This window comes from Dama dama, chromosome 5 (assembly GCF_033118175.1).
Source record: "Dama dama isolate Ldn47 chromosome 5, ASM3311817v1, whole genome shotgun sequence".
Lineage (NCBI taxonomy): Eukaryota > Metazoa > Chordata > Mammalia > Artiodactyla > Cervidae > Dama > Dama dama.
In genome coordinates, this window is record NC_083685.1 from 103875676 (window position 1) to 103999954 (window position 124279).

The window sequence follows — 124279 nt, forward strand, 5'->3', positions numbered from 1 at the left end:
TTCTCTGACCCCGCGACCTCCCTCGGGTACCCACGACCCCACGCAGACTACCCAGCCTTCCCACCACACCCTACAGCCCACGCCCCAATACTCGAAACAACCCCCAAACCCTACGCACGCGTGCCAACGACCCCACACCACTGCACAAACTGTGGCAAATTCACCCCTGAAACCACGCACACAGCAACCTTCACTCAGACCCCACAAATCCCCCCACATCCCAGGCACGTCCCACAGGTCCACACACCCTCTCCTCCTTCACATACACACGCCGAGAGCCCCCAGTCGAAGCTCAAACACGCTTCCCCTCCCAGTGTGCTCTTGTAAACGTTAACAAGTCCGGGAGGTGGAGCCGGATGGTGGGGGTGGGTGGTTGTGCAGGGGCGCCGGGTGCAGGGGTACCAGTGTTACCCTTGGTGAAAATTCACTGATGTATGCTACAGATGTGTCACTTTAATGTATGCATTCTACTTCAGTAAAACACACCTTAAAATTATTCTGAGGATGGTGCAGAGACTTTGCTAGACTGCTAGTGACATTGTGACCCTAAAAAGGTGGGGCGCTGGGTTCACCCTCCTCCCATGAGGGGCTTATAGACCCCCCTGGTGCAGGCTTGCCCCTTCACAGGGCCTCGCACTCTCACATAGGAAACACCTCCTCCCTTCGGTTCAACCAGGGCCCACGAGACACCTACTATGTGCTAAGAATCATGCTGGAGGAGGGCCAGACCCTGGAGAGGAGCCCAAACCCAACTTGCTCCAGTCAGAGTGGGGTCAGCAGAGACCCCTCACAGCAGGGTCTGGGGATGCATCAGGGCTTCCTGGATTGGCAGAGAGCACCCTCCCGCAGCCTGTGATCCAAGGAGGCCCAGGTGACCTCAACACTATGCCAAGCTCTGTTTTCAGGGGGGCTATGTCCAGCAGTCCCACTGTGCCCTCACTGGCAAAGGCGTGGAACACAAGCCACTGTCCTTCCCTGAGCCCCATATTCCTTCTGCCTGTGCGAGAGGAGATGGGGGATAACAGCCCTCTGTTCTCACTAGCTAGAATCTAGACTGCCCTTCTCTGGCCACAAGATAAGAGGGAGAGAAGGAAGGAGAGGGAAGACTGGAAGGAGTGATGAGGGGGAGGGGAGAGGCCGAGAGAGACACTAACACCTTCTGCAAAGCCATGTGGCCATCATTCCTTTGAAAAGTCCGACAATGGTAGTCCTAGAGGCCAGAAACCACTTGTCCAACCTGCCTTCAGGCTCCACAAGCTTTCTCCACTAGAAAGTGAAGGAAGCCCTGTGTGCCTTCCCCCAGAGGCAGGAACCTGAGCTCCCCATTTTGAACCTGGTCCACCCCGATCCTGGAGCACCCTCCTGGTGAGACCCAGCTCTCTGCTGGACCTTCCTGGGCCTACAGGAGGGCAGCACTCTCGCTGAAATCATGGCCCTCCACCCCCGAAGAGTCTGCAGCTACAGATGAACTTGTGCCCACACTCAGCAGGTGCCCAGCACAGGCTGGAGTGCTGTCCACAGACCAATGCTGCCACTAGGACTCCTTGGGAGGATGCATTGCAGTCTAGCTGTCCTGTCCACACGTAAGCACTTGAAACGTGGCCAGTGCAACTGAGGAGCTGCAGTTTTAAGTCCTTATTTAACTTTAGTTGATGAATTTAAACAACCACGTGCCCCCACCAGGCATGGCACTGGCCCCAAACCTCACCACAACCCTTCAAGGTGAGTCTTTATATTGTTCGCATTTTACAGGAAAAAAGTGAGGTTTGGAGAGATGCCGGGCTGGATCACCCAGGCCAACATTTGCCTGCAGAACCCAGTCCTTTCCACGCCCAGCTTGCAAATCTGCACTGCCACAGAGATTTAGGAAAGAGAGCTGGATGCAGATAAAGAGATGATAAGCCAACCACAGCCCAGGAAGTGAGCTGGAGAGCAATTCAGGGGATCAAGCCAGGCTGCAGAGTAGAGAGGGCCTCCTAAGTCTGGAAGACCATCTCCCCTGTGCAAGATTGGAGGGGACATTCCTGCATTCCTCAAACTCACTTCTCCTTCTTCACGCCCTTTGAAGCCCAGGGCACTCTGGCACTTCTTCTCTCAGTTCATCCCCATGAGGAGCCCTTGAGGTTAGCAGCACCATTCCCATTTTAAAAATGAGGAAACAGAGGCAGCACACGGCCATGCTGGGATTCAAAGCCAGGTTCTCCTGGGTCCACAGCATGTAAGCTATCTTACAGAGGAAGGTGTAGGATAAGCCAGATACTCTGCCCAAGGCCCAAGCCAACCCAGGGCACAGGCTGGAGCAGTCAGGCTCATCTGCCTTCCTGGGCCTTCCCTGTGGCTCAGAGGTAAAGAATTCACCTGGCAATGCAGGAGAAGTGGGTTTTATCCCTAGGTCAGGAAGATCCCCTGGAGAAGAATGGTTACCCACTCCAGTATTCTTGCCTGGAAAATCCCATGGACAGAGGAGCCATGAGGGCTACAGTTCAGGGGTTGCAAAGAGTCAGATACAACTTAAGAGTTTGGAGGTGAGTCTCAAATGCCTGAAGAGGCAGAGTGATGGGGGCCAGTCAGGATGATGAGGTTCAGAAGCAGGAAGAAATGGCTGTACAGATGGGAATGTCTCTGGGGTTAGGGAGGGAGGGCTTCAAGGGGGAGGTGCTGCAGGCAGGGAGAAAGGGCATGTCGTGAAGATGGCATGCATCTTCTCCTGGCGACGACGCAGGAGGTCTCAGGAAGCTTCATCCAAGGTCTGAACTCCAGATCCAAATCCATTTGTCCAGCAAGCAGAGCTTATGCTGGCCAGCCCTCGGGTTCCCCATCTGTGAAGTGGGGGTAGCAATCCCTCCCACCTTGAGGGACTGCATTTCAGTTCAGAATGAGAAAGCAGAGGAGGAAAAGCTTTAGAAATTGTGAAGCCCTAGATGGGCAGTGGTTCTTATTAGGGCACAGAGATAAAGCTACCCTGGTCCCTCCAGGGGCTGGAAGTCTGAAAAGGCAGAGGAGTCCTGAACACAGACAGAAACCAAAACACTGAAATCACAAGAAATCATAAGAGAAAGGGCATGAGGGCTCAGAAGGAAGCTTCCTTCTCATTTTTAGGGAAGGAGCAATATTTGCAGTATTTTCTACATTAATCAATAACCTGGTAATTCAGTAGAGATTTGCATAACACCTTTCTTCTACAACATGCCTCAGAAACAAGTTTTTATGATCTTCCTCAGATTTCCTCCCTAGGGCATGAAGTGTAACAATAAACAACAGCATCAGCTTAATACATAATTTTCAATCTGTGACCCAACACTTCTAGTCTTTATTGGCCATTACTCCTCAGGCTTTTTCCCCTATAGTGGTGAACAATTCCAAACAAGATAGGCTATTTTTATTTTTTTAAATGTTATTTATTTATGTATTTATTTTTGGCTGTGCTGGTTCTTTATTGTGGTGCTCAGACTTCTCATTGCGGTGGCTTCTCTTGTTGCGGAGTAGGGGCTCTAGGGGACGACAGAGGATGAGATGGTTGGATGGCATCACCGACTCGATGGACATGAGTTTGAGCAAGCTCTGGGAGTTGGTGATGGACAGGGAAGCCTGGCGTGCTGCAGTCCATGGGGTTGCAGAGTCAGACACGATTGAGTGACTGACCTGAGCTGAACTGAGGGCTCTAGGGTGCCTGGGCTCAACAACTGCAGCACACAGGCTTAGCTGCCCTGTGGTGTTTGGGATTGTCCCAGACCAAGGATTAAACCCTTGTCCCCTGCCTAGGCAGGTGGTTTCTCAACCACTGGATCACCAGGAAAGGCCTTTATTATTATTTTTTTTTTTTGGTAAACATCTTTAACAATAATGCTTAAGGGACTTCCCTGGCAGTCCAGTGCTTAAGACTCCATACTTCCGCTGCATGGGGCGTGGTTCCTTCCCTGGTAGGGGAGCTAAGATCCCATATGCTGCACGACTCAGCCAAAAGAATAAAAATAGCAAGAATCCTTAAAAAAATGCAGGGGCTTCCCTGGTGGTCCAGTGGTCAAGAATCCACCTGCCAATGCAGGGGACACAGGTTCAATCCCTGGTCCAGGAAGATTCCACACGCCTTGGAGCAACTAAGTCCGTGAGCCACAACTCCTGAGCCCATGAGCTTCAGTTACTGAAGCCAGAGTGCCTAGAGCCTATGCGCCGCAACAAGAGACGCCACCACAATGAGAAACCCACTCGACCGCAACTAGAGAAAGCCCGAGCGCGGTAAAAAAGATCCAGCACAGCCAAATAAATAAATCAATCTTTAAAAAAAAAAAAAAAGCATGCACACATTCTACAAATACCTCACCAGTATTTTTCAAAACTGCCAAGGTCATGAAATACACAAAAGACTAAGCAGACAAGATAGCTCAATAATACCTGCTTTGCAGTAGGAGACTATGGGCAGGAAGCATATAGTCCAGGGCCACATGTACAGCGGGCCCTAGCACTCTCAGGACCCGGTGCTGTGGGAAAAAGAGCAAGAAGACTGGCCTTGGCTCTGGAAGAGGCCGGGGCTGATGGAGCAGACTGTCAGGATCTACCAGTCTCTCCGGAGACCTGGGACCTCACCTGCAGACGGGTTCTCCCTCCGCCCTCTCCTCCCACTCACCTCTGCTCCTTTACTGAGCCCCTCCTTGTGAAGCTGGTTTGTGCTGGGGCGCCAGGCTGGAGGAGGCTGACCCAGACACAGCAGTTATGAAGCCAAGACACAGAGGTCTCAAGAGAGGGCAGAGGCCAATGACCTCAAGGGGTGAGACAATGCAACAGTTTTGGCCATTTAGACCAGAAAAAGGCAAAAAAAAAAAAAAATCCCCCCAATGTTTCTTCTGCTTCTTCCTCTCATTTTTCTCTCCCCTTTTTTCCTCCCCTCCCCCTCCCTCCCCCCCTTCCTTCCATGTCTTCCTTTAATTTCTCATAAGAAAATACAAGTTGAGGACATAAAGCAAACATTGTTATTAATTTTTGTAACTGTGCTTATCTAAGAGATACTGAGCAGAAAGATAATAAAGTTGCATCTTCACCGTCTTCATGTGAGTGACTAGATGCAAGCTGCCCACACACCCAGATGAGGACAGGAGGGACAAACCAGCCAGCTGGGACCTGCCAGCCAGCCCAGGCCCCCTCAGGCCTCCCTGCATCATTCCCACCAAGCTCCTCTGTTGGCACCGCTCCCGGACCCTGCCCTGCAGCCCCACTCGTTTCCTGGGGTCTCACCTCTGAGCGCCTGCATGTGCTGTTCCCTCTGCCTTGAATGCCTTTCCACCCTGGAGGATCCTTCTATGAGCACTGGCCCGAGTGCTCATAGGTGGGCATCCTGCCCTGGGGGCCTCCATTGATGCCACGGGCATCCTGGCACCTCCCCCTGGACAGTGATGTGGGTTCTGCCACCCTGTGGTCCTGCAGCTTCTTGAGTGGGCCCAGGCCGGGCCTTCCTTACCTGCGTCTCCTCCCCTGCACGGTTCTGGCCCCAGGGCACAGTGACTGAGCGTGCTTGTTGAGCACACAGAATTGCTGGGGAGACAGGAAGCTGTGTCACCCCTCTCAGCCCCTCCGAGGACTTGGCACCACACTTAGAATCAAATCCACAGCCCCTCCCATGGCCAGAAGACCCTGCCCCTGCCCCCAGTGCACCCCCCGCCCAGCACAACACCTCACTGTTCAAAGTTCCCTTTGCCAGGAATGCTCCTTACCAGATGTCCGGAGGTCCAGATGCCCCATGCGTGCTCACTCCAAAGACAGACGGTGCACCCCTGCCACCACCCGCTTACCCTAGGCGCCTCCCCACTTCCTGCAGACTTGAGTTACAGCCACCCTGTCTGGCAGGGCTGTCGCCCGGGTTTCAGTCCTGACCACCCCCCCAGCTGCGAGACTGGGCAACCTCCAAACCTTGTGAAGTGAGATGTGAAGAAACTGGTGGGGTGAGCTCAAGATTGGAGCAGTTCCGGAGGCCACCTCCTCGGGGCCGGGCCACCACAAGGCCACAGCCACACAGAAACAACCATGCAGCCCCTCTCCTGAGCCCTCCCCTATCATCCCACTGGACCTTCACACCAACCGGAAGGCACTCTCATGATCCCATTTCACCAATGAGGAAACTGAGGCACAGGCAGGCGAAGTGACACAGCTAGGAGGCGGCAGCCTGGAGCTAGGAGCCCAGTCGGTGCCCTTACCACTCCCCCCACAGACAGAGGCTGTTGAGCCTGTCCCGTGCGCTGAGCCTGGGCTCAGCCCAGGAGTGCAATCATGACTGAAGGTCTGCATTGAACAAGGATTTCCTGCTTCCCTGCGAGGGAGGGTGGAAAGGAATCCAATGGAGGGAACAGCAAGTGCAAAGGCTGAAAGTCAAGAGGATGCAGGATGGCTTGGCTGCTGGACAGTGGGCTGGATCAGGAGGCCACAGAGGCTCAGGGCAGGGAGGTGACCTGTCTGAGGTCACAAGCACCCACCTTGAACAAAGATTCCAATGGCAGTTGTTGGTTTGGACATGACTCCAGGAGTCACCTTTAGGAGCATGGGGGAAAGAGACAGGGAGAGGGGGAGCCCAGAGCTGTGGGCGCCTGACCCCACCCTCTGGCTGTGTGGTCCCGGACCAGCCACCAGCCCTCTCTGAACCCAAGTTTCCTCTTCTGTAAAGGAAGCCCCACTAAATATCTCCCACTAAATATCTCCCGGGAGATAAAAGACTGGGAGGTGTCCCGGGACTGAGAAGGGTCCTGTCTGGGTTCCCAGCCTTGGTCCGAGCTCTGGGAAGCAGGCGTGCCCCAGTGAGGGCTCTCTGTGGGTGCTGAAGCCACAGGAGGCAGGCAAAGTGCCCGGGCTGTTACCACAGGGGCCCTGAAGAAACCACATCACGGCCACCACAGCCTCCACCGACCCACGGCGACTTCCGCTGCTGCCTCTCTTAGGGCAGCATCTCCTCCCAGCAGTTAGCTGTCCCTCCATCAGTACCTGCCCCGGGAGGCTGTGCAGCTGCAGGCCCCCTTCAAAATGCCGCAGAGACTCCGGTGGTTGAGCCCACATCCCTGCCTTCCAGTGCTTGTTACCTCAGGCAGGTCACCTCCCTGCCCTGAGCCTCTGTGGCCTCCTGATCCAGTCCACTGTCCAGCAGCTGAGCCGTCCTGCATCCTCTTGACTTTCAGACTTTGCACTTGCTGTTCCCTCCATTGGATTCCCTTCCACCCTCCTTTGCCGCCTAAGTAATGGCTGTTCCTGGTTCAGCAGTCAGGCAGCACCCTCCCAGGGGAGGGAAGCCCTCACTGGCTGCCCCGCCTCAGACTAGCATGGGGCCCCTTTCACACACCCCCCACCCCACCTACTCTTCCTTGGTAGCTCTGAGCCCAGCTTGTGAGCTGGTGTTTACTCCTCTGATTTCCTCACTGTGAAACCCAAGAGAGCACAAACTTATCTTGCCTCCTGCCAAAGCTCAGAGCCTATGGGGAGCCTAGCACCAGCAGGTGCTCAATAAATGCTTGTTGAATAAATGAATTCCTGTCTGGAAACACTTGTCCTTGGTCAATTCCTTGGTCTTCTGGACCAGACTTAAATGTCACCTTCTCCAAGCAGCCTTCCCTGATTGCTTCCCTGATTCCTCTTCTAAGTTTTCAGAATTCCCTCAACTTATTTCACAGTCACAGGTCCCCTTGCCTGGGTCCAGTTACCAGGACCCTAGCCAGCTCCCAATCCCCCTTCTCTAAGTGAGAGCTGGAGGGAGAGACCTTGTAGAAGGCTGGGGGGCTGAAGTCCAGCACTGCCCAGGGTGGAGATGTGAGTAAGACCTGTGACCGGAAGGAGGTGGGGGAGGGACAGGGCAGGGGAGCGGGAGGGAGGTGGTGGCAACAGGACTGCAGATGGCTTGGGGGGTGGGGGGGGTCTGGTATTTCCTGAGATCACCCGGAAGTGCCTGGGGCGGACCTGGGGCGCCCGGAGGGGACAAGGGGACAGCCCTGAAGGTCCACACCCTCACTCCACGCCCGCAGGGCTTAGGTCACTGCAAGCCTTCCTTCCAGTAGCCTCAGGGTGCTGATTGATCAGTGCCTTCATGGAGAAGGAAACAGGCCCAGAGGGCCAGGGAGTGGAAATGTCTCCAGGGCCAGGCTGTGCCCTCCAGGGACCTCCCCATCAGGGCTGCATCACCCACCAGCCTCCCCACACCACCAGAGGTGAGGGACGAGGACATGGAGGTGGAAGGGGAGGTGGTCACCTGGCTGACCTCTGCCTGCTGGGCCAGCAGAGCACATCCCAGCTCCCACCAGGACCTGCACCCCCTTTCACATGGAGACCAAGTCCCCAAGAGGGGCAGATGGAGGAGTCAGAGTCCATCCAGGGCTGGACAGCTTCTGCCTGAGCTCAGGTCCTGCTGTCCAGCCTGTAGCTGTAGGGCCTCCGAACAATCTACTTTGCTTCTCTGACCCCAGTTACCTCCGGATGGTGGGGATAAAGCTGGGCCTGGCTCAGAGGACTGTGGTGAGAAGTAAGTTGATCTGTGTAAATTGCCGTTGGAGTACACAGCATGTGCACAATAAATGCTGGTTATTATAAAAGAAACATGCTCAGACCTCCCCCACCTCTGATGGAAAGTCTGTCTCCTGGACCTTTACCCTCCAGACTCCTGCCTAGCCTCTCCTTTCCCATACCTTCTGAGTTCTATCAAATACACGTTTTCTATACAGTTAAGAATGTGTTGGATTACAAAAAATAGAAAACGGATCAGAGTGGCTCAGGCAAATAGGAGTGTATTTTCCTCCATCCCGATGAGCTTGGAGATCAGTTATGGTTGGCATTGCTTTACCTACCTGTCCACTGATGTCAGGGTTCATATCTCTGCAATTGCTTCACTTTTCCCTCTTGTTTTCAGTATGGCTGCTACTGCACCTGGCATTGCATCTGCATTTACATTTAGGACAGGAAGGAAGAGAAATGGTTAAGCTTAGAATGAACTGAAATAATGTCTCTTTTATCATACAGAGAAATAATTTCCCAGAACTTATCCCTACCTCCCACCCCCCACCCCCCCACCCCACAGATTCCTTAGATCTAATTGACCAGAACTGCATCACATGACTACTCCTAACTGCAAGGGAGACTAGGAAAGCCAGTCATTTATCTTTTCCAGCCTCTTAAGTGGAAGGCCACAGGGGAGGGTGGGTTGGTGATGGCAGATAGATAGGTCAGCCAGCGGATGGACCTCCCTCCAGCCTCGCCACCCCACAGGCCGTGGAGCAGGGCCACCCTATCAGATGGGACTTTGCCTCAGTCCCCACAACTTCCCTTCTTTTTTAAATTTAAATTTTAATTAATTAGATTATTTGACTGCGTGGGCTCCTACTTGTGGCATGTGGTATCTTTTGTTGTGGTATGCAGGATCTAGTTCTCTGACCAGGGATCAAACCTGGGACTCCCACATCGGAAACACAGCGTCTTAGCCGAGGGACCTCCAGGGAAGTCCCTCCACCAGTCCTTAATGTCTCAACGTATTCATATTTCTTTCCTGGTTCTTGTTGGTTCTGGAACTTGCACCCCTGAATTAATGCATTTATTTTCCCCTCCCTGACCTTATTTCAGAGAAATAATACAAAAACACCCTTTTAGGTATTTCATAAGTGTGCAGCAAAAGTCTTCTTTCCACCACAGACACCAGGCACCCAGTTCCTCTCCTTAGGGGTAAATAATATCTTGTTTGACTTTTTTATGCACATATAGGCAATTCTACCTATATTTTCTATCCTTATGGACACTTTTTAGCTCAAATGTGAACATGTACACATGTCCTATACATGATACATGAACATTGTCCTATACTTAGTTTTTTCCCCCGTTTACAATATCTAACAATATCACTTAGAGATCACTTCCTGGGACTTCCCTGGTGGCCCAGTGGTTATGACCCCGTGCTTCCACTGCAGAGGGGGATGGATTGGATCTCTGGTCTGGGAAACTGCATGCCATGAGGCCAAAAGAAAAAAACAGAGAGCGAGGTCACTTTGTATCTACACACAGACTCCCTCTTCAGTCCTTTTTCTGTCTGACTTGCTCTAGCAAGTCCCTCCCTCCTCCCCTTCTTTGAGCCTCTGTTTCTTCCTTCACAGAGGGGGTCTGATAAGCAATACCAACCCCAGAGGACCACTGGGAGAATTCAGAAGTGTTGGTTTACGATGTCTCTGAGTCTGGGAGACCAGGCTTGGTGCACACCCTGCTGAAGGTGAGGTGAGAGTTTTCAGAACCAGGAGGGATAGAGGCACCCCCAGGGGAGTCCCTGGAAAAACAGCAGTCAAGTGCTTCATGTGTATCATTTTCTCTTTGCTGGTGGCTCAGACAGTAAAGAATCCACTTACCAAAGCAGGAAACTCGGGTTCGATCCCTGGGTTGGGAAGATTTCCTGGAGAAGGGAATGGCTTCCCATTCCAGTATTCTTGCCTGGAGAATCCCACGGACAGAGGAGCCTGGCGGGATACAGTCCATGGGGTTGCAAAGAGTCAGACAGGACTGAGCCGTGAACAATTTCACATCACGTCACTTTCAATCCTCACAGCAATCTTCTATGGGGGGTGCTCTGATCGACTCTATTTTACAGAAGGGGAGCCGGAGCAGCCAGGTGACTTGACTGGAGTCACACAGCAGAGAGTGCTGCAGTTAGGGCTTTAGTCCACAGTGATCCCTCCAGTGCCAGCACCCAGGCAGCCAGGCACCACGCTCGGACCCAAGCCAACCATCCACATCTGCTGAGCAGTCCCCAGGCTGAAGGGGACCCCCTCCCTAGGCCCTCCAGGTCACTCTGCCTGGAAGGAGACGTCTGGAGCTACATCTGTCCCTGTACTCAGAGCAGGGGAGGCTCAGGGTCTTTCGATCCGCAGTGTGGAGCCAGGTCAGTTGAGGAACTTATGGACCCAGAGGCCCAGGGAGCCACGCTGCTCGTCTGCTCTTTCCCGCAGGGTCAGCCCGGCAGCGCCTTCTGGCGGCAACTGTCAGATCGCAGCGCCCTCCGCCCGCCCAGGACGCAGCCCAGCCCCAGGTTTTGGGCCAGGGAGGGGATCCCGGGTCCAAACCATCAAACGAGGTGGGAAGCCTGGAAAGAGCATCAGAGGGTGTTGGCCTGGGGCCACAGACCTTGCCACGCCCCTGTTCTGCTGCCTATTTTCCATGTAAGCTCGGGCAGATGGCCTTGCCTCCGTGCCCGTCTCGCCTTCTGCAAAACCTACTCACTGCCCCGTCTCTGCGCATGCAGAGATCCCTCCTGGTGCTAACGCTGAGCTGGGCTCTGGGGTAGGGCAGAGCCCAGGAGGAGCGAAGTTGATGCCTCAGGACACAGACGAGGAGTAAGGAGTCAACTGTGAAAACTCCTTGAGCCACGTAATTATATGCCACTTCCATGGGAAAGTTTCCTGAGAGGATAAACTGAATTACAGGACATTAGCTAAGCATTATGAAAGGAAATGCATTACATCTCCTACCAGTGCTTCTTGGAAAAGATGTTTAAATTGGCTTTTTAATGGTTTGCCATGAACCACACAGAGTTCCCGGAAGGACACTTGCATGTGAAGTCATTGCAAGGCCCCTCCCAGTGCCCTGGGCATCTGGCAGGTGAGGGCACTGCAGCTTAAGCCTTTCTAGCTTCTCAGTGAACTTGCCCTCTTTCCCTGACTGTCACCTCCTGGCTTCACCCCACCCCTCCCCTAGCTCCCCCAACACTGGCCTTGTCGCTCCTTGCAGCCCCAGCACACTCTCACTTCAGGACCTTTGCATCTGCTGTTCTCTCTGTCTGAAACACTCTTCCCCCAGGTCTTCCGGTGGCTCCCTCACCTCCTTCAGGTTTCTGCTCCTGTCACCTCCTCAGGAAAGCCTCCCCTCACCACTCTACTTAAGGTGATGCTCTTCCTTCCTGATCACCTCTCCACGACATTTCTTATCACCTGCCAAGTCCCACATCTGACTCACTGGACTCTGATCCATCTGCCCTGCCCCACGAGAAGGTAGCCCTGTGGTGCAGGGGGTCTGTCTCCTTCACTGGAACAGCGCTGTGCACACAGTAGGTGCCTAATGGATGCTGGATGATAGGGGGCCACATGGGAGGCCACAGAGCCCGAGGAGCCTGATCAAGCCTGGGATGGGGGCAGTACACTGGGTCTCCAGACTGGGAAGTGGTGATGACGAGGACGAGCAAGGGTGCTCAAGGCAGAGGGAACAGCAGTGAAAAGGCGCGGGGCCTTGAGGTTCTCCAAGCCTCGGTTTCCCCATCTGTGACACCTCAGAGGGGTGTTGGTGAGGAAATGCATCTTGAGCAGGTGCCCAGTAAGGGCTCAATAAATGTCAGCTGTGATGTTCAGTTTGCTTCCCTCCGCTGTGAGTGGATAATTATAGTGATTATGACAGTTAGCCCTGGTTAAGCTCTGCTGTCTCAGTTTGTTGTTCAGTTGCTCAGTCATGTCTGAGTCTTTGAGACCCTATGGACTGCAGCACACCGGGCTCCCCTGTCCTTCACCGTCTCCCAGAGCTTGCTCAAACTCATGTCCATTGAGTCGGTAATGACATTCAACCATCTTATCCTCTGTCTTTCCCTTCTCCTCCTCGGTTCTTCTAAAGCAGAGCTGAGACAAGAATTTCTTTGGGGGCCACCCTCAGGAGCCCTGGCGGAGGTGAGGGGACAGAAAGAGAGCAAAGGAGTGGATCCTGCTTCTCAGGGTTACCAGGGCACAGGGGCTGGATAGAGTTCACTCCAGCATCGTCCCTCCCATCAAGGGCTGAGAAAGGTGGCCTTTGCCTCATCGGATAATGTTTGCTCCTGTGCCCTTCACCTGGGCTGAGTGTCCTTGGCTGCCAGAGAAAGCCCTCAGGTGCTCCAGGTGTAGGATTGCCAACTGCAGCAAATGAGAATACAGACTTCCTACTTAAATCTGAACTACAAGTTAACAATGACTGGTTTTTAGCATAAGTATGTCCCATGCAATATTTGAGACAGGCTGAAGAAGGACTTGTTTATCTGAAAATCAGATTTATCTGGGAGCCTGTGTTTTATCTGGCAACCTCTTAAGGTGGGAAGCCAAGTGCTTGTTTGGAAACACAGGGTTGGCTTGGTGCTGGCGGGGCTGTTACTGGCCACTCAGCGCTCCTCGTGTGGCTTCCCACTGCTCTTTCTCATGACCTGGCAGCTCATTCTAAGTGCTACGAATGAAGTTTCTGGTTCTCTGGAGGTCTGAACTCAGAAGTCTCAGAACGTCACTTCTTTTTTTTTTTTTCCAGAACGTCACTTCTGACGCATTCTGGTCTGGGCCAGCCTGGATTCAAGAGGTAGGGAAATCCGCTTCGCCTTTTGTGGGAATGACAAGTGCATACAGGGAGGGAGATGTTGTTGCTAGTGACCATCGAGGGGGTGGTCAACTGCACTGGAAAAGCACTTCCTTCTTTAGGCCTGTTGATTATATCTGGGTTAATCTCTGTTCATCATGCCCAGGGTAAATCTCTGCACAGCTTAGAGTAATTCAAAATTTCCCAATTATGAGTTGTGACCCCTTAGTGGGTTGTAAAATCCATGTATGGAATCCCAAACTGATGAGTTTTTAGAATTCTTTTTAAATTTTTTAATTAATTAATTGGTTACAAAGCATGTGGGATTTTATTGTTCCTACCGAGGATTGAACCCATGCCCCCTACAACAGAAGCACATAATCTTTTTTTTTTTTTTTTTTTTTTCTTTATCTTTATTTCTAGAAGCACATAATCTTAACCACTGGACTGCCGGGCAAGTCCCAAACCAGTGAGTTTTAAAATATTCTTTTAATTTGTAACTTCTGAACAGGCATGAAAATAAAAAGTCTGAACCCCCTGTACCATCACTCAGTTTCAGTCCCCACCAACATTTTTTTACACATGTGCATCTACCTGCCTTTAACATTTTTTCAAAAATAATCAAATGGGGTGGGATAAGTTAGGAATTTGGAATTAACATATACACACTATTATAAATAAAATGAAAGTGAAAGTGAGGGCACTCAGTCGTGCCCGACTCTTCGTGACCCCATGGACTGTATGTAGTCCACCAGGCTCCTCCATCCATGGGATTTTCCAGGCAAGAATACTGGAGTGGGTGGCCATTTCCTTCTCCAGGGATTTTCCCAATCCAGGGATCAAACCCGGGTCTCCCTCATTGCAGACAGACACTTTACCATTTGAGTTACCAGGGAATCCCATAAATAAAATAGATATATATATTTATACAAGGACCTACTGTATAGCATAGGGAACTATACTCAATATCTTACAATAATATGTAATGAAAAATAATCTGAAAAAGGAATATATATATAAAATGAATCCAGACTCGCCTGGTGACTCAGTGGAGAAGAATCTGCCAGCCAATGCAGGGGACACTGGTTCAGTCTCTGGTTTGCGAAGATTCCACATGCCAGACCATGCTACACATGTGATACATGTGTAGCATGTACATGTGTACACGCTAACTGGTGCACCACAATTCCTGAGCCTGCGTGCTGGGATGAGTGAAGCCTGAGCCCTCTAGGGCCCGTGCTCCACAAGAAAAGTCACTGCAAGGAGAAGCCTGTGCACTGGAACACAGAGTAGTCCCTGGTCACCACACCTAGAGAAAGCCTGAGCACAGCGACATAGACCCAGCACAGCCAAAAATAAAATAAATAAATAAAATTATATTTTAAAAAACAAAATAACTTCACTGTATACCTGAAACTAATACAACATTGTAAATCACCTAGACTTCAAGTTTTTTTTTAATAGGAAAAATAAAGTAGATAGAATAAAATAGAATAGAAAACATCACAAAAATTAAGGTATTATTTTGTGAAATTTTTGTTTCATTTTTATGTGTAGTGTAGGTCAGAATGTTAAAGTGTGTTTGAAAAAAGCTTTCTGATACATAATTTCCCTTTTGAACAAAGAGCAGGCCACGCACTGGCTTCTGTGAGAAACAGTGTCCAACAGCATTTCAGAACATTGTCTTGTTTTTACGGTAGTTCCCCTGTTATTATGTACAAAGTGACAAAACTTCCACTTAAGAGTAGAGCTATGTTACTGACATTTTAAAAAGCATCCTCAAAAACATTCATCTGAAAAGAAAACAAAAAATATTCATCTGTTCATGGAATTTTTCAGTTCTTATTAAGCGGTATCGATCGGTAAGGTGAGGGGCAGGGATGACGCGAGGGAAAGGGCTCAGCCTGCACCCCCGCCCGGGTGTCCAGGCCCCGGCTGGACCCGAGGTCCGGACTCCCGACTTGACCTGAAAGGCGGCATGTAGTTCCGAGAGATGCCACGAGAGGGCAGACGCGGCTGCCGACAGAGGGGCTGCGGGGTATGAGGCCAAACTCAGAGGATCCCTGGTTCGATCCCGGTTCTCGGATCCCCAAGCTGCCCCTCCCCGCCTCCCCCGGTAAAACGGGTTCCTGGAAAGATTAAATAAAGTGAATATAACTTATAGTTTATGAATGCATTCCAGCTTCATTTCAGATGGGAACTCTGGACCTCCCGCAAGGACCGTGGGCCATTTAAGGAGCCGGAAGAATCCAAGGAATTTTTATTTATCTGGTTTGCCTTGGAAAGCGTGGGAGCAGAGGAACTAGGTGATTAAACATACGGAGTGGGGGATGGGGAGGGAGAAAGGGAAAAAAAGGAAGAAAATTCACTTAATGAAAGCTACCTATAATTATATTTCTCATCACTAAGCATAAGGATATTGGTATGAAGTTTTGCAGTCTTTTTTTTTTTTTAACTACAAATACATACACACATACATAAATATATGAATATTTTATCCACAGACTCAAGGGCATGAGCAGAGTCATATTAGTTCATTAAGAATTTTCCTTTACTTTAAACAATAACTTGCTTTTAGAAAAATAACACATACTCAACAGAAAGAAATCCAAGCAACTTACTAAAGAAAGTACAGAGATAATAAGCAGTAGAACATCGTCACCAGTAGGAGTGTGTATTTCATGACTATCTCACAGATTTCTCACAACCCAGCCTCACTCATCTCTATAGGGTGAATGAATAGACAGACAGATATGATCATGAAGACTGGGATCATGATCCATGGCCTGTGTGTGGTTTTAAATTAATTAAGAGATTTGGGGGGAGGGGCAGCTTTAAGTTTACAGAAAAATTGAACAGAAAGTACAGAGAATTCTCATATATCACCTCACATCTTCCTCATCCACCCATTTTCCTATTAAAATACTGCATTGTGATGTGGTGCATTTGTTACAATTGATGAGCCAATATCAATGCATAATTATTAAATAAAGTTCACAGGTTGCATTAGGGTTCACTTTTTGTGTTGTCCTTTCCATGGATTTTGACTGATGTATAATGACATGTGTTCACCATTATGATATCACATGAGCAAAGTTTCACTGCCCTCCCCCAAACCCCCATGTTCCATGTATTCATCCTTCCCTCCCTTGAACCCCTGTGCACCACAGATCTTCTGATTCATTTCCTGGAATGTTGTGTAACTGGAACCTACAATCATCTAGATTTTCTCCTGTGATGTTAGCCTTGTTGTTTAGTCACTCTGCTGCTGCTGCTGCTAAGTCTTGTCAGTCGTGTCCGACTCTGTGTGACCCCATAGACGGCAGCCCACCAGGCTCCGCTGTCCCTGGGGTTCTCCAGGCAAGAACACTGGAGTGGGTTGCCATTTCCTTCTCCAGTGCATGAAAGTGAAAAGTGAAAGTGAAGTCGCTCAGTCGTTTCCGACTCTTCTCGACCCCATGGACTGCAGCCTACCAGGCTCCTCCGTCCATGGGATTTTCCAGGCAAGAGTACTGGAGTGGGGCGCCATTGCCTTCTCCTTTTAGTCACTCTCAGTCGTGTCCAACTCTTTGTCACCCCGTGGGCTGTGACCTGCCAGGCTTCTCTGTCCATGGGATTTCCCAGGTAAGACTACTGGAGTGGGTTTCCATTTCCTTCTCCAATGATGTCAGCCTATGCTTCTCTTAAAATAAAAAAACATTAACAATAATTTTATTGCAATTTAGAATATGAAGAAGAAAAGTAAAATTGAGTAAATTCTAGATTTGAGATGCATTTTTTGTAACCATAAGAAATGTGAGTTCAAAATGAAAATAAAATGAGAAGAAAAGAGAAAGAAGAAGAGGAGGAGGAAGAAGGAGAATGGAAACTGAATTCCTTACAAAGAATTCCTGTAGAATTAAGACAGAGTTTGTGAAAGTCATTAACACATTGGAGTCTTTCTTTTAAACCATACATTTTAAACTTAGATGTGAGTGTCTCGCTATAATAAAAGATAAGGTGACCAAAAAATCTTTTTACACTGAGCCCTGGCAACCTCTGTTGCTTTGACTTTGTTAACATGTATAATACATTTATGTCCTGTTCTGCAGCCCTGAGTCTCCTCATTTTGTTTGAGTTCTGCAAAAGGTAAAGAATCTGCCTGCATTGTGGGAAACCTGGGTTTGATCCCTGGGTAGGAAAGATCCCCTGGAGAAGGGAATGGCTACCTACGCCATTATTCTTGCTGAGAGAATGCCATAGACAGAAGAGCCTGGTGGGCTACAGTCCATGGGGTCGCAAAGAGTAGGACGCGACTGATCAACAAACACTTTCACTTTCCATTGGGAGAGATTTAGTACTTACTTTCAGTCCTTTTTGCACCAATTTTCTATTTCTGAGTTCTTTATATCAATTCCTCATAGACTGACCAGATTTTATTGCTGAGTAGTTTCTTTTAAAGAAAGTCCAAATGATGTAATATCTGCTAAGAGTAGAAGTCAGAGTCTAGTCAGGAGACCACAGTTTAAACAGAAGTTTGGAGCATGAATTGCGAACTGTGATCAAAGGGTAACTCTAAGGAAAGCCTGTATGGTTCCTTAGTGCTGAGGGAGGGTACCCCAGGAAGGACAAATTTGGAAGGGGTTCACACCTTCTTGGGGAAAGTGCGTTTTGACCACTGGATAACAGAGGCTCTAATCTAGTTGGGCTGAGCTGCTGGACTGACAAGAGGGTGCTCTCTTTAATCAAACAACTTAAAAAACATTTTTTGTGATGGAGACTTTTAAGGTCTATTCTCTTAGCAACTTTCAAATATGCAACACAGTCTTATTAACTATAGTCACCATGCTGACAGTACATCCCTATTTTATAAAAGTGAAGGGCTATGACTTATTTTATAGCTGGAAGTTTGTACTTTCACCCATTTCGTCACCTCCAACCTCCCACCTCTGGCAGCCACCAATCTGTTCTTGGCATCTACCAGCTTGAGGTTTTCGCTGTTGTGGTTTTGTTTGTTTTGTTTTTAATTCCTCTTTTAAGTGAAATCATACCATAAGGTATTTGTTTTTCTCTATCTGACTTATTTCTCTTAGCATGATGCCCTTGAGGCTCATTCAGGTTGTTGAAAATGGCACGATCTTATTCTTTTCTATTTACGTGGGATATCAGGGGACTCGGTAGGGCTCTCTCATTCCTGGACCACGTCAGCCGTTAAGCTCCACTAAGTTCTTGCTGTTTCTCTGTTGTCTTCCGATCACATCCTGGGCCATCTTTTACCAATAGATCCAGTCAAATTCTGGCTCCGTTGAAGGGAAGGTGTGTGATTTCCATAGACAGAGAAGTCTGGTAAGCTACAGTCCATGGGGTCGCAAAGAGTCAGACACAACTGAGTGACTAACACCTGTGTGATTATTTGCTCCAACCCCAGAAGGGCTCCTGCCTGGGTATTGTACTGAAAACGAGTTAGCTTCCAGTCTAGCCTGAGTGTGGCCTCTCCCCTCTGTATCTCCGTAACCACCACTGTTCTTGACAGAACTTTAGGCTTGAATTTCTTCACTCTGTGTTGTTGCTAATGAGGTCAGTTCCTTTGGGAAGAGAGTAGGAGCTGTCTGTTTTATGGCCGGTTTCTATCCCCAGGCCAAACCCAGGGAACAATGGCTACATTCTCTCTGAGTAACACCCCTGCTTTAGGAGCTGGAGAGGGAGAGGCAGCCTGAGAGCCATGAGCAACCACCACCTCAGGAGCCAGGGCCTGGGGTCAGGGTGCCAGGAACTTCTGCACATTGCACTCTGCGTGGAGACTCTGTTTCACCAAGGGGCACCCACCTCTCCACCACACTCAGCCAGTCAGCCTCAGCGACACTGACAGCCTGCTCCTCCCAGGAAAAAAGTCCTAACTGGGAGCTGTGAGGAGGGGCCCTGCGTCCTGGGCACAACTCTTTGGAGGCTCACCAGCTGTGAGGAGGCTGAAGGGAGAGAGTGGTTTTGGTTCAACTACCACAGACTCTCACTTTTCTTATCAAATTGTCATGAATGTTCTTGAACAAACGTCTCGTCATTTCTGTTCACCCTTTGGGCCATTTCCAGAAATGTTCAATATTTTTATTTTTACCACTTTTCACCGGTCCCGTGGGCAGCAAGTCTGTGGTGGAACTCTGCGCTTGTCTTGCAGTGCTGACCTCTGAAGGCGCAGGCTTTGTGCCTGTTGCCTCCTTGTCAGCGTCACAGGCACAGAGCCTTCCTGGAGCTGGCGCAGGTCGAGGCTCAACGATGGGCAGAGGAACACACCTGGTTTTCTCTCCACTCTCCTGGTAAACCTGCCCTCCCCGCCCCATGATGAAGCCCAGAGAGGTCGCTTGGGTGTGTCCGTCGGTGTCAGATAACAGAAGACTGCACCCAGCCTTTCTGGAGCATCCAAGGATCTCATCCAGTCTCTGAACTACAAGCTCCAGCTTCATAGATAGTGGTCCCTGGAGCCCCAGGCCCAGCTCCGGGCCTGGAGTGGGAGGGCGGTGGTCAGTTTCTGCTCGCTGTCCTCATGGCCTGGTCTCAAGTTGCCATTTCTGACTCACGCCGGGACGGCCCCGAGGGAGGGGGTGTGTGTTTCCTGTGGCTGCTGTGACAAGTCACCACAAGCTCAACATCACAAGATCACTCTCTACTGTTCTGGGGGCCAGAAGCCCCAGCTCAGCCTTGCTGGGCCAAGGAGAAGGCGTGGGCGGGGCTGGTTCCTCTTGGAGCCCCAAAAGAGTCCCTTCCCTGCCCTTTCAGCCTCCAGAGCTGCACTCCTCACAGCCCCCGGCCACCCGTCCTTCCTCCATCCACAGTGATTGCTTTGTCTGTCTCCCTCCCCCGGGACACTCAAGATCACATCTCAGGCCCACCTGGATAACCCTGGACCACCTCCCCATCTCAAGATCCTCAACTTAATCACACCTGTGAAGTCCCTTTGTCACCTACGGGAACACTTGCAGGCCGAAGGGTCAGGCCCTGGATGTGTCTGGGTGTTAATCAGCCTGGAACAGGGGGTTGGGGGCCTAAGGACCAGACAGTCCTAAGTGGCTGGTTCTGCTATGACCAGCCATGGCCAGTGGCCACCAGTGCTTGTTCCTCCAGGGGGTGGCTTTTGAGGGTCTTCCCACGGGGACCTGGCTGCGGCCATGATGGGACCATTAATGGTCTCCCAGCTGCCAGCTCTGCGCCCCCTCATTTTAGGCCCCAGCATGTACCCTCAGTGGGGTGCCTGAACCCCCAAGGGGTCCTCCCAGTCAAGTCCCACTCCCAGGGTCCTGCTGGGTCTCTGAGAGTTGGGCACATGTGCCCTCCCACCAAGATTTGCTGCTCACCCTTCCACCCCAACCCCCTCCTCCTGGCTCTAGACTGAGGCCACACGGCTCAGGGGTCATGGCACAGAGGGTCACAGCTCCGGCCTGGGCTCAGCTCTGCCACTTATCAACCGTAGACTGTGGGAGAGCTACTCACATTTTTGTACACGACTTGGAACAGAATACGCATTTTGAAAAACAAAATAAACCAGCCCCCCAGCCCCCAGGCCCCAGAGGACACTACTCAGCTTTGTAAGGGGAGCCCTCCCCACTCTTGCCTCCAGGCACCTCAGACTTGGGGCTGAGTGGATGACACCCCTCCCCCCCCGCTCCCCCTCCCCCCCCACATTGCTCCATTCTGAGGCTTTGAAACCTCAGCTGAAAGAGAGCTGGAGCCGGAAAGAAGCACCTGCTAACATCCTGTCCCTGGGTAGGGGGCTGGAGGAAAGGTGAGGAGAGGCCCTGGAGTGGGGCCTGGGCTGCTGCCCTCTGCCCTCTGGGGGCTCCAGGGAGGCGACAGCTCTGCCAGATCCCTCTTCTTTTCCCTCAACTGTTGTTTTTTCTTTTTTTAAAACTAAATCTTTTTTTTTTTGAGATTACTGTAGAGTCACATCTATCTTACCAATTTTTTACATGGAAAAATTTCAAGCCCTTTGAAAAGGCGTGAGAAAGACATGATACCCACATCCCTCTCACCTGAACTAACCAATTCACATGTGGTTAAGGGCATTGTTTTTAATCTATTATCCACAGCTTTGTAATTACACATAGAGGTAAGTGCAGAACTATGCAGACACTAACTCTGTTCACTAGGAAATACATTTTCCAATATATATAATGATTATATATAATATCCATGTTAGTTGCTCAGTTGTATTTGACTCTTTGTGAGCCCATGGACTATAGCCCACCAGGCTCTTCTGTCCTTGGGATTTCCCAGGTGAAAATGCCAGAGTGGGTAGCCATTCCCTTCTCCAGAGGACCTCCCCCCTCCCAGGGGTCAAACCCAGGTCTCCTGCATTGCAGGCAGATTCTTTACTGTCTGAGTTACCAGGGGAGGCCTATATATAATATATATAGTGATTTATTTAAATATATAGGATATATGCAATTTTATTATTTTTTTCCTGCCTCTGTCTGTGGAGAGGCCCTGGGAGCAATGATACCTCCACAGTCATAAGCACACCCAATACCAGCTCAACCTTGGGTTCTAACATCACCTTCCATTAAAACCATCCTCCCTCTGCCCCCCAGGAAGGGCTGGTTCTGGGTCTGAGGCAGAAGTCCTGGAGGAGCCTTGAATGTGTCATCAGAGAGATGGGAGGTGCTCAGAGAACCATGGGGATTTGTCAAAAGAACAAGGGGCATCTGGAAGGGGTCTCACTGACCAAATCTGAGACAATGTAAGCATCAACATAAATAATAATAGTAATGGATATAATCTTTAATATCAGAAAGCAAGATGTCACCTTATCCATATAAATAAAGGAAGAAAAATTCTTTTTTTTTTAGCAAAAAAAATAAAACCAATCTGACTTCATGCTGACTCAGCCAGTCCCCGTCCAACACCCCAGGGCTCTTCCTCACTCTCTTTTTGGGACCATGGTCACCCTCCTTCCCTGCACAGCAATCTCAATCCTCTGTCCTTGGTTCTGACGGCTTCGCTGCATTCAGTGGTTTATGTTCTTTCCCATGAGACTCAGCCTCATCCCAGAATTGCCGCACTGATCTGACCACCCACAGCAAACCTAAGCAAAGGTCCACATTTATTTTCAGTCCTTTTTGACCTTAGGCTCACCATCCCACTGAAGGTGCCCAGTGTTTAAATCAGAAGAGGTGCCTTCTGAGCCGGGCATTGATGGATGAATAGGAGTCTCCTGGGAAGAGAAAGGGGAAGAGAGGCCATGCGTGTGGAAAGGCTGGGGGACGAATTGAACCTGTGGGGTATCCCCCTGCTGTGGCTGCAGCCCAGGTTTGTTCAGAGGGAAGGGGAATAACAAAGGATGAGTCTGGAGAGGTGGGGTGGGGAGGAGCAACAGGGAAGGCCCTGGTGGTTGGGCCAGAAACTTTGGGTCAATAGGAGGTCACAGGGGGCATCAGAGTTTAGAAACTGTGGTGGATGGATTGGTACATGAGTGGGCGTAGCTGCGACCACAAGTTCAGCATCCTTGCTGCTCTGGAGACTCAGTTTTATCATCTGTAAGGTGGGTGCAGGAGGGGGACCCACTCCCAGGGCTGCTGGGGGACGCCCTGGAGTCTGAGAGGGGCCCGTGGCTCACACCCCCTGTCTGGGACATCTCTGCTTCCTGTTTCTCCGTCAGGGGAAGTCTCAGTCTCAGCTTCAAAAGCACAAACACGCTCTCAAAACAAAGGAAGCTGGTCCTCGACTGCAGAGGAAGCAGGAAGCTGCCAGCCCTGCTAGCAGCCCAGCTGCCGGGGCTCGGGGACGGCGGCATGGAGTCTGTGGCCCTGTACAGCTTCCAGGCCACGGAGAGTGACGAGCTGGCCTTCAACAAGGGGGACACACTCAAGGTAGGGTGGCCGGGGCTAGCCGAGCTGTGCCTATGTGGTATGGGGGGGGGGTGCTTAAAATCAGGGCCCGGATGTCCCTTCTAATAGAGTCTAGTCTCTGGAGGAAGATAGGCCCGGCTTCTCCAGTCATTGACTCCGTGACTCCGGACAAGCCACCTTCTGCCTCGGATCCTCAGTTTTCCCATCTGAGAAATGGGGAGTGAGTTAGTGCTTCCTCCTTTAGGAGCCCTTCTGAGAATTCAGCGTAGTGAGTAGCAGGGGCTGATTCAACGCCCAGTTTCCCAGGAAAGAATTTGAAATGAGTTAGAGAGAGAGAGGCAACAAGACAGAGACTGAGACAGAGAGAGGATCTTGGGAATGAAGTACACACACTAACCAATCGGGGATAAAACAACTGTGACTAAGGGTCTAGACAGGCCTCCCTGCAGGTGAGATGAGCCTCAATGCTACGCAGCCCCCTCGTGGGACCTCTGTGAGGAGCACACACCCCCCAGGGCAGAAGGGTTTCCAGGCTTTCTCTCTCTCGGGAAGTGTCCCTGCTTACATGCCTGCATCTGGAAGCGGAGCTCAGGACCCTGATTTGGGAGTGGCTGGCACGATTTAGGTGCTGGAGCTGCCATCAAGTCCCACTCAGGAAGCTCCCTGGGCCCCAGGCTCCATGCCGGCCCGGTGGGCATGAGACCAGCCATCCTTCCAGTCTGAGCCGGGGCCGCACTCTGGGTCCCAAGCTTGAGGCCTCGGAAGGGACAGCACCTCCCGTGGGCTGACTGTGTATGGAGCCAGGTCTGAACTCGGCGGTGTGCTCCAACGTCCGCTTAAGCTGCTGCGGCCCCATTTTGCAGATGACTAAGTGAGGCCCCCAGGCACCGTGACTTGCTCAGTGTGGGGTCGGGTGTGAACCCCTGAACCTGGGCTGGGGTGGAAAGGTGACGGTTCTAAGAAGAACCACATCATTTTGAGGAAGTCTTCTCTTATCTGTGCTGGGATGCTGGCCCTGGGCCCCCTGGATGGCCAGTGGTGGTGGGGGGGGGGGTGACCTGAGGATGTGTGGTCACCTGGGGGTGGGGCAGGTTTGGCACCATGACCAACCAGCCAGTGCAGGAGACTCTGAGATCTAGGTCCAGCTCACAGGCCTTGTTAGCCAATCTGAGAGAGTTTGGGTCTCTAATTCCAGGCTCTAGAGCTTGGGAGAGAGTGGAATCATGAGGAATTTGGAATGGGGTGGTCAGTGCTTTCCACCTAAGATGCAGGTGAAGCGCAGTGTGGCGGGGATGGATCTGTGGGGTCCCCCAAGGAAATCACTGTAAAAACTATGACACCCCCTTCCCTCCTGGATGCCTGGGCTCACTACCCACCCAGAGACTGGCCGAGTTCCCACTAACCCTGGCTAGAGCACTGGCATCTCCTGCTGTGTTTGCTTCTAACCAGGGCTCCTGAGGGCAGGGACATAAACCAGTGCCGACACGGGGCAGGCCCTCAGCAAGACACGGGGTGTCAGAGGAAGGAAGGCGGGATTAAGATGTTAGCCAAGACCCAGGAGGGGACCTCTCAAGGCATGACAGCCCATGAGAGGGGCTGCCTTTTCCTTCCTTCATGCAACAAACCCTTGCTGGGCTGTGGAGCGTTGTCCTGAGTGTTGAGGACACAGGCAGTGGACAAAGCCCAGTCCCTGTCCTCCCAAACCTGACATTCCAGAGGGTGAGTCATGCCAGGAGGTGACAGATGGATGGAAGCAATCACCCGGGGAGATGGAATGCAGAGGGTGGGAGGGGCAGGGGGACAGCTTTAGATGGGGGTGGGGGGTCTGGGCAACCTCTCAAAAGAAGTGACACCTCAGCTGAGATCTGAAGGATGAGCGGGACCCAACCATGTAGAGAAGAGGCGGGGGAGGAGAGTGAAGAAGGAGATGCATCCAGCGGGGGTGGGGGTGTGAGTGAGTCTGCAGCGTGGACTCTGCCTAGCTCTGTGCTCTGTGCTCCATGGTGGCACAAAATATCACACAGTCCCTAAAAACACCATCTGGGGAGGGGTCGTTTAACAACGTAAAAATGCTCATGAGGCAACGAGAAGTGACAAAAAGGCAGAATGCAGAGGACTATACATAGAGAGCCAACTTACACGTATTCAGTAGATTAGAGTTTTAGGGATGGGAAATTGACATTCTGCAGGTGAGAAAGAGAAAGGGAAAGCTGAGCCTCTTCTAGGCACCAGATTTGTGCCTAGGAAAAAACACCAGAATGTCCCGATGAGTTAGCTGTTGGTCCTGGGACATGGGCCACCAGCAAGTCCCACTTCCATAAGTGGGCCTTCCAGGGCCCTGGAGACAGGGCCCTTCCTCTCATGGTGGTGCAGGTGCCAGATCAAATCCTGCCTTGATTTAAGATTTTGATGGATTTTTTTTTTTCATTAAATTTTAAACAGTCTAATTTTTAGAACAGTTTGAGGTTTACAGAAAAATTGAGAAGATAGTACAGAGGGAGTCGCATCTGACACCGCACGCCCACTTTCACCCACGCACACCCTACCCTATGGTAACATTTTAGAGTATCAATCTGGTTCGTTGGTTATATTAATAGACTGATATGAATATATTATCATTAACTAATGACTGCATTAAAATTTTTTGCATTGATTTTGATTTTTTAACTTACTCTCTTATACTATTTACGTTGATTCGTGACATCTTCGGAGCTCCCTAACATTTTGTGCTCCAAGTGCCTCACCCACCTCATGCTGGTCTGCAGTCCGATTTCTGTAACTGCAAAAGTTCAACTGTGACATCGCCTCGCAGCCCTGCTCCCTCTCCAACGCCCGTCTGGTGACTGAGCATACAGGGTGTCCATTCCCGAGCATGTTTTCAGCGCACCAGCTGTGAGTGCCCAGTGGACACACAGATCCCAGGCCCTGGGAGCTGGCAGGACGCTGTTCTTCCAGTCTTGAGCTCTGCTCTTAGACGACCCTCTGGACAAGTGGCCCCAAATGTCACTTCCCTAAAACATAGCAGGCTGCTTTGGGTGCACAGTACTGCGTCGCTCCTGGCTGGAGGAAGGCTGTGGATGCTGGCTTACCTCTACCTCTTCATCGACAGCCTGGCCCCCAGAACACAGACTCAGGGAGCGCGTGGCCCCAGCACCTCCAAAGGGACAGCCAGTGTGCCCCAGGCTGGACACAGCCAGCCCTGGGCTCCCCACCTGCCCCCGCAGCTATTCCATCGCACCCGGCGGCCACACCCGCCTGCCAGCACCCAGGCCCAGAACTTGGGTGGTCTTGGCTGCTTTCTCTGCATCTTGGAGCCAGCCTGTCAGCAGTTCCTCCTAAACCATCCCAAATCTGACCACATCTCAGTCACCCCAGTCCAGGGCCCCATCACTGCCCACCTGGGCCCAGCTCCTCACGTCCCTCCCTCCAGTCCCCAGCCTGGTCTCCACACAACAGCCACAACCCAGAGCCTGACCTTCCCCCAGTGGCCCTCAATGGTTCGTCTTGTTTGTTTTTGTAAATAATTTTATTTATTTGTTGGCTGTGCTGGGTCTTTGTTGCCGCGTGGGCTTTCTCTAGTTGTGGGAACGGGGGCTACTCTCTGGTTGTGGTGCTTGGGCTTCGCATTGCTGCGGCTTCTCTGGTTGCTGAGCACAGGCTCTAGGGCGCGTGGGCTTCTGTGGTTACAGCTCGTGGACTCTAGAGCACAGACTCAATAGTTGGGGTGCTCTGTGGCATGTGGGATCTTCCTGGATCCGGGATCAAACCTGAGTCTCCTGCATTGGCAGATGGACTCTTTGCCCCTGAGCCACAGGGGCAGCCTGCTCCTCTTGGTTTTGAAAATAAAAATCTGAACTGCCTCCTCACTCCCACCAGAGTGCGAGAACGTCCACCTCTCGCCCTCCCTGTGCACCTCATGGCCCAGCCCCCACCTCAGCTACAGTCACACAGGCCTCCTCTCTGCTCCCACCTCAGGGCCTTTACCCTGGCTATTCCTTCAGCCATGGGCACTGTTCCCCACATCTTCTCACGTCCAGCCTTTCCTGTTATTTGGGCCTCAGCTCATGTGTCAGTCAACCTACTCAGAGATGCCTTTCTTGCCCACTCCCCCACCCCTGTGGACAATGCCCTGCCCCAACCAGCCATCTAATCTTCCTGATGTATATCTTGCGAGCACTCCCGACTGCATTAAATTATCTTGTTTATTTGTCTGCTTCCTGTTTCTCCCTCTGCCTCTGCCCACTAAAGCGTGACCTCCTGCTCCCCGCTGTGTCACTGGGGTGGACACAGCGCCTGCCCTGCAGGACTTGCTCAGTGACCACACTGGCCAGGAGATAGTGGCCCAGGACAGCACCTAGCAGAAGGGGCCAAGTTGGGGGCATCACCAGGGAGGGTCGGCAATTCCTGTGTCTCACAGGGTCTGGGGGCTTTGAAAAATGTTGACAGCAAGACCTCAGCTACCGCAACCCATCAGAACATTTCTGAGTCTTTTCTCTGGAGTGGAGATGACAGGAAAACAAACAAACAAAACTGGGGGGTAGACGAGACGCGTTACAGCCACATGTCCACACAGGATTTTGTAGGTCACAAAACACCACAGCATGTAGGCTGTGTCCGTTTTACGGGTGCAGAAACTGAGGCCAAGGCTGCAGAGAGAGTTCGAGGCAGGCAGACTGGTCTTGAGCCTGAGGCTCCCGGGAAACTTCACTGAATCTGTGTCCCATAGGTCCTGATTTTCCCATTAAGCGGGCGGTGGGTTTGTGGGGTGGGGGTGGGGGGCAGGATTTGTTTTGTGTTGTTTAGTTTTCAGCAAAAGTTTTCCTGAGTCAGCCACCTGCTTCCGGCTGTCCCTGGGGACGCTGGCCTGGCCCAGACAGTGGGGACAGGAAGTGGGGGGCTCTGCGGGCCAGGCGGTTGGACGAGTTGCTGTCCCAGCCCTCACTCCCATGGGGCCTCTGCAGGGCGGCTCATCTGTGTCTGATTTTTTGTCTCAACCAAGCATCCCCACTGGGTTTGAGCTGATGCGTGGACCTGCTCTAGGACGGACAGGGGAGATGGCCCTTGGGCGGGGTCCAGAGACAGAATGAAGGAGGACTGGTGTGAAGACTGAGGGTATCCTACTCACCTCCTCTCTGGGCCTGCATCCTCCTCTGTGAAATAGCTTTTGATGACAGCGGCCCCAGGGGCTGGGGTGAGAAGGGGTGACCCGTGGCGAGCCTGCCCAGCGACAGGGGAGGGAGCCCAGCGTCCTGCCGCCACCTACAGTGGCTCCCACCCACACTCAGGTTTCAGTTCCCCTCGGGCCACCTGCAGGGTGATGAGGAGCCTGTGATCCGAGCACTGTCTCAGCCCAAATACCTCTCATTTGCTCCCCAGGGTCTGAAGCCCCCATCCGACCGTCACCCCTGAGTTCAGACGTGCGGGTTTGTAGATGTGGGTGACCCCAGGTGACCACCGCTTGGCGGGGCTCCTCAGACCTCCCCCTACCCCTGGGTCAGTGGAGGCATCGAGTACCGTGGGCTCCATGCTCAGGGCCACAGCTCAGGGACCGAGGGGCCGTGGGCTTTGCCCTAACCCCATGGGGTGCTGGGGGTCTGGGTGGCAGCACTTGAATGTCCAACTCCAGCCCCCAGAGCTCAGCCCACCAACTAAATCCTCCTCTATGACCTGTGGGCAGGCCTCCCCAAAATGGGACAGGGAAGACCATGGAATCACACTGGGTGGGGCCGGCGATGTCACGTTCCTCCGGGAAGTGGGCCCCGGGGCTGGCGTGTGCCCTCGGCAGGGGAAGCCGACACTCCTGGGTGACCAGGGGCCGTGTCTCTCCTGCCCACAGATCCTGAACATGGAGGACGACCAGAACTGGTACAAGGCCGAGCTGCGGGGCGCCGAGGGGTTCGTCCCTAAGAACTATATCCGCGTCAAGCCCCACCCGTGAGTAGCTCCCCCACATCCACAGGCCCCCTGCCCCGCAGCCAAATGTCCCCTCCCAGCCTGACCCAGACGGAGTGACCTGCAAGTCCTCACCCCAGCCTCCCTCCATCCATCTGGAGCCCCCTGTCTCTACTCTGAGCAGAAGTGGGGGACAGAGATGTGATGACTGGTCCCAAGTGGTGGTAGTCCAGGCCAGTCCAGGCCACAACACAGAGGACCTGGGACACCAGAGAGCATCCGGGCCCTGGAGAGGACAGGGCCTGGGAGCTCAGCGGTGGGCCCACCGGCTGTGGTGTGGCCTCAGGCAGGCCCTGGCTCTCTCTGCTCCTGTTTGTCTGCAGCACAAGCAGGGCTGAGGCTCCACTCATGGGGGGTCCTAGGAGCCTGTGTTGGGGTGGGGGTGAGGGGCCAGGGAGGAGAGGGGCAGGAAGGAGACAGACCTGAGGGCCCTGCCATTGGAGCAGGAGAGGGGGGAGCTGGACACCGGCCCAGCAGAGCTGGGACAGGGCAGAGCAGGAGTCAAGTGTGGGGCCCAGGCGTCCCAGGCCTGGGACTTGCTGGCCCAGGGAGGCCCCTGGTCAGCCTTCCAACATTGAATGCCCTAGTCTCAGCCCCAGGACAGGCCTAAGTGGCCAAGAATCTATGAAAAACCATGTGGATATGTGTGGAGTGAAGGCTGAAGTAGCCTTGAGACACAGTCATTCACCAAACACGGGCTATGGCCCCAGGGACCCGGCCTGGGTGATGCTGGAGACACGTGATGAGATGCTCGGGTCAGAGCATGGTGCCCCAGGGAGAGACAGGAGGTGAAGAAAGTATGACAAGAGAAGGCAGTCAGCATCGAGATAACTAACCAGGGAGGCCTTCTCGGAAGAGGTGACAAACGGAGGTTTTGAAGGATGTGTGTAGGAGTTAGCTGCATAGAGTCAGAGAAGGGCACTCCTGGGAGAGGGACAATGAGAACCCCCGGCTGTGGGCCTGGCAGCGGGGCCTCAGATGCCGGGTGGAGGGTGGGAGGAGCCACGGATGGGTTTCAGTGGGGACAGGGGGCCTGCATCTGATGCGGAGGCAGGTAACGGGGCTGGGCAGGCTGGAGGGGGCAGGCTGGGAGCCATGACATGTGTGTGGTTGTGGGGTGAAAAGAGAGGGAGGTGCGGGGCCAGGGTGGGGCCTGGAGGCCGTTTCCTCTTTATCTGTCTTCGAGTTCTTTCCAAAGCTGCCACCACCTCCGGCTTCCTGTGTTGGGCAAGGCCTCTACTCACCTAGGTCCCCTGTCTGGGCTCCAAGCACTCCCACCCACCGACAGGTTCTGTAGCCTGGGCTCCAGGCCTGCAGGTCTCTGGGCTGTGTGGCCTTGACTTCCGTAAAGGGAGACAGATGGAGAGAACCTGCCAGGGCCACCAGCCAGGGCCAGGTCAGTGAAAGACACAGTGGAAGTGGAATCCTCCAGGTAGAGCCTGGGGCTCAGTGAAGGCTGGGAGCCTAGGAGGTTGGAGGCCACTGAGAAACCCAAGTAGAGGTTTTGGTTTACACAGAAGGAAAGAAAAGCTGATGGATTTCAGGGCCATGCCCTTTGGGGCAATATGGTGGTTGAAGCCAGTCTCCACCAGGGCGGGTGGCAGCCATGGAGGGTTCCGTGTCTGATGGCCCTGGGGTCCCTGGGGCTGTCTTTGGCCACTAGTGTCTGAGACAGATCAGGGACCAAGGGCAGATCCCCCACCTGCCTCAGGCCAGGTCCAGGTGTGTCCTGGGCTAACTTCACCCCTGCCCTGGCTCCGAAATAGCAGTGGGGAAAGTCCAGCCAGCATCTGACTCAGCCCTTGGGGCTCCAGGGTGGGACGTGGCAGGGCAGGGGTCTCAGGGGGGCCCTGATCACCACCACCACCCTGCAGCCCAGGGAGCCCGGGGGAGGTGTGATGCAGGCCATCTACTCCCAGGGCCTCCGGGCATCGCGGACAGGGTCCACCAAGGGTCTGACCCAGTCGTGTAGGGGTCTAGGAGTGCATGGTCTGCTGGGACCAGGAGGTAGAGTAGAAGCTTGCCGGGAGTGCAGGCAGACCAGCTAATGGTGGGGGAGGTGGGGTGCGCATGGGTGAAGGTCGTAGCAGTGGTGGTAAACCCCTGCAGGTGGCAGCGCCCTTGTCCTCCCAAGGGCCCTGGGCTGTGCCCACCAGGACAGAGTTGGGGAGATTTGCCGGGCAAATCTTGGGGGGGGGGGCGCTCTGCCCCTCCTTGGGTCTCAGTTTCCAAATCAGTAAAATGGGGGCTAAGTGAGGAGTGGGCTGGGTTCTGAGGGTGTCAGGAAGGGGAGACTGGTTTCTCTCATCCTGTCCTTTGAGCCACCGAGGACCTGGAGGGGGCTGGGCAGCCTCCTCAAGACTGCGGTTGAGAAAGCCTTTGAGGGTGACGGCCGCCCACACACGGACATCTCCTGTGGGGTTTTGTGGGTTCTTCAGAGACACCGGGCTCGGGAAACGCCCACATGGGGCCCCACTGGACCCCTGCTCCCCCCGCGGCAGCACCTGCACCTGTTCCTGCTGGGGGCTTCCCAGAGGAGCTCCGTTCCAGGCACCCCCGAGCCCCAGGCCCCCCACGTCACAGCTCAGCCTCCAGCCTGGAGGCTCCTCCGGGACTCCCAGAGACACGGGCTGAGCTCTCAGAGGCAGCCTGGAGCCCCACGCCTGGCCGCCACCTCCACTGCCTCCACTCTGGGCAAACCTGCCGTGAGATGGGCCCAGGCCTCCCCACCCCCCAGTATGGGGGCAGTTGTGGTCTAGAAGCTCACTTTTGAGGTATGGGCTCCCAGGAGTGGTGTCTAGAACACAATGTCAGGACCAGGATTTTATTTTGGGGTGGAAGGTGGGGAGGAGCCTTGGAACTGCTCCTTCTGGCCGGAACCAGGGAGCCAGCGCCATGAGCCGAGCAGGGTCACCACCTAAGGACATTGGGGGCCCAACACGCCCGCACACAGGCCGGGCACATCAGTAAAAAGCCCTCAGAGGAGCTGCCAGTGCTCACATGTGGCAGGCAGGGGAGGGGCGGGCGGGGCTACGGGCAGGACCCCGTCTGCCTGCACCTGAGCCCTGTGCTGTCAACATCCTGACATGACAGGAAATTCCTGCCTCATATCCGCCCGGGCGATCAGACTCAGGAAAGGGAGAAGGGAAACGGTGCAGGGAAGGGAGGCTTGGTGGCCTCGGGGCGCCAAGGTCCCACAGTGAGATTCTGGCCACGCTGGGCTTTGGTTTCCCCGTGTGAACATCAAGAGTGGACCAAAACCCTGGGACTGGGAAGCCAGCTGGAGCCCACCTGGGCCCTCCGAGGGTAGGCGATTCCCAAAGATCCAGACTCTGCCAGACTGCCTGGTGCATTTACCAGCAACCTTCTATATACCCAGTTCGGTTTGGTCAGAAGGAAGAGGGACTTGAACCTGTGAGATAAAGTCCAGTTGGCCTCAGTCTATGCATCTGTGAAACGGGTACAGGGAGAGACCCTTCCTCACCAGAGCAAAGCTGCTATTTCTCTTTGGTGGTGGTTTAGTCCCTAAATTGTGTCTGACTGAAAAAAAGAAAGACAAAAAAAATTGTGTTTGACTGTTCACAATCCCATGGATTGTAGCCCACCAGGCTCTCTCTGTCCATGGAATTCTCCAGGCCAAGAATACTGCAGTGGCTTGCCATTTCCTTCTCCAGAGGATCTTCCCCACCCAGGGATTGAACCTGGGTCTCTTGCATTATAGGCAGATTCTTTACCATCTGAGCCACCAGGGAAACCCATTTCTCTTTGGTCATCTTTAAAATATTTTTTTCACTTTTAAGAACCTATAATAGGAAATGTAAAAGCCCAGGTTGGGGGTGGCTGGGTCGGAGTTCACTGAGGTGTGTGTTTGCATGAGTGTGTGTGCATGTTAAGTTGCTCAGTTGTGTCTGACTCTTTGTGACCCCGTGGACTGTAGCTTGCTAAGCTCTGTCTATGGGATTCTCCAGGCAAGAATACTGGAGTGGGTTGCCATGCCCTCCTCCAGAGGATCTTCCCAACCCAAGGATCGAACCCGAGACTCACATCTCCTGCATTGGCAGGCGGGTTCTTTACTACTAGCGCCACCTGGGAAGCCCCGTGTGTTTGCCTGGTGTGGTGGCAAGGGCCTGTGCTCAGGAGCCAGAATGCTGGGACTAGGCGCAGCTCCTGTCTGCCACCATGAGTGACCTTGGGTACATGACCTCTGCCTCTCCGGGCCTCAGGTTGACAGTGTGTAAGCTGGGAGCAGGGGCACCTCCTGTGTCCAGGACTGCTGGGGGGACCTGGCGGTGATGGGTGCCTGGCACTGGCCCCCAACTCTCACCTTGCCCTCTCTGCAGGTGGTACTCGGGCCGGATCTCCCGGCAGCTGGCGGAAGAGATTCTGATGAAGCGGAACCACCAGGGAGCCTTCCTGATCCGGGAGAGCGAGAGCTCCCCAGGGGAGTTCTCCGTCTCTGTGAAGTGAGTTCTGACCCAAACACACGGAGGAGGGTGGGCAAGAACAGGCCTTTGGAGCATGGAGGGAATGACAGACCCCTGGAAGCAGATGACCATCTGGGGGTTGGGGGGGGTGAGGCGACTGCAGGGCGTGGCCCTGGGTAGTGGGGACAGGAGGCTGACTGTGAGTCCTCCCATGCCAGGCTGAAGGGTCGGCCATTGTTCCATGAGCAGCAAGTCACCAGGAGAAGCTGATATGACAAGGCTGCAGGGAGAGAGCAGCAGGCCCCCCGGGATGGGTGTCCAGATTGTGCTCTGAACAGGGTCCCCCATGTGCTACACAGTCAAGAGGATGGACCCTGGGGCCACGGTGCTTAGGTTCACATTCCAGCTCGGCCATTTCCTGTGTGATTTTGGGCAAGTCACTTAACCTCTCTGTACCTGTTTCCTCACGTGTAAAATGAGTTATTGCGAGGAGCAAATGAGTCATTCTATAGACAGCCGTTAGAATAGTGGCTGCCACTGAAGCAGGGTGGCAGCCTCTGGGCAGTGCGGAACCTGAAACCAGAAATAACAGTGGGGCAATGAGGAGTCTAGGTGGAAGGAGGGGCAGGAACCGGGGAGGGGGTCAGGCCCCGCTGGTCTCTGTCCTGCCTCTTCTGCACCTGGAACAGGGGGATGTGGGTGCAGCAATTCAAGGACTAGTCGCTGAGTTATGTGCAGTGTGCCGGGCAGCGTCAGGGACTCAGGAAACAACAGTGAAAAAATAAAGTTGCTGCCATTCAGGGTTTGTGTCTTAGTCGGGGAGACAGACCTTGAACAAGGAGAGAAACGAACACAGGAGGATCCAGGTGGCAGGGACGGATGGCCTCAGGTTTGAGCAGAGATCTGCGGCTGTGGTGCAAGCTGTCCCAGGGCTCCGGGAGTGAGGACCAAGAGGAGAGCTTCCAGGCAGAGGGAATAGCAAATGGAAAGTCCCTGGGGTGACTGGGCAAAGCCAGTGCGGGGAGGGGTGTCAAATCCAGAGAGAATGGCCTGACAGGTCCCGACCAGGAGGCGGGTTCCCCCAGAGCAACAGGCCCCCATGGAGCATCCCCACTAGGGGAAGGGAGTAGATCCCTTGGGCTACCGAGGAGGGAGGATGGCTGGGATCGAGGGGGGCCCTGGAAAGAGCCAGGCAGAGCCACTGGCGTTAGCACTGGGATGGGGCTGGAGGGTCGGGGAGGTGGCATGTGCCTGTGAATTTGGGACCACTAACAATAATACCACCGTCAGGGCACTGGGCACGCAGCTGGATGGGATGGTGGGTGAGTGTGGGCAGCGTGGCCTCAGTGTGCTGGGTGGCACAGTCTTCTAGGACTGGGAGGTGTCACAGCCAACGGCTGGCTGATTTTCCAATGGATAAACGTACATAGGATGGCTTTGATGGCTCCTGTGGGGGCAAGTCTGATGGGGCACCAGGCTCAGGGCAGGGACGAGCTTGTGTCTCCCAGCAGGCTGGCCATGAGGCTCCTGTTTGCAGAAATGTGCCCCAAGGGAGGCTTTCCTGTCTGCTCTGTACAGAGTTGGTGGTGGTGTGTGGTCAGCACACTGGAGCCCCAGCAGCTGGGCTTCTCCTTGTCAGGGTCAGGAGAGCAGCTGGGGATGGTGGTCCCACCTCAGGGGTCACAGCCCTCACCCGCCCCTCTCCAAGCTCTGTCACCAGCCTTGGCTTTCCTCACTTCCGTTTCCCCTGGGAACAGGCTGAGCTCCTGATCCAAGGCCATGGCTCTCCTCCTCTCTGAGCCTCAGGGATGGTGAGACACCAGTTCTTGGCCCTGAGCGCCTGGAGCCCCCTGGCTGGCCCCTCCCTCCACAGCCCAGTCCCTGAGGCCAGTGGGTCCCCTGAGGAACAGGAAGTGGCCATTTTCCCTGTGCTGGCTCCCAGGGCCCAGTATCTCCTGGGAAAGGCGCCCGCCAGGCGGGCTGGTCTGGCCTCGCTCCAGGAATCAGCTCCAAGGTCACCACAAAGCAGGGCACAGGGGCTTCTTTGGCCACCCCTGCAGCCTGAGCTGAGCTCCTTCCCGCCTCCCCTTCCCCTGAGAGTGGATCTCATGGCCTGAACTTCTGCCGTGGGTGCCCTGGCACCCTGCCCTCTCCTGGTGCCTCCCTGGGCATGCAGACCCGCCACTCCAGGCACGGGGTCAGGCCAGCCAGCTCAACCTTTGGGGTGTGTGTGTGTAGGACAGGGGAGGAGTCCCTCGGGGATGAGGGACTGGGGTTTCCACGATGCCTAATTGAGGGAAGTTCGATGGCAGCAGACACTCCACAGGCTGGAGAAGATGACATCTGAGCTGGGCCCTGAAGCATGAGTAGGAGTTTGGTGCACAAAGAGGAGAGGGCATGCCAGGCCCAGGGAACAGCAACTGTGAAGACCCAGAGGTGGGGCAGAGAAGGTAGTTTGTCTGTCTGAGCAGTTTGTCTGTCTGAGCAGGAGGGGGATGCGCAGTTTTGGGGAGCCAGCACCAGTGCTATCTGGGAAAAGGGCCTGGAGTGTCCCTCAGAGAAATCCCCACACACACACCGTCCCCCCTGCTCCACCCCAGGCATCCTGCCCAAGCCCTCTTCCCTAGCTCAGAGCCAGAACCCTGGGCCCCCGGGTTGTGGTGTGTACACAGCACCACCAGGTGGCGCCCTCCAGCCTCAGTTGCATCCCCCAGGGCCAGGATCCTGGGTCCTGCCCCTACTCAGGTCCATCCTCTGTCAGGGGGCCTTTCAGGGCCTTTGGAGGATCACCAGGCAGACATCAGAGCAGGAAGCAGACTCAGGGCATCTGTGTCTAGGAGACGAGCTCTTGAGCAAGAATATCAGCTGTATAACCCTGGGCAAGGTACTGGGCAAGGTCTGTTTCCTCGTCGGTGAGATGAACATCGATGTAAGGGGCTGAGTATGTTGCCAGCACACAGCAAGTTCTCCACAAATGTTGGCTTCCCTGGTGGTTCAGCAGTAAAGAACCCTCCTGCCAGTGCAGGAAACACAGGCTCGATCACTGGGTGGGGAAGATCCCCTGGAGAAGGAAATGGCAACCCACTCCAGTGTTCTTGCCTGGGAAATTCCATCGACAGAGAAGGTGGGCTACTGTCCATGGGGTCGCAAAGTGTCAGATATGACTTAGCGACATGAACAACAACAATCCCAAAAGCCAGCTATAGTTGTCACTGTCATGTCAACCCTCCCAGGGCCACACAGTGCCTCCTGGCCCCAGCCCCATGGTCCCAGGCTGTTAGAGAAAGGCCAGTGGCCATGTGGGGGTGAGCAGCCCAGCTCTCCTCCTGTGTAACCTCAGCAGATCCCATCCTCCTCGGCTGTAACGTCCTTATCTCCAGTGTGGACACAGTAGCCAGGATGTCCTGAAGTCCAGTGACCTGACAGCCACCCTTCTGGGTGATGACTACACAGATGCATGTGCAAGAGCATTTCTGCCTCACTGGCAGGGCTCCCAGGACCTCTGATCCTACACGAGTGGCATCTCCCGCACGCTCCCGCCAAGCCTCATAAAGCTGTCAGAGGTGGGGTTTATGGGCCTTGCTCTGCCTCCCGGAGTGACGGTGGCCACGGCTGGGTGACCTTTACGAGTTTACAAAGGGCTGTCACCACCCACCCCCACCTCCGGGAGCATGTCTGAGCTGGCGGCCCATGGGCCAGGGCAGGGGTGTACGGCCTGGCTGTGTAACTTTTGCCCCTACTCTGATACAGGCTGCGGTGGGCTCCTTGGTTGGAAGCAGTTTGTTCCCCAGTGAGACTAGAAAGACGCTTGCTTCTTTTCAGGCTCAGGTGCCTGGGGTCCCAACCTGTTTGCTCTGCCCCTCTGGTTGCTGAGCCCCTACTGTGTGCCAGGCCCCGTGCCCAATTTCAGGGACTCAGCTGCTAACAATTGAACAAAGCTCCCTGTCCTTTAGGCTCAGGTTCCACTGGGGCAACTGATAATTTTATACATGTATGTATGAGGAGATGTGTATGTATAATTTATTAAACAGTTAGTAAATTATATAAAATCTTGGAAGATGAAAAAGGCTCTTGGAAAATGAAGCAGAAAGAATCAGAGGAAGGCACAGTTTTATGCAGGCGAAGACAGAGAGGAAGTGATCCCAGAAGTCTCGTGTGCAAGTGAAGAAACAAAGGTTCAGAAGCATGCAGTAACTTGCCTGAGGTCACACAGCCAGAAACAGCAGAACCAGTGCCCATGACACCCCCATGACCTGAAAGACCAGGTCTGCCCTTCTGCTCTCCTTCCCTGAGGCTAAAAGCCCGGTGTTGGGGGTTCTCTCTCCACTCCCTTCCCAAGGTCAGTTTGATTCTATCTCACATCTGCTGCAGAACAAGTCATCCACCTCCTCCTTTTTCACAGATGGGAAGACTGAGTCTACAGAAAGGCCATGCCTTAACAGAAATCACCCAGTAGGCAGTCAGCAACCTGGCCTCCACCAGGCCACCAACCTGGTCTCCAAGCGCTGACTGGGGGCTCCTGGGGCTCCTGACACCTTACCCCAGCCTTGTTTATCCACCCTGGGCCACTGTCACCCTGGCTAATGCCGCCACCAGGCCAGAAAAACCTGCTGGGCAGGACCAGCGGCAGCTAGCATCAGGCCTGACTTCATCCTTTAGACTTTTCTGACAGCCCAGGGGCCCGGCCCAGCCCTCACCCCCCTGGGTAGGTGGGCGTGGGGGTCACAAACAGGGATACACACACCCATGGCTGCTCAGAGACGGATGCACACGGCCGGCCTCCCAGAGCAGGGAGAGACACACGCACACATCCAGGTGTGATGGAGAGACACTGGCACACGCAGGCCCAGACATCACACACATACACCAGGCTGGGTGCCCCCTCCAGCTCGGGAGGACTCCCCCAGCAGGGCCACCCCTCCTGGCTCCGGGGCCACCTAGACCTGGACTCGGGCCTGGGGAGGTAGGCGACAGGCTGGCAGGGAGAGAGAGCCTGCCCAGGTGCTGGGTCCTCAGCCCTGTCACATGGAAGAGGGTCGGTCACTCGTCAGGCCAGGGGCTGGCTCAGAGGAGGGTCACGCCTGCTCACAGACACAGCAGACCAGCTGCCCCTGGCCATGGGCGGGCTCTTCTCCCCTCTGGGCCCTGCTATCCCATCTTTAGCCATGCACAGGCTGGGGGCTGAACCACAAGAGCTTCCCAGGTTTGAGAATCCGCCAGTTGTCAGGCTGATGAATTTGAGCAAACTCTGGGAGACAGTGGAGGACAGAGGAGCCTGGCGCACTGCAGTCCCCAGGGTCGCGGAGAGTCGGACTTGAGTTAGCAATTGAACAACAACAATAAGGTTCTAGAACTGCTGGGTCCCTTGCCCCCTCCCAGGCCTCGCCCCTCCCCTGGGTATGATCAGGGAAATGCTCCATTCCGGGTGACTGAAGGTAACCTTCAAACACCAGAGTGTTCAGAACTGTGCTCACCTGGAGCTGAGGTCTCCTCAAAACCCCTACACCCTCCTCTGCCCCTCACCTGGAGGACGGCTGGTGAACACACCCCCGGCTCCTCCTTGGAGATGGCACCGAATCAGGGCCTCTGCCTCCCCAGCACCACAGCCACAGTCGAGGGGCTGGGAGAACCAGGCTCTGGAGGACAGGGCACGTGGGAGTCAAGGACCGAGGCTGCAGCAGGCCGGACAGGATGGAGGTGCCTGCCCGCCTGCCTGCCCTCCTCCCATCCCAGGACATGGACACACATGTCCCACAGCCGACAGCACAGCTGCTTAGTCACCTGGGAACAATGCTTGCTGACGGCACACGAGCGGCTTTGTCTCAGGCCGTGGTGATGGTTCTGCCTGGTCACAGAGCCTCCAGCATTTTCTGGCCTCAGTCCTGCAGGTGGACCTGGCTGCCCTGAGAGTGGACGTGTGTTAGAGGGGCTGGGACCACAGCTCAGAGCCAGTAGGGGTTGGGGGGTGTCGGCGGGGTCCAGGAATGAAACAGCCAGTGAGCATGGATGCCCTGGGCTGCCCCACAGTGTCCCTGACCCGATCCTCTCCCAACTGGGCTATGCCTGGGCCGACTCCTGCCTTCCTGCCTTTGGGTATCTGTGAGCAGCCGGTTGCAGGCAGGCTGCACAGGGCTGAGGAAGACAAGGAGTCCCCTGACTCTGACTAAGGGCATCTGAGGCAGCTCACAGAGCTTGGGCCATGTTACCCAGGCTCTGAAGCATAAGTAAGAGTTTGACTGAAGAAGAATTTGAAAGAAATAATGTAGCAGAGTCCTAGAGGCATGCTTGAAAGTGGAAAGAGAGACTACGCGTGGTTGGGATCCTTACCTTGGGCTGGGCGGGAGGATTTCCCCTCCCCCAAGCCCAGAGACACGCACAGAATGGGAGGTATTTACCTGGAACAAATCTTTATCTTAAATCTCACATCTTACCTTTAACAAGGCAGCACGCCAGGCCTGGGGCTGACAGGTGGACAAAATGAGCTCAGACAGGGATAGGCAGCTGGCGGATGGATGCTGAGCTCTGGTCCAGGCCCTTGAAGCACTCGGAAGGCAGGAGTGCAGGAGTTCAGGCTGCCCAGTCATGTGCGGCCCCTCCTGGCGTGGGCTAGGCCAAGCAGGGGAGGCACCGGCAGGTCCCTCCGCCCTGTGGCCAGTCTGGGAGAGGCAGGCCATCCCTTCAGTTGGAAGGAGCTGGACAGGGGGTGGAACGTGGTGCAGTTGGGCTGCAAGGCTGGGTAAAGGGAGGGAGAGGAGAAGGGGGTACATTGATCGCATCAGAGCATATTTGAAGAAAATTGAGGCTGGACAGGTCATCAGAGCCAGACCTTGAGATCAAGGTGTTAGGATTTTACCCTGAGGGCCGAGGGCTGTGGGGAGCCATGGAAGGTTCTTAAGGGGGAAGAGGATGGACAGGAAGCATCACACAGCCTGGGCCTCTTGAACACTGGCAGGCTTTGGTTTAAGTCGGGATGGTCTTAGGACTCGCCCCTCAAGGGACTGTGAGGGCTGGGAGGGGATGAGGTGGGGGAGGGAAAAGAGAGTTAAGGCTGAGGGGACGTTGGAAAGAAGAGGTGCTGTCTGGTCACCTCTCTCAGAGGAACCATGCAACATTGCCAATAAATGAGCGCTCACCCAGAAGTGAGGTGTTACTATGAGGAAACCGAGGTTCAGAGAAAGTAAGTGATTTGCCTAAGGTCACACAGCCAGAAAGTGTCCTGCTCCAGGGTCCACAACCCTTAACGCCACACTCCACGGCCAGGAGATTCCCTGCCTTGCACGGAGCCCGTGGGTGGGGCCTGGGACCCCTTCCCCACCTTGTCTCCTCCTGACTCGGTCCTCACCTGGAGAGGAAAAGGCCAGGTTCCAGGGGGCAGAGGGAGAGCCCATCCGAGCAGCCGTCTGAGATGGCCTCTCCCCCAGCTACGGGGACCAGGTCCAGCACTTCAAGGTGCTACGCGACCCCTCAGGGAAGTACTACCTGTGGGAGGAGAAGTTCAACTCTCTTAACGAGCTGGTCGCCTTCTACCGGACCACCACCATCGCCAAGAAGCGGCAGGTCTTCCTGCAGGACGAGGAGCCCCTGCCCAAGGTGAGTGGGGTTGGGGGGCGGCAGGAGGAGGGTCTAGCACAGCTTCTCCAGTTCTGTCCTGGGGGTTGCCGTGAGGCAAGAGGAGTTGGGGGGCAGGGGGAGGCGGGAAGGGCGGGTAGAAACTGCCGGGCAAGCAGAGCCTGGCTTATTCTCAGCCAGAAGCTGTGCGTGGCACACATTAGGTGCTCAGTAGTTGTATGTTGAGTGAGGGAAGGTATGCCATCTGCTGAGCCTCCTGGGAGCCTGCACCTCACAGGTAAGAAACTGAAGCTGAGAGAGCAACCCAGGCCGCCTGCCGGGTGGGGTCAGCACTGGCTTCTGCTTGCCAGCAGCTGGCCTGGGGTTGGGGGTTGGGGCAGGGGGTGCCCGTGGGCCAGATCCTGGCCTGGTGGAGGGGGTCTAGCCACCCCTCGTTCTCACAATAACAGCAATTTGCCAGCCGGCTCTTTCATCAAGGGGCCCTGGGACCAGATCTCAGTCTCATTAGGGTGACGAAACCACCCAGTGGGGTTATTAGACCTGACATACTGTTTTCCTTGGGACGGGGTGTCAGCAAGGCCTGGGGCTGGAGGTCGGGACCCTGCACAGCCTAGTGAACTTGGGTTCTGTTGGGGAGGGAGAGGGGGCCGCAGGCTGCTGCTCCAGTCCTGCCTGTTCCTAGGCCCCCCCTACCCCCACTTCTAGCCAGGTGTGATCTTAGAGCCAGTTCATCCCTCCCCTGGGCCTCAGTTTCCCCTGGGGCCAGTAGGATGAGCCCTGGGAGCTGATAGGAGAGTAAACAGTGTTTTTGGAGGACCCCCCCTCCCCTGCCTTATGCACCCTCCTCCCATCAACACACTTAGCACCTGGCCTGCTCAGAGCTCAGTCTCAGGGACGCTTCCCCCAGTGGGTCTGCTGCCCGGGCCAGTTCTGCCCTTGGAAAGTGTGAGGGGGCCATGAGGGAGCTGGGGGATGCCGGAGGGCTCTCCCACACCCACTGCCTAGCTCTGGGGTCACCCCCCCTGGGAGGCAACTGCAGAGCAGGCCCGGCCCCTGGGACCCAGGCTGCCTCCTCTGTCCTGGGCAGAGAACCACTAATTACAGCCTGTCCATGATCCTATCGCCTGCTCAGATGAGATTCTGCAGGCTCAGAGCAGATTGCCTGGTGGGCAGGCAGGGCCAGGGTGCTGGGTGTGATCATCACGGCGCCGGGCTGACGTGCCTGGAGGGGAGCTCTCATCCAGTAGCCATTTATAGGGGGCAACCAAGTCCCACAGAGGTCAGGGACTTACCCACGGCCACTGGGGCACAGGTGGGACGAGAGCCCAGCCTGAGAGATGGAAGTGTGCAAAGTGACATCCTTTGCCTCAAAGCCTGGCCAAGGTCAACAGCAGCAGACTGCTCATAGCCACACATCACTTTACAGTTTACAAGGTCTGTTCCCGTAGGTCTGGGGCCTGGAGTCAAAAGCTCAGGAGAGAGCCCCCAAGACGCGCAGGGACCTAACCAAAGTCCCATGCTGAGGCCCAAGACTTGGTCCCTTGATTGCTGGCCATGTGGTCCCAGCTGGGCTGCCAAGACAGACCCTGAGGAGATGCAGGGTCTGTGCTGCAGATGTGCAGGGAGTGGGCAATGGGAGGCCCATGGCGGGTTGGGGTAGGGGGATGGCTGTCGTATGAACCTGGACACAGAGCTGGGTTCAATCCCAACTCTGCCTCCTCTTGGGGCTTCCGTGGGGACAGCCCAGCCAGGGGCTCCTGAAGGGCCCACTGACCGTCTCCTCCCTCGCAGCCGCCCCGGGCCTGCTTCGCCCAGGCCCAGTTTGACTTCTCAGCCCAGGACCCCTCCCAGCTCAGCTTCCGTCGCGGTGACATCATTGAGGTCCTGGAGCGCCTTGACCCCTGCTGGTGGCGGGGCCGGCTCTCCGGGCGGATTGGCTTCTTCCCGCGGAGCTACGTCCAGCCGGTGCACCTGTGACCAGAGTGGGCCCAGGGGCTGAGTCAGTGGACCCGCCGTCCACCAGGCATGTGGAGAGAGGACACTGGCGCCCCCAATCCAGGGCTTCGGACAGGAGCATGGGCTTCTTGACTGTCTGGCTGGCCTCTGGTGCTTCATGATAACTGGGACGGGCCCAGCACCCCGGAACCACTGCCACGTGTGATGCCCACCGGCTTGGGGGGCTCCAGGGCCTCCGCCAGCCTCTGACATCACAGGGTGGCCAGCGGGGCCCGTCCACTCCAAACACCAATGCCCTGCCCCAGGAGGGCTGTGGACTCGGGCTCCACTCACTGGGGCCTCAAGCCAAGGAACCACAGGCTGAGCCTGCCTGTTCCTCCATTCAAAGCCCCAAGGGCTGGCTACTGGGGAGGGGGCCAGGGCCCTGTGTACCAGTGACCTGGACTTGCTGGACAGACCCTGGTGGAAACGGACTTCTTGGCTGTTCCTCGGAGACTCTGGGCTCCACAGGCCTCCAACACCCCTGTTCACTGCAGACACTTAGTGAGGAGTCGGGGGGTGGAGGCGAGCTCCTGAGGAAGGAGGGTAGGGGTGGGAAGAATGGAGGCAGCTGCTCCTTGCCACTGGCCCCATGGGATGGATGCACTCCAAGGGGGCAGCCCTGGACATGGCCCCCTAGGAGACATAGCTGCACCTGCCATATTTGTTGAGGCCCAGGTTCTGCTCAGACCAGGGCCTCAGGAAGCAGGGGTCACTGCAGACCAGGTGGGGAGCTGGGGCAAGAGCTGGGCTTTGGGGTCCAGCAGCATCCAGGATGGGGGCAGCCTCAGTGGGCCTGGCTTAAGGAGAGGCTGGGTGTCCATGGGGATGGCGCCACCATATGACCCGGGACGCTCGGAGGCCCAAGCTCTGGTGAATTCTGTGCTCATGACCTGGTCCCGTGAACTCAAAATAAATACAGTGAAAGAATATAAGGATGTTCATGAGAAATCTCATTTTCTTTCCAATTACAACTACTATTTTTAAAGTATCCGACATTCTTTTTTCCCATTTCCTCCCTAACTTTTCAGGGCTCCTACTTGGCTGGCTTGGCCAGTCCCTGGGCACTGGCCTGCCCTGTGGCCCAAGGCACGCCACCCTCCTCTGGGCCTTGGTGTTCTTGATGGGGAAAGGGGTGCTCTGGGGGCAGCGTCAGGCGAAGTAGGTGTAGAAGAAGATGTTGACGCTCATAAGGAGGATGGCGTTGACACCGCAGACGCGAGCCCAGAAGGCGTATCTCTGGGATGCTCGGCCATCACCTGGGAGTGGTGGGAGGAACGGGCAGATGAGGGCCACAGGGTCCCACTCAGTGCCCTTGCTCTACCGCCCTGCCACGGGTGGGAGCAAGAGGGAAGCCTAGGGTCACACACACACACCTGTTTTCACTCCCGAGGGCAGGTCCTGAGCCAGAGTCCACCAGGTCAGGCTCTGGATCTACAGGGAAGGGCAGGGGTGAGCCCAGACAGGGGTCAGTGATGGAAAGAGGGCAGGGACCAGGGTTAAATGGGGTTACAGGTCAAGACCTAGAAGATTCCTGAGTCAGAGAGGGTCAGAGGCCAGGGGTGAGGGCAGGCTCACCTGGACGCCCTGGGGGTGCGGCGTCAGCAGGCTCCCAGCTACCACCACAGCCCCGCTGAGCAGGAAGAGGGCCACGGCGAAGTGCAAGTAGTGGACACCAAGGAGGATGGGGGGCCGTGTGTCGGGGTGGCCGCAGGACGGGGCTGGGTGCAAGAACTCCAGCACCAGCCTCGTGGCACCCACCGCCAGCCCCGCCATCAGGCCCCAGAAGGCTCCCTGGAGGAGAAGGCAGGGCCGCTGGGGCCTCAGGAGGAAGGCCAGGCCTCCCCCACTCAGCGCCCAGGCAGCAGGAGAGATGAGCCCTGAAGCTGCCCGCTCTCCCCACATCCCACCTGCTCACTGGCCCGCCGCCAGAAGATGCCCAGGACGAAGACCGCAGTCACTGGTGGGGCCAGGGAGCTGGTCACCGACTGCATGTAGATGAAGAGCTGCCCGCCGTTGGAGCCCTGCAGGACGGGGATCCAAGCCACACTCACGCCGACGAGCACCACGATGACCAGCCTGCAGGCAGCAGGGGCCGGGCCATCCTCAAAACCCCCACCCCTCCCCCACCTCCCCCGGGTCACTGAGGCTGGCTCTCCATCTGTCCCCGGCTGCAGGAGCTCCAGCCTCCTCCCTGGCCCCTGCTCCTCTCCTCCAGGGATGCGGCTGGCCTTGCCCTCTCCAGACTCTTCCGTGGCTCCCTGCTGCCTGCAGGAACCGCCCCCGACTCAGCCTGCGTGCTCCCAGTCATTCCTGCGGTCTCCCCCTGGTCTCCTGTCCATCTTCAAGGCCCGACCCCGCCTCTCTGGGTTTGCTGCCATCTCCCACTCCTGGGGACAGCAGCCTCATCCTTTAGTTCACTGCTGCACCTCCCGGCACACAGTAGGCGCTCAATACACATTCGTGAATGACCTGTTGCCCTCACATCCAGGCCAGACTGACCCCCGGTGGTTCCTCAAACCCTGGCGGGCCTTTGAAGGAGTCGGGACCTCTGGTGGCACACCCCAACCTCTGCTGTGCATGGTTTGAAGCCCCTCTCCCTGCTCCCGTGTGGACACCTCCTCCCAGCTCCTGCCTGCCTCTGGCTGGTGTGAGCCACCCTCCACACCCCCACCCTTCAGCAGGGATGTGTTTCACTCATTCTGTCATGAAGCATTCATGAGGAGCCTGCCCGAGAGGATGGGGTGTTGGGGCTCAGTCTCGGTGACGAGCGGGCCTGGTTTCTGCCCTGTCCCCAGAGTGGGGTGTTCTGTCATCGTGTGCTCAGGGCTGGGCTGAGGGAGCCCAGAGGAAGCATCAATCCAGGAGGACTTCCAGGAAGAGGGGGCCTTGCAGCATTGGGGGACAGAACTGGGGCGAGGTGTCCGTATGCTCCTCTCTGCTTAAGGGCCCCCTGCCTGTATCCTGGGTCACTTGGGTGTCCCTCACCCCCAAGGTGGGTGATGGGTGGGACCCTCTGGGACTCCAGAAAGGACAGCAAGAGGCTATGTGTGCAGCTGGGCGGGTCCTCCCCTTCCCAGCCTGAGGGAGAGGGTGGAGGAAGGAGGCGCCCCCTTGATTAGGGCTAATTAACCCTCCGCCTGGCAGGCGGCGGGCACTGCCCTCTTCAAAGGCACAGGCAGGCTGCACCCCACCCTCCTTGCACAGGCCCCGCGTCCAACACCAGACTCAGCATCTCTTACAGGGCTGAGCCTCTGCAGCCAGACTAAAGCGCGGCCCTGGCCCTCACCAACCTCTGGGGTTTGCTCTTCTAACTCAGCCCCCACCAGGCTGCCAGAGGGACCCCAAACCCAGAGGCTGTTCCTTCTGCCTGGAATGCCCTAATCAGCTCCTCCCCCCAGCAAAACCTCCTCAGCCTCCAAAGCCCAGCTCGAGGCCCTCCTCCTCCAGGAAGTCTTCCTGCCCCCTGCCCCATACCCCACTCTGCTGTCAGGATGACAGGCCCACTCCATTGTCCCTGGGCTGCAGCTGTGGTCACTTGAGGGGAGCCCCTCAAGGCCAGGTGTCTCTGAGATCTCTCTGGGTCCCAGGGAGGCCCGGCACAGAGGACTGAGTAACAGGAGTGGGTGCCTGGAGGACCAGGGAGTGGGGCTCGGGATGCCAGTCATGAGCCACACACCCCGAGGCCTGTGGTGGCTCCTCCAGCCCCCCACCTGAGGAGACCCATGGGGTCCCTAGCGTCCCCATGATGCCAGGCTCCTGGGGGACCCCAGTTGCCCTGCCCTGTGTCCTGTCTCTCCTTGGACTGGGGCTCCAGCGACCCAGAGCCTGCATGGTGGAAACACAGCTTGAGTGGTGCTGTTTTAGGCAGGAAGCAGGCTGGAGGTATTGGGGGTATGCTGGTGCTTCAAGAGGGCAGATGGCAGGGCTGAGCCCCGGGGCCCAGAGAGGGTGAGCAGCTGGGCCCACATCACACAGCTGTGCACCCACAGGCAGGCTGGCAGAACCCAGGGTGGGCTTGCCTGAGTGGATGGGCGTGAAGGTAGGCCAAGGGTGCTGTGTGGGGAGTGGGCTGCATGTAGGGGAGACCAGCTCAGAACTTTGGCCAGGAGGCAGCAGGCAGGGGCTGTGGAGCCACCAAAGGGGCCCTGAGGCTGCTGTGTCCAGCCAGGGGGGCGAGGCACACCCTGGGCGGTAGGAGGACGCCCAGTCCCGCATCCGGGAGGCTGGAGCTGGAGGGGCTCAGGGAGTCATCTGGCTGGGAAAGGTGGCCCGGGACTGGGAGCTGACTCTGGGAGCGGAGGGAGGGGCTCCCTGCCCTGGAGGAGGCCCGGGCCACGCGGGAGCCCACACCTGCCGGCTGGCGTGTCCCAACACAGGCGGCTGTGCTGCGTCACGGGACGGCTGCCTGGAACTCAGGGGACCCCACCCTGAGGACGGGTGCCACGTGCTCTCAGCCGGAGGGGGCACTGCTGGGTCAAGCCCAGCACCAGAGAGCAGGGTCCTCTGGGTGGGCAAAGTGGGGGTCGCTTGGCTCAGAGGCAGAAAAGTGGGGCGGGACCCCTGAGAGGGCACCAGCTCCCCTTCACCAATCGCAGAGTCTCAGCCCGGGAACTCCTGGGGACTTAGCCGAGCTTGGGGATGGAGGGTTGGGCCAGACACAGCTACACCCGCAGGAGGGGCACCAGAACAGCAGCGGGACCTACGAGGCCTGCCTGATCTACGGGAGCCACTGGGCTCTAGATCCTACACGGGGCTTCCAGGGGAGGGGACTCAGTCCTTGCCCGGGGGTATCAGGTGGGCTGCCAGGAGGAGGGGCACTTGAGCAGATTCTAGAAAGATTAGATGAGTCATGGAGGGATAAAGATGGGGCAAGCAGGGCTCAGAGGATGTGCGCAGAAGCTCAGTGGGGCCAGAGGGACAGCTACAGTCCGGGTGTGGCCACGCTCAAGTACTGGCTCCTGGCTTCTCTGCAGCAGCTGGGATACAACAGGGGACTAGGGGCTCAGACCCAGAAAGACATCTCTGGATGTTGGGGATGGGGGGCTTTCCTAGCAGACTCCCTCAGAGGTCCTGACTGGAGTAAGAGAGCTACCCAGGATGGGCATGGCCAGGGGCCTGATATGGAAGGTGGGGCGGTAGGTTCTGGCCTCTCCTCTCCTCTCCTTTCCTTCCTGGCATCGTTCTATCTCTGACCAGCAAACTCCTACTCATGCCTCAATGCCCACCTCTGGGGGGTCCTCCCGGGCTAAGGGTGTGCTGGGGAAGCCCTCCTCCCCGCCCCTCCCCCATACCGTCCCACCAGTAGCAGCTCCCGCTCGCCTGCACCGGGCCGCAGCCGCTTCCAGATGTCCATGGTGAAGAGGGTGCTGCTGCTGTTGAAGATGGAGGTCAGCGAGGACATGAGCGCAGCCATCATCACAGCGACCATCAGCCCCCGCAGACCTGGGGGAGGGGTACAGGCCGCTGTGACCTCCCTGGGCTTCTCCCGGGCCCTGCTGACAAGGCCTCTCCAAGTGCCCGCAGGCAGAAGCCCAGAAGGGTGGGGGTGAAGGTGTTGGAGGTGGTGGGAGGAAGACCCTGACTTGGGAGGCCGGGGCTGATGGTGGGCTCCTGCAGCTGCAGGCAACGTGTCTGTTCTCAGCCTCTCGTTTCTACAGAGCTTCCAGTTGACAGAATGCTTCCACACCAATTTCATCTGACGGATGAGGAGGTGGACGCTCAGAAAGGGGAAGAGAGTTGCCCAGGGAGGCACAGCAGGCCAGAGACAAAATCCAGGGGTGGTCAGGGAGTGACAAGGGACCCTCAGCCTGGAGCCCACACCCCGGGCAGGGCTCAGGGGCCCCGGGCCCAGGGTTTCTGCTACTTCTTGTGCATGGCCACAGGCAGGCTGAGGGCCCCTGTCTCACTGGCTCCAGGGGAGAGGAGATAAGGCTGCCCAAATGTGGGATAAAAGCCCTTGAAATGAATGAAGGGCCTGCATCGAGGTGGGCAAGGCCCTGCTGTGCAAGGCCTCCTGGTGGTCGTAGGCTCGAAAGGGGCTGAGGGTACAGAGGACTCAGCACTGTGTGACTTTAAGTTGGTTGGCTCCCTCTCTGGGCTCTGTCACAAGTCTATCTCCAAAGTTTCTTGTGCTTTTTCTTCAAGTGTCTAAGCACCTCCTCCACCTCTGCAGATTCCCTGTCTGTCCTCCAGCCCCACCAACACCTACACACCCCTCCCTGACCCCAGGAAACACCACCTCCTCCGAGGGCTCAGCCTTGTAGATGCCACTGCTTGCCTGGCCCTGGTTCTGTGTCTGACCTGCTGTGTCACTTCCAGACATCTCATAATCCTCTCTGTTCACTAGGCTGGCTGGGATGGGGCCCAAAGCAAAGTGAGTTAAATCATGGTTTCCCCCCAAACATTTCTCCAACCTCCTTCTCTTGCTCAGGGAGGTGGATTACCTTGGGGTTTATACTCCTCCTATTTCTCAGGCAGAGAGCTCATGACCTTGGAGCGGGATCTCTAGGGGTTGTGGTGAGCCCCTCAGAAGAGTACAGGCAGACAATGCCCCCAGGCGCGAGCCCCCAGGGCAGCCAACCCCTGTGCCGGTCAGTTTTCCTGTGCTGTGTTTAATCCCACAACCACGCTGAGGGAAGAGTAGGCATCATTATCCCCAATTTACAAACGAGGACACGAAGCTGCGAGCAGGGAAGAGGCTTGCCCCAAATATCTCTGCCAGCAAATGGCAGAGCCCAGGCCTGGTCCAGAAGGGAGGGAGGGAGAGAGGAGCAGGGCGGGGTCCGAGCTCCCACGGTGGGACACTGAGAATCCGGAGGTGAAGCCAGCAGAGGACAGCCGTCTCCTCTGTTTGCTCCGGTGGGACCACACCCCTCGTCCTGTGTCCTGCTTTCACACCCTGTATCACACTGGCCGGGAATGTGGAAACGGCCAAAACATGCCCATGTTCTCTGGTCTGCAGGGTCTCAGGGAGGCAGAAGCTGTAGGCTCAAGGCAGGGCTGGGCCCCTTGGGCCCTGGCGGAGTTAGCAGTGGACTTAGGGGCCAGGAGACTGAGTTCTGTGTCTCAGCCACAAGCTACAAGCCCGGGACGAGTCACCTTCCTCTCATCTGTGTCTCAGTTTCCACATCTGTAAACACAGCTAAGAACTCTGCCTCATAACATATAGGAGAGGTCGTTTGTGAGTGGGCCTGACACTCAACAGGCCTGAAAGACGAGAGCGTGGCAGCCTTTCTCAGGGGCAGGGCCAGCACAGGCTAAGAGGATCCCCCAGCCCCGAGTTCAGACCCCAGCTTTGCGGCTTGCTTGTCATCTGACCTTGGCCAGGGCACCTTGGGTCCCAGCTTCCCCATCTGTAAAGCTGGGATAATAAGGGACTTCCCTGGAGTTCTGGGCTTCCACCGCAGGGGTTGCAAGTTCAACCTCTAGTTGAGGAACTAAGATCCCACGTGCCTTGCAGGGTTGCAAAAAATGAAAAAAAAAAAACAAACAAAAAACAAAGAGGGTATGATGATTAGAGCACCAGGGTTCCTGAGAAGTAGGTGCAGGTCAGTCCTGTGCGACCCCTGGGCATGGTGCTTGGTGCATGGTGGGCGCCCTATGTGCTTTCTGATTCCTTTCCTCTCTTCCCCCACGAGCAGAACATCCCACCCGGGTATCACACAGGGTCACGCTGGATCCAGAGTGGCCTCCATCACCCCCAGGGCCCCTTGTCAGACCCAGCCAGGGCCTCACCTGTGGGCATCAGCTCCATGACCAGCTTGGGGTAGGCGATGTTGGAGCAGCCGATTTCGGCGCCGCAAGCCCGCAGGCACTCGGCTGGCACCACGCAGCCCACGTCATCTGCAGGAGAAGGATTCTCAGTGTCCCTGGCCTGCTCCACACCCTGGGTTGGGGCAAGGAGCCTGGCTGGACCTGCTCTGTCACCACCTGCCATCAGCTGCTGCTCGGCCCCAGGCCTGTTTCCCGGCCAGGGTGACAGACAAGGAGGGGGCCAGTCTTGGAGCAACTATTCTGTACCTGGACACCCTCTCTTCCTGCCTTCCTGTCCATCACCACAAGCCTGTCCATATCCACGATGCCAGCTCCCTGTCCCCACGCGAGGCTGGGGCTCCCCTGCAGTGCTGCCCGCCCAAGCAGCGGTCAGCGGTCAGTCTACCATCTGCTGTCTCCCTCTCCCTACCTCCTGCCCCCAGCCCTTCTCCCCAGAGGAGCAGGTGAAGGCCCTCCCCTCTGACTGTCTCCATCAGCTTCCAGAGGACTCTTCAAACAAGAAGGGAGAGTCTGCACAAGACTCTCCGGATGCCAGGCTCCTCCAGGCCAGTCTCCTTCTGCACCCTCCTCTCACAGCATCCCAGCCTCCCCCCACCCAACCTTCCTCTTCCAGGCCTTCCCAGGGGCTGCTCAAAAGTAATCTCCTGTATCTGGGCCATAAGGATGGGACCAGGTTTCATTGCAGACACTCCCCGTGGCAGAGACAGCGCCTACTGTGTGCTCTCTGAGTGGATGTCCAGGGCCTCAACCCAGGCCCAGACTGAATCTGAAGTCTCCATCTCCCTCCCAGCACCATCGGCCCTGACCCCTGGGTTTTCAGCAGCGGCGGGGGCAGGGAGGGGGGCAGAGGAAGGCAGAGAGTGACCTGCGCTCAGAGAGAACAGGGGACGGGCATGCGGCCGCTTGGCACAGGGGTCTGTTTGGGGTCAGAATGTTTCCACGTGTAGCATCAACGTTCCTGTCACCCAGAGCCCTCCTCATGGACCGAGCACTCCTGGGTTAAGAACCCTCCTTAGATGCCCAACTCACTGTGGAGGGTCTCTGGTCTCCTCCCTTGAGCCAGTGGGACTGGAGTAGCATCACTCCGCACCCATGATCCTCAGCCCGTCTCCAGCCCAGCCTCTCCTGAACGCCAGGCTCCTAGGATATCTGCACCGCCAGCCTCCAGGCTGTCTGTCTTCCCTCCCCACTGCCAGTCCGCCAGCCCCCAGCCCATGGGGGCTCCTCCCGTCACCTGCCCCCTCCACTGGGCTCCCTCTACCTGCTGCTCTGTCTTCTCATTGGCCCTCTTCCACCCTCTGCACCCTCATCCTTTCAAAGTCACGGCTTTGCTCTTGCCACTTCCTTCTCAGGATCCCCCTCCCCAACCTGGAGCCCATGGCTTCCTGGAAAAAAATTCCTTTCCACGACATTCAGACAGTCAACATTAGAGGCCCTGGACTGCCAGGCCCAGGCCCTGTCCTCCCAGCACCCGTGCCGGCCACCCTGACCTGCTTGTATTTTCTCACACACACCCAGCACCCTGACGCCTTTGTGCCTGGGCAGACGTGGCTGGGCTGCCTCCTCCCACTGCTCCTGCTCTGTCCCTACCCTTGTTTGCCTCCTGCTTCATGCCTGCTGCAAAGGACTTGCTCTCGGAGGCTTTCCATAACTGTCCCCCAACCCCTCCCAGGCAGAACAACTTCCTCCCAAGCCCTCCTAAAGCCCAGGGTTGAATCACAATTATTTGTTTGCATATTTCACCTCCTCCACCAGACTGGGAGCTCCCCAAGGGCGGACACTGGCTTTGAATCACCTCTGCTCCCAGGTATCACCCAGTCCAGGGCTGGGCCCAGAGAAGATACTCTGTGAACATCTGTGAATGAATGAGTGAGTAAATAAGTGAATGACTGGAGGAAGGAGAAAGGCACAGAAGGCCAGGAGGAAAGGGAGAAAGGAGCCCATGAAGCCCTAGGGGGGCGTTCAGGCACTGTTGGATCCAGCTACCTTGCCCACAGCTGTGCAGATGTAAGAACTCAGGACCAGAAAGAGCATAAGTTGTCTAGGACACATAGTCAGACCCAGGATACAGCCTGGGGTCCCCTGGAGGGACTCTGGGTCCAGGTGAGGGCAGGTGACTGGCCCCTCCCAACAGGTTCTGGGCTCAGACTGGCTGGCTCTGCACCTAGAGGACTCAGCCCTCCCGGAGGGACGGATAAAGAGTCACAGTCACATAATGGCTTGAAAAGCCAGTGTCAGGAGATTCTGCCCAGGTTTTTTCAGCCTGTTGCAGCCCATTGCAGGCTCCCAGAATGGGGCCCTGCCTCTGGGCACCTCGGGGTTTGTGCTGAGCAGCAGGAAAGAACCACCTCTCTTTTGTGACAGCAGCAGAGGTGTCGTCGCCACCTAAACACCAGCCCCCATTGGTGCCCACTCAGGACTGAGCAGCCCCGGGCCGAAGGTGGGGCCAGGGGCCTGGGTAAGAGGCTCTGGCCTTGTCTGGTGCTGGACTCTGCAGGCCTGCGGGGGTGTCCCCACTGGCTCCATCCTGACATCAGCACCCCCACCCAGTGGGGGCCCACGCCGGAAGCCTGAGGGCTGCCTCCCTCCCTGCCCCCCACGTCCTCCCTCCCTTTGGCCAGGGACAAGTCCAGCCACTGGGCTTGGGGACCAGGGGGGCTGTACCACCTGCCCCCTGTAACCCACTCCCTGTGGGAGCTTCTAAGTCTGCCCACACTGCTTCCTGCTCACAGCCTCCTGTGGCCCCCATCGCCCGCAGGAACGACCATGGGGCTCTAGATGGGCACTACAGCCTCTTGCCCACGTGGCCACCCTAACTACCACCAAAATTTCACCCACAACTCCAGGCCTCTGTGTTTGCTGTTCCCTCTCCCTGGAACACCCTTCTGAAACCCAGGGAGCTCCTCCTGACTCCTCTCGGCTCTGAGGCATCACCCTCCATGCGTGCCTTCCTGCCTCTCCACAGACAATACTGCAGGAGCCCCTGGGGGATCCTGGGCCCCAGGCGTGCACAGCATCAGCCCATGCGTGGCGGGTTGTGCCTGTGTCTGTTGACTGACTGAATGACTCTCTTCTAAGCTGGTCACTCGACACACCACCCCGGGGAGTAAACAGGGTGCTCCCCACTCCCAGGCCAGCCTGGCTCATCCCTGGGAGCCAGTCTAGACACTGATGTTGCAGGAGGAAGCGGGAGAAAAGAAAAGCACACAGACCTGCATTTGAGTCCAGTTCTCCCAAACCCATACTGTGTGCATGCTCAGTCGGTTCAGTCGTTCCCAACTCATTGTGACCCCATGGACTGTAGCCCACCAGACTTTTCTCTCCATGTGATTATCTAGGCAAGAATACCAAAGTGGGTTGCCATGCCCTCCTCCAGGGGATCTTCCCGACCCAGGGATCGAACCCATGTCTCTTACAGCTCTTGCATTGGCAGGCGGGTTCTTTACCACTGAGCCACCTGGGAAGCCTCCGTATTGTGGGGTCCTGGGAAATTGTTCTCGGGCTGTTTCCTCCTCGGTAAAGCCCTTCTAGGGACATCCACAGCCAATGACTCAACCTAAACTTCACACCTCACACAAATATTAACTCAAAATAGACCACAGATTTAAGTGTAAATTACCAAACTTCAAGGAAAAAAAATAGGAGAATATCATCAGAACCTAGGGCAAAATGAAGAGTTTTTAGACTTAACATCAAAAGCATAATCCATAAAATGAAAAATTGACAAAATAGAGCTCAGCAAAACTAAAGCTTTGGGGATTTCCCCCGAGGTCCAATGATTAAGACTCTGAGTCCTCACTGCTGAGGGCCTGGGTTCAATCCCTAGTGGGGGAACTAAATACCACAAACTGCACAGTGTGACCAAAAAAACCCCAAACAAACAAAATAAAACCAAAAAGAAGAAAAACAAACAAACAAACAAAAAAAACACTAAAGCTTTTGCTTTGTGTAAAACATCATCAGTGAAAAGGATGAAAAGAAAAGCTACAGAAACAAATTCAATAAAGTCACAGGAAACAAGATCCATACTCAGAATCAGTTGTTTCTCTGTGCTAAGTGTGAACTGTCAGAAAGAGAAATTCAGAAAACAATCTTATTCTTTTTTAATGCTATTTACAACATATATATATATATATATATATAATACATATATATACATACACATATAAAAAGTTGCTATTCATTTATGTATTGTAAATATGCTGTTTACAATACATAAAAAGTTTACAATAGCATAAAAAAATAAGATACCTAGGAATAAATTTAACCAAGGAGATGAAAGATCTGTACACTGAAAACTATAAGACACTGAAAGAAACTGAAGAAGACGCACCAAAAAATGAAAAGATATTCCATGCTCACAGATGAGAAGAATTAACAGTGTTAAACTATCCATACTACCCATAGTGATCCATAGATCCAATTCAATCCCTATCAAAATTCCAATGATATTTTTCACAAAGATATTAAAAGCCATCCTAAAATATTTGGATGGAACCAATAAAAGATCCTGAGTAGCCAATGGAATTTTTTTAAGAAAGGAAAACAATGTTGGAGGCATCACAGGCCCTGATTTCAAACCAAATCATAAAGCTGTAGTAAACAAAACAGTGTGGTACTGGCACCAAACAGACACATAGATCCATGGAACAGAATAGAGACCAAAAGCAAAACGAAAGTGAAACTGTTAGTCACTCAGTCATGTCCAACTCTGTGACCCCATGGACCGCAGCCCACCAGGCTCCTCTGCCCATAGAATCTTCTAAGCAAGAATACTGGAGTGGGTAGTCATTCCTTTCTCCAGGGAATTTTCTTGACTCAGGGATCGAACCCAGGTCTCCAGATTTGCAGGCAGATCTTCTCACATACATGGTCAACTGGTTTACGACAAAGGAGTCAAGGATATACAATGGGGAAAGGATAGTTTTTGCAATAAATAGTATTGGGAAAACCAGACAGTGACATGCAAAAGAATGAAACTGGACTCCTGTCTCACACCACATGCAGAAATCAACTTAAAGTGGCTTAAAGATTTGAATGAAGACCAGGTGCCATAAAACTCCTAGAAGAAAACATAGGTGGTAGCTCTTCAACATCAGTCTTGGCCATGACTTTTTGGATTTGACACCAAAAACAAAGGCAAAAAAAAGTGAAAAACAAAAACAAACAAATAAAACAACTGGGACTACATCAAACTGAAAAACTTTTGCACATCAAAGAACACAATCAACAAAATGAAAAGGTATCTTGAGGAGAAAATATTTGCAAATTGTGTATTTGATAAGGAGCTAATATCCTAAATTTGTAAAGAATTCATGCATTCAGTATCTAAGACTAAAACCCACAAAATCCCCAAAATTTGCTTTAAAGATGGGCAGAGGAACTAAACAGACAGGAAACAAATGGCCAACAGGTATGTGTAAAGTACCTGTACAACATCACTAATCATCAGGGGAATGCAAATCAAAACCACAATAAGCTATCACCTCACACCTGCAAGAAGGGCTATTACAAAAACATGAGAGATAACAAGAGCTGGCCAGGATGTGAAGAAAAGGAAACATTTGTACACTCTTGGTGGGAATGTAAATTGGTGCAGCCACTATGGAAACAACATGGAGGTTCCTTAAAAAATTATAAACAGAACTACCATATGATTCAGCAGTCCCACAACTAGGTACATATTTTAAGGAAACGAAATCACCACCTTGAAGAGACCTTTGCACTCCTATTCATTGCAGGATTGTTTACAATAGCCAACATATGGAAACAATTTTAAGTGTCCTTCAATACCTTCGATGAATGGATAAAACTGTGACACTCATATAAATATATATGAAAATATCATTCAGGGACTTCCCTGGTGGCCCAGTGGCTAAGACTCCACATTTCCAATGCAGGGGGTATGGGTTCCATCCCTGGTCAGGGAACTAGATCCCACGTGCTGCAACCAAGGCCCAGTACAATCAAATAAATAAATAAAATAAATATTGGAAAAGAAAATATTATTCAGTCATGAGAAGGAAAGACATCCTATCATTTGTAACAATGTGGATGGACCTCAAGGGTTTTACTCTGAGTGAAACAAGCCAGACAAAGATAAATACCATATGATATCCCTTATATGTGGAGGCTAAGAATACCAAACTCATAGAAATAAAGACTAGCATACCATGGAGTACCAGTCAGCAACAGAAAAGAATGATCTACCGATATATGCTGACTGGAACGAATCCCTAGAGGAGAATGGATCAGTGGTGGCCAGAGTTAGGGTGGAGATAGTTTGACTGCAGGGGGACAGTTCTCCAACTAGATTGTGACAGTGGTTATGCAACCCTACGCATGTGATGAGGTTGTACACACATGCACATAAACAAGCACATGTAAGCTGGTGAAATCTGAACCAGCTTTCTGGCTGTGGTTATTGCACTGTGGTTATACAAGATGCCACCACTGAGGGAGACTGGGTGAAGAGTGCCTGCAAGCTCTCTGCTGGCTTTTCAACAGCTTCCTATGATTCTAAAATTGTGGGCAGGTAACTGGAGGGCTAGAGGCTCTTCAGCCCTGAGAGCCAGGACTCCCTTCATGAGCCCAGGGCCTCCAAGCAGGGGAAGAACAAAAGGAGATGCCGAGGCCCAGAGACAGCCTTGTCTGGGGTCCCCAGTGGCCATTAGCCAGGCTTCAGGGTTCCCAGTGCCGGGCTCACCCCTGGGGCCGCCTCCCTCCCATATCTGACTGTGTGGGGTGGGGGTGGGGAGGTAGGTGTGTGTGCACCTACCTGGGAGGTGCTGGGGGCACCTGAAGGGGCACCATGTTCAGACACAATGTGAAGCCCCCAGGCCAGGGCAGAGGGCAGAACCCAGTGATGGGACCACAGAGACACTGGGCTGGGAGTCAGCATCACTGCTGAGGGCAGAAGACCCAGGGGAGATGGCCTGACAGGCAGATGGGTGGTGGAGACGGTCCTGGGGCAGGTTTTCTAGGGCCCAGGCCTAGAGATGTCAACAGCCAACCCTCCGCAGCACAGAGCAGTGTCCCCAGGGCCCCAAGCCCAGAGGAGCACAAGCAGCCCATGCAAGGCTGGGAGGGAGTGGGAAGGCTGGGCCAGGTGCCTGGCTGACTGGTTGCGGCACGCGACGGGGTGGGGGTTGTGGTTGGCGAGGTTTAATGGGCTTTGCTGTCCCCACGCTGGCAGCCTGCTTTCAGATGTGGTCCCCACACACCCCCGTCATTGGGGTCCCAAGCTCCAGGGACGCAGGGCAGATAGCTGGGCCTGACCCCAGCCCACAGCTGCCCTCTCGGGCCCTCCTCGCCCCAGGGCCTGGGGCGCGGCTCATCATTCAGGACCAGTCCTGGGGGGTTGGGGTGGGATGGGGGGGGGGGTTGTTCTCAGCAGGGAGCCCGGGCTGGGACTTAGAACTGGGTGCCTGCCCTGTCCACACCAGGCTCTGTGAGGGCCCCTGAGGCTGGGTCAGAGCGGCCCCGCCCCTGCCTCGGAGGCTCCCAGCCCAGCACCCCAACTCTAATTCCACAGCGGGTGAGCATCTGTGCATACTTTCTGTCCCACCTGGGAAACTGGACACGATTGGGTTGGACCAGGATTACCAGCAGTGTGGGGGCGGGGTGTGTCAAGGCTATCGCCTTGCTGTGTGTCCTCAGGAGAACACTGTCCCTCTCTGGGCTGCAATGGCCCAGAAGCGCTTGAATTTTGAGCGGTTCAGAATTCGACCACCTGGGGCTGGTGGCGGAGGAAGAGACGGGCGCACACCCGCCAGACGTCGGTCAGTCCGGGGTGGGGTGAATGTTTCCGGCCCCGCCCCCGGCCGCACGTGACCGCAGGTGGCGGCAGCGGGGTGGGCGGGGCCTCACTTAGTCACCGCCGCCAGCGCCCGCGCCACCCGCGCGCCCGGTAAGCGAACCCCGGCCCGCGCCCCAGACCCCCGACTCTCGGCCCCCGGGAGACCCGTCCGCTCACGCGCCGCCCCGAACCTCCTCCGCGCAGACCCCTAGGGTTGCCGATCGCGGCGCTGGGAACTTTGGGGGCCCCTTCCCACCCCGGAAGCCCTGGGGATGCGGGGCGCCGCCGAGCAGGGCCAGAGGTCGTCGGAGAGCAGACTCTGGACCCTCCTTCTTGGGAACTTCTGGGGAGTCCCTTGCCGGCCCTAGTTACCCCCAGAAGTCGCCAGGACCTCTGGCAGCTACAAAGATCCCCCGGGAGGAGGGCCCCCGCCCCCCGCAGGTACCGGCACCCGGACGGGAGGCTTGCGCCCCCGCCCCCCGCCGGCCCCTCCTCCGCGCGGCAGCCCCTCCCCGGCCCCGCCTGCACTCTGACCCGACCCTGCCGGCCCGCCCCTCCTGCAGGTCCCGGGGCAGAGGAGCGGCGGCGGCCGGAGGCCCCAGAGCGCTCAGCGCCCAGCCGGAGACGGCCCGGAGCTGCGGAGCTCGCGGCCGCCATGGCCTTCTCGCAGGTGCAGTGCCTGGACGACAGCCACGTCAACTGGCGCTCCAGCGAAGCCAAGCCCGAGTTCTTCTACAGCGAGGAGCAGCGGCTGGCGCTCGAGGCGCTGGCGGCCCGCGGCCGCGACGCCTTCTACGAGGTGCTGAAGCGCGAGAACATCCGCGACTTCCTCTCAGAGCTGGAGCTGCGGCGCATCTTGGAGACCATCGAGGTGTACGACCCCGGCTCTGAGGACCCCCGCGCCGGCGCGCAGCCCCGCGGGCCGGACGATGGTGAGGCGGCCAGCGCGGGCGGGGCCACCCCCACCGAGGCCGAACCGCTGCCCTCGCTGGAGTATTGGCCCCAGAAGTCGGACCGCTCCATCCCACAGCTAGACCTGGGCTGGCCTGACACCATCGCCTACCGCGGCGTGACCCGGGCCAGCGTCTACATGCAGCCCCCCATCGACGGGCAGGCCCACATCAAGGAGGTGGTACGCAAGATGATCAGCCAGGCCCAGAAGGTGAGCCGGCTGGCCGGAGTCGCCAAAAGACGCAGCCGGGCAGGCCTAACCTGACCCGGTGTCTCAGGCGCCCACACGCGCGCACTCAGCCCAGCCCCGGCTCTCGGCTGCCTGTTGGGCTACCTCCCTCCTGCCTTCGCCCGGATCCTCCGTTTGTCTGCAGAGCGATAGGGCATCTGGGTCCCCTGGCCGCTGACAGCAGGTTGCCCCATCTCAAAGGAACTTTGTGCATCGTTGGGGGGTGTTTCTGACTTCCCCAGACTTAGCGAGCAGGTTCCCCAGAAGAAGGTGCTTGGACGGGGTGGGGCAGGAAGGATCACTGGGCTTTCACTCACTGTCCCCGGGGATGGCTCTGAGAAGCAGGAGGTTCCTGCGCACAGGTGCCCCTGAGCCCTCTGGTGTTGCTTTTGTGGATGGTGGAGACAGTCTGGGGCCTGGGGTAGGCATGGAGACTGAGAAATAGCCTGAGTCTGGCTGAGGCTGGCCTGGAGATCCAAGTTCAACTGTGCCTTTTTCCTTGCTGTGCTGGGTGACTGAGAGCAAGTAGCTCTCCCTCTCTGAGCCTCTTCGTGAGCTTTGCAGTGGCAGAACCTTCCCAGGGTAGGAGGTGGGGACTGGCGATGGTGTGTTCCTGGGGGTGGAAGCAGAGCAAGTCCCAGTGAGGGTTGTCAGCCTGGATTGAAGGGACCTCAGGCGTTGTCTGGACCTCCCGCAGAGCGACCCCTGCCGAGCTGTGCCTTGTCCCGCTGTGGCTATCCATTCAGCTGACCCACTGACATAGCTTCTGAGAAGGGGTCTCTCCACTGGCAGCCAGCCAGGCCCTTCCTGGATAGCCGTGACCACAAGCAGGGCATTCTCTTGCTTCCGTGGTTTCAAGACACATTCTGAGATGACTGATAAAGCCTGCCTCGCGAGCAGTGTTGAGGATTCAGAAGCCAGCTCTGGACTCAGTAGAGAGGAGTGAGTGGTCAGCAGTGGCTGTTCTGGCCTTGGCCTGGCGGGGCAAGGTATTTCTAGCTGAGTCGAACCCCTTCACTATTCTGGGCCTGCTCAAAACCCAGACAGTGGCCTTGGGGATCATCCTGGCTGATAGGGCCCAGGGGAGCTCTTGGGCAGAGAGACCAGAAGTGGGTCAGGCACTGACAAGATGGCCATGGCTTAAGTTTCCAGAAAGGTGGAGTCCCTGTTTCCCGAAGGGGCTGGCGGGGTTGGATAGCCTGTGTTGGGAAGCCTGGCTCTTGGCCTGATCCCAGGCAGCTTTGGGGCTTTGGGTTTCTGCTCTGTGAAATGGAGGTGGCGGGGATGAAAGCCATGAGGATGGAGTTGGATGTTGGAGTGAGGAAGAGGTGGGGTGGAGGGACCATCACAGTTTTCAGGCTGAATAACCTGCTATGGCAGAGGGGGGTGCTGCTGGCATGGGTGCCAGGCTTGAGGTCATGGAACCCAGTCCCCTAGGAGTGCCTGTTGGATCCCATTACCCAGCCTCCACCCCCTTTTTAAAAATGGAGAAATTGAGACCCTGGTAGAGGGGGCTTGACCTGCTGTGCTGGGGCGCCTCTCCTCCCCACCAGAAGTAGGAAAGAGGTGAATCCAAGATCCCAGACTGCTCGGGAACAGCTGGAAAGTTTTATCTCCCCAAGATGGAAAGACAGACGGCCAGGTCCAGACAGGGGAGCCTGGGGCCAAGCTGAGCACCAGGGCCTCCTCCCTCCTCTCTCGTCTCTGTGTCTGGGGCTGAGACCCAGCCATCCCATGCAGCCCCATGCCCCCTGTAACTTTGTTTGTTCCCCACAAAACCCTCCAGGCTTATCAGCATCACCTGTATAAAGGGACAGAGCCAGGAGAAAGTCCCGCCCAGGCCTGCACCCTGGTCTGTGTGGTCCCAGTCGGTGCTGTCCTGCAGCCCCCAACAGGTGGGCATTGGCCCTGCTTTCATCCCTCCCAGGGTAGGGGCTCACTGACCATGCTCATACGGCATGGGCTCAACAGGAGGGGCCTCAGAGGCCAAGCGCCTCCTCTTTCGGCCAGGGACACCAAGACACAGAGGACGGGGGATTTGTTCACACCTGATGGGGAGCCTTGCTCCTGCTTTCCAGCCCATGTCTTCCCTGCCACGTCCACCCCAGGACCCGCGGCCAACATAGTGTGTGGGGGGTGGAGGGGATGGCCCTGATAACCAGAGCTGCTGTTTACCGGGTGCCAGGCACTTTATAGTCTCGTGTAGTGTTATCTGCTCCATTTTCCAGATGTAGTCACTGAGGCCCAGCAGGTTAGTCCCTGCCAAGGTCACCTGGCTAGCTCTCGGGTGGAGAGTTGGGAAAGGGACCAGACTGGTGTTGTCCTCAGACTCTAGACAGGTCCCCTGCCTGTCCTGCCCTGGCCTTGGAAGACACAGTGACAGGCAGAGCAGGGAGGGGCCGCTCATCCAAGCTGCCTGGGACCCTCCCGGCTCCCTGCTGTGCTGCCTCCTGGCTCGCAGGGCAGGGCCGTGACGCCGGCGGGTGCTGACGGGTGCTGACAGGGCGCTTTGCCTGGGCCGCCTGCCTGGCCGCCAGGAGCCTGACCCGCCTTCTCTCTCCCCATGAATCACCTCTCTTTCCTTCACCCCTGAATCCTCCTCTTGCCCCAGCTCCAGTGCAGGGAGAACGACCCCTCTCCCCATCTGGGATGGAGACCCCACGGTCCAGCTGCCTGGACAAAATGCTGGCCCCCTGCCCACCTGGGCCCCTGGGCTGAGGCTGGTGGCGCTGAGTCAGGACAGCCCAGCCCACCGCCTCCTCAGCCCAGGCTGTCGTCAGCACAGCGGGCCGACCCCGGGGCAGGGAAATGACACAGCATACACTCAGCCCGTCTCGCCGGGAGCGGCCGTGTTCCCATCAGGGCCAGCACTGAGTCCTCTCCTTTCCCCAAGAGATGAGCGTGGAACTAATGGGCCACAGCACAGGAGCCACAAGTACTTGGTCAGGTCCCGGCTCTTCCTTCACCACCTGTGACCCGGCACAAGCCCTGGTCAAGCCATCTGTGAAATGGGCAAGGCACTGGGGCCTTTTAAAGATCTCTCCCACTCTGCCCTCCTCTGGTACAAAGACTAGTGGGTCCAGGGTCTGACTCCACTGGCAGGTGGCCCTAAGCAGGCCCCAGAGGTGGAGGGTCATCTGCCTGCCCTTCTCCCAGCCCCTGGGAGCCAGGGATTTATCTGGGGAAAAACCTGCCATGGGGTTCTAACTGCATACCAGAGGCCGGGCCTGTAGCATCACGCCTGTATCATCACGCCTGGGCGGCTGCAGCCTCTGCAAAATGGGTGAGGCCGGGCTGGGTCGGGCTGGGGCTGGGGAGGGCCCGCCTTGGCCAGCAAAAGGGGAGATGCTCTAGCAGGTTGTTCATTCAGGGATGCCCCCCGCACAGGACTTTTTCACCAGGGGCCCCGAGGTCAGGGCTGGATCATGTGTGGGTGAGGAATATGGGGGAGGCACAAAAGAGATTAAGGGGTGAAGCCTAGACCCGAAACCAGATCTCATGCCCGCCAGGCCGGGGCCAGACCCAGAGATGTTAAGTTTCTTGCTTGGGATCACACAGCAGGAAGGAATTGGAACCATGTTCCATGGTGCCCGAGTGACCCCACATCTTTTCTGTCTGGCCCCTGCCTTCCCACGCTGCCATCCTGGCTCACAGCTTGGCTCCAGGAGAATAAAAGAGCTTAATGAGGCATTTATTAAATGCCAGCTGTACCCCAGGTGCTGAGCGGGCACTTTGCCTGCCTGGATCCTCCCAGCTCCACAGCATAGGTGTGGTCCCCTCTGTGCAGATGAGGGGCTCGCAGAGGGCAAATGACCTGTCACCCAGCCAACATTGAAGGAGCCCTCCTAGGACCTAGCTCTGGGGGCTCTAAGCCCCCTTTTCCCTGGAGGAGCAGTGTCTTGGCTATTCTTTCTGAGCCCTGCCCCTCATGAGAGCCGTGGAGCCTCACTGCAGGCCGTCAGCTTGACTCAGGGCAGTGAAAGTATTTTCACGAGGCTCCTAGACTCTGGGTTCCCGCAGGAGCAGAAGTCTGACTGCCCCAAGGCCTGGTGAACACAAAGTGACGGGGAGCCAAGGCCCCTGAGGACCAGGAAGGGACTCTCACTGTCCCCAAACGAGGTGGTACCCTCATAGCCCTGACACCCTGAGAGGCCTCGGGGTGGCCCAGTTGGCTGCTTCCAGGGGCAGCACCAGCCAGCCTCACGCAGTGGGTCTGGGGAGCACTTCCCAGCCCAGAGCCCCAGGTGGGGAACCATCTGATAATATAATCCCAGGTGTTGGCTCCTGTCTTCTCCAAAGGTTCCTACCCAGCAGCATTTGTGTCTTAATTGAGGTTGAGGAGAGTGAGGAGCAACTCTGCCAGGAAGGAGGGCTGGCACCTCTGGGCTGGGTGCACGCCAGGCTCCAGAGTGCCTGGGCAGGTCGGCCCACACTGGCCGACCCTGCCCTCCCTCCACGACCCTGGGAGTCAGCGCCTGTCATCACTCCCAGGTCGCAGGTGATGACAGCTGAGGTTCAGAGGGGCCAGGGCTTGCTGAAGCTCCACCAGGATTTTTGTTTTTCCTAGTTGTGGCATGTGAACTCTTAGTTGGGGCATGTGGCATGTGGGGATCCAGTTCTCTGACCAGGGATTGAGCCCAGGCACCCTGCACTGGGAGGGCTGAATCTTAGCCACTGAACCACCTGTTAAGTCCAACACACCAGGGCCGTGAATGGCAGGACTGAGCTTCTGGTCTTGGGGGTCCAGCAGGCTTGCCCTGCAGCCAAGGGTCCTTCCCCTGGGCCCTCAGATGTGGGCTGGGTCAGGCCTCTCAGAGGCCCCCTTGCTGAATGACTTGGGCCTTAGGTTCTTTGTTTGTAAGATAGGGATTGGGCACTGGTCTTAATAAGGCAGTCATATCCATGAGGATGCTCAGTGCAGGGCTGGACTGCCCCCTACTGGGGCCACACCTCCCTCGTCCTGGCAGGCTCTGGCTGGTGGGCTGCACCAGCCTCCTTTGTGAGGTCCGAGTGATTCCCCCAGATTAAATGCCACATGGGGTGGTGGGAAGACAGTCTTCAGTATTGGGGTACCCATGCTTGAGCCCAGCTCTGCTGTCGGGCCACACTACCTGAGGTAACCGCTCCACCTCTCTGATCCTCTGTCCCTTCCTGCTCAGCGCCATGTGATGCCAGCACCTGGCCCAAAGGGGCTGTGAGATTTCCATGGGAAAAGCGTGGTGTCTGGCACGGATTCAGTAAATGCCAGGTCTCTTCCCTCAGCCCTGTCCTGATGGCCTTTCCCTGAGGGTGGTCTGGCTTGAGAAGTGGTGAGCCCCCCAACCCCCATCCTGGAGGAGTTCAAGCAGGGGTTGATGGAACACAGCAGAGAGGACACGGGCCTCCAGTGGCTCAGAAGCCTTGCCCTATGGGACTGGCTCTGTGACCCCGGGAAAGTCCTTTCTAGGCCCCCTAAGTCGGGGGGTTAAGACGCTCCACGACCCCACCGTGTCTGTTGCTCGTAGATCCTGGAGAAGCTGAGCTCTTACATGTCTCAAATTGATGAACTTGAGATTCTCCGGTTTGAAAACCCGCAGCTTGTGCTGGCCTCAGTCTGGATCCCGCACCTGGAAGCTGGAGGCCCCTGGGGGTGGCAGCAAGAGGGAGGGGCGTGTCCTCTTGTCTCGTCCACCGGGCACAGCCCTGGTCACCTGACCCCACGCTCTGTGGCCTCTAGTCTCTGCAGCATTCCGGAGCTGTGGCCGATGTCTATCAGACTCAGGGCAGGGCCCATGCCACTGGGCTGGGTGGGACCTGCATGCGCTTCCTGACCCTGGCCCACTGTAGCCATTTGGCGTTTGGGTGGCCTGAGTCTCCTTTAATTGGCCTTAATGAGGCTTCTGTCTTAATGGTGCAGAAGGAAGGTGCCAGAGCTGGTGACTGGCGGAGGGGAGGGACCGCAGGTCTTCCAGTCCACTCCCCCATGACTGAGGAGGGAAGTGCTGTGCCATAGCCTCCCCCCCGACCCCCCATCCCCCCCCACACACTGTAAAGTGTAGCAGAGCTGGGCGGTCCAGGCAGTGACTCTGGGCAGTGCTGATTGCCAGGGCTTTGTTTTAGGATCCAGGGTGGGCTCTGGGAGCCGGCGGGTGGAGTCACAGCTAGAATGAATGCAGGATCCCTTCTGGGAGAGGAGCCAGGAGCAGGAGACCTCTGTCACCAGCCAACTGTGTAACCCTGGGACGGTCACAGCACCCCTCCCACCCCCTCCCACCGCCAGGAAGAGACAGCGGTACGAGCGTCAGCAAGCTGGCCCTGGCTTGAGCTGGCATTGTCACCCTGTATGGAGACTTCCTCCCTGTCTGCCTGGGAGGCTGGGGCTCCCAGGAGGCTGCCTCCCCAGGCTTTGCAGGGCCTTTTAGCAGCAGGGTGGGGAGGGGAGAGACACCATGTTGCATTGTGGGAAACTGAGGCACAGTGGCTGGGTCTGCCCAGCCCTGCTGGTCAGGGCAGGTGGGGGCAGGTGCTCCACACCCCAGTGAGCGAGGGCAGCCTCGGCTTCCCCCCGCCAGGCGTCAGCCCCTCCACCCGTGTAGGGCTGGTGACAGCCGCAGTGCAGGTTGACCAGAGTAAATTCAGCACTTGTGTCCCTGAAAAAGTCCTTACTTCATCTTTGGTTTTGAGAGCTGTTTTCACTGGGTGCGAAATTCCAGGTTAATGGTTTCTCCATTCAGTTGCCCCCGTGTCCTCTGGTTTGCGTTGATTCTGAGACGTCTGCTTTGTTCCTCACTGCCTGATGGTCTTTTCCCTTTTGGCTGCTTTTAAGGTTTTCTCTTTGTCACTGATTTTAAGTGATGTGATTGTCATGTGTCGTGGTGTGTTTTCTTCACGTGTCCTCTGCTTGGAATTCATCAAACTTCCTGGACTTGGGGATAAATGAAAAGTCTAGTGGAAGTGTTAGTTGATCAGTGGTGTCTAACTCTTTGCGACCCTGTGGATTGTAGCCCACCAGGCTCCTCTGTCCATGGAATTCTCCAGGCAAGAATAGCTAGAGTAGGTAGCCATTCTTTTTCTCCGGGGGATCTTCCAGACCCAGGGATCGAACCCAGGTCCCTACACTGCAGGCAGATTCTTTACTGTCTGAGCCACCAGGGAAGCCCAGTGGTTTCCATCAAATGTGGAAATGTATGGCCTTTTATTTCAGACGTTTTTCTATCCTCCCTCCCCCACCCTCTGCCTCAGCACCTGCTGAAACTCCACTTACACGTACTCTAGACCTTTGGAGTTGATCCACGTTCACTGACACTCTGGCCTTGGTTGTTCTGTCTTTTTTTTTTTTTCCTGTGTGTCATTTTGGATAATTTCTACTGATAGGTGTTCAGGCTCACTAATCTTTTCTTCTATAGGATCTAATCTTCTATTAGTCCCATCCACTGTATTTTTCATCTTAAATGCTGAAACTCACCTCTTGTGTTTCAATTTGGTATTTGTTTAAAAAAACTTCTATGTCTCTAAGTAACTTTTTGAGCATATAGGATGAATTTATAACTGTTCACACTTCTTTGTCTGCCAGTTTTAACATTTGTATTCATTCTGGGTTCACTTTGATCGATTTTTTTTTCTTCCTCTTGACGCTCATTGTTTTCCTGTTCCTTTGAATGCCTGGTAATTTTTGATTGGATACTAGACTTGAAAATTTTATGTTGTGGGAGTTGTGGTTTTTTTTTTTTTTTTTTCCTTTAAACAGCTTGGAGCTTTGTTCTGGGATGCAGTTCTTGGAAACAGTGTAACACTTTGAGGCTTGCTGTTATGCTTTATTAGGTAGGACCAAAGCAGATTTAGCCTACTGTAGGAGTTGGCTAACTATGGACCAAATCTGGCCTGCCGCCTGATTTTGTAAATAATGGAATGGAGATGTATACATTTGTTTATGAATTGTCTGTATCTATTTTCAGAGTTGAAGCAGCTGTCAGAGACACATGGCTTGCAAAGCCTGAGACATTTGCTATCTGGCCTTTATAGAAAAACCTCATGGTCTCGGGTCCAGGGCGTGTTTGCCCATCATGTAGGTGGTATCCTTCTGGGGATCCTCTTGCAGGTCCTTAAAGCCTGTACTCTGCTGGGGGAACGTAAATGACTCCTGGTCCTGTGTGATCACCAGCCATTGTTCCAGCCGCTTCTTTCCAGCAGTTCTGTTCCAGTCTCGGTGGTTTCCTCCCAGGCGTGTGCAGCTCAGTCTCCAGTTGAATCCTCAAGAGGCAACTCTTTGGCATTTGCTCTGTGCAGCCTTCTCCTCTCCTCTGTCCTGAAAATCCTGGTTTCCAGGCTCTGAGCAAACTTCATCTCCTCAACTCCAGGAGCCCCCTGGACTCTCCTGTGACCTGGAGGTGGCTGGGGCAGTCCTGCAGCTGACCTCATTTGTCTCCCTTCTGCCCAGGGTCCCTGCACTTACTGTGCTGCCTGTTAGCCACGGCTTCATAGATTTTTCTGCCTGGTGTTTATTGCTAAGGCAGGTGGGTAAGTGCAGGCTCTGATATTCCCTTGTGGCTGGAAGTGGAATCCCAGGTCTTGAAGGCACTGTGCCTACTCTTAGGACAGTCTGCAGCAAGCCCCAAGTGTTCCTATGGGTTGCCCTCTGGTTGGCAGAAAAGGAAGCAGAATGGTGGGCAGTGATCTCCAGCCGGTCCACCCGAGGGTGCTGTGGGTCTGGAGAGCTGGGGTTGGTTCCGTCTGCTGAGCACAGCTTCTGGACCCTGAGTGGCACTTTGCCCGCATTGGTTCACTTCACCTGCCAATAGCCATGCAGGTGGATGCTGCCATCACCCCACGAGGAAACTAAGGCTCTTCCTGAGGTCACACGGCTCTCTGGGAGGACAGTCTAGAGCCCATGCTGCTACGGTCCTGTGTCCACCTGAGCCTTAGTGACAGACCCAGAGATCCAGACCCACCTCTTGCTTTTCCAGGTGGTGAAAGTGCCCAGTGAATGCTGGGGACTTGCCTGCCATGCATCGTGTCTCTGGTGACCTCTGGGCTCCAGGACAGGTGGGTGTGACTGTCTCCCCTTCCTCTGGGGAGCACTTTGAGGGGAGAGACCCCTGCTGGCTCCTTAAACCTCTGCAGGCATCTCCGTGGTTTTGGAGTTGGGGGCAGGCAGGACCAGTACAGAGGGAAACTGCCCACTCAGTGCTGGGTCTCAGGATCAGGCCTTGGAGAGACGGTGTGCCACTCAGTGGGTTGCTATGGCTTCTCCAGAAACACAGACGTGGGGGCTTCTCATGGCAGCCTTTGAATCAGGGTTTGAAGGATGGGAAGCTATTACCGGCGTGGAGGAGGAGGGGAAGGCGCCTGGTCAGGAGGACGGTGGACACGGCTGAGGCGAGGTCTGGGGTGTGAAGGGAGGGGTCGGTGGAGTCAGAGCCCCTGTGGCTTCTGGGCCTCTGGGGAGAGATGCTCAGAGGCTGGGCTATCGTCTTCCAGCGGCGTGGAGACCCCGGGTTGCCTCACCACTGCCCCTTCTCCCCTGCCCTTCCCTGCCCACAGTGCACCTCTACCCCAAAAGGGGTTCTGTGGTCACAGGGGTGGGGTCTCACGAGCAGTGGCAGGGGTGCCGGAAGCCTCAGGCTGAGAGTCAGCCTGGCGAGGCAGGAGCCCCATGCTGGTAGCTAGAGGGAGGTGGGGCAGTGGTGGTCAGAGCTGCCTCTCAGAACCCGTGGATACAGCAAGAGGCTGCGGCCTGCCTGGACAGGCTAAGTGGGGCACCCAGACCGGGCATAGGAACTTGGGGGTTGCTCTGCAGGCACAGCCTTGGGCATCATGCCCACCATCGTCTCCATTTCACAGAGGAGGAAACTGAGACCCAGAGAGGCTGCAGCTCACCCATCCTGGGTGGCAGGCTGGGGTCCAGAGCTCCATCTCTCTTTCTGCCAGGCCACCCGAGCAGGTCGTTAGGCAAGTGAGAGAGTGCCTCTGTGCCTCAGTGTCCTCATCTGTAGTATGGGGGCAATGACCTGTGCCTTGCAGCATGTCTAAAGACTGGACGAGGTAGCGGTTGTCAGGCAGAAGTTGCTTCAGGTGGGGCACAGGGCCCCAGGTTCTCATCTAGAGTCTCTGGTCCCAGGGACGGGCACTCAGGTCTCCAGGCCTCTGAGAAACGTGGTGGCCCCCATGGACAAGCCTCAGACCCCACCCTCCCGAGCACCAACACCCCTCTCCAGCGCTGCTGGCACCTGTACAAGACCTCCTTTGACCCCTGGCACTGAGCCCAATATCTGGGACCCCACGGGCTCCACTGGGGAGAGAGGGGCAGGCCCCAGCAGACCCAGCCTGACAGCAGGCGGCCTAGACCGGGCACCTACCTGCCCGGGTGTCATGGGGAAGGCGCATGTGGGGTGGGTCCTGCTGGGCCATGTCCCCCAGCCCGGGCCCAGGGCACGTCCCCATCTGGCACGGTTGGCAGAGCCTGGACCTGGGCCTACTCCGGGAGCAGTGTGTCAGCGGAGCCTTCCCCAGGCTGGCACATGAGGCTGTGCCTGCAGAAGGGCTGGAGTCACCGTGGGGTAGGGGTGGGGGTACCCAGGCGAGAGGGTCCCTGCTGCCACCCCCTACCCCACCCTGGGTCCTGTCACCCTCGACGGGTGGAGCCCAAGGGTGTGCTGAGCCCACCAGCTCTGATGCCGTGTCCCATCTGTCCTCTTGTCCACCCCCTCAAGCAGTCTCTGGCCTTTGCACACGTCCAGGGACAGGGTGCTCACTTCCTCTCAAGACCCCAGCCTATTTGGGGTCAGAAGGCATGTCCCTCAGCTGGTGCTGCCACTGCCCCGTGGCCTCCCAGCCCTGCACAGACTGTGTTTGCTTTCCAGCCCTGCCTGAAACACCCCTGAGGGACTCAGATGGCGAGCTGTGGTCCCCCAGGAGCCCTGGCTGGGCCCATGTGAGGAGGCTGCATGTCTGTTCAGAGAGGGCAGGGCTGGGAGGGGCCCCCAGAAGTACTGGCTCTGGTGCAGACGTGTGACCAGCGTCAGCAGGGGCCCAGGGCCCGGGAGGAGCCCTGCTGGGCCTGCAGGGGACGCATGAGCTCACAAGAGTGTGCGGGCACGTCTCCAGCAGGTCCTGGGCCACCTGCCAGGTCACCCTCCTGGCAGGGGTGGGGGAACCCTGGCTCCCCTGGGCCTGGGTGGTTTGAGCCTGTCTGTGCCCAGCTCACTGTGCGGCCTAGCAAACAACCCTGCCTGCCTTTTGATGGAAGACTCTTCCAGGGGGCTCTCAGATCCAGGGTGGAGTCGTGGCACTGGCCTTAGTGGGTGGGAGGGCTCAGCAGCATTGGGCCCTGGTCTGCTGTGTTCCCCTTGCTGCCCAGTGGGGCGGGGAGGGCAAAGGAGAGAGACTGAGTGCCAGAGCCTGCTGGCCCCTGAGCCCTGCCAGGCCCGGCACCTGCTGACCACCCCACTCCCTGGCCCTGCACTGCCAGGGCTCCTGCACGTCAGGCCTGGGTGTGTCTCGGCTGGACTGGGCTGGGTGCACTCTGACCTCTTGGTCCCACCCAGAGCCAGTCCCGAGGCTGAGGTCTGCTGCTGTGGCACAGATGTGGTCAGAGGACAGGAAGAGCACACATACTCTGGACTCTCTCCAAACCAGACAAGAGGTGGTGGCGAGGGAGCCTGTCCAGGGACCGATGACTGGTGGGCGGCCGCAGCCCCCGCCTTCCTCCCTGGTGCTGACACATCTGGCTCATCTCAGCTTCCCGGGTTGGCGGGCAGAAGGCGTGGCATGGCCTGCCTGCCTTGGGAAAGCAGCCCAGGAGGGGAAACAGGACCGAGCTCTGAGCCAGGTTTGGGGGGGCTGCCGGGGCTTCAACCCCAGCACTTGCCCCCTTCCCACTGTGGGACCTTGAGTCAGCTCCTCTGGGCTCTTCAGCACCTTCCCCTTCCCTCCACATTCCTCACCTCCCAGTCACTGGGCTTGGTTTTCTGCGGTCTTGTGTTCTGGAAAAGGCAGGCCTGTGGACTGGGCCTGCCTCCATCCCCTGCTGTCCAGAGAGTCCAGCCTGTGCCACCCACTAGGCATCTCGCACCCTGAGTGTCGGTCCTACGCCTGCAGCCTCAGGACCAGGAGAGCCAAGGCTGCAGGGAGCAGAGCCAGAGTGGGCAGATGTGGGAGAGGGTGGAGGGCATGGAGGCACCTGTCCTCCTGGCTACGTGGCCTGACGGTCTCCCTTCCTGTTCACAGGTGATTGCTGTGGTCATGGACATGTTCACCGACGTGGACATCTTCAAGGACCTGCTGGACGCTGGCTTCAAGAGGAAGGTGGCCGTGTATATCATTGTGGACGAGAGCAACGTCAAGTACTTCCTGCATATGTGTGAGCGGGCCCGCATGCACCTGGGACACCTCAAGGTGAGCTGGCCAGTCTTTCAGTTCGTTGACAAATTCTTGGAGCACCTGCCATGTGGGTTGGGGCGAGCACGTAGAGTTCTGTGTCTAGGGCCGCCCACCAAGTGGTCACGTGGCCTCTGCTTCAGTGCCCTGGGGACAGGACACTACCTGCCACCAGGTGTCAAAGCCCACGTGAGGTGCTCCTTCACCAGCGTCTCAAAGCAGCCCATGCCGCAGTGGTTGTCTGTCTGCTTGCTCACCTCCAGTGACAGGGTGCTCACCCCTCGGCTCTGGCAGCTCACACCCCAGCTGGACAGCTTCAACTCAGGAAGTCCTAAGCCCAAGTCTGTCTCCACATCACATCCACCCATAGTCTTTAAGACCCAACAGAGGAAGCTTCCTTGGGTTGATGTCAGGGAGGGCTTCCTTGGAGGCTGCAGAGTTGAAACAGACTTGAGGAGCCAGTGGAATAGGAAGGGCCTTCCAGGGAGTGACACCAGAGATGGAGGCGGAATTCTCAGGTTGGGCCTGGGTTCCCAGCACTGCTTTGCTGTGTGTGGCCTGGAGCACGTGACCTCCCCTCTCTGGACTCCAGGATCTCAGTGGTCCTGTGGAGGGGTCGATGGCCCCTGTGGCTGGGCTCTTCTGCTCAGACACCCTGGCATCTGGTGCCTTACTTGGGGCCTTCCTGGTGATTCATACCATAAAGAATTTGCCTGCAATGTGGGACGCCCGGGTTCAATCCCTGGGTCAGGAAGATCCCCTGGAGAAGGGAATGGCAACCCACTCCAGTATTTTTCCTTGGAAAATCCCATGGACAGAGGAGCCTGGCAGGTTACAGTCCATGGGGTCACAAGAGTCAGACATCACTTAGCGATGAACACTTTGGGGGTGGACGGAGCCATTGCTTGGCACCTGTGTGCAGCTCACTCCCCAGGGTATAGACCAGTGACAGCAGATACTGTCACAGCCCTCATCCTGGGCCCTCGATATGGTTACTAGGCCCCCCACTCGGCAGCCGGCAGGAGGGGTGGCCCTTCCACGTTACCGATCGGGGATGTAGGGACTCCCCTGCCAGTGAGCAAGGCATAGGCGCAGGGCCAGCACGAGCCCTCTGGTTGAGCATAGCTTCCGATGGGTCAGAACGCCTTGGGCGATGCCATCCCGCTTAACAAGGGGCTGGGCTCCAGCACCCATAATTAGTCGGCTTTGTCCAGTGACCCCTGTCCCAGCTGAGTCCTTTCAAGTGGGTGTGAGCTCTCCAGGCAGTGCGAGTCTCTGGCTGTTGGGACATTTTTATGTGGTCTCGCTGGTGGGTTGGCCCGCTGTGCTGCCTGCCGTGTAATTAGCACCGAGAGCCAACTCCCGGGGCGGACAGCTCAGGCTGGGAGGACCAGAGTGTGGAGGAGGTGGCTTCTGAAAGGTGACCACAGGGGCCTTGTCCTGTGGGCAGCAGATCACAGAGCCTCGTCCAGCCCACTCCCGTGCTCAGAGGCCAACCGGCCCCCTCCTGCTGCACCCCTGCCCCATGTGTTCAGGGACCCTGAACACATCACAGCTGTCTACCCTCTGAGTACCCTGCCTCCACATACAGATGAAGGAAGGGGAAGGAGGCTAGTCTGTGCAGAGGCTCCAGTGCCCCTGCTCTTTCAGCAGGGAAACCCTAGACGTAGGTTCCTGGAAGTGTCTGGAGCTCCTGGAAGTGGGCAAGTGGGGCAGGCCATCCAGACCAGGCTTCCCAGGACGCTCAGAGAAACTGAGGCCAGAGGGAGCCTGTGACTTGCCCAGAGGCGTTCCACCAAGTTGGAGCTGACCTTAAAAGCCAGTGATGGGAGGTCGGCGCAGATGGGGCCACACGCCCTTAGTGCCCAGCGTCCTGGACTGAGGCTGTACCTGGCAGTGGGGTCACCCTGGTTTTGGCCATGCAGGCTTCCTGGCTGCCGACCTCCTGGCGCGGGGCCCACCTTCCTGAGCCTCCAGGGCTCCGTGGCCACCAGGATGCCTCATTGGGTGGTTTGAGGGTGAAAGCCGATGAATGATGGCTCTGAAGGTGCTCTGAGCAACGGGTAAGCACATGGCTGCGGCAGCAACAGGAGTTACAAACCCCAGGCCCTGGGCCGAGGGCAGGAGGCTGGGAATGAGGCTTCAGCCCGGAGCATGGCCCAGCCTGCCCCACTCACCCCTCCCTGCTCTGCAGAAGGTGGCGGGTCCACAGGATGACACACTCGGGAGCTAGACGCCGTGGGTCGACTGGGTATTTTCACCGGAAGGAATGTGTGACCCTGGCCGCGTCGTTCTCGCCTCTGAGTCCGCCCCCTCCCAGCCCGGGCAGGTAGCCAGAGGCTCCTGTGGGCCCAGCCCTGGCCCAGTGTCACCTTGTTGAGAGCCTGCCTCCCTGCCTGCAGGCTGGCTGGGCCCAGACCTGTCCCAGGAGCACTTCCTTTGCCGGTAATCCTAGGGCCCGCCCTCGGGCCTGCCGCCCCTGCCCAACTCTGCAGTGACCTGCCCTCCGGTCATGGGACCCAGGGTGCAGGTTGTCCCTGCTAGGGTCATACTCACGACCACGGTGGTGCTGGGCGCCAATCTGGGGGCAACACCAGGAGCCAGGCCTGGGCCGCAGCTCTGCCCTCAGCACTATAACCTTGGGCAGAGACACTGAGGTCTCTGGGCCTCAGTCTTTTTGTCTGAAAATTGGGAATGTTGTCACTTATTTGGCAGGGCTTCCATGAAGAGCTGGGTAGGCCTATGGGGGCAGGGCACTGGGGTAGCCGTGGGCCCAGCTCTGGTGTGAGTGCCATGGGGCTCCCTGCGCCCCTCTAAGCTGTGGTCTGGCTGGTGATCCCTCACGTCTCCCTCTCAGGGAAGCCCCCCAGCCGGACCCCTGAGCTGACAACACAGTCTGAAAATAGCTGCAGTATTGCTTGGACTCAGCCCACTCCTGGGAGGCGGGAGGGTTGGCCCCAGCCCCTCCCCAGCCTGAGGCTCCCAGCTGTCCCCAGACCCCCACCTGCCTGCTCAGCTGGGCCCTGACTCCCAGGCCCAGGGAACGTGGGCACAAGTGCCCATGCTACACATGGCAACAGGCCTTGAGAAGATGACCCCAGGCCCAGGGCTGGGCACATCAGGGGTGACTCGGTGCTGAGGGGTACCCGGGCCAGGGAGCCAGGCCTCGAGGTCACCACTGAGGATGGCACCAGAGCTGTGAGATGCCTGGCTGCTTGGAAAAGCTAGCTGGCTTTGTGCAGCTGAACTGGAAAAACCAGCAGCCGCCCGGGCAAAGGCTGGACCCATTTCTGAGGAACAAAGGAATCCCAGGCAGGATGGCCGTGGGAAGGTGCCGGGTGAGGATGTACGGATTCCAGCTCCTCCTGGACAGGCTGGTCCCCGCCCCCTTCTGGTACTTGGGCCTCCCCTTCTCCTGACGTGCCTTCTTGGACCCTGGCCTGGCTCTGCCAGGCTCTGCAGTGGACTCAGGGCACTTTTTGCTGGCTGTGACCTGGAGGGCACTGCGGTACCTGCATCTTGCAGGTGGCAGCCAGGGGTGCTGCTCAGCGATCGCAGGACAGCCCCCAACAGAGAACCGCCTGGCCCAGAATGTCACAAAGCCAATCGGCTTGGCCCCAGGGAGGAGCCAGGAGCGCCCCACCTCTGCTCTGTCCACTGCCCCCAAGGGTGCGTCCCATCCCAGCTTCCCTATTCCTGGGGGACGCCAGGGGGAGTGTTGGTGCCCCCTGCCCCATAAAACAGACCCTTTAGAAGAAGGCACACAGGACACAGCTGTCTGTCCCCAACCTGGCCTGAACTTGCTGTCACCCGTCAGGCCTGCTCTGAGTGGTCTCTGGACCTCCCCATGCCTCCTCCGACCCAGAAGGTACCAGCAGGGCCTGGAGGGTGAAAGAGCTGCCAGGGTGCAGGTGCGGGCTGCCCTCAGTCTCTGGGGCCTGGACCCTGTCCACTGGGAGGCCTCGGGCAAATCAGTCTGCTCCCTGAGCCTCCTGACCATTGCATATGGCCAAGCATCCCGGCCTCCCTGGGCCCGAGTCCACACCGTTCCAGATGTTTTCCACTCCTCTGTGTCCCTCCCTTCTGCTCTCTTGAGTGGAAGGGAGAGAGCAGGGAGATGCTACTCCCATCGCGCTGCGTGGCACAGCCCCCATTGTCCCCTCCAGTTTAGGAGGCAGCCGCTGAGCACCTAGCCCCTCCCCCAATGCACTCAATCTTCACAGCAGCCCTGAAGCAGGGGGTGGACAGGCCTGTTTCACAGATGAGAACACTGAGGTAGGGGGAGGCCAGCTTGCATTCCCTTCGCACCAGGACTGGGCTGTGTTTGACCAGAGCTCAAGAGTGACCCACTTGCTCAGGGAGGGGGGGGGGTCTGGGCTGGTCCCCCCACCTTCCACCAGCCCCATGTGTACACAGGAGACTCCATGGAGCCCTTGTGCCCAGCACACCCTGCCGCGTCCATCCACCCTTGGGGTGGTTGCACCCTGGGAGTGGATGAAGCTCTACCCAGCCATCAGTGCCCCAGCACGTATCAGGAAACAGGCTCCCGAGGATCTGGGGATCACCCAGGGCCAGGGCAACCCATTTGTGTCCCCCGCCTGCTGTGTGCTCTGCTGGGAACATCCCAGGCTCGGAAACAACGCAGCTTTGTGGATCCTCCATCTCTGCTCACCCGAGCCCTGGCTCCTGAGACGTTACCTCATCTGGGCCCAGCCCCACGGGGTGGGGCCAGACCCACCCCCACCCAGCACCAAATAGCCAGTCGCTGCCATGGGGGGAGCCACCACAAGCCCCTGCCTGCTGCTGGGCCCCAGGGCTGGACAGGCCTGGAGTGGTTGGCCAGGCCCCCATCACGCAGTCAGGGAAACTAAGGCCCAGAGAGGGCCAGAGAGTCACTTAGAGTCACACAGAGCATCGGGCAAAGCTGAGGCCTGCCTCCCCCACGGATTGAGTCACTCTGAGCTGTAGATGGTGACCTTCTGAGCCCTTCATGGGACAAGCTTTGGGGAGGGTGGGGGCAGATACTCGTGGGAGGGGAGTCCTGGCTGGGGGCCGTCCTTGAAGGCTGAGGAGAAGCTGCGGCCTGACTGCACCAAGCTCTGGGCCAGGAACCCACAGAAGCTGTGGAGCAGGGCTGCGGTCAGGCACAGGTGACAGGAGAAGGCCTCACACCGCCTCCAGGAGCTTTGTTCAGACTTCTGGTCCCCGAGCCTGTTTCGTGTTTGGTACAAAGTCACGGGCACTAATTGTCCTGGGTCGCAGCCAGCTTCCTGCTGGGCTGGCTGTGTGCAGACAAGCAGTGGGGGAAGCCAGCCTGGGAGCAGAGGTTTATCTGCCTTCTGAGCTGGGCCGCAGAGCCAGGCGGGCATCCCTGGAACCTGCCCCCTCAACCTTTGCGGGTCCTACCCTGGGGCACCCCAAGCAAGGGGTCTGTGACCCATCACAGAAGGGACAGACGTGGAGTACCCAGGGCCGAGGGCAGGAGTGGAGACAGCCTCCAGTTCTTTCGTCCAGCCAGACTCAGGCCCACCTCCCTCAGGCACAGAACCCCACACCCAGTGTCAGCCTTTGCGACCTGTGAATGTATGCGTTCTTTCTGGATGGCTCCCCCACCCCGCATTGTTCCCTGCTCACATTCCTCCTTGGCTCCCTACTGCCCCATAGGGTCTTTCATCAACATCTGGCTGGGCCCACTCTGCAGGCTCCATAGCCCACCCTTCTCCCCCAAAGTCCTCCCGGTTCTCAGTCAGGCCTTTGTCGTCCTGAGTCTGGGGTGCCGCACCCTCTGCCCACCCTGACCAGCACTTCCTCATCTGTCACACGTCAGCCTGGATGCCAGCCTTCCCAGGAGGCTGCCCACAGCCGAGGTCATTACCTATCTGCTCCCCTGTCTCCAGTGTGGGGTCGTTGTCATGGTCACCCCTTTGTGGGCTGGGGACCTCGGCAGGGATCAGTGAATGACTTAGTATGCGAGGGTGACAGATGGGGGTGTTGCAGAAGGTGTGACAGGCCAGCACCCCCGGTGGGCACAGGGGCCCCCGGAGGGAATAAGAACCCTGTCACTGAGGCAGACAAAGGATTTCAGGCTCAGGTTCTCTGGGGCTTGTGTTAGAAATGGAGTTCCTGAGCTCAGTCCTCCAGAGTGGGAGCTAGGGCAGTCGCGAGCTGGGCAATGCTTGCACCCCCTGAGCCTGTCTGCCTCTTGCCCTGAGGTTTCACATCAGGGTGCCCTCAGGTGTCCTCTCAACCCCCAGGTCTCAGCCAGGCCTGCCCTGCCCACCCTGGGGTCCCCCCACCACTGGGCTTTCATGCCTGCCCCTCCCTCCAAACAGGAAGCTCTCCTGACGGGAGGGGAGCCTGTCCCCAGATCCCGGCACATCCACAGACTTGCAGAGAGGGAGGGCTCTGATGCCCAGAGAAAGGCAGGAGGAATCTAGCTTTGACAGGGGACTGGGCTGGACCAGGTCTGCCTCTGACGCTTGGGAGATCCTCTACTCCCTCTGGGTCTTGGCTCCCCTTCCGTGGTCTCTTGGGACCTCTCTCACCGGCTCCTGAGCTGACCATGCTGGCCCAGCAAGGGGGGATATGGCCATTTCCTGAACCGCCCTGGGAACCAGGCAGGGGGTTGGCTCTGCGGGAAGAGGGGGAGGTTGCCAGGATCAGGGAACAGGGACACCGTGGTGATGGGGAGATGGGGGTGGGGTGGGGGTTGGGCACGGTGGTCACCCATGCTGGGAAGGCCACAGATCTGTTCAAGTGCAGTACCCAGGTCCCTCAGGGCAGCCCCATACCCCACTGCACAGCTCCCAGCCATCTGCTGGACCTGCCTGAAACGTGTCCACCTCCCCCTCCTGCTGGAGACCTGCAGTAGCATTCCCCAGGCTGGACCCGCCTCCCCTACCCACCTTGGCCAGGTCCCACACATGCACTACCCCATTCTCTAGGCCCTCCCTCTGTCTTATCCTTCCTGTCCACGCTCGCCTGGATCCCTCCCCAGGCCCAGGTAGGGTGCTCAGTGCAGGGTCATGTAATTCCGTCTCCTGTCTCCAACCCAGAATCTCAGGGTGCGGAGCAGTGGAGGAACCGAGTTCTTCACGCGGTCGGCCACCAAGTTCAAGGGCGCCTTGGCCCAGAAGTTCATGTTCGTGGACGGCGACCGGGCCATCTGTGGCTCCTACAGGTGACTCTGGCTTTCTGGTGGGTGGGGGAGAGGCGGCTCCAGTTCCCAGCTGGTTTCTGCCCTTAATTCTGCCTATGACACCCCGGTTATTCTGGTTCACTGGTCCCCAAACTGCTGAGGTGTGAGTGGTGCTGGGCCCGCCTGCACGCCACCTGCCCGTCTCAGAAGCAGGCAGAGTGACGCTTTCCTCCGCCAGACTGTTGTTCCAGCCTCAAGGTGTCAGCAGCCCGGAGGTGGAGTGTGGGCAGGGCTCACAGGGCGGTCACTCTAAGAGCCGCTCAAGGGTGGGGGCGGGATGAGGCTGGCGGGGCCCAGCTCGACTGGGTCCATTAAGCAGGGGCAGGGGGCTGGGTGGGGGGTGCCCACGGCTACACAGGGTGGGCGAGCAGATACTGATGGTGGCACAAGTCACTGTGCTGGACGCCACACCCTGTCCAGGCTGCACCCTCAGGAAGGGCTTGGTGCATGGGGCTGCCTGAGGCCCCGCGCCAGGCCTGACCCTGGGGCTCCAGCCTGCCCCTGCCTCTGCTCCCTTCTCCCAAAACCCTCCTGTGGCTGCAGTCTGATGGACACTGGCCTCTGGGTGCACTGGGGCAGGGGAGACCCCACACCTGACCAGGCTGCCTCCCTGTGTTGCAGCTTCACGTGGTCGGCCGCCAGGACGGATCGGAACGTGATCTCCGTGCTGTCGGGCCAGGTGGTGGAGATGTTCGACCGGCAGTTCCAGGAGCTGTACCTCATGTCACACAGCGTCAGCCTCAAGGACATCCCCATGGAGAAGGAGCCTGAGCCTGAACCCATTGTGCTGCCCCCCTCGGTCCCGCTGGTGCCCTCGGGCACCGTGGCCAAGAAGCTCGTCAACCCCAAGTACGCATTGGTCAAGGCCAAGAGCGCCGACGAGATCGCCAAGTCATCGTCCGAGAAGCAGGACACTACGAAGCCTGCGGGGGTGCAGGGCGCGGCCCTTGCTGAGCGCCCGGGAGACCTCCCCGAGCCTCCCCTGCCCGTGCACCCAGGGCTGCTCAACCTGGAGCGGGCCAACATGTTCGACTACCTGCCCACGTGGGTGGAGCCCGACCCCGAGCCTGGCAGCGACATCCTGGGATACATCAACATTATCGACCCCAACATCTGGAACCCCCAGCCCAGTCAGATGAACCGTATCAAGATCCGAGACACGTCCCAGGCGGGGACTCAGCTGTGGAGGCAGAGCCAGGACCCCGGCCCCACCCTCCAGTCCAGCGCCTCACCAGACAGCATCCCTGCCGAGAACAGCCTCCCCCAGGGGGACGCCCAGCCACGGCCGCCTGTGCCCAAGCCCCGGACGGTCCCAGTGGCAGATGTGCTCGCTCAGGAGGGTGGTGATGCTGGCTGGGCCCTGGAGACTCCAGAGCAGGAATCACCCCACAACGGGACAGACCACGGGCTGCCCAGGACGGCGGGCCCAGGCCATGCCGCGCTTCAGCGGCAACTACCTGTGACCCCGGATGACCCCGACGGTGGGGGGCAGGTGGTCCCCAACGGGCTGGACGGGGAGGAGGAGGAAGACGACGATGACTACGTGACCCTGAGTGACCAGGACAGCCTCTCGGGCAGCTCTGACCACGGCCCTGGCCCCCGGCGGGCCTCACTGGCCTCCTCCTCCGTGTCAGACGAGTATTTCGAGGTGACGGATCGCTCGGCCTGTCTCCGGAGGCGCCACTCGGAGCAGGTAGCCAACGGGCCGGCCCAGCCCCCCCGCCGACAGCTGAGCGCCCCCCACATGACCCGTGGGACCTTCAGCGGAGCCCTGAGTGGCTCCTCATGGGCCCAGGGTCAGGAGAGAGAAGAGGCGGGCACCCAGAGGAGAATGCAGGCTGCACGCCCTGTGGACCAGGAGACACAGGTGGGTCGGGGTCCTGGGAGCCCCAGCCCCAGGACTGAGCACCCACAGGTGCCACCTGCTGGGCATCCCAGGTGCTGATGGCTTTCTGTGTTATGGGGAAATCTCATGGTGGCGGGGTGGTAGCAACCAGGCAGGGCTCACATACTGCAGGTCACTACCCAGTGTCCCGCAGAAGCAGCCTGAGCCAGGGACCAGGAGCCAGAAGAAGACACATGTAGCACGCCCAGAGGTGACAAGTGTTCAGGGTCACACGAGTGGTCTACTCCCGAGTTTGTGATGAGGGGATGGCGGTGCACAGAGGTGTTCCTTCACACCCGGAGGTCACACAGCAGGAGGTGGCCTTTGCCCGGACCTCATATCCAGCTACCTCCGTGTGGATCCCTTTGACTGTGGCCCGGGGACCATGTCCCTCCCTGCTTCTCCAGGCCAGGAAACAGCTTGTCTGTCCTTGACCTCTCCTCCTGGCGCACTCCACATCCTGCAACCCCGCCCCCGGAGCGTGTCCTACCTGGGAACAGCACGCGGCTGATCATGCCCGGCATGACGATCAGGCCCATGGGCAACATCTTGAGATAGCTGGCCAGGATGGAGCCCCCCTTGGCGTGGTTCAGGTCCCGGGCGGACAGTGACCGCTGCACGATGACCTGGGGGCAGGGGAGGGAGTGAGTCCCAGCTGCCCCGGATTCCTCCTCCGCGGGGCTCAGGGAGTGTGTGAGATAGAAGCTGACCTGTCAGCCCTGGATGCACCCTCCCCGACCCCCGACAGCACCCCTGCTGGTTGTCTGAGCATCTGGGGCCCAGGTTCTCTCCAAGCCTCAGTCTTCCCATCTGTCAAGCAGAGGAGTGTTGGTCCTGCCCAGCCTGTCGCCCCAGCAGTTGTGAGGGCTGGAGAAGACCATGGAGAGATGTCAGGGACCAACCCCCACCACCCTCTCGCCACCTCCTGCGCTGTCATGAGAGGCCGGCAAGCTAATGCACGTGTCAGGAGTAGACACTGGTTCCAGCTGTGTTTTGTGTCCCAGGCAGAGGTCTGGAGCTTTAGGACCTGGCTTTGGGGAAGCTCACATGTCAGTTGTGGAAGGAGCTAGAAGCTGCAATATGAGGGTAACTCCTCATGCAGCCCCAGGCGACACCTATCTGGGCCTCAATTTCCAGATCTGCAGAATGGGAGGGGGGAGTTGGAACTGATGGCACCTGAGATCCTCTCAGTTCTGACACCACGTCTCTACTTTTAAGAACACGGGACTTTAAATAGCTTTACCGAGATATGATTCACACACAGTTCAGCTACGTAAAGCATACGACTCCGTGGTTATTAGTATGTTCCCAGTTGTGCAGTCTGTAACTTTTAAATGCAAGTATTTTTCAGTTGCTGTTCTGCAGTTTAAATCACTTCCTGCAGTTCAGAAGTAGAAATTCTTTGTGATTTTCACTTATTTCCCAAACACGCGAGTTTGACAAGTAACTCCTAGCAGTTCCCTCTGACATGGCTGTTGGTGAAGCAATTAATTACAGGGTCCCAGTCAGGGTGAGCTCTAAAACAGATGTTTTCCTGCTAAATCAGGCGGGGACAGAGCAATTTTCAAAGCTCTAAGGGTGCAGTCAGTGGAATCTACTAGAACATTCCTTGGGTTCACTTGGCGACTCCACCCTTCCTGGCTCATCCTCCAGCACCTTTTCATCAACCGAAGAAAATTACCTACATTTACATCAAAGCAAAGGGGCGGGAAGGACACACGTGGGAAATAGAGGCTTGCAGACTGTCTCTTTGATTCTTTTTATCTTTGGCTGTGCTGGGTCTTCGTTGCTATGCTTGGGTTTTCTCTAGTTGCAGCGAGACAGGGGCTACTCCTGTTGCGGAGCATGGGCTCTAGGCGCATGGGCCTCAGGCACAGGCTTAGTTGGTCCCCAGCATGTGGGATCTTCCTGGACCAGGGATTGAACCCATGTCTCCTGCATTGGCAGGTGGATTCCTAACCACTGGCCAGCAAAGAAGCCCCTATAGCCTGTTCTTCACCAAGGACCTCAGGTGCTTCCTCGATGCAGTCTTTCTCCATCTTTCCCCGGGTTCTTGCTTGGGTGACGGTATTAAGTAGCTAATAGTTAGGGGCCTACTGGTCCTTACTTGATCTAACGTCTGCTGCTTGGGGACAGTTAACATCCTGGGGAGCAAGTGCAGAGTCACAGGGTTGTGCATAGGCGTGGACACAGCCTTTGTTTCAGGACACAGCCTCTGCTTTGACAAAAGTGGATTTTCTAAAGGCTAGAAATTCCAAGTGTCCATCCTTGAGGCCTCTAGGTGCCCATTTGGGCTTGGCACCCTTAAGAGAAACTGTCATGAGCTTCTTCAGAGGTCCCTCTAAGTGTCTCAGAAAATGCCCTGAAGATTGTAAACTTGCTCGATAAAGGAGGTCTGAATCAGAGATGGTGATTCCTGAAAATTTTGGCTTTGGTGCAGTTTTCTTGTTATAGTCAGCTCAAGATAAAAGTGTGCCCTTGGAGGCATACTCACACATACTAACTATGGAAGCCCATCCCATGCAGACTGAACAGCACATGGACGGTGGCTGAGCTGCATACAGAAATAGAACTTTGGGACTTCCCTGGTGGTTCAGTGGTTAGTGCTGGGTTCAGTCCCTGGCTGGGGAACTAAGATCCCACAAGCCTTGTGGCTCGACCAATAGAAAAAAAATATAGTACTCTGATCCATGACCCATGGCAACCTGCCTGGGAAACCTCTGCCCTGATCTCTCTCAAAGCCAGGCAGGAAGGCAGATGGCTGTTTCCAGCACCCGCCCAGGAAGCTGCACGGTGACTTTGTAACGATCAGCCCCAGGTGACTAGGACCTAATTAATAACTGGCAGCTTCTCTAACTGTTGTCTCCAACTCGTCCCCCCACCCTGACCGTTCTCACGGGCGCCCAGTTTGAGTCCCTGCCTCCTGTGTCCCCAGGCTGGTGGCCTCCTGTCAGTGCCCGCCCCGCCCCCAGCCTCCCCTCTGTGCCTCTGCAGAGGTTCCCCCTCCTCTGCTTGCCTTTGAGCTTCTGCCAAACGTGAGGGACGGGAGCTGCCTCCCCTGCTGCAGTTCAGAATAAACTGCCTTTGCTTTTCTTAAAACATGGCCGGTGCCAGGCTGGCAGCGCAGGGGCTGCAGGGCAGGCTGGTTCCACCTCCTCTCCACCAGCTCTGACTTGGGACAGTCCATTCTTCACTTTGGGCCTCAGTTTCCTTGTCTGCAGTGAGGGGTGAGCTGTGGTTCTCTGTAGACCCCTCCCCTCGATGTCCTGTGATTACGAGAGCTGGGGCTGCACTTCTCAAAGGAGCCTTTCCCTGAATCCCTGCCGTCTTCTGTGATTTCACTCCATACGCTCTTGGTGGCCAGGCCTGGGGCAGGGGCAGGACAGTCTTGGTTGCCCCACTCCGCAGTTGGAGAAGCGGTGCCCCCGTAGGCCAGGCCAGGACCACCGCCCCGGCCCCGGCAGCGTCAGCACTGTTGCCACACAGGCCCTGCCTGAGGCCGCTCCATCCTCCCTCTCAGCCATGGGACCTCCTGGAAGTGCTGTGTCCTCGCCTGCAAGGTGGGATGTGACCCCCAACCCTCGGGATTGCTGCACAGCCTGGATGAGGCCGCGTGTGGACTGCCAAGCCCAGGTCTGGCTGACTGGCAGCAAGTCATAGAGGGCGGGCGTCCATCAGGGTCATCGCAGGGTCACCCATGGCCCTGTGCCAGCCTAGGAGCATTTAGATGCTCAGCTGTGAGAAGGGGACAAGAGAAGAGCTCGTGGGAACAGGGGTGACAGGAGGTGATGGGGGCTGTGCACTCAACACGACACCCGGTCTGCAGCAGATCCTGAGGGTTGTGGTCGATGCGGACGGACCCAGCTGCTGCCCGAGAGGGATGGTCCATCTGAAACTGCAGCCGCGACAGAGGACCAAGTGAGCTCCAGCACTGCCGGAGCGGGCAGGCCCAGGGCCCTTCCTGTCTGTGCACCTCCCCGCTGTGCAGATGAGCAGCTTGCAGCGGGAGGGTACGGCAGCCCCCAGACAGGAGCCCAGTGCCTGGCCGGCCCCCGCCTCCTGTTTCATTGGTTTTGTTGGGTTCTGCGCGTCGCCTACATGCTGTGGCTGAGCTGGGAGACACTGAAACGTCTGAAGAAGGTGAAAAGCACTCATGGCCCCAGCACACAGAGCTTCTACGTGGCGCTGATCACACCAGGGGCTGCCTGGATCAGGGGCTGAGTAGGACCCAGTGGACTGGTACCTGTGTGGTGGGGGATCTGGTCCGAGGCCCAGCAGTTCCTCGGGTAGACCCAGCCTGGGCAGGAGGGGGACAGGAAGGTTGGGCTGAGGCCAGACACGGCCCCAAGCTCCTGACACTATGGACCCCCATGGGGTCAGCAGTGCCTCTGCCTTCCCATGTGACCTTATCCACGAAGGAGGCCGATCCAACCCTGACCTCCAGGCCAGGCTGTGTGCTGACTCACTCATCCTTCATGGGAAATCTCATGAATACTGTCCCAGCCCTGGACACAGGGCCATGCCAGGCCCATGCTAAGAGGGGAGGGAATGAAAGGTGCCTGGTGAGGAAGGGGCTCCGACTGGTCCATGGGGCTGCCAGGCACCCCCTGCCCACCCTCCACTGCTGGCCTTTCATCCAGACCCTCTGTCACCTGGGCTGGGCCTCAGATCTCCCAGGTGCTGGGCAGACGCCTGCAGTGGGTACAGCCTACAGGGACCCTTGAGCATATCACCATGTCACATGTCACCATGTCACTTATCATAGGTGGGGAAACAGGCCCAGGACCCTTCCCACCTGGATTGCGTCCCACAGTCACAACCCAGACAGGGTCTCCTGGCAAGCACATGGAACAGCTACGCTTGGGAGATGCAGAGTGCCCCTCACTGGCTGGCACCCACCCTGGCCTCAGTGTCCCGTCCTGTGGATGGGACTGCCGGGCCCGCCTCACAGGAAGTCTGTCCCCATTCACTCTACCATGACTGGCTGGGTTGACTCTCGGCCAGGCGGCCTCAGTCCCAGGGTGGGGTCCTCAGGCCGTGGGTCCAGAATCAAGGACGGTGGTCAGGCCAATGCCCCTGAGGGCCCCTCCCACCCGAGTGCTGCCTGGGGGTATCCACGGCCTTCAGGCAGGCAAGACATAATCTGCTTCTGCCCCGGGAGGAAGCTTGGCCCCCTGAGGCCACCTGGTGCCAGCTTGGAAGGAGGACCCCGCCCCCAGGCACGAGAGACCTGGCCCAGGTGGAGGCCCATCTGCCACCTTACAGATGGGGGAGGTGGGCAGGGCCTCGGGGAGGAGCAGGCACTGGCCTTGATGTGACCACAAGGGCAGGATCACTCCCATAGTACCTGTGGGAAAACAGGGAAAAACAGGAAGGAAGGAAACGTGTCCAGGACGTCCAGCTGGTGGGGGCAGGGCCAGGGAGTAAAGCCAGGCATGCTCGCTGCAGGCCAGAGCCCTCATGAAGGGATGGAGCTGCCTCCAGCCCCCGGGTCTCACCTCTCCGCTCTCTCTCCACCAGGGCCAGCGGTTTCACCACTATGGAAGCCCTGCCTCCGGCATCAGGGAGAAAGATGGCTTCCCACGACCATTGAGGACCCTGGGACCCCCACGGTTCCGCCCCACTGCCGACGGCGCTGAGAGCTCCAGCAGGAAAGCAGGCCCGGCTATGGCAAGCCCCCAGCACTGGCAGGCCAAGAGCGGCCCAGGGCCCCGTCTGCTGCCAGGTCCTGCGAGCCCAAGGCAGGCCCGAAATGCCAGTGCCCTGGCCAACAGCAGGGCCACCGAGGAACACCCCAGCCCCTTCGGAATCCCGTACTCCAAACTGTCCCAGTCGAAGCACCTGAAGGCCAGGACGGGTGGCAGCCAGTGGGCCCCATCTGACTCTAAACGGCGGGCCCACGCCCCCCGGGACCGCAAGGACCCCTAGCACCCCGTGCCCGGGCCACACCGTCCATGGCCTCTGCCCAGCCTGGGCTCGCTGTGCAGTGGTTCCTGGGCCACCCGCACCTCCACAGGCACCCTGGAAGGCAGGAATGGGGGAGGGTGGCACCGTGAACCCTCACCTGGTCCGTGCACCAGTACCAGGCGGCCATGATGGTCAGGCCGAAGGTCATCCCAGTCCACGGGAGGTCCCCGGTGTAGGGATCTCGGAACATGTGCATGGCATCTGCCCGGGGCACATGGCAGGTGGTATTGGAGATGGTCCTGGATGGGATGGCCCTGGCGTAGGCCTCTGCCAGCTGCTCGTACCCGCCAATCTGCTCGAAAGCTGCAGGGGCGGGTGGGATGGTGATGGTCAGCGGCCTGTGGCCGTGACTCCCGGCCCCACTGCCCTCATCTCACGAGTAACTCCTTGGTACAGGAGACTCAAACTTTTTTGCATTCACCTTTCCCAGTGTCTGGAAAGGTGTGGAGATAGAGGGTTTTTAAAAAAAGTGAATTCAAAAGACTATTTTATTTGTATTTAAAATAATAATATTAAAGGAACATTTTGCACGTGGGCACCCCATGTCCTGCAGCCTCTAGATGCTCATCAGCCAGGAGGGGGCCCCCGCCAGGCTCACTGTCGACTCGAGGAGGCAGCCGCGTCTTTTCCTTGGCACTCAAGGACTTTCCCCAGTAGCCGGAAGGGGTAATGTCCTGACCCAGGGGCTTCCAGAGGATGAGACTTTGGTGGAGCTGAGAGTGGCTGGGGGGCAGGGGGGGGGTGTGGCTTTGAGATGGGAAACAGTCCCAAAAGGGCAGGGGAGCCACCAAGGCCACACTGACAGCCAGCTGGCCCGAGCCGAGATCACGTTCACTGCTCACTGTTCTTTGTCTGCTCTGGGGTCTGGGCCAAAAGTGAAAGTCCCTCAGTTGTGCCCAACTCTATACAGTCCATGGAATTCTCCAGGCCAGAATACTGGAGTGGGTAGCCTTTCCCTTCTCCAGGGGATCTTCCCAACCCAGGGATTGAACCCAGGTCTCCCAGATTGCAGGCGGATTCTTTACCAGCTGAGGCACCAGGGAAGCCTGTGGCTTTTGCTTTGTGTGTGATCACTGCCCCACCACCCCTAACCAGACTGGGCCTGGCTGCCCAGGTGCCTTTCCTGCAGCGGGCTCCGGGGACACAGGCCCCTGGTCTGTGAGGAGACAGGTGCACAGCCCAGGCAGCCCCAGGTCCCGCTTCCCACCCCCTCCACACAGCCCCCAGCATCATTCCCACCCGGAGCCCAGGCCAGGCTGAGGTGAGCGCTCAGAACAAAGGTACAGACACTAAACAAGGGTCCTAGGGTCTGAGTCTGGAAGAGACTATAAAGGCCTCTGTTTGCCTTCTGTGGGCTCCTCCTGGCTCTGCTTGCATGCTTCCCAGGTTGGGGAGCTCACTACCTCTGGGACAGCCCCCAAGCTTACCCCTGTTTCCAGACCAGGAGATGCTGGTCTGAATCCCTTCCTCCCACCCTGCCTTTGTCCTGCCTGCCACAGCACTTCTTGGGGTCTTATACAAGGTTTCAAACAGTGGGGGCCGATGTCCAGGCAGGTACGTGGTCTCCCAGTGGTGTCTGCACACCACCCACAGCCCCACCTCCCGTAACTGAGCTAAGGTGGATATGGATGGCCCTGCTTCCTGCGTCAGCTCTGCAGCCAGACACCAGCCGGCTTGAGCTGGTGACAGAAGTGCCACAGGGCAGCTGGGGTGAGAGGGGAACAGGCTTCTGCCACCCAGGGGAGGCTGGCAGGGGGCTGAGAGCCTCACAGCCTGACCTTGTGGGGACACCCACCCCCAGTGCCAACATGGGGGACCTGCTACTGGATAGGCCCACGGCCCTCACCTTTGATCGTCAGGATCACGGCCCCCACCACCATGACGAGTGTCTGCAGGGCATCTGTGTAGATGACAGCAGTCAGGCCCCCTGCAAGTGAAGACGACAGAGCTGGAGGGGCCTGGCCTCAACGGGGGAGGAATGGGGAGGCAACCAAGCTCTGGGAGGGATAGCTGTCCCACACCCATGCCCCTTGCCCTTGCATAGGTGGATACAGCAACCAGGCTGGCTGAGCAGCTGCAGAGGCCCACGTGCCTGGCTCAAACCGGCCAGGTCCCAGGCTACGGGAGGAGGTGCCCTGAACCCCCACCGGCTAACCTCCCGGTTTCCTGTGTGTCCCTGGGCGCTGCACCTGCTATGGTGTAAAGGGCCGTGATGGCGAGCATGATGATGGTGGACAGGTAGAAGTTCCAGCCCAGGCAGATGTGCACGAACAGGGCCCCCGCATACAGGTCGATCTGGAGACAGGAAAGAAGCATGTGTGAAGGCCCGATGTGACCCCAGGACCCGGAGCTCCATGCGCCCGCCCAGTGGCCTTGGTGCCTCGTTGATGAGGAAGGGGAGACCACCCCACCCACCAGGGGCTGTCCTGAGCAGGGGGAGTGTCCTGGCTGTAGACAGTGGTGGGCAGGGGATGTTGCTGATGTTAATAAAGTCCTAAGCAGCCCCTACCCACCAGGGAGCAGCTTGCTGTTCATTTTGGTTCCTGCCTGGGGATGGAGAAGGAGAGTCCTGGAGGGCTTCCTGGGGGAGAAGTGGGTCTCAGAGAACAGGACCCTGTGTATTGGTCTCCAGACCCACGTCTTTCTGTGTAAAATGGGTCCCTGTGCTCTGTTCCTTGTTAGGCAGGGCCCCCGAGAAGAGACCAGACTTATGCCGGGCCAGGCTGGGGGAACAGAGGAGCTCTCTTGCTTATTGAACCCTCCCCATGGGGTTGAAACAAATCAGGACCACGTCTCAGGCTGGAGCTTGTTCCCAGGGGCTGAACTGGACTCAGTCCTGCCGTCCCAGACTCTGGGGAGCACAGGACAGTCAGGGCTCTGGGGCGAGCCTGAGAATATCAGTGCTGGAACGGGCTTTACAGACCACACACACACCTTTACTGCACAATGGGTGCCTGGAGAAGGAGGGAGGACCCCATTCTGTAGGACCTAGGGCTAGGCCAGGGGCCCCACCTCCCAAATGTCCAAACCTGCTTCATGTCAGGAAGATACCCCAAAACACAGCCTGTGGGGCCAAGAGGTTCCTGAGAAGGCTGGGCAAAGCCACAGGTCAGCTGCCACGTGGGGGACAGTCTGCACGAGGCCAGAGCACCGGCCCAGCTAGGGTTCCAGCAGCCCTGCTGAAGCCAGGATCTCAGACCCCTGCTTCCCCAGGCTCTTCCCCTCCCCTCTCCTGGAGTAGAGACCAGCCAGTGTGAGGACGCTGACAAGCTGCTCTCAGAACAGTGGCCCCTCACTCTGCCCCCACCCCTGGCAGCGAGTCAGTGCCTGTATGTGTGTCCAGCCCAAGCTGAGAGGCCCAGAGCTGTTGAATATAAGAACAGGAAGGTCTGTCCCGCTCCATCAGACCAGGAACAGGGAGGTGAAGGGACCTCCCCATGGTCAGGCCCTGGCAAGTATCAGAGATGGGAGTGGCCAGGCAATGGGAGAAGGGGGTGGGTTCTAGAAAGTAGAGGAGACATAGGTTCGATCCCTGGTCTGGGAAGATCCCACAGGTCTCAGGGCAACTAAGTCCATGCACCACCGCTACTGAAGCCCATGTGCCTAGAGCCTGTGCTCCACAACAAGAGAAGCCACTGCAGTGAGAAGCCCATGTCCTGCAACTAGAGAAAATCTGCACAGCAACCAAGACCCAGAACAGCCAAAAATAAAAAGAAAAAAAAGACCCCTCCCCAGACCCTAGTCACCTCGGAAGGGAGACCTGGTTTGTGTGCCCAGCCTTCAGGCTCTGGCCACACTGCCCTTTAAGCCCAAGTGACTGGTCACGCCAGACTGGCTGCTGTTCCATACCCAGCACTTTGCTGCCTCCAGGCCTCAGCTCACCCAGGTCCCTCTGTCCGGGAACGTCCCCATCTCTGCATCACTCAGGACTCAGCCTGCCCCCAGTGCCCTGCTTCCCAAACCGCTCTGCAGCCCAGGGACTTCCTTCTGAGAGCAATGGTTGGGTGGTGGGGACAGCACAGGCATGGATGTGGAGGTGGGACTTGGGGACCCTGCGTGGTCTCTGTAAAGGCTCCTGGTGCTGCTGGAGGCCAGGTAAGTGTGTGGTCGGCTGCAGGCTCCAGGTTGTCCCCCAGCCCCATCGGACCCCTCCTTCTGCTGAACTCTGTCCTGGGGGCCCAGGCGAGCTGCAGCTGGGTAGGAGCTAAGAGCCCTGGGTCTGTGACCCTGGTGAGCAGGTCACCTTACCTCCTGAGCCCAGGGACCCTGTCTGTAAAGTGGGGGGTGGGTGTGGAGCACCATGGCACTGTGCGCAGCCCCTACCAGCCCCCTGGCCTCTGCAGACGCGGAGCAGGGGAAGCCGATGTGGGGCAGGTGGGACCCCTGAGGGAGCCGCTCCACTCCACAGAGGGGCACACAGGCGCAGAGGTTTGAGGCAACTGGCCTTGAGCCCGTGAATGAACCAGGGCATCAGAATGCATTTCTCTATTGTCCAGAGGTTAAGTGACCTGCCTGGAGCACACAGTGATGGAGCTCAGCTACCCTCCAGCCTTTAGGCCCCCTGGGGTCATTTGGCGGTTCTCTCTGCAGACTAGTGTCCCTGCCTGGGGGCTGGCAGCAGGTGGGCCCTATGGTCTCTGAGCAGGCTGGAGCTGGGGTGACTCCTTGGCATGTGGACACACAGGGCATTCCAGGGGCTCTGCCCAGTGAGGTCAGGGCCTCAGGGGCCCTGCTGGGCTCCAGAGCTGCAAACAGCTTCAGCCCAAAGCCTTGGTCAGGGGAACCCAGTCCCTCCAAGGCCTGGCCTGGCAATCAGCATTCCTCCTGCTTCCCTCCCACTTCATCCATGCAGTCCCAGCCTCAGTGCAGAAGCCCCAGCCTTGACATCAGGGGGGTTCCCTCCCATTTTATAGGTGGGTAAACTGAGTCACCTGGGACTTCCCTGGTGGCACTAGTGGTAAAGAATCTGCCAGCCAATGCAGAACATGAGGATTTGATGCCTTGGTCTGGAAAATCCCTTGGAGAAAGCAGTGGCAACCCACTCCAGTATTCTTGCCTCCCATGGACAAGAGGAGACTCTTGTCATGGAGAACCCCATGGACAGAGGAGACTGGTGAGCTACAGTCCATGGAGTCACAGAGAGTCGGACACAACCGAGCGACTGAATGACGACAACTGAGTCACCTCATCACAAAGTGGGGCAGTGATCAGCCCGCTGGGCCCTAACCGTGGTCTCTGCCTGATTCACCATGACCACTCCCTAGGTCTCCATCGTCTTGTCTGTAAACAGGGCTGTGCACAAAGTGTCCTTTAAGGACTCCCCCCACTTACTCCCCCACCGTTTTGGACACCCTGCCCAGGCTCTGAGTGTGAGATGTGAACTCTGCCTCAGAGCCACCAACAGGACAAATGGGCTGAGAGGTTGGCCTTGGCAGACCCCACCCTGGCCCCTCACCTCTCGCCCCTGTCCCCTCAAGTCCATCCTCTAGTAGGGGAGGGTGGCGGCACTAACACATACCTGACCGTGTCACCCCTGCTCAAAGCCCCTGGGCCCCTTGGGCACTCAGATCCCTTACTCACCTCTCACCAACCCTCTGGCCTGGGGTGGGAGTGGCCCCTGAGAACAACACACAGCAACTGTCTGGCTATGTGACTGCTGGTCAGTCCCAGGCCCACCGCTCCCTGTCACCCCCCACCGGCTCCTCCTCTGGTCCTGAGGTGTCTGACCCCTGGGGTCTGAGACCCCTGCCATGACCACCCCCAAAGCATCCCACACTGTTCCCCACCCTTGGCGTTTGCCCTCCCTATCAGCACCCCTTTCTCCACTAGACCCCGGCTCTGTGCTGCCCAGCAGGAACCCTGACTTCTCTTCTGAGGGCCATCCCCTATGCTACATCTGCACCCCTCACGGTGCTGAGTCCCTGCTTCCAGAGGGGCGGGGGCCTCAGGAGCAGGAGGAGAGGGAGGAGGCACGTGGGAGCCGTCCTGGAGGGCAGCAGTGCCCCCTCCAGAAGAAAGCCCTGGGGGAGATCCTCTTAGGAGAGAAGGTGGGGCCTGCTTGCTAACCTCCCTCTCTCTGAAACCCACCCCCACCCAGCAGGGACCTGGCAGCCCAGGTGGAGGCCTGGCCGAGGCTCCCGGGGCTCCTGGGGTCGTGGAGGAGGAAGCCCTGGACACCCCTGCAGAAGCTGCCAAGCAGGAGGGAGGAACCAGGCTCGGTCTGTGCATGGACCACTGTCCATTTCTGAGCCTTGCCAGAGCTGGAGTGGCTGGATGGCCTCCAGGGACAGGCTGGTGATGGGGACTCAGGAGGAAGAACACGGGCCTGGAGTGGCCATGGAGGCCCCACGGGCTTGGGACCAGCTCCCCACATCCTGGCCTCAGTCTCCCTCCCTGTGAGACCCAGGATGTGGACAGGATACGCCCATGCCAGGCCCCCCAGGGAAAGGAGGTGCTGGGGGGTCAGCCTGGTAGTGGAGCTGACAGCCACTTGCCACCTTGGGCCAGAGACAGCGGGCTCTAGGTGCCCCCTAGTGGGCACTCCTGGCTTGCCAGAACCGGGACCCAGAGCCCAGACAAGAACCCAGGGGCAAAGCAGGAGTCACAGGGCTGCATTCTGCCCCCTCCTGGGGCCCTGGGGCAGCTGTGTGATCCTCTGCAAGTCAGTGTGCCTCTCTGGGCCTTGGTCTCCCCAGCTGTCAGACAAGGCAGAAGCGGATCAGGGGCTATCAGGTCCCTTTGAGGGCCCCAGAGCAGGGATGTTCCAGCTAAGCTGGCCAGAAGCTGGTGGGGGAGGGGGTGGCTCACCGATATCTTGGTGAAGACAGACAGCAGCAGCGACAGGACAGACAGGTACATGCGAATCCGCTGGCCCCCGTAGCGCTTCTGCATGTATTCAGGCATGGTGACAATCTAGGGGCACAGGCCAGGGGGCTAAGCTCACTGCAAGGCCACAGCTAGCAACTGGGCCTGGAGCATCTCACAGCCCCAGCACCGGGCCTAGAATTCCAGGCTTACACTTCCGATCACATGGTGAGCGGCTTAGGCTGGGCAGTGGCGGGCTGAGACAGGAGGGATGCATGGGGGGCTGTGGCTGGGAGTAGGGGACAAGTTGGAAGGCTGTTATAACAAATCCAGATGAGCTCTGGCTAGACGGGGAAGTACGAGACTTGAGACATCCAGGAAATGTGAACCACCAGACTTAGTGACGCCTGGCTGGAACTAAAGAAGTGGCACAATTGAGGATGTGACTTGCAGCCCAGGTGTGCGGCCCAGGTGTGCAGCCTGTGTGCTCAGGTAGATGGAGCATCCTCCTCCAGATGCAACATGCAGGTACAGTAGAGACCAACAGACAAGGCACCTGGGCTGAAGGCCCAGGAGACCTGTCTCCATGCGTTGATGAGAATGTTAGTTGGACTAGAAACAAACCCAGAGCTGACACTTGTGGTTTCACTCACCAACTCATGTGTGAAGCCAGGGGTCCTGCCCATCACCACCACCCACTCCACCCCAGGCCCGGCTGTCCCGAGGCCCCCAGCTAGGCTGTCCCTGAGCAGACTCACCTCCGAGGAGAGGTAGATGGGCACAAACACCCATGCCAGGGCCAGCAGCACATAGGTAGCCTGTGGGGGACAGAGGCAGGTAAGGCTAGGGACATACAGGGTCGAGAACTGTCCCCGCCTCCTCTCTGCAGCCTTGAACACTAAGGATGACGGCCGAGGCTCAGGGCTCCCTGCCTGCAGCATTCTGTAGACCCGACTTCCCCATCAACCCTGCCTGCCTGGATCTTGGCCTTCCTGGTTGCTGGATACTGCCTCTGGCCATGGAGGGGTGGGCTCTGATGAACGCCATCCAGCACCTATCAAGGTTGGTGCCCACCCCACCCCATCCCACTCCTGCCCATGGTGGACACCCGCCTCTGGAGCTCACATTCCACTCAAAGCCGGCCACCGCCAAGCCTCCAGCTGCTCCTGAGCCCGCCAGTCCAATGAAGAGGCCTGAACCCTCGCTGCTGGCAAAGAGGGAGGCTCCGATCTGGAGGAGAGAGAGAGGGGAGGGGCTGGCATCAGCCCCGCCCTCTCCACGCCTTCTACCACCTGCCCCCACACCGCCGCTCAGGGACCCCTGATGATCTAGGCCCCATCTCTCCCACCTTGGCCCAGCCTGGGGGTGACCCTGGGTGTGAGGAGGACACAGGAAGTGACGGCAGGGATGCAGATGCAGGCTGACCTAGGGGTCAGATATGGCCCCAGTGCAAGGAGGGGCGGGAGAGGTCGGGGGGCACTCACCGGCCACCACGTCATGTCCCGGCCGGCCAGGAAGTAGCCGCTCACCGTGTTCCTGCTGGCCCGGCAGGAGGACTGCAAAGACAGGGGCAGGAGCTGGAGCCTTCGCTGGGCCAGAGGCAGTGAACAATGTGCCACTACTGTGGGAAACAGTGCACTGGCTCCCCAGAAAGCGGGACACACAGGTGACCCAGAGACCCAGCAGGTCCGCTCCTGGCTACATCCAGGAGAGCTGAGAGCAGGTGCTCGAATGACCCCCGCACATGGCTGCTCACAGCTGTGTAACTCACCACAGCCTGAGAGTGGAAGCAACCCGAAGGCTCATCAACTAATGGATGGTTGGACGGATGAACAAACGTGCATCCACACCACAGACCATCGCCCAGCCCCCAAGAGGAAGAGGCACCACTATTTGCTGAAACACAAGTCCATCAACATGCAGGCCTGGTTCTTCCAGACTCCAGCTGCCTCCTCTCTGCTCCCCAGATGGTCAGGATGACTAAGCTGGTTTGTCTGGGCCCACCACTCGAAGCTTCTGATATGACTGCTGGCTACCTGTCCCACTACAGCCCCCCGACCTCTGCTTTCTCTCTGTGCTCGTGATCCAGCCACACTGAACACAGTACAGTCTGCGGACTCTCACCATGTTGCCAGGATGGCCACGTCCAGCTGTGTAGGTGGTGCGCCGCACAACCTCCAGAGCCACCCTGCTTTTCTCTGTCATGTTCTCTTATCCTCAAGGATGTAGTGGATGTTGCCAACGGCCTTCTCACAGCATTTTCCCTTCCTACAAGGGCCTCATCTTTCCCAGCAGTTGACTGAGTGGTCCTGACTCACTCCAGCTCCAGGGGTCCCAAGCCACCTAAGTCACAGAGCCTGTCCCATTCCTCATGTACTCTGCATGTACTCAGATGTACTCTGCATGTAAGTTAAATAAACAGAGTGACAATATACAGCCTTGATGCACTCCTTTCCCAATTTTGAACTAGTCCATTATTCTATGTCCAGTCCTAACTGTTGTTTCTTGACCTGCATACAGGTTTCTCAGGGGGCAGGTAAGGTGGTCTGATATTCTCATCTCTTTAAGAATTTTCCACAGTTTGTTGTAATCCACACAGCCAAAGGCTTTAGTGTGGCCAATGAAGCAGAAATAGATGTTTTTCTAGAATTCTCTTGGTTTCTCTATGACCCAACATTTGATCTCTGGTTCCTCTGCCTTTTCTGAATTCAGCTTGTACATCTGGAATTTCTTGGTTCGTGTACTGTTGAAGCCTAACTTGAAGGATTTTGAGCATGACCTTGCTAGCATGTGAAATGAGCACAATTGTGTGGTAGTTTGAACATTCTTTGTCATTGCCCTTCTTTGGGATCGAAATGAAAACTGACCTTTTCCAGTCCTGTGGCCACTGCTGAGTTTTCCAAATTTGCTGGCATATTGAGTGTAGCACTTTAACAGCATCATCTTTTAGGATGTGAAATAGCTCAGCTGGCATTCCATCACCTCCACTAGCTTTGTTCATAGCAGTGCTTCCTAAGGCCCACTTGACTTCACACTCTAGGATGTCTGGCTCTAGGTGAGTGACCACACTGTTGTGGTTATCTGGGTCATTAAGACCAGGAAATAAAGTAATAAATAGTAATATAATATTTTTTTAAAAAAGAAAGCTTCCACTGCAGGGGCCCCTCTCCTGACCCCCAGTACGGTGCTCCCAAGAACACAGCACGCTATGGTTGGAATGGGTTTTCACATCCACTGGGCTCCTGTGCTCCTTGGAACAGCTGTGAGAGGCGACTGTACAGATCTACGGGGTGTGTTTGAGGAAACAGGAGGTTAAGTAACTGTTCCGAGAACACATAGACCCAACTTTCCCGACACCCAGCACTGGGCTGCCTGAGAGTTACTATTTAATCACATGAGAATGACTTCCAGTCACTGCGGCTGTTACTTCCACCAGGCCCTCCTCCGCCTCCACCATCATCTCCAGCACCCCACCCCCACCCCCACCCCCACCCCCACCACTTGCACTTTCTACTATAGGATCAACAGCAGCAGCAGGGTCCCTTACATGTGGTCACCTCAGGGAGAAGACCTCTCCCATTTGGGAACTTGGGAACTAGGACCAGGCATTTGATACATGTCTTACAGATAAAGATCCTGAGGCTCAAAAAACTGAGCAACTTCCAAGGATCCTAGAACTGGGGCCATGGCCAGAGAAGATAAGAGGGGCTCCTCATTCTCCACCAGGAGAGGAAGACCACTGCCAGTCAGGGCTCAGGGGTGCCAGCCTGCGGAGCTCTGGGGACAAGACTAGCTGATTTGTGTCCATCTCCCACCCAGGAGTAGGATGGAGGAGGCCCTCCCCTCTGGGCAGGGTCCTGGGTTCACTGCCCAAGTCCCTGCCCCCTGAAGCCCTGGGGTTCACCTGCAAATGGGGCTGTGGGGGGTGGGGGCAATGCGCACAGCACCTGCATAGCAGTATTCCTGCTGCTGCTGGAGCCTCTGGTGACCTACAGCCCTTCTCTCTTCTCAAAGGCAGAAGAAACTGGCTTATGAACTAGGCAAGGCTGGTGGACACGGCGTTGTTATAACAGAGACCCCAGGCCCTGCATGCCACTGCCCCCCTCTGGATTTGGCTCAGCTGGTGTGGGCGCAGCCAAGAACCCCTGTGATTCTGTGAGCCCATCTGACATTGGAGGGGAGGCCAGAAGACTGCGTGCGGTGCCAAGCGCCCAGCTTGTCATCTGCACAGAAGCCCCTAGTGTTCCACTTGACCTGCCCTTAGAGACACTTCCTGTTCCTCACTTTAGAGACTTAAGAATCTGGTGCCAAAGAGAGAAGGGCTTGGTCAAGGTCTCCAGCAAATCTCCCCAGGGCTGGGAGGAGGGCCTGAGGGCATCGGGCCTCCAGAGAGAGGATGCCATGCCTGGGAACACCCCGGATGGTTCCCACACCCCAGTGCCCGCCCCAGCCTGTGCCACCAGTCCTCTCACCCATATGCCCACGGCCATGTTCAGGGCAAAATACACGGCGATGATGGCAATGTCCACCGTGCTCAGCTGCGGCCTGGGGGTATGGGGGTCGCTGGTGGAGTTGTCCACAGCCATCCTGCAGCAGGGCCGGCTCTGAGCGAATGGGACTGAGGGCTGGACCAGAGCAGAGGGCTTCCTGGCAGGCAGTAAATTTATGATTAAACCAGCACGACGGTGACATTCCAGCCCACGGTGCACGCTTCAAAGTGCAGCTGGGTCTTCTCCACCCTACCCCCTCCCTTGCCCCGGTGGAGACCACTGGGGGAGGGGCACATCTTTACACACAAAGGAGACTTGGGAGATGTAAAGGGGTCTAGTGAACCCAGAGGAACCAGAATTGTCCCAGAAAGAAAGGGCTTGTTACCGAATGCATGCAATTCAGGTAAGGAGCAGGAGGGTTGGGGGCAAATGCCCCTCCTCTGCGGATGCTGCCATGACAGCAGCCATGTCTTTCTACAGCCTTTGGGTCTCAAGTGGACCACAAGGCCCTTAGCAGTGACTTGCATCTCTTGGGTCACTTCCAGCCACAGAATGTCCTCTGTTGGACACTAGAGGCTTGTCACCACATTTCCTGTCCTCTTTTCTAGACCAGGCCCCAAAGCCCCTTCCTGACCATCCTCTTGGGTCCCCTGGTCTCCTAGCACCACAGATACTGGGCCCCACATCTAGCAAGCATCTGCCACAGGCTGGGCCATGCTTAATCTTTCTGCTCACTGACCTGTTCTGTGCTCAGAGTAGGTGGTGTGGGTCACAGCCAGGGAAGGAGGCAGGAGGGTGGCCACCTGCCCCCATCCAGCCACTTGAGGGCCAGAGCTGGGCTTTGGCCCTGTATCCAACCCCAGATCTTCCCCAGTGGTGGCAGTGATGGCTAGGGTCCACTGTGTCCCTCCTGCTCAGATGCTTGCTCACTGATTAAATCCGTGTGTGCAGCCAGGCAGCTCTTGGTGACATGGCCCGTGGCTTCACAGAGCATTTGGAGTTTATCCTGACATGCAGCCCTTCCAGAAGTGTTAATGAGTGAGCGGCTGGCACTGGGAACACCGGCTTGCAAAGCCAACTGTGCCTGTTACTTGGTAACCGAGGAGGAGGGTTTGAAGATTAATCCCCCTCACATGCAGGACTCGGCCGGGAAGAAGAAGTCAGTCACTGCTTTCGGTAAACTCAGGCAGGCCCAGACCGCCCACCCCAGCCACCCTCACCTTCAGCCAGCTAGGCTCTCAGATGTCTTACTCATTGTTGGAAATGCATCGTGACTCAAGAGGTCACTTCATACTGAAGAGGGACCCAAATGGGTAATGTCCAGATTTATTAAACTGGTCTCCTAAAGAGGAAGTAGCTGAAAGAACAGCCTTTGGTCCCCTCTCCATAGCCTGGGTCTCAGAAAGAAATATACCACTTAGACAGAGCCCTCCACCCCCTCCACTGTCTGATCAAAAGGCCTGGGGAGAGATGGCTGACATGAGCTGATGGATGGGGCCAGGGGGAGGGTGGCAGGGGAGGGAATGGAGAAGAAATTCCACACGGCAGTCCAATCACAGTTTACACTCTCCTCCAGCCTCCTCTGACCACACTCGCAGATCCAACTCCTCTGGGCCAGCTCACCTAGGACAGGAATACAGACAGCTGTCCAGCCAAAAAGTCACAACTGGTGACTGCACATGGACACATCATCACCATCCAGAGTCCAGAGTTTACATTAGGGTTTATTCTTGCTGTTGTGTGTTCCATGGGTTTAGATGTATGTATGATGACATACATCCATCATTAGAGTATCACAGAGCATCTTCACAGCCCTAAAAATCTAGGCTCTATCTATTCCTCTTTCCATTCCCCCACCAACACTTGATCTCTTAGCGTTCACAGTTTTGCCTTCTCCAGACCATCATATAGTTGGAATTACAGAGTATGTAGCTTTTTTCGATTGTCTTTCACTTACTAAGATTCAATTTAGTTTCCTCCACATTGTTTCATGGATTGATAATTCATTTCCTTTTGCTTGAATAATATTCCATTGTCTGAAGGCACCACAGTTTATTTATCCATTTACCTACTAAAGGACATTTTGATGGATTCCAAGTTTTGGCAATTAGGAATAAAACTGCTATAAAACTCCATGTGCAGGTTTTTATGTGGACATAAGTTTTTTACTCCTTTCAGTAGATACCAAGGAGCATGACTGCTGGATCACATGGTAAGTGTGTTTAGTTTTGTAGGAAACTGCCAAACCATCTTCCCAAGTGGTCACTTCTGTATCTCCACCAGTGATGAATGAGTTCCTGTTGTTCCATGTTATCAACATTTGATGCTGTCAGTGTTCCAGATCTTGGTCTAAGAAGTGTGCAGTGTTTCTCATTGTTTTAATTTGCAGTTTCTTGATGGCATATGATAGAAGGCATCTCTTCATATGCTTCTTTACTATCTGTATACTTTCTTTAGTGAGGTGTCTGTAAGATCTTTGGCCCCATTTTTTTCAATATAAATTCAAAAGGTTTACTGTACCAAATACCACAGAAAAATGGATCAAAATATGTGAACAAGTTTTAAGAAAAAATAATTCTATATGTTGACATTGATGTCTATTTAACTGATCAAAAACAAAGTCCTATTACTTTGTCTTAGTGGAATTTCAATAATAACAAATCAATCCCGGAATTTTCTCCTTTCTAAAAATCACTTAAATCTAAGCATATTGTAATCTCACTTCCAAGTTTTATGGTTCATTTTTAATCAGGTTTTTATTTTCTTATGGAGATTTAATTGTTCTCTTTACTAGTCCTTTATCAGATAATTGTTTTCCAAAGACTTGTCCTAGTCTATGACGGGTCTTTCACTCTTAACACTGAGTATCACAGAACAGAAGTTTTTAATTTTAGTGAACTCCAGTTTATCAATTATTTCTTTCATGGATCATCCTTTGGTGTCATATCTGAAAAAAAACCATTGCAATAACCAAGGTCATCCAGATTTTCTTCTAGGAGTTTGACTTTTACATTTAAGTCTGCATTCCTTATTTTTTTTCTGCATGTGAATATCCAGTTATTGGTGGCTCAGACAGTAAAGAATCTGTCCGCAATGCCAGAGACCCAGGTTTGATTCCTGGGTTGGGAAGATCCCCTGGAGAAGGGAATGGCTACCCACTCAGTATTCTTGCCTGGAGAATTCCATGGACAGAGGAGCCTGGGGGGCTACAGTCCACGGGGTCGCAAAAAGCTGGACATGACGGAGTGACTAACACTTTCACACTGTCATCCAGTTATTTAAGCCCTGTTTGTTGAAAAGAATATTTTTGGTCCACTGTGTTGCCTTTGCTCCTTTGTAAAGATTGGTTAACTATATTTATGTGGGTCTGTTTATGAGCATTCTCTATTCTGTTCAACTGATCCGTCTTTTCTTTCAACAATATTTTTTTGTTGTTTTTGGCTTTGCCATAGGGCATGTGGGATCTTAGTTCCCTGACCAGGGGTCAAACCAAACTCTGAAGTGGACATGCAGAGTCTTAAACCACTGGCCCACCTGGGAAGTCCCACCACACTCCTGATTATGGTAACTTTACAGATGGCTTGAAGAGAGGTAGTGTGAATATGTTCTTTTCCTTCAGTTACTGCCTTGGCTATTCTGAGTCTTCTATCTCTCCATGTAAACTTTAGAATCAGTTTGACAAAATCCACAAAATAATCTCGTGGAATCTTTATTGAAATTTCATTGAATCTTTAGACCAAATTGGAAAGCACTGACATGTTGACAAGTCTTCCTATCCATGAACATAGGCTATTTCTCCATTTAGTTTTTAAAAATTTATTTCATCCATTTTGTAGTTTCCCTTACATAGATTTTATGCCTAGATTTATACTTAATATGTCATTTTGTGGTGATAGTGTATACGGTTTTGTATTTTCACTTTTAAATTCCACTTGTTCGTTGCTGGTATACAGGAAAGCAATTGACTTTTATCCTACAATCTTGATATAATCACTTATTAGTAATGAGTTGGGAGAGTTGTTCTTGATTCATATTTTCTACATAGGTGATCATATCATCTGAGAACAAAACAGTTTTATTTCTTCGTTCCCCATTTGTGTACCTTTTAAACCCTTCTTGCCTTATTGCATCAGCTTATTGAAATAAGCTATTGAATAAGCTATTCAATAGCTATTGAATATTTTGAAGTTTTCAAAATATTGAAAACAAGTGATGAGAGGGGACTTTCTTGGCTTATTCCTGATCTTAGTGGGAAAGCTTCTAGTTTCTCACCACTAAGTATGATATTCACTGTAGGCTGTCAGTAGATATTCTTCAACAAGATCAAGTTCCCTCTCTATTCTTATTTTACTCAGCTTTTGTCATGAATGGATGTTGAATTTTGTCAGGTGCTTTTTCTGCATTGATTGATATAATCATTATTTTTCTTTAGTCTGTTGGTATGATGGATTACATGAAGTGATTTTCAACTGCTGAGAAAAGTCTTGCATATCTGGGATAAATCCACTAGGTTGTGCATAATTCTTTTTATACATTGTTGGAATGAATTTGCTAATATTTTGTTGAGGATTTTTGCACCTATGTTCTTGAGATCTTGGACTTTGGTTTACTTTTCTTGTAATATCTTTGTCTGGTTTTTGTCCTAGGGTAATGCTGGCCTCATAGAGTGAGTTAGGAACTACCCCTTCTTCAGCGGGAGCAGGGTGGAGCTTGCAACAATGGTAGGGGTGTGGGGCAGGGTGAAGTAACAATGGTTACCAGCCTCTTTGGATCTCTGTGCCAACAAGTAGCTACTTGCTATCAGAGCACAGATTTCTGCTGTCTGGAGGAGGGGACTTCTTGCCTATCCTGGCTCCCACAAAACTGTGCAGATTACTCCAGGAATGTATGCAGAGCTGCCTGCTGCAGGGTTGGGAGTCTGGGTCAGGTATCAGCAACTTTACGAAGAGCTGGATTTGACAAAAGGTAGCTACATTTACCATCTAACACTTTCCCTGGAAGTTGCAAACCTTCAAGACTCCAGAGTTCCAAAATCATTAGATGGATTTGCCACTGTTTAGATGGAGACAGATTCCTGGTGCTTCCTATTCCACCATCTTCCACAAATCCTCCCCATTTGATTCATTTTTATTATTCCTCTTTATTGATATCCTCCATTCGGTGACATATAATTCCTATACTTTCCTTTAGTTTTTTGAGCATGTTTAAAATAAATTATTTAAAGTCTTTGTCTAGTACATTTAAAGTCTGAGCTTCCTCAAGGAAGACCCTGTATATGGGTGCAACCTTGTTTCTTTAGACGCCTCGGAACTTTTTGTTGTTGAAAACTGCTATTTCTAATATTACGTGATGGAAATCAGGGTCTTCTCCATCCACAGGGTCTGTCTGCTTTTCTCAACTGATTCTGTAAAGTCTGCATTCTTCATTGTTTGTGGCAACTGAAATCTCTGGACAGTCAGCTTAGTGGTCAGCTAGTGAGTCATCACACACTTCCATAAAACTCTGAAACCAAAAGAGAGAGAGAACAGCATTCCCAATCTGCAGGTGGGCTGTGAGTCCTGGGCATGCCGTCAACACTCAGCCAGGAAATCTACAACCCCACTGGGGCCCTCACGTCTTGCTTGCACAGAAACCCAAGGTCAGACAGAGGTGCAAGCTTATGGCTTTCTCAGGTATTTCTGAGCACATGCTCAGAAAGCAAAGGTTTAAGGTTTTCTAGAAGAAAAAAAAGCAATTTTTCTCTTTGTAAGAAAGGCTTCTTTTTTTGTGTGCATGAGCTGGAGGGGACTGTGGTTAGATGACCCCGTATCTCACGCCTGATAAACTCTAAGGCAGAGTGTTGGGCTCTGAACTCTAACAATATGAGATGCTCAACACTGACCAGAGTCACAGCGCTTGCCCTCTGGAACCCCCTCCCTCCAGCACCTCATCATCCACAGCATGCAGCGGTGCGTTTTGTTTCGAGTATGACTGTGCTATCCGACAAGGAGCAGAACAAAGCCACACCAAGATGCAGACGGCAGCTCATGCCGACTCCTGACCTGACCCCAGTGGCTCATGCTGGTGTCCCAACTCCTCTCCTGCTGCAGTCAAGTGACTATGCGTCATGAACGTGCAGGGCCCTGGACAAACAGAACAGGGAACATTACATCCCAAAGACACAACTACACCACCCAAAGTTGCAGAAATCCCCACAAGCTGACCAACACTTCAACATCCACACATGGATATTCAGCTTCCACTTTATTTTAGTTATAAAACCATTGCCAAAACACAAAATTAAAAAAAAACACACAAACACAGTATGTTTTTATTCCTTCTTTTGTTGCAGAAAATAAATAACCGTCACATATTCCATATGCTTGTCTATAAAAGCGTTTCTAAAAATGTAATTTACTGGATTTAACAGCATAATCTTTTTGGCTTTTCAACTGCAGTATCATACAGCAGATCATTTTATTTTACTAACTTTTTAAAAGCACTTGGGCTGCAGCAACTTTCGATAAAGGCCGTTTGTGAGCTTAAAAGTTTTTTCCAAGTTATTTTTTAAACGGTTAAACTGAATACAACCAGGTCTTAATTTATTCTATTTAGGAGGAGAATATAGTTTTTCTTTTATAAAAATTGCCCCTCAAACTCACAAACACCCAAATGGACATAAAAAGTGGGTCTGTCTTCATAGAAATTAACAAAAGGAAGGAACAAGACACAGACGGCCCCCGTGAAATGCATCCAGCCAGGCATGCGCCTCAGAGTACGGACGCTCACGACTCCAGTGTGGCCCTTGGAACTTTTTAAGAGAACAGTGTTCAGTCATCTAAACCTATGTTTCTGAAAAGGTAGGACATGGACTCCCCATTGTGAATCCGACGGATGGCTTCCGAGAGGGTCATGCTGATATCCACAGTTTTGATTTTGGGGCACTGGAGCTTCTGGATTTCATGTGGAATTGTATTGGTAACCACCACCTGCCAATCAAGAGGAAGAAAGGAGAGGTCGTAACACCAAGTAGCCTCCTGGATGGATATGAAAACGTGACACATTCTCACCCTTTTGAGGTCCTACTTCCAGGACTGGGGTCTACTCTGCCTTCAGTATGAGTTCAGTCAGTGTGAACACAACCTGCATCTTAGGTTAAGGTTTGTACCCACTGTGACAGCTATAGAGACACATGACAGCAAGTATGGGAAAGGACGTGAAGAAATTGGAAGCCTCATTCGCTGCTGGTGGGAATGCAAACTGATTCAGCTGTGTTGGAAAACAGCCTGGAGGTTCCTCAAATGGTTAAACATACAGTTACCGTGTGACCCAGCAATTCTTCTCCTAGGTAGACACCCAAGAGAAATGAAAACATCTCCATCTGAAAACCTGTTTCGTAATAGTGTTATTTACAATAGTCAAAAAAGAGGAAACAACCCAAATTATGAATAGAAAGCAAAATGTGCTACATCCAGGCAATGAAATACCATTAGGCAAAAATAATGAATGAAGTACTGACACCTGCTGCAACACGGGTGAACTTTCAAAACATTATGCTAGTGAAAGGAGCCAGACACCAAAGGCATGTATTATACGACTCCATTTATATGAGAAGGCCAGGTTAGGTAAACCTGTTAACAGAGACAGACAGCGGATTAGCAGCCACCTAAAGATGAGTGGGTTGAGAAGAAACGGAGGCAGACAACAGGTAAGGAGTTCCACTGTGGCAGCCTGAAAATGTTCTAAAAGTGGGGGTGGTAATGGCTGCACAGTTCTGTGAAAATACTGATGATTATTATATAATTTTTTAAAATGAATTTGTATTGGAGTATAGTTGACTTACGATGTGTTAGTTTCTGTTGTACAGCACAGTGAATCAATTATACATATGCACATATCCACTCCTTTTTAGCTGCTTTTCCATACATGGCATTACAGAGTACTGATGGGTAGAGTGCCCTGTGCTATACAGCAGGTCCTTGTTGATCATCTATTTTATACATCATAGTGTGTATATGTCAATCCAAATCTCCCAGTTTATCCCTCTCCCTCTGTCCCCCTTGGTGACCACAAGTTTGTTTTCTACATCTGTGACTATTTGTTTTGTAAATAGGCTCATTTGTACCATTTTTTAAAGACTCCACATATAAGCAATATATGACATTTGTCTTTCTAGTATACTTTAAATGGGTCAGTCATAAGGCATGTGAATTATAGACCTTCCTCCCACCTACCATCCAAGCTTTCACTTTACATGGTTTCAGTTACCCCCAGTCAATCTCGGTCTGAAAACATTACATGGAAGGTTCCAGGAATAAATAACCCAAACGTCTTAAATCGTGCAGAGAGCCGAGTAGTGTGAGGAAACCTCACACCGTGGTGCCCCATCTGGGAGGGGACTCATCCCTCTGTCCAGCAGACCCTATCCCGGCAGTGACTCACAGTGCCTGTGACCAGCGGACCCTTATTTGACTTAATAATGGCCCCAGACCACAAGAGCAGTGATACTGGCAATTCAGATACACCAAAGAGAAGCTGCTAAGTGTTTCCTTTAAGCAAAAAAGGCAAAAGTTCTCAGGGAAAGAAAAAAATTTTGTGCGCTGAGATTGTGAAGATCCCTGGTAAGAATGAATCATCCATCTGTGAAATTGTGTAGAAGGAAACAAACTCATGCTGGTTTTGCTGTTGTACCTCAAACCACAAAAGTTATGGCTACAGTGTGTGGTAAGTGCTTAGTTAAGACAAAAAAGGCATTAAATTTGCACAATAAGGTATGTTGTTATAATAGTTATATTTTATCATTAGTTATTGTTTATCTCCTACTGTGCCTAACAAACTTCATCACAGACTACACACAGGGTTCAGTACTATCCTGCACAGTTTTGGACATCCCCTGGCAGGCCAAGGAACCCATCCCCTGTGGATAAGTGGGGACTTTGGACTTCCCTTATGGCTCAGCTGGTAAAGAATCCTGCAATGTGGGAGACCTGGGTTTAATCCCTGGGTTGGGAAGATCCCCTGGAGAAGGGAAATGCTACCCACTCCAGTATTCTTGCCTGGAGAATTCCATGGTCCGTATAGTCCATGGGGTCACACACAGTCGGACACGACTGAGCGACTTTCACTTTCCAGTATATCTCAATAAAGCTGCTATTTTAAAAAGTTAAGATTTGATAAAACATCTAAAAAAGGAGAAACAAACATTTTTCAAAAGCTATAAATTAAAAAAAAACCTCAGCCTTCTTTAAAAGAAACAGAGGATGGGAATACTTCTCAAGTTATTATTTATAATACATATTTCCTATTTCAAAATAAGCCTCAAGACAGCTCATAACAAGAAAGTCCACACACGAGACTTGAATGGGACGGTCAGGGATCATGCCAAACCAGCACCAAGAATGCAATCACCTGGCCACCGTGAGGACTCGGACTGGCTCTCTGCCTGATCTTCCAGGAATGTACAGGAGACAGCATTTTTATTTCTTAAAAGATAATAAACATGTGATTCACACAATTGCTCTCCAGCCAGCCAGGCCCTGGGCCAAGGTGGACAGAGCACAGCAGGGATGCCTGCTTGGCTCACTTCACCAACCAGGCGCTGGGCCGCGGTGGACACAGCAGGGCAGGGACGCCTGCTCGGCTCACTTCAGCCAGGTGCCACAGGCAGGTACGAAGATGGCCAGCATGCCCTCCTCTCTGTCACATTACGGGTGTCTGTCAGGGGGAGCTGGGCCTCAGCATCAGGCAAATAGGGTCTGAACCCACGTGCACCTCATGGCTGCCCAACCTGAGGTCTCTGCATGTCTCTCACTCTCCCCACAGGAGTGTATCGGAGCTCAGGGTGGATGTGTGCCTGACCCCGGGCAGTACTTGCAGGCACTCCATTGATAGAAGTTACTAAAACTACCACCCACTGCTGCTGTCAGGAGCAGAGGCTACGGCCAGTGACCAACAAACAGCACTCATGCCAGGAATCCACTCTTAACTCTCCACCTGCTCTTGCGACCTCAGGACAGGGGCCCATGTACACCAGCAGCTGTGCCCACACGTGGCCCGGCTCTGTTACCTCATCGATGGCGGACTCCTCGATCAGTCGGGGGGCATCAGAGGACAGCAGGCCGTGGGTCGCCATCACAAAGATCTTATATGCACCCCTCTCCTTTAGGGTCTCCGCGGCAGCCAGGAAGCTGTCTACATCATCGATGATGTCATCCTGACATTACAGACGCAGCAAAAGACATGAGCACTTGTGCAAAGGTGAGTCTAGACTACAGGGAGAGAGGAGGGACTAAAGACATGTGCAGAGGTGAGTCTAGACCATGGGGAGAGAGGAGGGACTGAAGACATGCGCAAAGGTGAGTCTAGACCATGGGGAGAGGGGAGGGGCTAATTCTGCTGTGACATGCTCGCTGTCCACGGTGACCTGGTCCAGACAGCAAGGTCACTGGCTTCCGTGGTGTTCCCTCTGGGCCTCCCAGCTGGACAGTCATGACAGCTGTCACTTCACGGCCCCTGGGCCCTTGTCTCTCTGTCCCTACTCTCCAGAGCAATGCTCCACCAGGCAGGGGCTCCAGGAACACGCACCTGTACGTTCATGCCCAGTACGGCATCTGTTAGCAGATGCTTTGACTCCACCAGGTTCTTTCCCCTTTGGTGCTACTTTTCCTATTTTCCAAATTTTCTCCTAGGTGTATGGGAAATGGGGTCTTATATATATTTTTATAATGGAAAAACAATAATTACTATTAACAAAATACACAGTCTAGTGGTTTCTAATCTCACAGACTCCCAGTATGAGGTAATAGAAAATACATATGGTGGTTTCTGTCCCTGGATCCTGACAGCAGGCTTCTAAAGCACCTGTAGATGCCTCAGTAACGAGAGCACGACAAGAGTCTCTTGTCTTTACTAGGTGACTCTGGAGGGCTCCTGGGTGGGGCTGGTCCCAAAAAGACCAGGCCATGATGAGAAGCTCGGCATTTTCAGCCCCCTCAACTCCTCCAGAGAGAGGAGGGGGCTGGAAATGGAGTTAATGACCCTCTCACAGGGTTCAGGGAGCTTCTGGGAAGTTAAGTGTCTGCCTGGGTTCTGAGAGCTGTTCTAGGACATGTCTGAGTCCAAGGAGGGTCCTGGGAGTCATGTCGGACAGAAGTTGGAGGTTACCTAACAACTCCCAGTTTTTGGACCAAAGCAAACATTTAGCCTAAGACACCCACCAACTTAAGTGAGACTTACCTGGCCATAGCACGATCCCCAGCACAATTAACAAGGTGAGCTGACAAGCTAACGAGGGTAAATACGACAATCAGTAACACAGAAGAGGCACACATACCACAATGATGGCGATCCTTCCTCCCACATCACCAACAACTGTGATCGGGGGCTTTTCTTTAGGAATCAGCACTGGTCAGAAGAGAACACACACACAAGTTGCTGCATCTGATTTCCTGACATCCCTTTATCTGCCTAAAAGCAGAGCCCCCAAAAGAATTCAGTTGTCATAAATCCTGATCCAGGAACAACACAGAAGCCTGGCTCTCATCACCCAGACCAGAGGTCAGTGCCGCTCCTACACAGACATCGCCACACACGGTCCTGTCTCCCCTCGCCCTTTCCAAGAGCCATTCATCTTCCCATCAGTGCCCCTGCCCTACTCCCCTTCCCCTAAGCCCCAAATTCCAACCTTCTCCTAAAATCTGTCTTCTCTCTTGCTAATCTGTCTGTTGACAGTTTTATTTCACTGCAGCCTCCTGAGCAGTGAACCTAAAGAGGCTAGAGGAAAAGCTTTTTCTCCCTAAGAGACTCAAACAAAAGCAGTATTTTTTTCCCCATTGAAAAGGCGTTATTAAAGCTTGAAAGAAGTTTCTTAAAGACAAAAACAAACTTATGCACAACTCCAACAGCCAGTCACAACCACATTCCTCATGTTCCCTCCTGACCCAGGCAGAAGACAATGAATAAGACACTCTGCCTTATTCACACACATTCCTCAGGTTTTCTCTTGTTTCCAGTCAATTCTTTCAAAGGGCTGCATAATGAGTTGTGCTGATGCGACATTCTTCACCAAGGCCTCCCCTCTGAACTATTTACTTGTCTAGTATTTTGCATCAGAAATAACAGGACCATGAATAACTTGTGCACCTAAAGCTTTCTGCCCACATTAACCTCTGCTCTAGCACACACTACTGAGTGGACGAATGCGATCCCTGTTGGGCCACAAGTGAGTCTAAATTGGGCATGTTCATAGGTCTTGCTGGGACCAGACAGACCGCTGCTAAGAGGCCATCAGAGATGCATTTGTCACAGTCAGAAAAAGGTACCAGTTTTTGTCAACTTAAGAAACAAAAAGACAAGAAGTACTTCACATTCAATAAAGAAATTGAGTCAGCCTTAATGGCAAAGAGGAAGTGACCGGGGGCTGCGTGCTTACTGGGGATCTCCAGGCTGGGGTGGATGGCGGCTGCGCTCCTGACCATGGGCGGGGAGTGCCGCCCGTCCACCAGGTCGGACTCTGCGTCCTGTGCTTCCCCGTGAATCACCGCGATGCCCAGTCGCAGGCGCTCAGCGAAAGACTGAGCCCTAGGGAGAGCAGGAGATGGGTCACAGCCACGCAAAGTGGTTTCTGCTCATGTCTACAGAGAAGTATCACAGGAACTAAGAAAACGAAGTTTCCCAAGAGATTAGTAAAAAAAGGAGAATGAAACAACCTAAGTTTCTGGGAATCAAGGACAGAGTATGGAGAACCCACATGACACATGTCCCCCTGCGGGGCCTGTGGGTACGCAGCCAGCAAGTGAGCCTGTGTTATAGGCTAGTTCACCTCCCTGAAGCCTCTGCTTCCTCACTTGGAGCTATGCACTCTACCTGCTCACCTGGTTAACAGTGAGAACCAACACATGAGACAAAGCATGCTAACTACTCAGCAGAGTATGAAGGCTCAGATGACGGGGAGCATTTTTTAGCAATAAAGTATTTTTAGATGAAGGGATGTACGTTTGTAGTACATAACACTACTGCACACTGAATAGACTGTGGTATAGTGTAAACTTAACTTTATATGCACTGGGAGACCAAACGTCCAAGTGACTCACTTTACTGAGACACTGTTTTCTAGAACCCACACCACCCCCAGGGCATGTCTGTGTCTGACACCCTTTCAGTCAAACACAATTGCAGGTTCTGTACCCCCGTCTTATCAGTTACTCCAGTTACATGGAACTCTCAGCACTGCCCCATTTGCACAACTGCAATGTCTGAAAGTTTTGTAAAATGTCACTTTTTAACACATACCAATCAGTGGCTTCTTGGCTGGATAGAATTATCTGTTAATAAATTACTGAGTTCTCTGAATAAAAGGCAGTAAACAACCTCAAAATATATTCGCTGGTATCCCACCCCCCGCCCCCACCCCCCGCCGCTGGTATTTTAAATCACAGATGTGAAGATGAACCACCGGCAGCTACCCAAGTGCAGGACTAGGACTCTACAGTCCTGGACTGTTTCTGGTAGGAAATGTGACCGGCAGTCACAGACGGGGACTGGGACAAGGGAGGATGATGAATCATCACCTAATAAATGAAATCGGCAGACAGGCTGTACACTGTCAGTCCCCAGGTCAAAAAGCAAGGGCCAGAGTGGGAGCTGTTGCAATGGTACCCAGAACACTGGGATTCAATGGGCTGGACTCAGGTGTGGCTTTGCACAGCAGCTGTGAGCTCCCACCTACCTCTTGGCTGAGGCCGGAGACTTGGCCACGATGACTGCGTTCCTGTAGTCTGGGATCTGAGAAGAGGAGAGGCTGGGTGACTGCCATGTCTCAAAAGGCTGCTCACACCAGCTCCACAGTCAATAAAAAGCAACACCCCAACACACTCAGAAATGTCAGCTGGTCACATGAACATTTTCCAAAAAGAGAGAAAACTCAAAGTAAATTTCTTCTTTGGAAAATGAAGAAATGCTTACCTAAGAAAAAAAATTATCATCAAGGCATGAATCTCACAGACTTATTTTAAGAAAAAAGTAGAGTTAATCAGTAATAAGCTCATATCTAAGTGGCAGTAAAGATGTTTTTATAAAGTCAACAGGAAGTCCTCTCACGGACCCCTGTTACATGTAATTTCACAGCCCAAGGAGGATATTCACTGTACCTGAATCGAAGGCATTTGTCAACTTCTAAACAAGTGACTACTTAATGTAACTGTCACAGCCAATGAAGAAAGAAACCAAACTGCTAACAGAATCGGCCCAGCACTCTTTACAAAGATACTAAGAGCCTTTAAGAAAACAAGCAAATGTCTGTCTACATTGAAGCCTTTCACTCTAAGCATCTGAGTGATCTGGATGAAGATGACAACAACTGAAGAGACACCCAGTACCAACTCCTCAGAGTTCACAGGACAGAACTAGCAATGCTTTTCAGCTAAGCAGTAGTTTGCTGTTTCTGATTTCATCTGGGCAATATTTTCAAATCATGTGCTTAAAATCTAATCACTTCATTAAATTATGTTATTCCATTCAGATATATCCCCATTGATTTCTCACAATTATGCTAGATTGGTGAATTGGAACGTAAGCACTCACCACCATCTAGAATATTGCACAATGCCTAGCATGTGGAAAAAACTAAATAATCAATACTCAGTAAACAAACAAAACCCTGATGAATTTGAAGAAGGTTCTATTATAGATATACCTACTTGGATAAGATGTCTCTTCATTTGGTCCATCTATACACATAAATAGCACAAAATATTTTCATTTTCGCATGTTCCTCATCTTTCCTGGGAGTCTTTATGAACTGTTTTATGTACTTCCATGCCTCATGGAACATCATCAAACAGCACCAAACCCAACCAAGAGGAGAAATAACTAACGAAGGAACAGTTACTAAAGCAAAGAAAAGGAAACTTTAAAAGAAAGGATTTTTTAATAAAAACAGGTCTACTTTCTCCTTGGGACTCAAAACAGGAAATCATATGCATAAAGAAAGAACAAGTTGTTATGAAGGTGGAGTTCATTATGGTCAAAGTAAGAAGGTCAGCAGCTGGCTGGTTCAGGGGCAGGATGGACACGGTTGTAAGAAAATGTCAGCGAGAGCAAGCCATGGAATTTACCCACCAATTCAGTACAGGAAAAAGCAAAACTTGAACAAAACACAGTTAAATAACATATAGACTAGATACAAGATTTTCAATATCTAAAAGCTCCTGAAGAAAGAAATGAAAAATCCAAATTACAGAAAACAAAATTCGTAGGGGATGGAAAGGCCCCACTGAGCATCCAGTGAGATGTATGAAGATGGTTCATCTCACTGGATGCTGGTTCATGGGTCATAGATGTTCACGGACATGCCATGCAAAGATTTCAAAACCACAGCAAAAAGATAAAGCACTATCACATGGGGGAATTCTGTCCAAGTGCAGATTAATACAGCCCTTCAGACAATCTTAATTTTTGCAGTATTTAGTAAAATATTAAAAATGTAGATACTTTTCAATCATGATTCCACTTCCTAGTATATCTCGAAGAGCATTTGTTTAAGTACTGAGAAAAGCAGGTACTGCTTTTAGTACTGAAGTACTTTAAGTACTGAGAAAAGAATTTTCAGTGCAACATTATTTAAAAATTTTTTGAAAATAAAATATTTCACTTAAAAGAATGAAAAATTAAACCACCTAATATCCAGCCAGGAGGGAAATGGATGAAAAACCTGTGGCTCTTTTAACTTGTGCTATTAACACCTAAACAGGCAACTACTTACATTTAAATTAACTAAACTCAAATGAAATCAAGGATTCCATTCTCTAGTCACACTGGGCAGTTCAGCTGCCATTCTGAAGGCAGAGTAAACATTTTCACTGGCATAGAAAGTACTATCCATTACAGTTGGTCTGAACTTTGGAATACTGTGTAACAATCATGAAGAAAGAGGTAATCCTATTTATCTGAACATGGAAAGACCACCAGTTCAGGAAAGGAAAGAAAGTTACATAACAACAGGAAAAGAAAGAAAGTTTCAGAACAACACAAACAATATATCAACTCCTTTTTTTTCCCCCCATACAAATCAATATCTGCAACTATGTGTATATTGTAGAGGGAGAGAAGGTAAATTCAGAAGGCACTAAGAGGATTCAGGATTCAGAACAGTCCCCAGGCTGGAGCTAGGGAGTGCCCTGCAGAGGGTCCAGCCCAGGCTGGTGATTCTAGGCACCTGAGGTCCAAGAGAAAAAAGAGCAACTTTCAGAGCTCCACAGATGAAGAGTTTCAAGTACACCAGTTATATTCATAAAGTCAACTTTAAGCAGAACACGTCAATGTTAATCCTTCATCGAGCCCAAGGAGATGGAGATGCATGTTTCAGCCTTAAATAGAAGGTTGAGAAGTCTGAGCTAACTCACCTCCTCCTGAATGTATTGTAAGAGGAAGGGAGATGCTCTCAAGTTGTCAACAGGAATATTGAAGAAGCCCTGGATTTCCTTCTGGTGTAAATCCATAGTAATGAGGTGAGTCAGACCTTTGAAAACAAAGCAGACACACACACAGAGGTTGTTTCATGACCAGTTGCACTGTATGAATAAGCACTATATAAAACAAGATACTATATGGAATAAATTACTGTCTAAAATTACTCTCTCATCAAAAACTCAGCATCTTTATTCCTCAGATTCTTAGTACAATGAGATTATGAGATAATAGAAAATATAAATGCTGGTCTCTGCCCCCAGGACAGAACTCCTAACCCCTTGTCACTCCCTCAGTGCTAAGAGCACCGGGAGTATCTCTTGTTGTCACATCTGGTTTGTGACCCCATCTCTGACACAGAGCTCCTGAAAGCTCTGGAGACAGGCTCTTGGACGTGGCTGGTCACCTTGACGGGAAGCTTGTCATTACCAGGCTCCCCGCCCCTACTGTCCAGAGACGGGGAGGGACTGGACATAGAGCTGATGAATGACCACGCCTCCCTGAGGCCCCAAGAGCAAGGGCTCTGGGGAGTATCCGGGTGGTGAACATGGGGATGCCCCCTCTCCTAAGCAGGTGGGAACCTGGGCTTTCCCCCCTCAGAAGGAAAAGACTGGTGATTCTCCTTACAGAGAGATGCACGGTTTTCACACCAATTTAAAAGAGACAAAATCACAGCAATGAAGAAACGCCTCTGATAATTCTATGAGAGAGATTCCCTCTCCCTGAAGTTGTGTCAGTAGGCGTGATAAAGCCAGATTAAGACATAATATCTTCAGATATTAAGATAAACCTCACATGCCTGTAACTGGGAAAAATGAAGAATCTTCATCCCACTGGCTCCTTGAAGGATATTTGAAATGGAAATACTTACATACACATACACATACATACATATAATTCAATTGGAAAAATTTTATAAAGCAAAATTTGCCCAAAAGAGCAAGAAAGCCTGGTGGCCCATCATGAGCAAGACTAGGAGGGCAGGGGACCTTCTTGGGAGCTCGATGGCCCATCTGCTCCCTTCAGCAAAGTTCTCAACAGGGTGTGCCTGGAGGTCACTGGGGTTCAGGTCTGGTCATTTTCTGTTTTGGTTTTGTCTTCTTTGAAATGCTACAGGAGAAATTTATTCTGCATTAAGTGTGTTAAAAGGTAGTGATATGGGGACTTCTTATTCTTTTCTGTCTGTGCAACTCTGTGATGTGTGCCTTCTATGGTCATATACACAAGTACACATTTGTGTGCGTGTGCACACACACACACACAGAGTAACAACTCTGAAATTATTTAGAAACAAGAGGAGACACTTAGGATGTTACTGAAAAATGCACAACACAAAATAACACATAGGGTTTGCAAAATATGCCAAGCTGTCCTGGGAAAGAGAAGAGGTGAAAATAAAGAGAGTTGCTGTGTTAGAGTAGCTGATTCCAATGCCTTTTCTACTTTAAAAACGGCCTCAATAGGACTGCCACCTGCCATTTCAACTTTTTAATCTTTTAAACAAAGAATTTAGGAAAAAATAAGTTGTCCTCATGAGGTTTGTGTTCAGAGAGTTTGGACCAGGAGCAAACTGTGAGCATGGGCGTCTGTTATAGATTCACCATCTGGAAGCTACATCACTCTGGGCGCTCTGTCCAATGCTCTGAGTCAGTGAAGATGAGGCTTTACGATTCCTCAGGTAAAAATGCAACTCCCAGACCCCCATCAACCATCAATGCCGGCCCCTCACCAGCTTTGCACATCATGGAGGCTAGCAGCTTGGAAACGATGGAGCCCCTCTTTCTCATCTTGCACTGCTTGCTGTAGGGGAAGTAGGGGACCACGCCGATGATGCTCTTGGCACAGGAGGTCTTACAGGCGTACACCATGATCAGGAGCTCCATGATGGTGGTATTCACATCCCTGCAACCCAAGGGCGAAGACCAGCAGGGAGGGTGTCAGACTTGCCACGACCTTTCTCAGTCCCAGCTAAGCATCAGCAACATGCCATGCTCGCCTTGGCCAAGACAGGCTCCAGACACACAGAAGAGACAAACACCACTCTTCTCAGGCCTCCATCAGTAGCCCCCACGCTGCCTCTCTGCCATGACTCTACCTCCTTTCCCACCAAGAACAGCACTGTTCACTCCAGTTTACTCAGGACAGAGCCCCAGAGGCATCCTTAGCTGCCCTCCTGTCCAGACACAGGCAGCATCTCACACTCCAGCGCTGCCCAGGCCAAGGCCCACCTCCCCAAGGGACGGCAACAGCTGCACCCACACACTCCCCGCCCCCTCCCCCTGTGCCTGGCAGTCTGTCTGCCGCCCCTCTCTGCATAGCACCTGGCTGATCTTAGAGTCACGGTCAGAACACAGACTCTCTGCCCAGGACCCAGGGATGGTTTCCTACTCAGCCTGTGGCAGATGCCTGAGGCCCCACCGGGCTCCTGAGGCCCCTTCCCCACTCCCTCTCTGCACCCTACTCCTTCTCCATGCCCCTCCATGCCAGTCCTCACGCCACCTGAGGGCCCTCCGTCCAGGGCCCCCCATTCCTGCCTGGAATGACCTCCTCGCCAGCTGGCACTGGCTTCCAGTGTTTGTCAGAGGTCACCCACCGATCCACCCTCACTCCAGCCTCCTGCCACCGTCACGCCAGTTTCCCTGCACACTGTGCTGGTTTTCCCCACAGACCTTGTCACCTCCTGACAAACTGGATAATCTACTTGTTCATTATGTCACTTGCATGTCACAGAACACAGGTTCCATGAAGATCAGGATCTGTGATGCATTCTAATCTTTCACACCTCTTGCACACCTGACACATGTTTCTGAAAAAGTGAGTGCATGAAAGAGCAATGGGAAGCCTGGAGATTTCGGGTGAGCAGGTTCTCTGGATTACAGAAAACTTAAGTCAATGGACATAATTTTCTTCACTTAAACATTTTCTTAAACTTTTAGTAAAAAGAGGCACTTATTTTACATATAAATGTACATTTAGCATGCAGCAATTTTTGGAATCTCTAGGCTAAAAACTGATGTACTATACAAACTCATTTCTAGACATTATTAAAAACTGCTGAGTTAAAATTTTCATCTAAGAGCCTTCAGGGACATGTGTAGACAGAGTGGCGTTTGATAAAGGAATGGTGCAGACACCTCACTGCACTGAATCTTCTACCCTAGTGCACAGGCCTGTGACTCGACAATTTCTAGAACACACAGCTCCCAGAAGTCACGGCAGACAGAGACATACCTGCCTTCACTACCGTCTCTCTTCTCCTTTAACTTACGTGGCAGGACAGCACATAGTGATCACATTTAAATTATCTGCAGGAAAAGCTTTAAGAACCCCAACTAAGTGAACACCTCTCCTGCTGCATGTTCTCTTTGGGAACTAGTAGAGCTTCCCTATAAGCTCTATGAGACTCTGGCTCCTGACAGTGAACGTCACAGGTGCTCACTGTCCCATGCCTCTCCCCCAGTGTGCAGCTATTCCCACACAGAAAGGACACAGGAAAGTCAGCAGCTATGTCAGAAAGATCAGTTGAGTAAGATCAGGTTAGTTTTAAAACAATCTTAGCCCTTCTTGTCTGGGTAACTCTTATTATGCTAGACATTCAAGCCCAAACAGAGACCCAGAAAGCAACAACATTTCTGGTGGATAAGCTACTCACTTTGAAACAGTCTGAATGATGAAAACATCTTTTCCCCTCACAGATTCTTGAATTTGTACTCTTGTTTCTGACAGGAAAAGGGGAAATGAGAAGAAGGGTGAACAAGGCACATCATTTTTAAAAAACCCACAGGAAAATCTGCACCATTCCCCAAGGTTATAAACTATGGAAACTGGAAGTGTTACAAACTCACTACAAGGCTTTAGGTTCCATGGAGGATAATGAACACACTGTGATTAACACACTTTGAAAATGCCACCTGACACCAGGGCCACACCAGACACATGCACTCTGCCTCAGGGGACAGATTCAACCCAGGCCAAGCTCATGCTTCCGTCAGCTGACAGCAACTGCCTTCGGGTGAGGTCTGAGGATGAGCCTCTAAGTCCCCAGCTGTGACCGGCCCCAGATTCTCTATGTAGCTGGTATTAGTGGGAGTGGGAACACCATGATGGCCCACCCCTGTCTGCCTTCCTACAGACAGAACTCACTGGACACTAAGGCTGACTGCTCAGTCACGGAGGGTGAGGGCCGGGCTGGAATGGCAGGTACCACAAAAAAGCCATCACAAGGGAACAGGATCACTCACCTCGGTCAGGCTCCTGATAAACCTGCACCTTGCCCATCTCCACCCCCAGCCGCCTAGAGAAGAGAAAGAGGGAAAAAGCGGAAACAGTAATAAAACAGATACATCTTTACTATTAAGATGATTTAGAAATTGATGAAAATAAAACAAATTTTAAAAATAGAGATATTGCTATTATAAAATTTAAAGTGGATCTCAAATTGTTTGGTCACCTAGCCCATCACACCTCCACCCTACACCTACCCAGTCCTGGGGCTCCCTGCACTCCAGTCACATTCCTGCTGTCCCCTTTCTGCCTGGAGGGCTCTGCCCCAACTCCTACTTGCTGCCATTTCCTGTTTCTCAATTCACATTCCACCCACAGGTTTACAGGCACTTGAGCACCTGAGCTAAGGTGGTACGACCTGCCCCATCTCTGATTTTCCTGCGCAGATCACTACCTGAAGTTATCCTGTTTGTGTGTTTGTTGACTTCCTCCTTGACTGGCGCCTCCACTAAAGAAGGAAGGATTCTGACCGGCTTGTTCACTGTTATACCCCAGTATCTAGATCAAAGTATAGTACACAGCAGGGGTTCAATATTTATTTAATAAGTTACTAAAATTATACTGAATTGTAACCTGTGAACTACCTTCATATAGTATAGACACTTCATTGTTCTCTGTACTCAAAGAGCTCTATACAAATGTAGCAGCTCACACCATAGCTGGTACTCAGGAGTCCCTGGTAAATGTCTCCTGAATCCATGTGTAGGAGTGATGACAGTTTACAAAAGGTGAACCCTGAGTGCACGGATGACATGCAGATTCACTGTAAAATGTTCGCTGTCAAAGTTAACACCAGCGCCAATATGAATATCAAACGTAAACCACCACTGAACAAGCACAGACTTTAACAGTGTGATTATACTCACTCAGCGATCTTCTTTGAAAGCTCCATACATGATGAATTCGAATTTGCTGAAAACAACACCAGACCCCCTTTGGTTATGTTCATCTTGGCTTCTGATTCAGGTGGCGCCACACAAAACATCAAAACCTTCTTGGTTTTCCAATTCTCAGCGCCTAGAAAGATACCAAATATGTTAAAAACTGTCATATGAGATGAAATACACCTGAGTATTTTTGAACAGCAAATGAGCTGAAGGAAATTAGTTTTTACCACAATAGAGTCTTTCACATTGAACGGGTATATGGACAAGCAGGGAGTCTATTTGAATTTATGGAAAGATGTCATCATACGACTCAATTATTTTCTTGACTACTGGGAATAAATGATAAACTTACAAGAAAGGTGGAGCTGAAGAGCTCAGTGTTTTACTGTTTGCTGCTTAAAGTCAATTACGACAACCTCCTTTTAGTTTCTGACAACAAAATTCCTCCTGGATTAACACACAGAAAAATGGCAGAGCCATTAGCAAGGACAAGAACTGACTGATCCTTAAACAATGAATAAATAACCCATCCACACCCAGCTTTCCCTGTAATACCTGTTTACCACAAACCCCCTCCTCGGCCTTGCAGCTGTCCTGGGTCCTGTCTAAGCCTGACCAGGTCATCGGCACTTTCCTCAACTGGAACACAAGGTTGAGCAGATTACAATAATCTTGAAGGAAAGTGACTCAGCCACATAACTGACCAGCAGCAAGGCACACAGAAAGACCCTGGCCTAGAAGCCTTCAGAGTCATCCACATGTTCCTCCTCCTTCCACTCTGGGGCGAGTATCCTGATGGAGAAAGGCAGGCAGAGGACTGGGTGCAGGATCAGCAGTCCAGGAGGCCTGGGGGGATGGAGGAGTCTTCCGAGCAAGCCGGCCACATTAACGCAGCCGTTATGTTTATTCGGCTGGCTCTTGGAAGGCTGGTAGAGGGAGCAAAAGCCTGGAGTCCATATCTTGTTATTCTTAAATTTTAATTACACAAGTACGTTCTTGTAAAAAACTGAAACATGAGAGTTTAGACTAATGTCACCAGCTCTGATCCGATCCCAGGCTCCTCCCACCTACCTCCCTGGAAGAGACAAGTTCTTATTACTGGTTTGATACAGATACCATCGGGCTGTTTACACATTCACACATGTGATCCCCATTAAAAAAAAATGTATAAAAATTCATCTGTAACATAAAAAGGGACCATCATACATATCTATCTCTAATCTGCTTTATTTTGAAACAATATATTTGAGAACCCAAGCAGAAAGGAGAGACCCACTGTGCACTTTTTAACCGTTGCCAGGGCTCCCTGGTGCAGCCAGGTCACCAACCCAAACAGGCCTCCCTGTGCACGCATCTTCCTCTGCAGCAACTGCCAGGGGGCACGGGTGGGTGACTCATGGTCCCACAAGCAGGCTAGGAGAAAACACTTCTTCAGAGGCCTTTCACAGTGGGAAACGTGGGCCATCCCACTGGACTTGGCCTATTAATTACAAAGAGAAACATGAACAACTGGCCAAAGCCCTAAGGAGACCAAGAAGGACCACTGGTATGTATACTGGAAAGTGGCTTTGGAGCAGGGATGAGCAAGGTACATGCAGGCCAAAACAGGTTATTCCTGTAAATAAAACTATACTGGAACACAGCCAAGCTCACTGTTTACAAACTGTCTATGGATGCAATGGTAGAGTTAGGTGTGGGCTACAAAACCTAAAATATTACCTGGCCCTCTACAGAAAATGCATGCCGACCCAGCTTTACAGCATAGCGTCTGGGCAAGGGGGCTGGTGCAAGTGAAAGAAAGAATACTATTTAACCCTCAACACTCATAATTGGAGGAGATCCTGGTTGTCTTCTAACACCACCTCTCAACCCCTCTATGGCTGTGTTTAGGAACAGACCTCTGTTCCTAAACAAAATACAGCTCATTTTCCTGTAGTTATGAACACAAGCTTTAGAGTCAACCCAGGTTTGCATCTTAGCTCCTATTTGCCCTCAACTTACTGCAAAATCTCACATAAACTAACCTCTCGCACCCTCATCCATGCCACTGTGAATACTGACCTTACAGGGTCACTGTAAGATTAGCTCCTGTACAGCACTTAACACACTGCCCCACATACAGGATACCCTTGGTAAATTGAAGCTACGAGGAGTCAGCTCGTAATATTTTCCCTATCTACTGAACAAGCACGTAATATGCACAGGGGTGGCAACCTTTTTACATCCCCCAGTCTTCAAATAAGAAGCTTCTTAAAGGAAAACGGTGTTCCTGAGTGGACGTTTAACACTAAGAATCAGTGTCTGAGGAGAAGGAAGAGTCCTCAGAAGTAACTCAGTCCATCTCTAGAACTCCTACCAATGAGCCACTCCAGACACCTGAACAGTCTGGACCCAATGCCCACACCCTGAGGGATATCCCAGCCATTCCAAATCCTTCCTCAGAATACACAATGATTACTTTCCTGGCAGCTGCCACCTCTGGGCCTTGTCCCTTCCTTGAAGGTTTATGGGAAACCTCAAATTCTTTCTCCCCTCGGCAGTCCTCAGCCTATCTCAAGATGGCGCTCTTGGCCTGGGCCTGGCATTACTGATCATGGTTTAAGTCCTTCATCACTGACCATGCTCTCTAGGGTTCCAGTCCAGGCAGAAGGTTTCAATAGTCAAAACCTAAGACCCCAACATGCCACAGGCAGGGAGAGTGTTTGGGAACAAGTATCAGTACAGCCATGTTCTGCGACTGTCCATTTCAAGAGCTTGTCAAACAACAGAACTAGCTGCTAGTTTCAGTTCTCCTTTTCCTGTTGTAAACTCAAATTGTGTTCTTTTCCAAGCTTCAGGAAGAGTTTTAAAGAAAATCCTCAGAAGCAAGATAATCACTGGGATGGGAGGGCAGAAAGTTCATTAGCACAAGGTTTTAGTGTGAACACAGTGTAAAGACAACATTCCTATTTCTCGCCCCATAAACTTCATTCACCCTTACATTTATCCTAAATTAACTCTGGAATGTGTGAGAATTATATATAACACATGAAAACACGCCCTTTCCATAGAATCTCAGCACTTCACACAAAGTGGGTCATACTTCTCTTTGAATGAGATGGGGCAATCTGTTCAAAGTCTCATGAACCAAACCTCACTGAAAGACCACTTGCTCTGTAAGTACTAGCAGTCATCATAAAAAAACTCATCCACACCTCAGACGAGAAAGGTGTCACACACCTGGCATCAAGGTGTGTAAACACCCTCCATCTGAAGACAGCTGGAGTTGCAGTGTGAAGAGCCAATTTGTCTCCCCAGTTACCAGCTACCCGTTCTTGGCTTTCCCCTCTGGACAAGAGATAGAAGCCTGCTAAAGACAGCTTCCCCAGCAGAATTTAAGGATCAGGACAGCAGAGACTTCTTCCCACTATGCTCTTCTCTGCTGTGTACCCAGGGCCTAGAACAGCACCTGGCAGAGGGAGAGGCTCAGTACACGTCTGTCAGATAACATATGTTGGTCGAATAAAGCCTGACCTCATTGAGCTGCACTAATTAACACAAAGAGTTGAAAGCAGTTTGCAAGCTCAAAGGTGCCATAAAGAATTATTATTTTTATTCTGATGTTCTTCACATTTTGGGGATGTGAATTCTAAAAGAATCACAAGGGTAAAGCCTAGATGTAATTAAGCCCCCATGCCTCTGGGATCCCAGGCACTCTGCTGTCTCTCCATCAGAATGTTTTCTTTCAGCTAAATACCATTTTCTGAGTGCTCTGAATTCTTATGACAACCCAGTAAAGCAGGTATTACACTACAAGTCGACCCCTTTCAGACACAGTGCTGGGGGCGGCTTGGAGATGAAGACACTTCCTCCAGGTGGCCCTCCTGGAAGCAGCAGACACCAGGTCAGCTTCAGCTTGTCTCCCAAAACCAAGGAGGGTGACCAAACACCCCGCATTACAGGGGGGGAAGACCTGACAAACACCAGGTTATAAAAATGTCTGTAGTAAACACCCCTTGTTTGGAGAACAATTTATATCACGTGCCAAAGAAAGAACACATGACTCAGTATTTCCCCTTTGGAGAATTTATTGTAGGGAAAGAAGGAAAAAGCTCAATGATGGCCACTGCATGGTTTTTCTAAGAGGATGACCATGAACATATGGAAAAGTTACATAATGGGGGTA

At 54.4% G+C, this 124279-nt stretch overlaps 4 protein-coding genes across 8 annotated transcripts in view; 2 read left to right on the forward strand and 2 right to left on the reverse strand.

Annotated features, from left to right (window-relative positions):
- Positions 1 to 22860: 22860 nt before the first annotated feature.
- On the forward strand, positions 22861 to 43983 carry GRAP (GRB2 related adaptor protein). Of its 2 annotated transcripts, XM_061143632.1 has the most exons (6): positions 22861 to 23129; positions 28485 to 28531; positions 28945 to 29042; positions 33401 to 33523; positions 40906 to 41074; positions 42845 to 43983. In XM_061143632.1, the coding sequence occupies exons 3-6, from the start codon at positions 28954 to 28956 to the stop codon at positions 43028 to 43030; spliced, it is 567 nt and encodes a 188-aa protein (XP_060999615.1). In that variant the 5' UTR covers positions 22861 to 23129; positions 28485 to 28531; positions 28945 to 28953; the 3' UTR covers positions 43031 to 43983. The 2 variants fall into 2 exon arrangements, with proteins under 2 accessions (XP_060999615.1, XP_060999614.1); XM_061143631.1 differs by lacking the exon at positions 28485 to 28531 and having other exon boundaries at positions 22870 to 23129.
- Positions 43984 to 44200: 217 nt separating this feature from the next.
- SLC5A10 (solute carrier family 5 member 10) lies at positions 44201 to 98596 on the reverse strand. The gene is made up of 15 exons (XM_061143634.1): positions 98483 to 98596; positions 95495 to 95566; positions 95136 to 95240; positions 94769 to 94828; positions 94014 to 94118; positions 89396 to 89501; positions 89053 to 89133; positions 87304 to 87509; positions 81730 to 81865; positions 50786 to 50893; positions 48343 to 48493; positions 44959 to 45127; positions 44627 to 44842; positions 44425 to 44482; positions 44201 to 44307 (listed from the first exon to the last, which is right to left on the reverse strand). Exons 1-15 carry the CDS (start codon positions 98594 to 98596, stop codon positions 44201 to 44203), a joined length of 1794 nt encoding a protein of 597 aa, XP_060999617.1.
- On the forward strand, positions 59186 to 87787 carry FAM83G (family with sequence similarity 83 member G). Its single transcript, XM_061143633.1, has 5 exons — positions 59186 to 59784; positions 72007 to 72174; positions 79212 to 79336; positions 79976 to 81221; positions 86760 to 87787. The coding sequence occupies exons 1-5, from the start codon at positions 59278 to 59280 to the stop codon at positions 87165 to 87167; spliced, it is 2454 nt and encodes an 817-aa protein (XP_060999616.1). The 5' UTR covers positions 59186 to 59277; the 3' UTR covers positions 87168 to 87787.
- Positions 98597 to 104724: 6128 nt separating the features above from the next.
- Positions 104725 to 124279, reverse strand: part of PRPSAP2 (phosphoribosyl pyrophosphate synthetase associated protein 2) — a 20367-nt gene continuing 812 nt past the window's right edge. Inside the window, exons 2-13 of one of the 4 annotated variants that reach the window (XM_061143635.1) lie at positions 120670 to 120906; positions 120467 to 120561; positions 120094 to 120244; positions 119185 to 119237; positions 118596 to 118662; positions 116673 to 116845; positions 114880 to 114995; positions 112206 to 112261; positions 110910 to 111058; positions 109812 to 109882; positions 108546 to 108692; positions 104725 to 105468 (exon numbers count right to left, since the gene is read on the reverse strand). In XM_061143635.1, the coding sequence (XP_060999618.1) occupies positions 105310 to 105468; positions 108546 to 108692; positions 109812 to 109882; positions 110910 to 111058; positions 112206 to 112261; positions 114880 to 114995; positions 116673 to 116845; positions 118596 to 118662; positions 119185 to 119237; positions 120094 to 120212 (1110 nt within the window). In that variant the 5' untranslated portion in view covers positions 120213 to 120244; positions 120467 to 120561; positions 120670 to 120906 and the 3' untranslated portion in view covers positions 104725 to 105309. The remainder of the gene's footprint in view (positions 105469 to 108545; positions 108693 to 109811; positions 109883 to 110909; positions 111059 to 112205; positions 112262 to 114879; positions 114996 to 116672; positions 116846 to 118595; positions 118663 to 119184; positions 119238 to 120093; positions 120245 to 120466; positions 120562 to 120669; positions 120907 to 124279) is intronic. The other 3 variants (XM_061143636.1, XM_061143637.1, XM_061143639.1) reach the window with 3 other exon arrangements.

Coding starts and splice junctions, on each gene's coding strand:
- FAM83G (XM_061143633.1), top strand. CDS start 59,278: ATGGCCTTCTCGCAGGTGCAGTGCCTGGACGACAGCCACGTCAACTGG. Junction 72,175..79,211: donor TGCACCTGGGACACCTCAAG/GTGAGCTGGCCA, acceptor TCTCCAACCCAG/AATCTCAGGGTGCGGAGCAG. Junction 81,222..86,759: donor CTGTGGACCAGGAGACACAG/GTGGGTCGGGGT, acceptor TCTCTCCACCAG/GGCCAGCGGTTTCACCACTA.
- GRAP (XM_061143631.1), top strand. CDS start 23,052: ATGGAGTCTGTGGCCCTGTACAGCTTCCAGGCCACGGAGAGTGACGAG. Junction 33,524..40,905: donor GAGTTCTCCGTCTCTGTGAA/GTGAGTTCTGAC, acceptor CCTCTCCCCCAG/CTACGGGGACCAGGTCCAGC. Junction 41,075..42,844: donor ACGAGGAGCCCCTGCCCAAG/GTGAGTGGGGTT, acceptor CCTCCCTCGCAG/CCGCCCCGGGCCTGCTTCGC.
- SLC5A10 (XM_061143634.1), bottom strand. CDS start 98,596: ATGGCTGTGGACAACTCCACCAGCGACCCCCATACCCCCAGGCCGCAG. Junction 95,241..95,494: donor GGGACATGACGTGGTGGCCG/GTGAGTGCCCCC, acceptor TCTCTCCTCCAG/ATCGGAGCCTCCCTCTTTGC. Junction 89,134..89,395: donor GGCCCTTTACACCATAGCAG/GTGCAGCGCCCA, acceptor CTTCACTTGCAG/GGGGCCTGACTGCTGTCATC.